This window comes from Archocentrus centrarchus, chromosome 1 (genome assembly GCF_007364275.1).
Source record: "Archocentrus centrarchus isolate MPI-CPG fArcCen1 chromosome 1, fArcCen1, whole genome shotgun sequence".
In the NCBI taxonomy this organism is placed as follows: Eukaryota; Metazoa; Chordata; class Actinopteri; order Cichliformes; family Cichlidae; genus Archocentrus; species Archocentrus centrarchus.
The window spans coordinates 7799985-7941635 of record NC_044346.1 but is presented as its reverse complement, the minus strand read 5'-3'; the positions used below and the strand labels follow the sequence as shown (position 1 = coordinate 7941635).

Genomic DNA, 141651 nt, shown 5'->3' with positions numbered 1-141651 from the left:
TTAGGAGGGTTAAGTGTGATTGTGACAGTATAAAAACGTCTCAAGTTTAGAGACGATCACATTATTGATTAGACCTGTCAGAGCTGTCACAAGGAGACGACTGTACTAATGACTAAGAGCTTCTCAAAACAGTTTGGCGAGGTGCCTGGAGGTCGTTCGGTGTGATGATCATATTTCAGAAGGGAGCAGATTTATGCAAACTGACAGGATCAAAGGGGAAGGCAGAGCTGGCTTTGACTTTATATATAAGTGAACACAAGGAGCACCCCCGGGAGTCTTCGTCTTATTAAAAATTACAGTCCAACAATGTCTGATGTACCTTGTGGGATGGTGAGAGGCTGGAATGTGGCAGTGGTGGTGTATGGGGGCTCTCTGCAGATGGATGGAGGGTCGTAGTTCCTGAAGATGTGAAGCTCACCTGGATGTCTGTCTGCCAGAACACTGGTTACCATCACCCTGTAAAAAAAAGAAAAGAAATGACTGGAACGTCACGCTGTCATAACAAAAGTTTGTCTGTTCTCTTTAACACTGGAAAATCAGCATTTGACCCAAAGATACACCAGGCTTCTAGCCAGCAGCTGATCGCCCGGCGCACCCCCATGCTGAGGTCGCTTTGTGCTGGGCTGAGAATTTCACCAGTTCCTTATCAGGACTCTTCTCTATGACTTCAATTAGCAAGCGGGTGTACACGCTCCAGATACCAGACTGTTTTTTTTAATTCTCTCGCCAGATCGCTGCACCACAGTATTATATCTCAGTGCAATTTGCGATCTACCACTGGGCACGGTCAGTTTCATTCACGATGTGCACTCGCTATCTCACAATGATCCTGTGCACGCTTGATTTCGCTGGGCTACAGAAAGCAAAATGGCGACCAGCGTGAACGCGATGGAGAAGAAGAGGAAAAAGGGAGCTCAAAGGACAATTTCAGGCTTCCTATTGAACATAAATTCCCAGAGAGCTGTGAGAGGCCTTGGAGAAAAAAAAAAAAAAAAACTACAGTTCCCTGATCAGATCGATAAAACACCTGGATTATAATGTTTTTGTTGTGTCTGCTTTTTACGTGATTTCTGCAAACCCATGGAAGCAAACTGCGCTCTGGGACATGTTCAATGTGAAATATGTAAGTGTAACTCTGCTGGTTTATATGCAGAAAGAATTATTGATCTAATAAGGTCCTGGGGGATCTCCTCACCAATTTGGACCAGGAAATCACTGACCTCCTGGACAGCCTGATGACAACGGACAGACTGAAACATAATGTCTCAGAGGTGTTCTGTTGGATTTAGGTCAGGCGAGCATGGGGGCCAATCAATGGTATCAATTCCTTCATCAGGAACTGCCTGCATATTCCCACCACATGAGGCCGGGCATTGTCATGCCTCCCCAGACCATCGCTGACCCACCACCAAACCAGTCATGCTGAACGATGTTACAGCAGCATAACGTTCTCCTCGGCTTTTCATGTCTGTCACATATTCGGGGTGAACCAGCTCTCATCTGTGAAAACACAGGGCACCAGTGGTGGACCTCCCAATTCTGGTATTCTATGGTAAATGCCAATCGGGCTCCACAGTGCTGAGCAGTGAGCACAGGGCCCACTAGATGATGTCGGGCCCTCAGGCCACACTGATGAAGTCTGTTTCTGATTGTTTGGTCAGAGACATTCACACTGATGGCCCGCTGAAGGTCATCTTGTAGAACTCTGTTCCTTCTTGTACAAAGATACCAGTCCTGCTAATGGGTTGAGGATCTTTAACAGCCCTGTCCAGCTCTCCCAGAGTAACTGGCTGTCATCTGGAATCTCCTCCATGCTCTTGAAACTGTGCTGGGAGACACAGCAAACCTTCTGATAATGGCATGTATTGATGTGACATCCTGGAGCAGGTGGACTACATGTGCAACCTCTGTACGGTCCAGGTATCACCTCATGCTACCAGTAGTGACACTGAATTTAGACAAATGCAAAATTTGTGGAAAAACGGTCAGAAAACATGAAGAGGGAAAAATGTCAGTGTCCTCCACCTGTAAAACCATTCCTGTTTTGGGGATTGTCTCATTGCTGCCCCTCTAGTGCACCTGTTGTTAATTTCATTAACACCAAAGCAGCTGAAACTGATTAACAACCCCCTCTGCTACTTAACTGACCAGTTCAGTATCCCAGAGGTTTAACTGACTGATGCTAAACTCTGGTTAAAAACTGTTCCTTTAATTTTTTGAGAAGTATATTTAAAAATGTGGCTTCAGATTTATTGTTTTTGTGTGTAGAGAGCCCTTGTACACATATCTAAGCAGGTCAGAAAAAACCTCAGAGAAAAATGAGGTGCTCCCAATTTAGCACAGCGGGTTAAAATCAGCTCAAAGGAGGGGGTATGTAAAACTGGGATATGACACTGTTACTATGAGCAGAAACACTGGCAAAAACACACTACCACAAGAAAAGGAATAAAGCAGTAAAATACTTAATAGGTGAGGAAGGCCTTTTTTAAGAATTTTAACACTTCTTTGTAGTGATGAGAAAATGAAGCTTTTGTGAAGCACTGAACCACTTGAACCAATTGTTTTGTAAATAGGTTCATTACTGGAAGCTTCAATTATAGCGCCCTCTCCTGGAAAAGTGCAATGTTTTCATCTACACACCTGCACGCACACGCTCACACACCTCAGTGATCTGAAGCATCTTTGCATTGTTTGAGGCACACACGTTATGACCAATTATCATGAGATCAGGTTCTATTTACAAATGAAGATGGATGAATGTGTGTGTTGTGTTATTGAGCAGAGTGCTGGGAAAACATGGCATTAACCAGGTGTGCTTGTGTAACTACCGCTTTAGCGTTAATCTTGATACGAGAGTGTCCATCATCACAGTGAAAGGACGAGCCAGCAAAGGTTGTCTTTAATTCATAACTCGGCAGGAACTGATGGCCATAACAACGCTAAAACTGTGCGAGTATGAACCTGGCTGACTGTCTCGCTCTCGCTCCTTCACTGGTAACCAGCGAATCACCAGAACCAGTCACATGATTCATTCAGAGAACGAAGCAGTTGCTGCTTCATACGTCATATGTCACGTGATTTTTTTCATCCTGAAGCAAGCTTTGAAGCAGTGGTTCTATGGAGTTGTAAGCCCAGGGTTCGAAGCACGTATCGAAGCTTCAGTTTCAAACTCTCATCACTACTTCTTTGCATTTTCCTGCCTGTTATCACATGTAGACATTTACCTGGGGAACTTAATGTCAGTCATCTTGGTGTTTTCTCCAAACTCTTTTTTGAGGAAGTCCTCCAGCGGCGCTGATTCATAGGGTCTTGACCCTTTGAACACTTGCTCCTTCATCCGAAAGTACAGGCAGCGCAAGTACTCCATGGATTTACCTACACACAGAGGAAATGCTTTATGGTTGTGACGGCATGCAGTAAAAACACTGAGCGCTGGAAAAGAAAATACAAACACACCATGAATTATAGCAAGGGCCAGGATCCCCCCAGTGCTCGTGCCAGCTACCCAGTCAAAGAGCTCTCTGATGGGTCTGCCTGCCTCTTTCTCCAGAGCGATCAGCATCTGGATCAGCACGAGGCCTTTAATGCCTCCACCATCAAGACACAACAGTCTGTCCATCCTGCAGGATAAGACAGAAGAAGAATGAACATGCATAAAGGAACATTAATAGAAATCATCAATCAGGTTTTTTACGTACGAGGGGTAAATGGCTTTAAAACCCACTCTAAGTACTTTGATTTAGTGATAAGCAGTGGTAGTAAGGTTGAGTGTTGTGTAGTAAAGTGTAAATCAGAACTGTTTCAACACTCATTTCAATACTCACCTTCTTTTTTCCATTTGGGGGCCGTCTAATTCAGACAGGCCTCTGCTCATTGCACCCACTGCAGCCCCCACATACAGGATGTCCTCAAATCCTAAAAGCCGATTACAACAGCTATTGGTACAGGAGCAGCACACAGCATCACTTTTGTGCATAAGTGATAGGAAAGGAATGAGGTCACCGGGATTTCTGCAAGAAGCATCTACAGGTAGCTTCACTATTTTTCTTTTAAAAAGAGCCATCACTGCCACAGTGTGGTGCTTTTGGGAACCTCACATTTCACAGAAAATTTAAATACTACTGGGTCCTAATTTTTTTTCATCATTTACTTTTTAAAAACATTATGATTAGTTTTTTTTATAATTTAAATGTAAGTAATTTAAATATGAAAGAACAATTCAATCCATGTCTTACATTATATTCAAGACAATTTAAGATTATACTAAATGAGCTCAAAATACAAACGACTAGAAAACTTAAACTATTCAGTAAATATTTAAAACAAAAAGAATAATGTGTATATTATTTATAGCTATGAGAAATAAGGGAAAAAAAACATTACACCCTGACAACACAAACTCAGACATTTTAAGTGGCAGAAAAATGGGAACAGACCCCTGAAGGTGAAGCAGAGGTGAGGGGGTGATGGAGTTACCTATGCCTTGAGGCTTGACCTTGTTGGAGATGGGAGGAGGAGGAGGACTGCCAGGGGAGGGAGGGAGGCAGCGCTGGACTCCTACACTACACAGCAAGTCCAGCAGTATCTTTCTATTAGGACCTTTCATGTTAATACACACACACACACACACACAAACACACACATACGCAGCAGCCAACAAGTTAGACATGCACACATGCCATAAAGGGCAGCGACAGGAAGAGAGGAAGCAAGAACATAAGCAAGCTGTTAGCAATCATCATGCATTTTCAAAATCAATAACTCAATACTCAATCAGTATACCATCATTTCTGCTGTGTGAGTGGCTTCCTACACATCCTCTTTATTTGCACAATTTAGCAATAATGTTGCTCTTTCAAAGAACTCAAAGTGAAATTTGAAACTTGACCCTATTAAATGTTTTTCTTTCCACAATGTGCATTAGATATTCTCAGTGGCATCTATCAGCTGCTAGCCACTATGAATACAAGTGAGCCTAATGTGCGTCACTCTGATGTGCTTTTTTTCTCTATACTGCAGATCGCAGCGGTAACGTGTACAGGAAGCTGCTTTAATGCTGCTAAATTTCTAAACTACAGCTGGCAGGCTTACCTTACAGGTGTCTTTCTGCCAAAACAATTGTGTGGTCAGAAAAATAATAACACCATAGTGCGATTAAATACGGCCTTTTAACCTTATTTCAAATCTGACACAACACAGGTGTCAAATGTTACTCAATTGCAGCGCTGCCCTCTAGTGTTCAGAAGCTGCATGTATCAAAGAAATGGGAAACAGTTTTTCCTATGTGATAATTTACAGTTTATTTTTACAGTTTATTTTCTGCTTCCTGGGACTCTAATCTAACTTAATCTAATCTCATCTTACATTAAAAGGCAGCAAAATCACAGATATTACAATATTACAACTTAAAAAAAAGCATGATCAAAGTTTTATAACCGTGCTGACTAAAGTCATGAAGCAATATATTTGCAATAGGAGCTGTAATATCATATAATATTAATATCCTGTAAGTTTATCAAATGGCAGATTAATTACATGCCAACCTGATCATCCACTGTTTCCACATGCTTTAAAATGAAACTACATGAGATCAAACATGTTTGTTAGGTCAGGCATAATAAACCCAGATTTTACTGTCAGCACGAGCAGTCCAAACTCAGACGTTTATGTTACAACTCATATGCCTTATGATTTAAAGCTTACACTTTCTCCTTCTCTCACTCGCTCTCGTTACCTTTGCTCGTGCGTGCAGCGATGAGTCCAGGTGTCTCTCCCAAGTCGTTGTGAATCTCCACATCAGCACCAAACACTATTAGAGCTTTGATCAACTCTATGCGATCCATCTGAACAGTCACAAAAAAATTAGCCTTTTTTTTAAAGCATACGCAATAAAGAATAAATAGAAAAATACAACCCAAAAAAGTTGGGATGCTTGAGGAAAATGTGAGACACTTCATTCACATATCTGTAAGAGATCATCGCTTTAACCTGAAAGACAACACTAACAATACTGATTACTCTTGTACACACACCTTCATGGCTAGATGCAGAGCTGTGTTTCCATCCTGGCCCTTCAGGTTGGCATTCGCTCCGTGGGTGAGCAGCACCATGGCCGCCTCAAAGCGACCCTTCTTGGTCAAAATGTGGAGGGCACTCTCTCCGGTCTTACTGAGGTAGTTCACTTCACAGCCATGCTCCAGCAGCATGCGACACATCTGCCACAGAGAAAACGAGACGGCAAACATTAAGTTAGTCTGTGGCTCTGTGTTAATCCCTGACGGGAGTCTTAATTTGAAGGACCAGAGGATGCACAGCCAACCATCACTGGCATGCAGCTGTGCATAGATTTATTCAGGATTAAAGGTTGTTGTCGAACAGTCAAAGAGTACTTCGACACGCACGTTTCTCAGGATGTATACAAACAGTGCAAAAAAAATGCATCATTATGGATTTCTAAACACCACATGACGTAGTACTTCTAACCTCTGCGGTTTTAGCCCAGTGGAGAGGCGTCCCTCCATACAAAGAGTCCTCTGCCTGGAGCTGGTTTGGATCTGCTTTGAGGATCTCCTCCACACAACTAACAGACAAATGCAAAATTTTGAAAAAAGAACATTTACCATGTGCTACACTCTTTGTTGCATTTCAAATCATTTTCACTCTCATACGTTACAGACAGAATTCTATTTTTAGAGGCAGGTCCAAAAGGAGAGCCAGAGAAACTGCTCCCTTCTTAATGAGGAAAATGCAGCACAAATTATGCTGATCTGCAGCTATAAAAATAACTCATGCTGTAATTCTCTGTCCTTTCTTCCACTCACCCCTTCTCACTGTATTTCATGGCGCTGTGGATGGGGTAACCTGTACCACCAATGACATCACACTTGGCCCCACCCCCTAACAGGGCCTTGACAGACTCCACACGGCCAGTACGGCAGGCCACGTGGAGCGGCGTCTCCCCATTGCTGTTGAGTTCGTTCACACCAGAGCACAGCCGCGAGCACAGGACCTGGATGAGGAGAGAACGGCGAGAAAGATAACAGCAGAGGATCCGAGCGGCTCTACCTGACCTGACTGAATGATGCAATAAAACTCTTTGCACATTTAACTGCTATCTTGCTTCAGCTGAGTCGCACCTGGATGATTACAGAAGAGTCGTGCTTGGCGGCGTAGTGTATGGGTGTCTCTCCGCTGCGGTCTTTGATGTCAGTACGAGCTTGGCTTTCCTCCAAAAGCTCCTTCACACATGTCACGTCACTTCGCTCACATGCCAGGTGCAGTGGCGTCTGACCCGATGCGTCCCGAGCATTGATCTGACTGGAGACGCAAAGATTTCAAGTTGAGGTTAAAGGAGTTCTGCACACTTAAGTAACCACTGTGTGTTTTAGTCAATAAACTTTCCTAAGCATGTTTTTATTCCCTAAATTCTTCAGTTCTAAGTTTTGCAATCATATCAGTAAAGCATAAGAGCTGGCCAGCAGAGTTTGCTTTTAAGCAGACTTGTGTTATTGTCATGTTGGTCAAGGAAGGACAGCCCTTTCCTGTTTGTCCATTTACATTCCAGCAACTCGTTTTGCTTTGGATTTCCTCTTTATGTTGTCTTTGTGTCCTGATTGTGTCTTTTACATTAAACTTCCCAGCAACACTTATGGAAAACGATTTTGAGGCTGAATCTTTTTGCAACTGAGTGAGCCTGGAGTAAAACTTTAACAAAGATGGTTGCAATTAAATGTCCACTAACAGATTAACTGCATCAAGCAGCTTTCAAGTGTGACTCAAAATGACTCAAAAGTCCGGTTTTATAGTAATAATACAGAAACGCTTCCCAAAAGACAGCAATTTAAAAAAAAACGCAGAAGCACATCAGCACAGAAAACGGTGGAAAAAATAGGATAAAACTATAATCAACAATGAACATTATTATGAGGAAAAAAAAAAAAAAAAACACTGCCCCATGGTCCCCTACCTATAGCACATTTGATTATTACTATGTTAGTGAAATCCAGTTGCTGTGTCAGGTAAAAAAAGAAACAAATAAAAAAACATTAAAAGAAAATAAAAGAAATCACTGCAAAATACAAGACACTCTTTGAAATTACTTGTATCTAATGAGCTATAAGCTTCAACATCACCATATATAAACCAATTAAATAATCAATATTGCACTGGATTCATTCAGCTGGCGCTCTCTTCCTCACTAAAAAGGCATGTCCCTGAGGAAGAGGATATACAATATAAACCTCTCTTCATTCAGCAGTATATTAATGCACTTATCCATCTCTCAATACCATACATATGAGCATGCACTTTGAAGTGTGAGAAGTACTGTTGTCTGGCATTTTACCCAATAATCTAATAATAAATAAAAATTAATCACAGACTCATTGAGACTCGAGCCACCACTGCCTAAAAATCAGTATGGGCCATCTTACCTCTGGACGTAGTTATGTTTGAGACACTCCCTCAGGCCTGTTTCAACAGCAATGTGGGCGGAGCTCCAGTCCGGGTGGGCACGGATGCAGTCCACGATTGGCTGTGTCGACTCAGACTTCAGAAGAAGCGTCTCATAGAAAGGTCGGAGTTTGAGGGCGTACTGCGGGAACCAGTTCATGGCATCTTCCTCTGACACCACCTGAAACAGCCTGCAGATAGTGCGATGGTTTCACTCGGGTTTCACAAGAAGTGCAAAGACTTTTTGATCTATTACAAAAACTCTGGTAATGTGATATTAATGTACTACTAGATGAATAAGAATAAGTACTTTATTATTCCACAGAGCTTATTTCTCATATTCATTGGTTGCCTTCCCTTCCAAAAGTTCCTTTTGCTTAATGCTTTTTAAAATGTTTTTTTTTACTTACTGCATGCAAAGAAAACTTTTTTCCTACAATAAATATGCAACTCTGTCTCCAAACTGCTCAACCTGAGCTGTTTCTCTGTTAAACTCATTTCTAAACCTGTCCCTGCTGATCACCCCCAACAAGAATCTAGTAAACTAGTAATATTTGACAGGTTTGGTTTCAGTTAAAGCTCATTTTAAGGCCTTCTTTCTAGCTTTCTTCAAGCCTGCCTCTCAGATCTGTAGCCAAGTAGTAACATCCAGAGCTCAAAAGTTATGCCAGCACAGATGTACCAAAGTCTGGAGCTTTGCAAGTGGCAATATGAGGCCAACTCCAAAAGCAGGTCAGCTCCCATAGATGCCCAACTTTAACAGCAGAAAGAAATAAACATGTTTACAGCCTGGTATATTAAAAGCTTTGGTCCCCATAGATAATCCTTCCCTTCATAACAACTGTTCATGTTAAAGTGACGATTTATTAGGGCTTAAAGTTAGGGGTGAGGGTACTTTGACTGCCAAGTGTGACACCACAGGACACTGCAGCTTGCTTTTGCCCCTCACTTCTGCTAATATGAAGCACAGACCTGAACCTCTCTCCTGTGTTTGTGGTCTTGATGCCTTTAGGAGCATTTTTTTTTTTTATGGAATTATCTGACAGGGTCTGGTGTGCTTTGAGTTGTAATAACAAACTGTCCAAGAAGTCTCAACTCGTATTTTATTTGTATGTGACTTTGCATTAAATATCAGATGAATGTATACTTTATAGATGCAGCTTCCTAACCAAAATTGCTAATTATTCGCTGATATAGTACTTGAGGCTCTTGTCTAATTGTGGTCAGTTATGGTGCCAAAAAAAAAACAATGCAGTGGATGTCAAAATGCTAATGCTGAAGGTTGAAAACAGGGCTTCATAAACCGATGGATGATGTCACAGTTGCTATATCCATCCTTTATATACAGTCTATGTCTATAACTGACTGCTATTTGCTGTGTAGCTGATAAAATAAAAGGCTTTGGCTGAGCTGCCTGTTTGTGTGATGGTCTTTAACAGTGAGGCAGACTTAACCAGTAAGATGACACAGGATGAGATGAGTAACCATGTAAGAGTTGATAAAAGCACAGACCAAAGCTGCTAAAAAAAAGCTGACAATGAACTTTTAAAGACGTATTAGACTGTTGAGCAATGCAAATAAGACACAGGCCACTGTACTGACGTGATCAATACAGACCTCAAAGCCACATTCGGTGTCTCAGGGCACATGAGCAGACAGTCCCACGACTGCGTGTTTTTGTACAGGACTATGCGTCCCTCCTCTTTCAATTTCACTTTCCCCCCTCCTCCATAGTCAGACAGCGGCACATCTCGGACCCGGTAGGGGTTGACGAAGAGGGTCGACACAGAGGAGACCGTGTCCAGCAGCCGGCCTAGGAACTGCATTGTTACCTGAGAACACAGCGGGAGGATTGAAACAGTAGTAATGCTCGGCTCTGCCCCACTTTAAACAGCTCTCTTAAGTCTACATCAGCCTGTAGTATTACTGTCAACATTATAATGAATTATTTATTTTCTCCCCCGGACTGCATGTTACAATAGAAGCAGCATGTGTGATATCTAAGAGTTTACATATGATGCCTGCTGTTTCTAATTCATGGAGAGACAAGTGTAGACAAGTCCTCTATCGGCTGCATATAAGCGCTATAGTACCGTTATTATTAGCAGCTGGGTGAAGGTTAGCCCTCTCACCACATCCCGTCACACTCCATCACCTCCTCTGCTAATAAGAACTGACTATGAATGACAGTAGTTCTCATCTGAATCGTGAATAACCGGCTCCGTTCACGCTGCTCATTCATGACTTTCAGGTTATCTACAATCAGTTAGACAACATACCAAAGCTAAAGCCGGAGCCAGCGAACACTATAAGCGAAACTCCGTTTTTAGTTGATGCTTTTTATCCCAAAACCATTCAGAGCCCAAGGAATGAAGTTAGTAAGCTACACGTCAAGTGTAGTTAATCGCATTAAGTAGTATAAAGCAGCCTGCAGCTACCTTCTTACCTGCTAGTGGCTCTCTGTGCCGACTGCCTGACTTCTGACAGATACGTCAATGACCACCTCCCTGCAACCAACCCTGCTACAGGGCTTAATCGACGTGAGCTGGTCCAATAAAAGCTCAAGGACGAGGAATGCTTGTAGAATGGGCGGGGCGTAGAAAGTCTCACCAACAAAGACACGACTTTTGACCGACCAAGAAGAATGACACAGTCCTTATATAAGTGAGTTAAGGCACGTGGGGAACTAATTCACTAATGTTTCCATTAATTTAAATTAATTTTTGACCAATACTGGTGTTCGTATTAAAACTTTGCATTAATGCCAGCTTGTATGGCCTAACAGGTTGTTTCTGCCCTCTCTGGATTTTTACCTGATTTGACACACCTGTGACAGGCAATGCATACCAGTTATTTTGTCTTTTGTTAAATAGGGTTAAAAGTTTTTGTTTGTTTCATTTTTGTTGCTGTGATTAGAATACAGTTAGGAATATAGACCAGTTTTGGTTTTTTTTTAAATAAATAAATGTATCCACCCTCTACCCTGTAAGGGCTCTGGGGCTCTACATCTAAACATCTAAAGCAACATCACCTATTGGTTTTGATCCTCTTGACATTTGGCCTTGTACTTACCAGATAAGTTAAAACTGAAAGCTGTGGGAATCTTTAGTACAATCATAAGCTAAACAAAAGTCAGCCTGTCACTCCTTTAACAACACTCCCTTAATTACACAATATTTAAGACCTTAATGCATACCAGTCACATATACACACACAATAAAATGAAGAAAACACGTGATCATCGCAGCATAACAGTAAGGAAGGGATACCAGTCAGTCCAGTTAGGAATAACAAACCATTGTGATACCAGGTGAACTGGAGTGGCAACAAGACAACCTCAAATAGGGAATGGTTTTGCAGGTGATGGCCACAGACCACACCTCTCCTTATCATTCCTGACTGATTTTTCTCTAGTTTTGATTTTTGTTAGCGTCCTTGTCAGTGCTGGCAGCAGGACACAGTACCTGCAGCCAGTTCAGGTTGTACAGGTACAGTAGTCTAGCTCCTAAAGGATGGCACATCCATACTTGCCACTGCAAGAAGGTTTGCTGTGTCTCCCAGCACAGTCTTAAAAGTGTAAAGGAAATACCAGGAGATGGACTGTTACATAAAGACAGTTGAAGAGGGGATCAACCCAGCAGCAGGACAGGAATCTGCTCCTTTGTGCAAGGAGGAACAGGAGGAGCGCCGCCAGAGCCCTACAGAATAAACTCCAGTGGGATGCTCACATGCATGTTTCTAACCAAACTGTCAGAAACAGACTCCATGAGGGTCATATGAATACCCAGTGTCCTTTAGTGGCACCTTTGCAGAGATCCCAGCACCATGCAGCTCGACTGGCATTCACCCAAGAACAGCAGATCAGACAGGCCTGCCACTGCCGCTCCGTTTCCTTCACAGATAAGAGCAGTTTCAAACTGAGCACATGTGACAGACCTTAAAGGCTCTGGAGACTCTTTAAGGTCTAGTGAACTTTTTTGCTGCCTGCAACGTCATCCAGCATGATCGGTTTGGCAGTGAGTCAGTGATGCCCTGGGGAGGCATATCCTAAGAGCAGGGGTGGCCAATTCCAGGCCTCGAGAGCCCCTGTCCTGCAGGTTTTAGATGTGTCTCTGCTTCAACACACCTGAGTCAAATACAGAAGTCATTAGCAGGACTCTGGAGAACTTCACTGTATACTGAGGAGGTAATTCAAGAATCAAGAAGACTTTATTGTCATATATATGTAAACATATAATGAAAACATATAATGAAATTTGCGTTCCAGAACACCCATCCAAGAGAAATACAAAAAACAGAAGCAAACAGGGGGGACAGGTGTCTGAGGTCGTGCAGCCGTTGCCAGTGCTACCTTTATCAGTCCCAGAAAAGGAAACAACACACATCATGGGGTAGTTAGGTTAAAAAAAGAGTCATCTGGTACGGTGCTCGACATGAGCACCATACCAGGGTCCAAAAAAAACCACCTTAGCAAAGCATATTTGCACATTTAAAGCTAGGATAGCAATATGGTCGGGGAAGGGAGGGGGCAGGAGGGGATGCAGACGGAGACGAAAGGGTCAGGGCATTGTGGAGCCAGATGCCAGCTCCTAGCCAAAACAGTTCGCTGATAGTGATGGAAGTTCATCAGCGGCCGAGGTACACCAGATCCAGCTTCACAAATCACAAAGAGGGCTGAGGGGAAGAGCGACCGTCACACATAGCCCTGGAGAGATATGATTGCCAGCCCAAGGCCTAGGGAGCCGAATTCCTGATAATGCAGATGTTTTTTTTTCCAACAGCCTTCAGTCTCACCCATTCAGTAATCCAATATTCCAAATTCGTTAGTTACCGTCCTCACTGTGCAGAACCGAACTTTACGTGCAGAACCGAACCGAACACACCTGAATCAGCCATTTGATTCAGGTGTGTTGGATCAGGGACACATCTAAAACCTGCAGGACACCGGCTCTCGAGGCCTGGAGTTGGCCACCCCTGCCCTAGAGGGTCGCACAGTGTAAGTAACTCCCAGATGATGAAGGCACTGATGCTATTGTTCCTCTCATTTTTTGAGCAGTGTATAAAAATTCACCTCTGATAGGAGGAATAGAGACCAATGACTTTTTCACATTTTTTCCCTTTATTTTTTGATGTTAAGATGATCCCTTGAACATGCAAATATGGGGATTTAAATTTTTTTAAAGTGAGCCTGAAGTAAAAATTTGTGAAACAGTAGTTTACAGCACTTTTTAAGCCCCACAATTTACTGTAGTCATTTTGATTCTGTCATAAATATTTTGGCCACTAAAGGATGCATACCTATTAGAGGTGGGAATCACCGGACACCCCACAATATCACAATATTATTGCAATATTTGACACATGACACAATGATTTTGAACATTTTGCAATATTCTGAGTATTGCAATAGCATAGTGATTGGTCACCTTTTAGATAGATAGATAGATAGATAGATAGATACAGTGGCTTGCAAAAGTATTCATACCCCTTGAACTTTTCTATATTTTGTCACATTACAACCACAAACAAATATATTTCACTGGAATTTAATGTGAAAGACCAACACACAAACATTTTTTACAAATAAAAAACTGAAAAGTGCAGTGTGCAAAAGTATTCAGCCCCTCTGAGTCAATACTTTGTGGAATCACCTTTTGCTCTAATTACAGCTGCAAGTCTTTTAGGGTATGTTTCCACCAGCTTTGCACATCTAGAGACTGAAATTTTTGCCCATTCTTCTTTGCAAAACAGCTCAAGCTCAGTCAGATTAGATGGAGAGCGTTTGTGAACAGCAGTTTTCAGATCTTGCCACAAATTCTCGATTGGGTTTAGGTCTGGACTTTGACTGGGCCATTCTAACACATGAATATGTTTGGTTTTAAACCATTCCATTGTAGCCCTGGCTTTATGTTTAGGGTCGTTATCCTGCTGGAAGGTGAACCTCCGCCCCAGTCTCAAGTCTTTTGCAGACTCAAACAGGTTTTCTTCCAAGATCGCCCTGTATTTGGCTCCATCCATCTTCCCATCAACTCTGACCAACTTCCCTGTCCCTGCTGAAGAGAAGCAGCCCCAGAGCATGATGCTGCCACCACCATATTTGACAGTGGGGATGGTGTGTTCAGAGTGATGTGCAGTGTTAATTCTCCGCCACACATAGCGTTTTGCATTTTGGCCCAAAAGTTCAATTTTGGTCTCATATGACCAAAGCACCTTGTTCCACACGTTTGCTGTGTCCCCAACATGGCTTCTGGCAAACTGCAAACGGGACTTTTTATGGTTTTCTTTTAACAATGGCTTTCTTCTTGCCACTCTTCCATAAAGACCACATTTGTGCAGTGCACGACTAATAGTTGTCCTGTGGACAGATTCCCCCACCTGAGCTGTAGATCTCTGCATTTGGTCCAGAGTCATCATGGGCCTCTTGGCTGCATCTCTGATCAGTGCTCTCCTTGTTTGGCCTGTACAGTAGGTTTAGGTGGACGGCCTTGTCTTGGTAGGTTTACAGTTGTGCCATACTCTTTCCATTTCCGGATAATGGATTGAACAGTGCTCCGTGAGATGTTCAAAGCTTGGGAAATCTTTTTATAGACCTAAGCCTGCTTTAAACTTCTCCACAACCTTATTCCTGACCTGTCTGCTGTGTTCTTTGGACTTCATGATGCTGTTTACTCCACAATATTCTCTTAACCAACCTCTGAGGCCGTCACAGAGCAGCTGTATTTGTACTGAGATTAGATTACACACAGGTGGACTCTTTTTAGTCATTAGCAGTCATCAGGCAACTTCTGAATGCAATTGGTTGCACTCAGAGAAAAGGGGGCTGAATACTTTTGCACACCACACTTTTCAGTTTTTATTTGTAAAAAATGTTTTGAATCATGTATAATTTTCTTTCCACTTCACAATTGTATACCACTTTGTGTTGGTCTTTCACATTAAATTCCAGTGAAATATATTTATGTTTGTGGTTGTAATGTGACAAAATATGGAAAAGTTCAAGGAGTATGAATACTTTTGCAAGCCACTGTAGATAGATAGATCACTTTATTAATCCCAGAGGGAAATTGACATATTGCAGTAGCTCAAGGTACAGACTGCAAATTATGTCCTCAAAGGTAAAACCTTCAACAATCGCTGAGTGTGACTGCAGTCAAAGTCAGACTGCAGCTGTTTGCAGAAAGGTTGCCTCTTATTAGGCGACCTGTGCAATTGCCTTGTGATCAAAAATGGTCACGAGTGTGCCACACAGTCAAGGTCGGTGCATCCATTTAGTCACCATAAGCTGCAATCAGTCACACAACGTGAAAAAAATTCAATACAATCACCAGGCAGAGACTGATTTTTTTATTTTTATTTTTTGTTGTGCTGTGCTATTTTCACTCATGTGAGTGCGTCATGAGCTTGCTTACTCGGCTAACGTTATCTCAGGATGTGGTGCATGACATGCGCCCTTTTGTTCAGTAATCCGATAGTATTTTAATTTATTTGATAAAATATCAATATTTGGTATCCCAATATCGATACAATATCAGCATGCAAAATATCACGATACTATGTTGTATTATGCTGTATATGCTGTATTAATCACCCCCATCCCTAGTAGCTATGCACAAACCTTCTTGCACAGACCACAGAAGAGTTTTTTTTTTTTTTAAATTGGAGGACGGTTTGTTGTGTTTAAGCAAAAATGTTTAATATTGTCAATATGATTTTAAAAAATACAAATTCAGCAAAGTAACATAAATTATGAATACTAATACGATTATGAATACTAATAACAGTTTATTTTTGTTTTGTTTTTTGGTGATTACATACTTAAATAAAGCATATATAATTAAACCACTTAACATTATGAAATATAGATGCAATGTAAAATCCTGATGATTTTTGGTATTAATAGTTTTATAGAGTGCTGCATACCGGGGAGATGTGATTAATAATTTCATCAGCGTTAATAACCTCCGCGTCTCTGACGGTGAAAGTCGGAGCAGCGCGGGCTTTTTTGCATCCTCGTGAGTGTCTTCGGGTTGCCGGGGCGACCGAAGGGGTCACGTGACAGAGAGCTTGCTGGTCGCGGCGCCGCCGCCGCCGCTGCTGTACTGTCTGTGTGTATGTGTGTGTGTCTGCAGCCCTTCACACGGTTTGGTCGACCAGTACACACAGCGGAGCTTGTCGTCTGGAGAGACGCAAACAGAGACAGGTAGCTTAGTCCGGGTATGAAACATGGAGCTCTCGGCGGTGGGAGATCGCGTTTTCGCCGCGGAAGCCATACTTAAACGCCGCGTCCGTAAGGTGAGCAACAGCCGCCACCGTCCCGCGTGTTTTGACTGCGTGCAGATGTTGGTCGTGGGCAGCGCGGCGCGGCACTGCTCCAGTCCATAGGCTCGGGGCTGTCATCTAGCGCCTATGCAATGCTGCGGAGGCCTTGTGGCTGGCGTATGCCTTTACTTTACTAGCCTGAGCTAGCTGAAAGCTAAGCAGCGATCAGTCATGGCTCGTATATTCAGGCAGAGACGGGGCAATAAAAACAGCGACACAAAGAAGGGGCTAGCTGAAAAGACACGCCAGCCCCGTTGATGGTATGTGGACTGTGCTATGAAATGGAGAGGCCTGGTTTCCTTGCCAGCTAATAGTAGCTAAAGCTATACGGTCACAGTCAGCAGTTTATAGCCCGTGGAAGAAATGTATGTAGCACCCACATTAAGGCTCTTTGACTTCGTTACTTTCTTTTTTCTGCACGGTGTGAAAAGTGGTTGCAGAAGTCCTTATATGCTGCTGATGAGAAAGGAGCCTTCAGCCACAGCTGATGGAGGACTTTTGATAGTTTTCAGTGTATTATCAGTGTTTGCCCCCTGGAAGAGACCCTATGCAATGTGGCATACTGTCTCCTGTAGCGGCCGGTATACACAGTTAACCAGCGGGCCCACCATCCCTCCAGTTACTTCTGAATTCCCTGCTAGAAGTTTTTAGCTGCATCACTCGCTGTGAAATACTCGCATTACATGAACAAACTTAGATTTCAGATAAACTTGTCATTCGCATTGTATTATCAAGAAATGGAAATTTGATTCCCAAGTGACCCTGGTATTAAAAATGTAATTAGCCATGATCAGTCACATCCATCTGAAAATAAGTGAAGTAATCCTCAGCTGCTACTTTACTAACGTGGACGGACTGAAATGTGTTACAGTGCATTAACTGCATTGCAAACTTGGTGTTGCTTTGCATTAGCAGCATGTGGGATTTTGTTTCTGTGTTGGTGTAAAGGGCAGAAAATCCCATTTGTAGTTCAGACATAACATTTCTTGTGCTGAAAATGTGTTGTGGGTGTGTGTGTGTGTTTATTTTTTTTTAAGTCTGCTCTCATGTGAGTTGTTTCGCTAATCTTCCATATGTCGTCTTCTTACAGGGAAGGCTTGAATACCTGGTGAAATGGAAAGGATGGGCAATGAAGTGAGTGCATTTTTTAAAAAAATTTGGTTTTATCTACTGAAAATTTATATTAACTGTAATTTGGTGCAAAATTAATGTGTGTGTGTGTGGGTTTTCTTCATGTTGCTGCATTTTTGTTCAGGCACAGCACTTGGGAGCCGGAGGAGAACATCCTGGATGACAGACTGATTTTGGGGTTTGAACAAAAGTGAGTCAAGCTGCTTCATTGGGAGGCCTGCATGCACTTAGAGTAATCCGAGTCTTCTTTTTTTTTTTTTTTTGCGCATGTTTACATTGTGTGCTAAGGGTAAAACTTTGGCTCCACTCTTCAAAAAATTAAAAGCCTGTCGGTTCAGCTCCCTTCCTTCATTTACCTCTTTTTCATATGCTCTTGTTTTAAATTATTTCCAGTGTATCTTCCTCTAAGTGCTTGTGTTTACTCACTCTTTCACCCCCTCTTTCATGTCTTTATATTCCTCCTCCTCCTCTTTGCTGCCTGACTGTAAAAAGTCCATCTACGCCAAACTTCATTTTGTCTGTAGGCAAGCTCCTCAAAAGACTGGTGCTTCTCACAGAAATGTTTACAGTAAACTTAAAGGATCAGAACACTTTCAGTGGTCCCCCCAAAGACCCCCAAAATGACTGAAATGATGATTTTGCTGTATGACATTCCTCTCCTCACTGCCTCTTGCTTTTCCTGTCCTACTCCATCACTGCCCATGTTGAAAATAAGAGCAAAAAATAAATCTTAAAAAAAAGGAAGCCTAACTGTGTTCAAGCACAGCTTCAGAGATGCTCTTTGTACACGGTTGCTCTCCTTTCACACACACCTACGGCTTTCATGTCTGTCATCTCTTTCGAGTCATCATATTCGCTCTCATTGTGTCGTTCTTTTTTAGTGTGTCTTTGTGTTTGTGGTCCGTGCTGTTCTAACTGTCACTTCTTTTTACAGAGAGCGGGAAAGAGAATTGCATGGGCCAAAGAAAAGGGGACCAAAACCCAAGAACTTTGTTACAAAGGTACTGTTTTTGGAGTTTGTTTTGATGTTCCTCCGCAGGGATTAGCTGCTGCATCTAAAATCATAATTAAAAGTTTTACAGGTGGCTGCTTTTCACGTCGGAAAATACAAATTGCCTAAAAGGCTGAAATAATCCACATTAAATTATGCAACTTTGATGCAATCTGTACCTTTGTTGGGTTTGCATCACCCTGCAACAAACAAAGTGGAACATTCTGTTCGTGGTTTCTGCTGTTAAAGCTGAAAAAGCTTAACTCTCCTGAACTTCAAACACTGTTTGAAGTTTATTTAAATTTGCATTCTGTGCGTGTCTTGTCTTTGGCAAATGACATACAAAGAAGTGTGAGCTGCAGGGACACATTTGGACACATTTCAGCCGAGGCACACTGCAGGCAGTTAGGTGTTAAAAAACAGCAACCTTTGGCCACAGAAAAGTGCTTTAAGAAGCTTTAAAAGCATTGGCTACAATATCTAATGTACCATGTTATGTAAGCCAGACAATCTGTGGAGCTATACAGGTTTTCGGGCATCATTTATATAGCAACAATAACTAGATAATAACAGAGTAGACACTTTTGATTGAAGTGACATTCAGCATTGAACTTTAGGATGTTTGGTGCAACTAAATGTAGTCAACCTGTCCTTGTAAGCACAGATTTTTATTAGTTTAAGATCAAAGGACCCTATTAAAACTAACTAGTTTAATATAGGCTAAAATTTCTGGAAAGTGTCCACTTTTTAAGCATTAGTTACAGCACAGCCATCCAAAAAGCATTTTAATGACTAGTATAAATCATTTTAACTCCAGTGTTCCCAAAAAGACTTGCTTGAATGGGTGCCCATGTTTAGACAGGCATCAACTCCACCCTGTAGAACTGTAGCTAGAATGAGCTCGAGCAGAAAGAGAACTAGTTCACATACTGCTCCACTGAGCTCGCCCAGGCTGCAGAGCACAACAAGTTCAATAAAAGTGGCAGTGCAAATAATAAAGCTCACTTAGTTTCTTAAATGTATTTTTGTCCCCAGGGTCGTGGTCATAAAGGGGAGACCAGCGGGCGAGCCTCAAACAGCCGTCAGACCACTTCGCGCCCCACTTCGTCCACTTCCAGTCGGGCAGCTTCCTCCTCCTCCTCCTCTGCCTCACCTCATCATATACCATCGTCCTCCAGCTCAACTGTCGCACCTTCTCCTAAACTCAACTCACTTGCAGCCACCCACAAACTGAAGAAAGACATTCACCGTTGCCACCGAATGTCCCGGCGCCCTCTGCCTCGCACTGACCCCATGGCGACCACCTTCTCCACTCCTGGTGGCTTCCCCTCCCGCATGCATGTCTCCCCCTTCTCTGAAACCGTCCGCATCCTTAACCGTAGGGTGAAACCCCGAGAAGTCAAGAGAGGTCGAATCATCCTCAATCTGAAGGTCATTGACAAAGCGGGTAGGGGTGGCACAGCTGCAGGGAGTAGGAATATTTCAGCAGGACGTCAAAACATCCCATCCCGCAATCGCATCATTGGGAAGAAGGGAGAAGCCCCATATAGACCTTTCCAGCCTCCTCTGAAGATGCTGGGGTTTCCGATGTACGGGAAGCCATTTGGGCTGCAGTGTGGAGGAGCTGTGCCTTTTCACTCCCACCCAGGTTCATGTTCCAGCACAGGAGCTAGGGACAGCCGCACCACCTCTTCTCAGTACCAGTCACCACCTTCTCCTTCCAGCTCCAGTGGGTCTGAAGGAAAATCCCCCACCAATGCTACATCTGCCCAGTCTCAGCCTGCCACTGGGGCCTCACCTTCTAGCAAGGATCCCAAGTCCAGTAAACCTCACGCAGAGACCCAGAAGAGCCAGAGCACCAAGCCCTCCACCCCTGCCCCGTCCTTGGATGCAAACCAGGCTGCATCATCATCACCCTTCCTCCCCGCCTCTCCCTCTTCTTCAGTGGAAGATGAAGAAGACGAGGGTGCCCCGGACCGTACGGTGCCGACAGAGGAAGGCAGGAAAAATCTTCGCCAACGCAGGGCTAAACATCAGTTGCCCATCACGCTTCCCGCTACCACTCCAGGGGACCAAATCTCTGCCCCTGCTGAACCCCAGAGGGTGCCTGCTGAAGGAGACCCCGACTGGCACCCTGAAATGGCGCCGAGCTGCAAAGATGTCGTGGTCACGGATGTGACCACCAACCTTGTCACCGTCACCATAAAAGAGTTCCCCTCCCCTGCCTCCTGCCCTGCTTCGCCTTCTGCCAGCCCCGAAAATGCCTCTTCCCCTGCTCCTGTCACCGCCCCTGATGATGCCTCCCCAGCGAAGCCATAAGAGGACAGACATTATGAAGTTGATTGCCATAGATGAAAGAAAAAATGCCATGCCAGTCTTGCCACTTCAGCCCTCTTCTACCTTTACCTTAAAGGGTATGTCCATAGTTGTGTAATGATTAATGAAATATAACCTGACACCGCCCAGCCATTGAATAGTTAAAAAAAAGGAGCATATTTTTTTTAGAAGAATTGTATAAATTTGAGATGGGGGAGCTAATACGCCCTTCTTGTCATTTCAATTGCCATATTTTGTCCACTTGCACAGCACTGACTCTTTGACTGGGATGGAAATGGTGTTAATTCTCTTTCACCTGCTTCAGACATGCTGAGTTTAGCTTGTTTGGTACAGTGTAATATTGTCCTAAAAGTGGAGCCTTTGCCCATTTGGTGTGCAGGTTGAACTTTTAGAAAGCATACCGAGTCTGTGTGGAAGAAACCTAATATTTAGATGTAGGCTCTGCTCTGGAGGCTGTTGTCAGCAGCCTGCAGTCTCATTGGAAGTTCAACTCATTGATGATACCTGATTTGAACTTAACACAGTTGGACTCTCAGATATTGCATCAATACAGCGAGGTAAATGCATTTGACTGCATCAGAAAAACAACCTATTCTATGTATTGTCAGTTTTTCAAGGCCTTTTCCTCTTGCTCTCTTGAATGCACATGCATATACATACATTATGAGTATTTATATGCACGCACAACCGTAAAGGCTGCAAAAGAATATATGAAAAAAAAGTAATTTTTTTTTAAGTTATTGCTGCTCTTGCAGTCTCTCCTTACTTGCCTTGTTTTTGCTCAGACCCCACCACCACTTTGACTCTGTAACGTCCACCAAGACCGTAAACTGGACCGCAGTTCATTTTGACAGTTCTCCTTTATGCCATAATCGCAACAACTTCTCAAACTTATCTACTAGGTCTAGAAGGTCCATGAGCTGAACACAGTTCAGACTGAAGCCGTCAACAAAAATGCAGCTAAAAATAGAAGTTGACTCTATGGCAGGTGTTTTAAGTCTGTGGAACGTGAATCCAGGCAGCTGTGGCTTGTTCAATGTAGCGACTGTTAAGTTTATTTATCTTCCACTTTGACAGGTAAAGCTGTTTCCCATGCTTTCTTCCTGTGGATGTTGCCAGTTTTTCCTTAATGCTTTAGAACTGTTCTTTATTAGATTGTGCTCTAGTAGTAGTGTCAGTAGAAGTGCTTTATTCAGGCTACCCATAGGGCTAGTGCAGGAACTGGAGGACATGCATGTGTCTTTTCCACTGGTGCAGAGCTGGTGCATAGCTACTTCCAACTTGGGTGCCTTATGAGAACAATTCCACAGATTCATAACCGGACATTATATTAGGGTTATGTAGCAAAGACTGAGGTAATTTATATGGGAAGAAGAATCTCTATCCTGGGGCGCCAAGGTGGCGGTGCAGGCGGCCCGGGTTCACGTCTGATCTGTGGCCATTTACTGCATGTCTTCCCCCATCTCTCTCTCTTCCTCCGCTTTCCTGTCTCTCTCCACTGCAACCTATCCAATAAAGACACAAAAAGGCCAAAACAATATATATATTTTTTAATTTAATGTCTAGGCTGCATTTGTGAATCACCGGTGTATTTCTTGTGGTAGTCACTTCAGGAGACAACAGTGGTTCCAACTTTTGGGGCTGTCAGTTTTGTGAAGCTGGTAATGCCAGCTTTTTAGAACCAGCACCAATATTTTTGCAGTGGAAATGCGTTAAACTGGTTTTAGATGGGGCACCTGCACTACTTTAGTGGAAAAGCGTTAATCTGGGCCTACATCCATCAGGCTGTAGTCTTCAGTGATGAGTAGTAAGATGGCTTTGTTTTTTGCTCCTGTTTTACCAACATTTGTTTTGCTTTGGTCTCTGCGAGCGAGGCCCAACATGTCTTTAAAGTCCTGCTTTAGACTCAGATTTTTAACTTAATGTCCTTACTTCAGATTACATGATGCTCTTGAACACATACAGAGGAACCATGAGGAATATGACCAAGGATACCTTCATGTTCCAGTCCAAACCAAAACATCCTGTGTTGTTGCTGGTCTCTGTAAGGATGTCGCCTCATGACAAATCACTGTTTGACAGGCTGATGTCAGTTAGGCCCCGTTGACACCGTTTCAAAATGAAAACGGCACAGTTTTGATGTGTTTCGGCCTCCCGTTTACACGAGAACAGAGTGAAAATGATACTTTTTGGAAACAGGCTCCAGAGTGGAGCATTTCTGAAACGCTCTGTCTCTGTGTAAGCAGACAAAAACGATGCTTTTTGGAATCTGGGGCACTCACACATTCACACTATGGTTGATGGGGGCACTTGCACATGTGCACAATTTTCCAGTTCCTATAGCCACACCGGCAACTTGTGGCCTGGCAATAGGAACTGCAGCGTTTTTGCATTTCCTTCTGTGTGTAAACGCGTCACTTTTCGGAAGTGACAACGGCAAAACGACACTGTTTACACTGGAAACGTGTAAACAGGGCTGTAGTCACTCAGTGAAATGATGGTCAATCAAATGCTTCATTTTTACTAAGTGAACCAGCTTTGTTTGTTTCCTGCCTTGTTGCTTTTGCCTGTTCATGAAGGATAAAATCTGTGGCCTGCTGTTTAATGACTGGAGAGGATGTCGGCAGAGTTGTCTTCCTCTTTTCGGACACATTAGAGAGGCTGGCTGTCAGTATGATCACAGTGCAGTTAGATAGTGGGTCAGGGAGTTTGGTGGTTAGAGAACCTGCTTGATCTCTAAAGCTTTGATCCAACACCCTTGTGGCCCTGACTGTAAACCTTTTGTCGGGTACATTAACCAGAGGTTGTTTGCAGCTAAATCCCTTAAGCTTAACAGTGATCAAAGTTCCTGATCTTATCTTCACAAGCATCAGAAGTACTTTAAAGAAACCTTTACAGAGCCCTTTACACACACACACACACTCTTTTTCTTTCCTGCTGTTTCGAGACCTTCCCAGACCTCGGCTCTTACTCTGCTCTATCTACAGTATGTGTTATAATATTAAAAGCTTCCGCATGTGTTGCCTTAGAGCTCACTGTCAGCTGCACTTTGGGCAACTTTGACCTCACCCCACTTTGGCTCTTGTCAAACAGAACAGCTGAAAACGTCTTTAAATCACGACTCTAGCTCGGTGACTTTAAGGGTTGCATTGTTGCAGAGTGTAATAACATTTTAACAGTTTTCTGTGGTCTTCTTTTCCAGAACGTTCCCGTCATATACTGAATGGTTCTAGGTGTTGTCAGTGCTGTTTCAGTACTCTCTCATAGGTTACACATGGAAGGATTTATTCCAAAGTGACACATCCATTACACGAAGAAAAGGAGAAAAATGGTCAATAACTCAAATTTAAATTGATGTATTTTTTAATAATGGTAGTACTTAAATCCTTATTTGACACAGTAAAAACAGAGTGCTCATATATTTTCTAGAATTATTTTCTTCTCAAATGGATATATTGTAATTTGGAATAGATTTTTTCATCTACTCTATCTCTAATATCTTTAAGTGGTGGATAGAAGTGACTCTTGCAGTTGGTAGATTTGTAAGGTATTAGACTGCTAAGCAATGCTTCTTTTTTTCTTTTTTCTTTTTTTTTGTTTTCTCATACGGGGTTGCACAACTCAACTTAGTAGCCTGTCTTTCAACCAAATAGGGCTGTTGATTTTTATCGTTTCAGTTTTGTAAAGCTTGTTTTCCCCTCTTTGTTTTGCATTTCTAAGTGCTAGATTAATTTGGCACTAATTAGAAGAAAAAGAAGGATCCTTGTTTAAATGAATGGATAAAGATGCTTAACGAAATGAAAACAAGCATTATTTTGTTGTTTGTACTGTACTTAAATACTTTTTTGAAATATGCATAATATTGTCAATGTGATGCTGTTTATTTGAATGCCATTTTTTTCTTTTTTTTTTTTTTTTTTAGTAGTCCAATATGGGTTTGGTCAGAAGGACGACTCCGGCTGATTTTATGTGTCAAGACTGCAGTTTTGTCCGGTTTTCTGCTAATATGAATTATGTACATTGTATTGATGCTAAAGACGAGGAGTTGGAGGATAATGACATTGTAATGTATCTGAACTTCTGAAGCATGTTTTACAAACCCTTATTGTACAGATTATGTATTCAGTGTCATGTTACCTGTTATTGTTGTTGCTTTCTGTGTGTTTCTCGTACAAAGCTTTTAATTAAAAGCTCTCTAAAAAGCCTCATTTTCCTTTTTCAGCTGTTGCCATATTTCAGTGTTTTAACATAAGAAGCAGGAAAAGCTTAGGTTCCTAAATTCAATGTCAACACTTAATTCCAGATGTTTCATCTGTTTAATTTGTCGTGGGATAGTAAAGGAACAGACCTCACCTTTCCATGAAGCTGTTTGTTAGTTGTCCAATTACTTTTGGGCTACAGTCATGGAAGAACGTTTCCACTGGAGTCTGCAGTCCACTGAGGAACTAAGTGCACCTTTATTGTTTTCATAGGAATTATGAGGGTATGTTAGCAGCCATATGCTGCTAATCAAATCACAGTGTGTGAGCACCTCTATAAAAGCAGAGGTTTTGGCAGTTTGCTGGTCTGGAGCATTGAGGTGTGTTTGACACAATTGTGTTCTAGCAAATTCAGCCCAGGCTCAGACCGTGCAATCCTCTGAGAAGATGCAAAACTCCCAAGAGCTCCATCTCAGACTCTACAGGTGTCGGCATGTTAAATATTAAAATTCATGGTGGCACAATTAGATCAGACAAACCAGGAGGAAACCCTTTAGGTTTGCTAAGTTACATCTGAACAAACCACAAGACTTCTGGAATAATGTCGTTTGGACAGACGAGCTCAAAGTGGAGATGTTTGGCTTTGATGCACAGCGCCACATTTTGCAAAAGCCAGACAGCATATCACCTCAAACACCACACACCAACTGTCAAACGTGGTGGTGGTGGTGGGGTGGTTTTGCAGCCACAGGACCCTTGGCACCTTGCAGTCATGAACTCCTTTGTATTCCAAAGTATTCTGGAGTCAAGTGTGAGGCTGTCTGACACCTGAAGCTTGGTCAAAACTGAGTGATGCAACAGGACAATGATTACAGCAGCAAATCTACAACACAATGTCTGAAAAGGAAAAGAATCATTAACGAATGTGTGCAAAACTCTATGAACTAAAGCAACATTGTAGAGAAGAGTGGGCTAAAATTCCTCCACAGTGATGTGAGACTCATGAAGTCTGTCTGAAACTGATTACTTCAAGTTATCACGGCTAGAGGTTGTTCTACAAGCCACTGAATCATGTGGCATACTTTTTCACAGGACTGCAGAGAGTGTCCTGTATGCATAAAAACTCTTATTAATACTCTTTTTTAAAAATACTTTTTAAACAATGAATGCAGTTTTTTAACCCAGCTGAGAATCTGCACTTTAGTTGCAGCTGCATTGTTTGTTGTATGCACCACTACAGTGGTGTACAAAGACAAAACTACAAAAATTGTGTCATTGTCCAAACGCACATGCACCTAACTGCATCAGACAAGAGATGGAGAGGAAAATGTTTGAATACCAGAACTGAAAGTCAGGCAATGCCTCTGAATTTGTCACCCTGTTCACCCCATTTGTCACATCTATTCATATTCATATGGAGCTGGCTGTTAAAGGAGTGTACAGGGACCATTTATGAAGTGCAACACCAGAAAAACATGATACATTTGGACATATTCATAATAACTTGCTTTCATAGTGTCACAGATATCACAGCCAGATGCACAGTGACCAGTGGTGTTAGTCCAGGTTGGAAGACGAATTTGTTGTGTGGGCTTCATAATATGATTGGAAATTGTTGGTGTTCTAATAACATGTCCTATCTGTTATTGATCCAAGGAGGTCAAATATGTATTTCTTAATGTCTTAACCATGAAAAGTGAAGCAACATTGTTTCTTCAGTTAAAAAAGGCAATTTTTCCAAGTTTGTTTTTTAGCTCTTTTGTCATGCAAGTTTGTTTTTTTTTGTAAATCTGCCACTTTTACCTCGTAAATTTGCTACTTTCTTATTGTAAATGCTTCACTCAGTAGTGATGAATTTACAGTAAGAAGAATTAAAGAGTTAGTTTCATTACCAAAATGGGCAAATATTAAAAATTCATGTAGTAGTAGTACTCATATTTATTTTTAGCTCGGATGTTTAATTTGCTGCTGGGTAGAAAAATTCTGTGCAGTTACTCGTGGAATACTGCAGTAACACTCCTGCACGATGCCTGTATAGAGTTCACAAACACTGATGAGCTCTTGCTCCTATATTCCTGAAATTACTAATAATAATCCTCCTTGAGCCATCAAGACAAGAAGACAAATGTCACCCAAGCTCAATTGCCACATAGTCCACTGTGAGGCGCTGTTGAGCTGCTCTTTTTTCTTCAAGAGTAATGGAGCAGCAGCGTCTGTGTTTTCAGATGGATTGTAAGGGCTGGGGTCATATTGAGGTCATCACGCCTGGGTATTCATCTCTCTGTGTTTTGATGTGGAGATGAATACTTACATCGAGTTCAAAGAGCTTTATTCTTTTCCACAGGCAGCATTTCATTTTATTCTTCTACTGTTCAGACTGTTGGATGTATAACAGAAAGACAGATGTAGTCTCCTTTCACTCTTTCCCGTGCTGTCTTTGGTTCTTTTCTCCCTGGCTTGATACCACAGAGCTTACTGTATCAACTGGAACTAAAACAGTTCCAGTGTTTGATACGAGTGGCCCACAGAGCGTGTGTGCGAGTGTGTGTGTAGCCTATGCATGTGCGTTTGTGAGTGCAATATGAGTCACCTCTAGAGATTAAGCCACAATCTGGGTTACCGGTCATTGCCCTGAAGCCAGTCTAAATTCTGATGGTTGCAGATATTCATTCTTAATTTCAGCCAATATTTTCATGCATTCTCTTGTTCCTTAAGAGTTTGACTTGAGAGTAGAAACTAACACGGCTGTTGGACTGTTCCTCGTAGACATTTAAATATTCGTTTTAAACTGTATGTGTCCTTGTAAAAGAATTAATAAAAGTGGATCTTTGCTCTGCAAATATTCCAGCCTGTTCACAGCAGAAACCCGTGTCAAGTTGATCGCAGTGTTCCATCCTGAATTACAGGATCCTAACAAGGTTAAGCTGCATAGAGGAAAAAAAAAAAAAAAACACTCTCAAACACAAGCCCTGCGAAATCAGAAAGTGACACCTCACCTCCTGTATTATAGAGCAATCATACAAGGAGAAGAGGCAGAGATGCCTTTGTGTGCACCAGCCTCTGTGGACTAAAATGAAAACAGTTGGAGGACATGTTGTGTTTTACATTGACTTTTTAACCATATACAGATGGCAGCGCTGGTTTCAGGTAGCTGGCCCATCATTTTACATTGAACAGGTTGCCTTGAAATTTTGTATAAAGGGTGAATTCTTATGAGTGCCACCAGATGGTCAAATTTTTCACTTATTCACAGATACAAACAAAAATCTGCACCTTGCGATGATAAATCTGACCCGAGGCCTCCCTGGATTTACAGCTGCAGTTTTGAATTTTGCTTGCTGCCTGAAGTGGTGTTGACAATCGAGACAACAGACACAGGGTGGAGCTGGAAATGTTTGGCTGCCACAACCACAGATCTGGTTTAATATTATACAGGGTCTATTCATCTGTTAGCCATGTAAAAATGTTGTTTAGTGCAACTTTAACCTTGTGTGGTGGGAACTGTGTTTTTGGCTTCTATGAATCTAGTCAGTGCACAGCTGCTCACTGCCTGAATGTTATTGAATGCCTGGAGAAAGACTTAGCACACATGGGGCCACTTGTACTAAGTCTTTCTCCGGGCATCAATTAAACCCTTAAAAACTCACATCAATATTATCTTAAAAAAAAAATCCATGCCTTAAAATAGCCTCGGTTTAACTCCACACCTTTGCTTAATTTACTATGCACAGCTATACAAATATGCAGATGCCTCCACAGGAGAGTGGAGGCACTCACATGCAGCCTGCCTCCACTCTCCTGCCGGCTCCTGGGGTGAAGGAAGACACAGAACTGGTCCACACTGCCCAAGTGATTCTTTTGTTAAGTGGGTGAGGAAAGGCTTAATTTGGTCTGGAACAGAGAGAGGGCGCTGCTCCTGTGGGTCGAGGAGGAGAAAACGTCACCAGTACATCGAGAAATCCACTGTGACTGGAGCACATCTGATGAAGCCTAAGCGCTAACTGTTAAAGCTGATCAAAACTGTCACTGAATCGAGATCTCCAGACTTCCTCGAGCAGCCTGAGGCTTACATTAACAACCGGGAGAGAAATATCTATTGCAAAATGTGGTACAGACATCCAAAGGCCCCTCACAATTCATTATAAATGGTGCCATGACCAAGTCCCTGGACCTATTTAATATTCCCATCAACCTGACTTTTTGTTTAATGCTAATAAAATCATACTCTCCTGCTAAACTATCACAGTGAATATAGTAAACTTTGCTGTAGTAGCAAGATAATAATCCCAGGGTGTCAAAAACTGCTGTTCTGTCAGAAGCTGCTGGTGTTGCAGAGATGCACGCCTCGCTACTGCCATAAACCTGGTGATTGTTGATGCTTACACTGGACACACACTGTAAACCCAGATTTTGATTCCACTTAAAAATACTGAGTTCATATTACTTAAAATTACCTGGAATGTGAACATTACTTGTTAATGCTGAGTAGACTGTACTTTTTTATGGTCTATCTTAGTGTAATCATGTGTTTGAGTTCAAACAATTTAATATCATCAAGTTTTGCACCTGCTAAAGATCTAGTTTATACGAGTTTAAACAGACTGAGCTCATGAGCAGCAGCATGGTGGCATGATGGTTAGCACTGCTGCGTCACAGGTAGAATACTGTCTAGAAGGTCTGGGTTCAAGTCCACCTTGGTCCCGGCCTCTTGCTGCGTGGAGTTTGAAATAGCAGATATTTGGTCCTTTTGTTTGGTTTTTATTTACAACTCTCTCTCGTATAGTTTTTTATTGTTCCATGGACAAATGTTATTTGTAAATGTTAATGTATGAGTTTTATCATGTTTATTTACCAAATTTAAACAGACACAGTTCAACACTGTAAAAAAATATTTGTGTTACTGGGCAGCACGGTGGTGTGGTGTTTAGCACTGCGGCCTCACAGCTAGAATAGCTATCTGATAGTTTGGGTTCAATTCCACCTTAGCCTGGCACTCTTGCTGTGTGGAGTTTGCATGTTCTCCCTGTGTCTGTGTGGGTTTCCTCCCACAATCTGAAGACATGCAGTTACTGGGGTTAGGTTAATTGGTCTCTCTAAATTGCCCACAGGTGTGAATGGTTGTCTCCCTCTCTCTGTGTTAGCCCTGCAACAGGCTGGTGACCCTGCATCTTACTGCCTCGTCAGCTGGGATAGGCTCCAGCCCCCACCACCCCCACACGACCATGAAAAGGATAGGGGGATTGACTAATCAAAAGCCATTTTATTTTTTCATGAACTATAAAAGATAGGTTTGGTCAATTAGAACATACAATTTAGTTCAATTGGTAATGGAGTAGTGCTTACTTAACAGGCTGAGTTAAATAAATGGGTGGTGATTGCTTAAACTAAGTATCTTCAGTTACTGAAACTCTGTTATTAGTACATTCAACTTAGATCTTTCATTCCATTCCAAAATGTCTCGAGTACACTGAACATAGTCCCCTGCTGTTTCATTACTTAAAGAATTTAAGGCAATGATTTACCTTGTTTTTTTTTTTAAGTAGATTCAACTTATCCGGGTTTACAGTGCATATATGTGGTGTTGGCACTATTTGACCCCCTTGAAATGCAAACATGGTAGTCCAGGTTTCAACCTCATTCATGGTCCATCTACAGTCCAAACATACGCCTGATCTGAACTGGACTGAATCAGTGAAACCATAATAAGCTGCCAAATGTTTGCATTTCTATCAGTGTAAAGAAGTACAAGGGCATTCTGAAATTTAACATTTAATAAACCATCTGTTTTCAAAAGAGGTGACGAACAGTCTGAGCTGGCTTAAGAAAAACAAGTGCACTTCCAACAATATGTCTCAGTTTTTCAACATTCAGCCAGTCTGCTGCCACTGTGAAGAAACGCTACTGTCGTTAATCAAAGGGAGACGTGAGCGCAGGCTGTGAAAATGTGTGTGATTCGGACCTCGCAGCGCAGTGCCTCCTGTTGCAAAATACTGTGAAAAGCAAAAAAACTTCTGCCTCATTCTCAGTTGATGTCGCTGCAGTGAAACAGAGAACATTCATGCTACACAACATTTTTTTTATTTGGACTGATTTACAAAGCAGACTTTATAAAAGTATTTCCTCCATCCAGTGAAGAGTATTTGTTGAACGGAGCCACAGAGGACAGAGGGTCATGGTTGGATCATTCCTGTCGGCGTTAATGATGCGTTAGTCGGGACTGCCTCTTGAGGAAAACATGTTCTTCCTCCTACTCAGTGCAAAAACCCTGGTGTTAAAAGGTCCCGCATCTTTATTTTTCTTTCTTCTTCTGTTCCGCAGTATCCTGTCTTTCCTCTGCTGCGGCTGCTGCTTGTCTATATGAGATGTTTTCCATCAGATGTATAAATATATTCATGCTGTACATATTGTTGGCCAAGCAAAGTACACTTTGCATCCCTTATCAATCTAGTTTGGATTGTTTACATATTTTTTAATGTTAAGTTTCAAGAATGACAACTTTGTGTCTAGGTTTTTTTTTTTTTTTAATTTTTCTTTCTGTTATTACAAAATCACATCAAGCCACTCCAAAAAACAGGATATGCGCTCAGGCAATGCAATCACGCGTTGATCCATCATCGCCTTGTTTGCTCGCCTTGCTGCTGCGGGAGGTTCGCCTAGGCTCTGACCCGCGCATGCCCACAGCCTCGCTCCTCCTCTCCCAGCGATCCCCATAGTAACGTACGGAGGAGAGCAGCTTAGCAACACGGAGGCAGGAGAGGGAGCATCTCTGCTCCAGACAGCGCGGTGCCGTCAATATTAGGTACACACAGAGGGTGGCAAGGAGACAACAGCAGCGCCCCTGGCAAACAGCCCTGAATCTACCGCACCTACAGTAAGTGTCACAATTTACCTTAAAGATTCAACTACTTTATTTGACGTGTCCGGCCCAGGCTTTAACTAGATCGTGATTATATTTAGATAGGCTTCCTACATGCTGCTGTACTGCTCTCTGCCTATTTCAGCCTCCGGAACCTAGACAAGTCATTTTTCAGGCTTTTATCTGAACTCCAGGGCCTGATCTACATCACTGATCTTCACGGTCATAATGAAGTTCGCGGTGGTGCTTGTGGGAGCTGGCACCCTGGCCTTTCTCGGCGCGGTCATCTGCATCATCGCCAGTGTTTATCCCCGCAAACGCGCCGCTCTTCTCAGCGATAATAGCACCTTGACATCGGAGTCGCTGCTCCAGCCCCTGGAACCGGGATCGGTGGCCCACGCCGGACCGCTGGGCGCGCTGCATGGCGCAGAGTCGTACGATGGTGGAAACGGGCTCGGCGGCATTGGCGTGGAAGTTCCCACTCTCAACGAGCTTAACCTTGGGGAGGAGACGGGTGGAGGGTCAGCGAAACAGTTCAGCTTCAGCCGACTGATCTGCACTCCTGTACCGATCGGAGAGTGCAAGACCAAAGATCTGAGGCAGCGTAGGGACCAGCAGCAGCGGCAGCAGCAGGCGGATGATCCGCTCTACGGGACCGGAGATGAAGATCTCCGGACCACCGCGGAGGAACTCCGGCAGATGGTCCTGCAGCAGAACGACCAGATCCTCATGGATCAGAGGACAATTCGGGAGCTGACCGGAAAGCTAAGTGAGTGTGAGAGCGGTCTGGAGGACGAGCGGAGCGTCCCGGAGCGGAGCATCGGGGTCTGGAGTGGTAACCGCCGCGTCATGGCCGGGGATGATGTGACCTCATCTGCCGCGGCACAGCTGCAGACGGCGCGGGCTGTGGAGGAGCTGGCTCGGGCCATTATGGAGCTGAAGGATCGCATCGAGAAACTTGAGGTAAACAGAAATACTGAACGCAGGCTTCTTGCTGTTTAACCTCCTGTCTGAGTTTTGTTTGACAGCAGCAGATTTGGAAAGCCATCAAAAATGATGCATTAGTAGATGAGTCAGTGTTGTCCAGTTTTAATTAGGCTCATTCAACAGTTATCCTAATTTTAGGTTAATAGTTTTAGGACTCTGATTGAAGTAAATCCCCTTAGAATTTACATAAGATTCGGATCAGGAGTGCCACTGTTCTGCTGTATGCAGTCATGAGGGCAGAGAGAGAGGTTCTCTGAACCTGAAGCGCGGCCTCTGCGTTCATCACAGCTTCTCTGGTCTCTATCCAGCTTTTTATTCTCCCCTTCCTCTTTTATCTTCAACTCCTCTCTCCTCTGACAAGTAACTCGTGACACAGATGCTCCTGATCTCTTGCGCATGCTCCCCATAGACCCATGGGAAATCTGTCCACCTGCTGGCCCTCACACCCCTCCGCATCCCCCACCACGCTGCCTCATGCCCTGTACCACCGCATCCCACAGCAGGATAGAGACATAAATAAAACATGAAGTGAGCCGGACAGGAAGGGGGGAGGTGGAGTAGGGGGGTCAGATTCTATGATGGAGACACACACCCACACGCAAACACTGCTGCATCACTGCCAGTGCTCTCCAAGCACAGGCAGTTACAAGGTTGTCTCTGTCAGTGAGAATTTATATCCTGGACGTCCAGATCTAGTCCTGCCTCAGCAACTCTCTTGATATTATATATCGCCCTCGCAGCTGTCTCATCCTCACTAACAGCTCTCTCTGGCTCTTTACTGCTTCACCAACACCATCTTTTTTCAGCTTGTGCTCCGCACAGGCTACTAATACTGCCAGTGCTGGGCTGCAACAACAGCTCTTGCTATGGTGCTGCCTTATCATTTATGCCCCATCCCTGCAGTTTCATTTCAATTTGAAATCACCTCTATATCGAACATGAATGGTAGTCATATTTAGAGACAATAAAGACAGAAATGGGCTCTACTCATGGCCTTTATGTTAAATCGCTTCATGTATTTTTCACAAATATCCACACAGTGAGTAGGAACCGCATTTTCCACCTTTAATCAACATACTGACACCGGCTCTCATAATAAATATTTAATTAATATTTATTGACATTGCTCAAGGCATCTCGACTCCTAACATCAGCACAAATAAGGAGCATTAAAAAATTAAAGTGATCAATATGATTACTGGTCATCGACATCTGGACAGCACGCTCTCCTCTACGCTCCTCTGAGAAGGACACAGCCCACCGTGTCCTTGTGTTTATCATTTAATCTTGAGACAGGAAGGCGCTGCACGCTTGGGTGTAATCCAAGTATTTAATTATAAAGTGAAGATTCAGATCTTGTGATATAGATCAGGGCAGATGTCTGGGAATGGAGAACTAAAGGATTACATCATATTAAGCATAAGTGGAAAAATCAGCTCTTAAATTCCAAATTCACTGGATACAATCATAAATCAGTGCAGAAAGCTGTGAAGAAATGAGGTAAGTTATATTTTATGTAGTCTAGACAGGATTTATTTAGTGTTATCTGACTGTCTTTCAATGCTGGAAATTCAATACAGTTTCTCAATAAGGTAAAAACTACATAAAGACTTTATATATATAAAAATAAGTAATAAATCATCTAAAATACAGTAAAATGCCATGTAAGAACACACACACACACACAAACACACACACACACACTAGAGGTATGTTATTATATGGAAAAAATTTAATCAATTACAATTACTAAAAACTTCAGTTACCAATAAAAATGTTGATGACTACAAATGAGTTACATCTAAATGTACTATTTTTGGTACAAAGCCTACATATAGAAAATATGTTTTGGCTGTTTAGGAATGCCTTTCTTTTTATTTTTTATTTTTGGGGATATTTCCAGACATCATGGGTCAACAAAGCCATGAGTGCAACACCATCTAAATGGATTACAGGAGATGTGTATAAGTCTAGACAGGCTCTATTCAGCGTGACTGTATTTGCCGGTCTTTCAGTGCTGGGAATTCAGCAGTAATTTCTTTCTGACATTGAAAAAAAAGGCTCTAACATTAACATTCAGACTGAACCTTGTTTAGCAGCTTTGAAAGTGCTGGCAGGCTCAAAGTTAAAGCAGAAAAAAAATATTTTAAAGAAATGTCTAAAACCTGACTGATACTGTATAAGGTTGATACAGATATTTGGTCATTTAAAAATCCAATATACTGGCCGATATTTTTCCTTTCAGATATGTTAAACATAAACAGATTTCCCTAATATTTGTAGTGTGGAGTTATTTATGAGTCCTTGCAAAGATAATATGACAGTGCAGTTTAAACAGAATCAGTTTTTTATTGTCAAAAGTCGGGTATTACCTGTGTACGCTCTGCCAGATGCTGCTCGGATCAGCTGGTTGTGTTGCTAGCAGGGAAGCTGCAGAGTGACCTCTGGTGGACAAACTATACAATAACAAAACAAATCAAATTCTCCCACATCTTTACTTTTTTTGTTCTCATTTATCATCTGTTATTGACCAATCTACTGGCTCGGTGACATATTGATCGGGCTGCATTCATCAAAAAAATAGCACCTGAAAGGAGGAGCACCTGGCTGAGTGGGTTTTAAAAAACATGCTAGGCTAATGGTACAAAAGAGCTCATTAATTGCAGGAGTTTAACTTCCTGGTTAAGTAAAGGCTTAAATAAATAAATAATCCGCCATCTTATAGTACAAGACGTGTAACTGCAGTCTATCTGTGGGCTGAGAGACTCACTGGTGTGGCAGCAAAATGTATTCCTCCATTATTATTCATTGTATTATATTATTAACACATCATTTAGTGTGCACGTGCCCAGTTTCACATGTAGATACATACAGGTGACATGTCCTTAATGGCTCATTCCGGGCCAAAGTAAAGTTCCTATTATTGTCATTATTATTATTTATATAATATCATTATATACATCAATTATTTCTTAACTCTCGTTAGAATTATAGTATTACCCAGCTCGCCCCTAGTGAAACATCTTTGTCCTTGTTGTGGCTCTGCTGTTATTAAATTAGTTCTAATTCTCTGCCATGTTCTGTCTGTCTCTCTCTGTCTGACCAGCTTAGTATCAACACCAGCGCAGGCTTAATGCTTCTCATTTCCATTCCTCAGGCGGAGATAGGCCCTGCTGCCCTGAACCTCACCGACACATCTGTGGGCGCAAGTAGCGGCAGCAGCGGCGTCAGCAGCAGCAGCCCAGCTGTTAACAGCGGCAAGGCTCCAGCTCCACCCACCGGCAGCGCTTCCTCCCCATCCGCAGGTGCTGCCCCAGGGGGCCGCCGTCCTGCTTCCCCGGGCCCCTCTGTCTCGAGGCCTCCCGCTAAGGGTTCCCCCGGGCGTGGGAAGAGCACCTGGAGGGTGGAGGACCTAGAAGGCGAGCTGGAGAGGAAGATAAAGATGCTAGAGAAGGAGAGACAGGCCATGAGGAAGGAGACACAGGGCCAGCATGAGAAGATCAACAAGGGCATCGACACTGTCAGCCATCGCGTCACTGAGCTGGAACACAGTGAGTGGGGAGGGGGGGTGGAATAAAGACGTAACAGTGCTGGCTAAATAAATGAAGGAAGGGATGGATTAACTGATGTAAAAGAGGAGTAAGACAAGGGCAACATCGACTCGGCGTACATGAGAGCAATGCAAAAGAAGGCTGAAATGAAAGTTTAACGAGCACTGCGGGTGAACTGGGTCACCGCAGCGGCGGAGACTGTGCTGTAGATTAAAATGAGATGATTAATGAGTGCTTAAGGGTGGGAAAATGTCAAAGAGAACTGGGAGTTAAAATAAAAACGGTACATGCAAAAATAAACGAAGCGGAGAATAATTTATCTCATCTGCTTCTTTTACCTGTTTTTAACTTTATAACACCATCCTCGCAGGGATTTATATGAACGATTCTTATTTTATGTTTGGCAGAAATGAGCTTTGGATGTGTTTTAATGGGCTTTATTTCTAGATCTTCCATGCAGAAAGAAGGTTAGGGCAGGTGAAAACTACAGGAAAAAGAAGTATGAGATGTTTGATAATGGGAGAAGTGGAAGCTCAGAGGTGAGGCTGATGTTAGCAAGGTGCAAAGAGGAAGGTTAATAAGAAAAAGCAAGGATTTTTCTTCCAACCCCTCTGACCGTCTCTACATCTTTTCTGCTTTAAGAGCTGCAGTGTGGCCTCGAGTTAGAGAGGGTGATCATTAACTGTAATGCTTGAGCTCTTGCGAGGCACTCTGAGTGCAAACTAGCAGGGACAAGTGAGAACAGAAGCACCGGCGTCCTTGTATAAATTGGCTGTTAATGCATCATCTCTCCTCATTTTCTCTCTGGGTCTCCGTCGCACCATCTAACTTTTCATCTTTATCTTCTTTCTGTGTGTCTCCAAAGCACTGACAGAGCCGCCGTTCCCTGATGGCTTTGTCATCTCCTTCCCCATGCGCACCAACTACATGTACGGCCTGGTGAGAAAAGAGATTACTGAGATGTATGCCTTCACTGCCTGCCTATGGCTCAAAGCCAAAGAAGGTGGCATCGGGACCCCCTTCTCCTACTCTGTGCCGGGGCAGCCCAATGAGCTGGTGCTGTTACAGGGAGTCCACAACCCTGTGGAGCTGCTTATTAACGACAAGGTATGACGGTTTCACAGACCTACAGTACGCTTTGTCTCTTGTACTGTAGCTGTGCTCGTATCTGGAGGGTGGGACTTCAAATCAAAACATATTACGTGCAAAATTAATGGTTCTTCTTGGGAAAGGCATTAATATCTCATAACCTTTGGGTTTCCTTGTAATTACTCAAGCAAAATAGCCTGCAAGGAAGCTAATTATGATATGTCACAGAACAGTACAGTACAGTATAGCTGATGGCTTAGTGTGATTAAAGGGAGTGATGTAAGTGTGTTTATTGTAACGGACTTATGGAATTTTACACGAGTGATGGAAAACCTGAAAATGTCACAGCTGTTTTTTGTTGTTTGAGTCAGCAGCATGTGAAACAACACCTATATTAAGTTTGGGTTTTGGTTCTCTGGAGTCTAAGGTGTGCACTCGTGTTGATCCCACTTTTACCATCGATCACTGAAAAAAAACAAACACTCCAAACACGTATTCCCCCCGCCGCAGAACACAGAAAACTAAAACAGACGCTGCAATTCAACAGCACATTAAAAATTTAAAAGTATAAGCAAGACAGGAAAAAAGAGAAGAAAAAAGGGGCATAAAAATCAGACATTTCTTTTATCACAGCCATAATTCAACAGCAAATTGCAACAATACTTTGTATCTGATTGTTGTTTGTCCAAAATTAAAGCCTCAATGAAAATGGTGCTGTGTGTAAGAGAAGGCCGTGCCCTCTGTTTGTGTTTTTCACATTTGTAGTGGAGGGATCCACAGCAAACATGCATTATTACAGTACATCAGGGCTTTCCTTTACTGTTGCTCACGCCCATAGTTCCCATGGCAGTATGCAGTGTAGTGGAGGTTTACCATGATGAATGGTGTTCCAATCACAGTGCCAGCTCAGTGTACCGAAGCTTGGCAGAGCTGAAAACAGTTATTTTGTAAAGGCGGGTCTAACTGCAGCCACCGTGTTCTCTGACCTGCAGGTGGCGCAGCTGCCGCTGTCCCTGCCACAGGATGAGTGGCAGCACATCTGTGTCAGCTGGACCCTCAGGGATGGGGTTTGGAAAGCCTACCAGGGTGGGAAGATGAAGGGCAGAGGCGAGGGACTGGCGGCCTGGCACCCAATCAAACCCGGGGGAGTCCTCATTCTGGGACAGGAACAGGTGAGATGGATGGATGATTCATGGATGGATGATTCATGGATGGATGATTCACAGAAAAACAAAGAGAAACCAGGAGAGCTATTTTAAGGAACCACCATTAGCTTTTCACACATGAACAGGCAGAAACCTAATGTTGTTTCTCCTCACACTTGGCTGCTTCTCTCCTTCATTAGCGAGACAACTGCATTACCAAACCGTTATGAAATGTGACATTATCCCTCCTCCCTGGTGTCAAAAGTACATCTCAAAGCTCTTTGTGCAGCCCATTGTCCTTGCATAAAGGACAAAAAAAAGAAAAAAATCTGAGTGCTGGGAGTCCAATTCAGCAAGATGACAGACTGATGGAGCACGACTTTAATTTAATGGATAGTTTTGAGAGGGAGCAAGTATTTTATTAATCTCCCCCGAGGCTAGCTGATGGATTGCTGCTGGGTGAGATGTGTTGACTTGATTCTATGGAGAAAATCTCTGGACACAAAAGGGGAACAAATGCTTTTAATCTTATTTAGGAAAAATGATCAAAATAGAATCTTTTTTGTGCAGCATAAACTTTATCTTAGTTCAGTACCTTCGTTGGTTACCTGCTCTCATATTTAAAGCATACAGTTTTGGTTTCTGCATACTGCTGATATTTATCCAAACAAGTAGTGATCATTACTTACTTGGTGTTAATGAAAAACTTTATTAAGTCCACCGCTGCAAAACAAAATTGCTATATCTGTTTACAATAATTTGTTTTGTTTGTTTTTTTTTACCACAATTGCAGCAGTGCATTCCTACCATAAATGTAATAATGTTTAAATGGCTGGCATTGCTATAAAGCCTCCTGTCTCCATCCACTGTGCTGTTTCTTCTACCCAAGGACACACTGGGGGGGCGTTTTGATGCCTCCCAGGCCCTGGTCGGAGAGCTCTCCCAATTCAACCTGTGGGACCGGGTGCTGAAGCCAGCTGAGGTGGCGGCCGTGGCTGACTGCAGCTCCTCGGCGCTGGGCAACATCGCGCCCTGGACCGACCATGATGTAGATGTCTATGGTGGAGCCACCAAGGAGTCCCTGGACCCGTGCCACGCTGCCCAGAGATCCAACCCCTCTGGCCCCAAACAGTGAAGAATGACTGGGAGAGGTCAGCCGAGGGAAGTCATGTTTGAAAGCTCAAATTTAGGAGCCTAAAGGCTTTTTTTCAAATTGAAGAGTTCAGTATATTTGCTCGTTGGGGGTTGGTAAGCTTACCGGCGGACTATTAAATTGTAAAGAGTGGTGTATCTGTTCTGTTCTTTGTGTTGGTGTCCACGCTCATGTGTTTACTTCTGCAGTGAGATACAGTGAGTTTAGTCACACAATCACCTTAGCGAAGGCTGCATGGGTTGATCGACCTCTGGCATGAAAGGTTTAAACAGAGACTCTGCATTACAGAGTTGAATCTGCAGTTTGGATCATAATCTGTAGGGCAGAAAGTTTCAGTGCAGTTACGGGATGAACCTTTAAAGATGCCATATCTGAGGGTTTCTTCATTTTACAACACAGTGGCACAAAATTCTGTCTTTTCTCATCTCGTGTCCAGCTGGTTGTGTTAAATGCTACAACTGATTTCTGACATGCTCTAGTGGTAATATCTATTTTATTACTCAATGGGGAAATGAGTTTGATCCATTTTTAACTGTATATGATCCTGTTGAGTAATGTCTGTGTGCTTTTAGGTTTTCTATATAGCATACCATGATTTGGTAAACCAGTGGACTTATAAATGTATAATGTGTAATGTACTCTGCTGATGTCGCTCTGTATCAGTCTGCCCCCCCGTGCACCCCACAGCCCAGCAAAGTCAAGTTGCAGCATTTTTTTCTGTTTGCAGCTCAGACAACACAGCGCTCTCAGCCGACCTCTGAAATAAAAACTCTAAGCACCACTCAGACACTGGTATTACGATATAACTGTGGTATCACTGAATGTAAATCAGATGAAATGTTTTTTTTTTTGGTGTGTGAAAATGACGGTGTTTGTATTCCCAGACTGCCCCACTACACGCAGATGTCTTTTCTTTCTTTTTGTAAATCCTCACAGAGCGAGGGGGAGGGTACGAGGAGGATTCATTCCATGATGGCCGTTTTGTACTTAACAGCTGTCTCTGTGCAGAAAAACAGTCTGAAAACAATTAGTTTTGCCAGCTCAATCTGCCGCCACCGGGTGACAATTAACTCAAGCTACCGTCACCCTTTGAGTGACCCAAAGAGCTGCAAGACAAATACATTTAGATTACAGCGTTGGTTTGCCTTAATCTGGCGACATTTGTGTTGATAATTACAGTATACGCCATAGGCTTATATATATATTGCCCTGAATTACTTTTCTTGGTTTTCAGCACATGTTGCTGCAAAGTCGATTATATGTGACCCCCCCCCCCCCCCCCCCCCCCCCCCCCCCTTTTTTTTTTTTTTTTTTAAATAATTCAAAATCCCATTAAACTGTGATGCTCTGTTCCCCGTTTTAAAGATCAGGCTCTCTCATGCTTTCGCTGGGATCTGTAAACCACATGACCATATTCCTCTGATGTTTGGCATTTGATTTGTATCTTTGATAGTCAGCTCAAGAGTGATGGGCTTAATGGCCTGCCTGGAGCTGAGTTGAAATCCGCAGTGGACATCACAGGAAACAGAGGGAAGAGCAAGCCAGATGCACTGTGAGGGCTGAGAGTTTGATTTTCACTTTGGCCATATTACACTAAAAATGTATCCAGTCAACACTGTGCAGCAAAATGAACTGTGGTTAAGACACACTCAGTGCTTCTGTTCACTTATTACCTCAATCCATCTTTCCCACTTACAATTTGACACCTTGTTGTAAAGTGCCTGCCAGGGCTCTCATGCCCACAAAATGGTCAGATGTTGTTTTTTTTAATGTTTTCTTTTTTGTCGTCTTTCTTCTGTTTCTCTCTCTCTCTCTCTCTCTTGTTTTTTGGTTGTTGATGGCTGTGACAGTGTTGCGCTTGTCCTTATCTGCATCTTCATGGATCTTCTTTGGTATTGTGAAATAGGTGGATTAAAAACTAATAAAGTGGTTATGACAACACTTCTGGAGTTGTAGTTTTTAAAGTGACGTTAAAAAGAAAAATGGCGCGGGATGTGTGTTAGGGCTGAGTGGCAGATTACTTTGGCAGATTTCTTTAGACCTGTCAAGCCATCTGGATTACATCTCAACTAAGCAACTGCATTCTGCCTGCAAGACACACACACACACACACTCATATATACGCACGCTCAGAAAAGCATTTAATCTCATTTTGTTGCGGTCAGACTGGATTAACAGCATATTTGCTGTCAGATGGCACGTGTGTGTGAGTGTGCGTTTTACGTGGAGGCTGTGTTCAGCGAAGGTGCTCCGCAGAAAGCCTCATCGCTCGTGTAGACATAATAGATTACTCACAAATTTAACGAAGATCATGTTGAATCGTGACAGCTCATCTGCCCACACGCCACATTTCTTGGCGTTTGGTTCATCTTAACTGTCAGCTCGAGTCTAACCTCCTACTGCACAACACTTCGTTAACATTATTTATCTCACTTCAGCTTGGTTTCTTCTAACTTCCTCAAAGTCCAACCTTCACAGTCTGGTGGCCAGCAATTTGTGTTTACACCCTCTGAATCTCTAAAGCTGCTTTAAAAGCAGCACGAAATGTAAATCAGCTGATTTTCTCATACAAAGTTTCTTTTATCTTTTTTTGAAAGAGGATTGTTTGGTTAAAGGAATTCCCTCGAGGCTGTCAGTGTGTTTGTTGCCAAAGGGGAAAAAAAAAAAAGAAATATGTATGAGCTGTTTTCCAAGAAGATATTAATAATCTATGGGATGCAGGAAAGAAAGCTTTAGAGAAAAACTGATTTCTGTTGCTCTAGATTGAAATATCAGCGACCATTGTGTGGGTCACAGTGCTGTTTTCGTGCAGACCCGATGGCAATAGTGGAGCCTTGAAGGTGACCTTTGTGGCTGCAAATGGGACGGCCTAAGGTATCTTTAAGTAGTCCTACAACAATATAGTATAAAAGATGGATGGAGCCACCGTGACCACCCACTGGTTTATGAAGTCCGGTTCTGAAGCCTTGAGGTTAGCGTCACTATCTTAGTCTCAAAAAATCTGATGTGACAAGAAGGGACGGGTCTGACCGTGCAACCGCCTGACAACTTGTGATTGACAAGCCGTTAGCCAATGAGCATACAATTCAATTTCAATTCAGTTTGATTTCTATAGCTCCAAATCACAACAAGGCGTTTTACACTGTAAGGTAAAGACCCTACAATAGCACGGATAATCCTCCTTATGAAACCAGTATGACCAGGATTTAGAAAACAGAATTAATTGTTTCTTCAATGTGACCCAAAATAAGTGACTGAGCCCACAAGCTCAGCAGGAAAGTGATGACAGAGGTCAAGTCAGAAAGCTGTTTTCCCACACAGATTTCTATACGACTGGAAGCCTTTTTTTCAGCCGCGGCCATCTGATGGCATGTTTGTTTTGGCCTCACTTTCCAGACGCAGAAGCTACGTCCATATTTTATCATGTGTATTCCTACAGCTGAATATAAACAAGAAAGTGAACAGGGCTCAACAACACCCACCTGCCACATGCCTAATAGTGCCTTAGTTTAAGCCTAATTAGAGTTTAAATTGGCACGCTATATAAAAGAATGCTCCCTGTGCAGGTGATACGAAGGAGGAAATGAGAAACCAAACCCTTTTTTTTTTTTTTTTGCACCAGGCTGAGTAAACACGTGTCTGCTGTGAAGCTGTTCAATTTTTGGATTCCTTTTTTTTGGAGCCAGCAGTTCAGTTTCATTTCAGTTTTAGGGGGCTTAAAATCCCAAAATGTGCCATTATTATGATGTTACTGCTCCAGCAATATGATTTAATTGATTTGGAAAAAGCCTAAATAATCACTGTAATGCAATCATGCAAATAACATATTACAGACAATGGAACTGCCGGTAAAAATCAGATCACCTCTGTTAAATTGTGTGATTGGAGATCATTTTAGCTTGGTAATCTATAAATATATGTCACACAGCTTTTAACACTGGCTGTGATTCATACAGTAATAAAACAGCTTGGTTTATGGCACTTTGTAGTCTGTAATTTAAATGAATGAGATTCCCTTGAAATACTCGAGCCTTCGGTTTGCAGCATCAAGCAAGATGAACAACCAGGTGACTCTGAGAGAACGATATGGGAAAAGATTTGCTTAACTCTGTCTGAACACAGCGTTAGCCACATTAGCGCTCACGGAGGCTCTCCACATGGAGATTTAAGGACATATTTCAAGAGTCATCAGCCAGTCACTCAGATGGATAATTAGTCATGTAGTCAGTGAATATTGTTTTTCATTGTTAATTTCTGATTCCTGGCTCCATCTTTCTGTTGATATCGCCTCTGTCACAGCTTGTTAGCAGAGTCACACGACGTGTTCCTTTCACCCCTCCAACAGTCTGTTTCCCGAGCTGTTGAATTAAAGATACCTTATTACCTCTGTGTAAGGGTGGCATTTTAGTATGAAATTCCTTACGTGACCCGACACCTGCTACAACTCAAATATTAATTTTCACAGTAAATCTTATTCCTTTTCATAATCTTGCTGAACTTTTTCTTTTTCCTCATATCGTGCAGGGCAGACTTGGCGGGGACGAGGGTGTCAGTCGTGCTCATGACTACAGAAACGGAAGATTACAGATGGATTTTATTATCACTGCAACTCATCACTTCATTGTCATGAGCTCAAACAGCTCTCAGTGATCCTCTCATAATTTTACAGCTGAGCAGTTCTTCACTGCCAACTGCTTTGCTCTAAAAACTTAGCTTCCATTATCCAAACTACTTTTAGCTGGCCTCATCTCATACTTAGCTTTGAATATTTACAGAATGCTTTGCCCTCTTGATAAATACTTTCTTCAAGGTCTTTATATCACCAAGTTTTTCTTGGCATACTTTCAATACATCTTCTGTCAAAAACACTTCCATCTCCTTCTTTCCTTTGCTTTGACACTCTCATTTCAGCGTACCCAGCAGCCCTCTGGCTTTTTGTGAGGTTCTCATCGGGGTATGCAATGCTTCCTTTCTGCCTCTCAGTATATTTTTAGAAGTTGTTTAACACTTGATTCAATTGTGAAACATCTGAGGGTGGCTGTGGCTCAGGAGGCAGAACAGACTGTCTGTGGTTCGATCCCTGGCATGTCAAAGTATCCTTGGGGAAGATACTGAACCAAAAGTTGCCCCCCCCCCCCCCCCCCCCCCCCCCAATCCCTCCATCAGAGTGTGATTGTGCGAATGTTAGACTAAAACCACTCAGGCATAGACGGGGAATGAAAAAAGAAAGAAAGAAAGTCTGTGGGTGAATGAGGCTTGTAGTAAGAAAGCACTTTGTGTGCTAGAGTAGAAAAGCTCCATAGAACCTGTGAGAGAAGGAAAAAGGGGGTGGGGGAACAGCAGCAATTATTTTAGTCACTTGGCTCTAAAGACGTTAAATTTGGAGATTTGACTTTGTTTGTATACAGTGGTTTTGTTTTTAACAGTCCTCCCATTGTATGTATTACACTTTACAGACCATCAAAATGATGTTCATCTTTTATTGCAGAATTCTTTAGAGCTATTGCACAGGATTTTAATTTCTGGTGACTTCAACCTGCATGTCGATAATCAGCCTGACTCTACTGTGTCAGAATTTTTAGGTATTTTAAATTGTCTGAATTTTACTCAGCATGTCACCCAGCCAACTCACAACAAAGGACATAGTTTATATTTGATAATAACCCATGGTTTACCTGTGAAGATTACATCAATCACTGAACTTGGCCTCTCAGACCACTACTGCGTCTTTTTTAGTTTAACCAGTCCAGTTCAACACAACACGGCTGAGAGAACTGTAAGGAGAAGCTATCTTACCACTGAAGTGGCTGCGAGGTTTATAGACCTCCTTCAAGTCATTCCAGCAGAAATTCTACCTTCATCACTTGATCTTATGATTGATTGTTTAAACAGTAAACTCAGACTTCTTTTCTCTACCATTGACTGTTTTATTAATCCTGGTTTTAAAAATTTTAATGACATGGCTTTTAATCTAAACTCTGAGGACTTTGCAGCCCACTTCAGAAGTAAAATTGATAACATTAGAGCAAATCTTCAAGAGTCCCAGAACACACCTTTTTCCATCTGTCAGCCTTTTACACAAAGAAAGACTGGAGAATTTTGTCCTGGTTGATGCTAAGATGCTGAGAAAAGTACTCTCCCAGCTAAACAACACTACCTGTCTTTTAGACCCCATCCCCATTTCATCCTTTCAATCAGTTTGTGGTTCATTTATGGAGGAACTACTGAACATTGTAAATTACTCTCAGATACTGATTTTAACTGGTTTAAATTGTATCTTACTAATAGAGGATTCTTTGTAAGTATCAATGATTGCTTCTTCAGGTGATACAAAGTGAACTATGGCGTTCCACAGGGGTCAATTCTGGGACAAGTGCTTTTTAACATTTACATGCTGCCACTAGGGGGTATCATCAGGAGACATGGCATAAGTTTCCACAGTTATGCTAATGATGCACAGCTCTATGTTGCTGTGTCTCCTGATGACACAGAGCCAATCAATGCTCTTTTTAACTGCATCTTGGATATTAAGTCATGGATGGCAGCAAACTTCATTCAGCTCAATCCAGAAAAAAAGTGAGGTTTTGATCATCGGCGCCAAAACTCAGAGAGAGAAACTTTGTAACAAACTTTAGACTCTTGCACTAAACCCATGTGAGCAGGTTAAAAACCTTGGTGTATTATTTGACTCAGAACTTACATTTGAGGCTCACATAAAAAAAAAAAAAAAATTGCATTTTATCACTTAAAGAACATTGCAAGAGTCTGATTGTATCTCTCTCAAGCCAATGCAGACACACTGATCCATGCTTTGATCACTTGCAGGATTGATTAGTGCAATGTTCTTTCTGGTCTTCCAAAGAAATTTTTATCACCACTACAGCTACTTCAAAACCCAGCTGCACGTGTTTTGACAAAGACTAAACAAAAGAGCCCACATTACACCAATTTTAGGGTCTCTGCACTGGCTTCCAGTCACTTTCAAAGTTGATTTTAAGATCCTTTTGTTTGTTTTTGAGACTATGAACGGTTTAAGGCCTTCTTATCTTTCTGATTTACTTTTATCCTACAAACCCTGCAGAGCCTTCAGGTCCTCAGATAGGAAAATGTTAGTTATGGAGTCATGGAGAGGCATCTTTTAGTTCTACATTTATGGAACAGCCTACCTGAGGACTGCTGGGACTGTTGGGATTTTTAAAATCAAACTCAAGACTTTCCTTTTTAGTTTGGCTTTTTAAGGTGTTTGTATCTGTTTATCGATTTATTTTATTTTACTTTTCATTTACTTACTGACATGTTTTAATCCTCTGTTAATACACGTATGTTTATTTATTTAGTTTTTGTTATTTCACCTTAGTTGCTTTTATAATTAGGTTTTTACTTAATTATTTTGGTAGGATAGCATTTTCCCTTCCTACAGCAGAGACTATGTGAGTGGGCCTTAGTGGGTGCCCAAATGTCTCTAGGTGGGGGTGTAGGGACAGAAGGTGCAGTGAAGGGAGTGCATGTGTACAGCACTTTGAGAAGCATCTTTATTATATGAAAAGTGCTATATAAATAAAGTTTTGATTGACAAGCACAGTATGTTTACTACTCATTTATTTTAAAAACTGCTTGATGATTATCTTTTTTTAATGCAATTAATCCAAATACACAAAAAATAGCCTATTGTTTTTTCAGATGCAACCTTCCAAACCTTAGCTGTGCTGCTGTGTACTTTTCAGACAGAAGAGGCTTTCTGCTGGAAGCCCTTCCAAACAGGCCATACTTGTTCAGTCATTTTCTAATTGTACTTTCAGAAACTTTGAGATTTAACATGCTAACTGATGTAGCTCTTGGGTTTTTTGCAGTTTCACTGGGCATTGCACAGTCTGACCTTGGGGTGAATTTTCTCTGAATTCTGCTCCTGGGAAGGTGTGTTTACACATACCTGAATTCTCCACACCAGCAAACAGCCAAAACTTCTGCTTTTATTGAGGTGCTCACACTTGTAGATGATCAGTTAATTGGTTGCATTTGATTAGCGGCTTCTGGTTGTTGCTTACCCTTTTAATTAATTAATTCAATTAATTTCTTTTGTTTTGTTTTGTTTTTTTAATATGACTATACCATATTTAGATGAGATAGTTGGGTACTTAGTTATCAGCTAAAGCTAGCAAGCTTATAAAGCTACATAGTATAGACACAGATACCTACAATTAGTGTTAACTAACAGCTTGCTGTCATTTCAGACACTGAACCTTAAGCACAAACTTTGGAAGGAATGTACCACAGAGTCATACTGTTTGTCAGAAACCAGCTTTAAAAATGTTAACGTCATGCCTGAGTTATCACACATCTGTCAGTCAAAGTGGTCATGCCCCTAATAATACAAACTTTAAAAAAACAGGATTTGAACATATTCATTATACATGTGTGCATTAAAGCCAGGCAGTTCAACATGGGAGTCTGTGGGGACTGATTTGTATGGTCAGCCTCGAGTGGCCATTGGAGGAACTGCAGTTTATGTTGGTTCTCCACTGGCATCATTTTTCAGCCATGGTGGGACAGACGACGCCATTTTATATGTGTATTTTTCTGATAAACATGACAGTTTATTTGATAAACAAATGAAAGCATCTCAGATAAGGTTCAAAATGAAAAAAAAAAGATGATGATTAAAAAACTGATGAAGGTTTCAAAGCTCTGGAAACATTTGTAAGAGAAAGTGTCGTAAGGATTGATGCTTGACTTTAAAAAGAAAAGCTTTGAGAATCATTTTGAGAAAAGTCAATTATGACTTTTAAAGCTTCGCAATGTGATTTAAGGGATCAATTAAACATAGTAAGCAGAGCTTGAACTTGAATTGTGCTGTCAAACTGCACATATCAGGTGCTCCAACTCATGTTGTAACCCAACTGAGTCAATTAGGCTGATCAGAAATCCTGCCAAATCATTTCATAACATAATGCACTGCTGTGCAATTAGTTAATGGCTCGGTGTTTCTCTGAGCCAGCGCACTCCCCTGTTCAGAGAGGAGGATAAAGAGGAGGTGATGAGAGAGTCAAAATATCCCAGCATTTGGTCAACAGGCATTTTTCTCCAGAAATTAATCATAGAGACAAGAACAGAGGAGACCGAGAGAGTAGGAGAGGAAGATTATTATGTGATCTGAGCGTATTCCTCTCTGGGATTGATTGATAATCCACTCTAATCCACAAGAGAGTCGATTATTTATCTATTTTTTAAGATGCTTGCATTGGTATTTCAGGTTGGATTATTCCAGCAGCATTTTGAGGCTAAATGTACAACCCCGAAGAGCGGATGCAACTCTCACTGAGAGATTGTGGAATTATTTCTCTTTCGAACCATTGCTGGTTTTTCTGAGTGTGAGTTTGGTTTTTGTGTCCTTGTGGGTGCATAAATGTAGAGCAGACTGACAATTCTGGGTCAAATCAATCCACCTGGGGATTCCTCGCAGATGTTTCCAGCTGAATGTGGGTCAGAGACTGTCAGAGAGCTGATTAGGATGGATAAAAAAGGTTTTACCCACGCTGTGGCTGATCGACAGGAGAGTGGCCTAATTTAAAAAAAGACATGTATGCAGGTATTACAATAGACAGTGATGATGAGTGCATTACCTCAAACCACTGTACCAAATTAAACGATAATTAATGCTAGTTCAATTCAGGAGACTTGCAGTGTGTTTTCCACTATATTATATAACTGGACACCTGCACAAAATTACACACAAGGTAAGTTTTTTAAAATTATAATCATGCTGCATCACAAAGCTGTTAAAATTAGATCCACCTCGATCAGTGTCAGTATTAAATTTCCCAAATTTCCCCTCTGTGGGACAATAAAGGCTGTTTCTTCTTCTTCTTCTTCTTATTAAAATGCTCCTTATGTCTTTATGCTGTAAATGTATCAGATATAATTACACATTTACACAGTATGAAGGGTATTTCTGATGCTAAATCTGGTGTAGTTTTACTTCTTTGTTTCTTTTTTTTTAACTTGTGAAGAAAGAATTATTAAAAATCAAATAAAGAAAAGTATGGTTACTTTAGCCTTCTGGAAAAGGGGTGGTTTACGTTTCACTTGATTGACAGACTCTGAACCAATAGGAATGAAGCTCGGCAGTGCTGGGCGGGGCTCCGCTCCACGGATCTCTCTTGTTTAAAATGTCTCCTTAACAACCGAACTGGGAGTCAAGTAGCAGAAGTTTTCGAAGGGCAAACGCTTCGTAAGTAACTCATCTTTGCGTCACTCCACATTTAGCAAGTATCGATAACACACGGTAACTCATTACGGTATGACGGTGGATGTAAATAAGGCGAGTTTTAGATAGAAAACAAGCAGTAGCATCAGATGTTTGCCATGAAAACATGCTAAGCTAATTAGCCAGTTAGGGCTGCTAACCTAGTAAATTGCAGTCGCGTTTACAAGCCTACCGTGATGTGTGATATCTGATGACACTGTTTAAGTGTCAAACCGTTCATTCTGGTGTGGACTACGATGAGGGACTTGTTGTCAGCCAGTGAGGGCTAAGTGATGTTAGCTAACCTCGTCTCCAGACAGGTCATGTTAGCTACAGATGTGAGCTGACTCTGCAGAGTAGCTGCTGCTCCTGATTAAGTGACAGTCGGTGACACGCTCCGTAGACGGTGTTTTAACACGCAGAAACATGCTTTATTTGCAGGTGTCGGAATGGCTGGGACTGGCGAGGGGAAGAAAGAAGAGGCCGACTACAAGAGACTGCACAGCTTTCCTCTCATCAGGGTAGGAGGGAAGTGGCACAGTTCACCTGGACAAGAAGGTCCTGAGTGTGGATGAAACTTTAGTTTGGGGTGATGATGTGAAATAAAAACCTTATGCAAATGTTAGCTGCTGAGTTTTAGTGGATCCAGCTGTGATGTGTGATAAGGCTATAAATGAGTGAAGGACTTGATCAGCTTTAATTAATGCTTTTGGGAATGTCAGGTAGAGTCAGTATAGCACAGGCTACAACAGAAAAACTAGCATTACAAACTGAAACACTTCACATGCAAACATGACTGTTACTGATTTGTAGCGTCAGGTCACAGTAGGTACTGTAAAGACTAATTCATAGCTTAAAAATCACAGGGTTCACCTAAACTGATTATTTAAAAAAAGCTTGTTGGGAAATCTGATTAGCTGCAGTCAGTGAGAGTCAGTGTTTCCACCAATCACAGTCCACCTGTGATGCAAATCCTCACTCACAAGCAGTTTTTGCAGTCAGTATTTTCCCATCGAGGAATAATTAATGCTACTGAAAGAAAGACGCTGTTCTTGTCAGTGTAGGAAACTCAGTGGGAAAATGGCAGTGGTGGTATGCAACACTTGATGGTGTGTGTGTTTGACTTACATTTGGCACTAAGAGTCAGCGCATCTGCACTCTGAAATATAGTTTGTTGAATTAGTGTTTAATTTGTTGCACAATTCTTGTTTTGTTTTGCACAGTCTTAATTGCACAGTGCAGTACAGTATATGCACTTCAACACTACTCTGTGTGAATGCTGCTGGCTTTATTGCTGGTTTTTTTTTTATATTTTAGTTAGATTGTTTTTACTTCGTTTGCACTACTTCGTTCCAGGCAAAACACTGTTTTATTTCTGTTGTACCTTGCAACTGCAGAAATGACAACAAAGAATCTTGCATAATTTAGAAGCTTGTGTGCAAAGAAAACAAAGTATTATAAGATTCAGCCCAAGCTGCTTGTATTTGTCAACAAGAAAAGGCTGATGACACAACAGTAGTGAAGAGGACGCTGTTGTCACCAGTGCTGTTTATGGTCAAGCTGTGGCCTCTCCTCCCTGATCAGCAAAGCGGGAACTTGAGACAGTGAACTCAGGTGGAGTAAAATAGTTTAATAGTTGACAAGGAGACCACTTGCTAATGTAATGGCTAATAACTTCACAAACTGATAAAAGGCTTATCAAACCACCTATTCAGCAACCATCAGTGTGAAAAATTCATCTCACACCCACACAGAAAGCTGCTTGTTTACTTTGCCAGTGGGAAGTTTCTGGTAAACTTTGCTGCAGGCTGACAGCAGCCGTCCTCTGTCTCTGTCACTGCCATACCTGCAGCATGCAGGCATGAGTCGAAAGGGGGCTTGGAATATACTCCACTGCATAAAGGTTTGGTTGCTGAACGAGTCCATGTGGACCTTCGCGCTCATTGTCTGACGGTGACATTTACCTCACAAGGATGCAGACAGTCTAACACCCACGCAGGAGTTACTTTTGTGATTATTTTCAACCTTCTCCTTCTCTGAGTAAACCAAAGAGCATAGGCTGAATATCACAATAGTCATTTGGCCGTTGAACATGTGCACGCTGGGTAACACAATGTGCAGAAACTGAGCTCAAGTGTGGCTCACATCAGGCGTCATGTTGTCTAAGATTAGCAAACAGCTACTAAGCACTGCTTCACTGTTTCTGAAACATTTGACTGCAAAATAAACCCTGCAGCTATTGTCTGCATTCACACATTTGATGAGGACAGTCTGACTAAACACAGCATCACCATGACAGACAGTGCGAGGAAAGAACTGGCTCCCATGGCACGTTGTCTGACCACGTCAGGAGTAGTTGTTGAGTTAAAAAAGGAAAGCCGGCAGTCGGAGAGGATGAGGGGATGCAGTGTTGTTTGAGTTTGAGGATAAAAATGCAGACAATTTCAGTCAGCCTTGTAGAAGGAGTTCATGCACTTGTTTACACTGAAAAAAAAACAAAATATAAGGAGATCAAACCTTTAGCTCTACATCCTGTCTACAGTAGCGTAACTGTACAGTTCATTGAGAATCTCCCAAAGTGTAACGCCAGCAAAATGTATACTGTTTACTTCCCAAATCTTATTTTCTTTTTTTACTGATGTTAAGTTTAATTGGTGTTTATTGCTATCTGATTTGTATACATTTATGCCATTATCATTTAGTGCAAAGACTTATCATCTATTTGCCCTCAGCATACAGACATGCCAGAAGAAATGAGGGTGGAGACCATGGAGCTGTGTGTTACAGCCTGCGAAAAGTATGCCACCAACAATGAGGTGTGTATATTCTGCTCTCAGCTTGCCTGATCAGATCTGCTCTCTGTGTTGTGTTGATAGGGCTTCTGTAAGGGAATCTAATCACACTCTTAACAACTCTTCATAGAGTGCAGCAAAGATGATCAAGGAGTCCATGGACAAGAAATTTGGCAGCTCGTGGCACGTGGTGATCGGTGAAGGCTTCGGGTTCGAGGTCACGCATGAAGTGAAGAACCTGCTCTACATGTTCTTCGGAGGAAGCCTGGCCGTGTGCGTGTGGAAGTGCTCGTAGCACCTTCTCTCTGTCCATCCTCCCCTCTGACATGCTCGCTGGGTTGGAGACGAACCACCAGCTACCATCCAGATGCTGGTTATACTTGTCACCAGCCACTGTGACAGAAAACAGAAGCTCTCGTCCTGTTTAAAAATGCAGTTGGCAGCGAAAATAGTTGAAAGGGAATTTTGATTGCAACTTGGCTGGTAGGTCTAAAAATAGCTTTTCGCCTTGTCTGTCGCTGTTCTTTTCCTCTCTGTTTTCAACCGTCCATCTCTCCATTAAATACATTGGAGAAAAAAAAAGAAAAAAAGAGGCCATAACATTTGTGAGCATGCATGTGCAAGCAAGTTCAACTTTTACAAGAATTACAGCCAGCCAGGGTCTCCAATGTCCTTTACCCTCATTCCTCTGCAGGGAGCGTGTGCTTGTGTTGAGTGTGTTTATGTTTGTGTGTGCTGGACACACACTGTTTTTTTTGAAACAGCATCACGTCATCGCCGAGCTCAGCAGTTTGAGGAGACTGTGCAACACTAAGCCGTCCACGCCGTCTGTAACTTTACACGTGTCTTTCTCTATCCAACTGCACTAGTGTTTCAATAAAATTTGTAAGATTTTTTTATGTGTACATATTTTGATGCAACTTGAAAACACTTCTTTTTAAGGAACAGTGTCATCTTCTTACGAGTTAAAGGCTCAGAGTCTTCTGAGCTCAACCCTGAACCCGACCCCACCTTTTCTTCTTGTTAAGGTGTTTGTAATAATCTCTAATAAAACCATCGCCCCACTGGGTGATAATAGCAATGTGATTGTTTTCATGTTGATGCCAGTTTTAATGATCCATTGGAATGGATCATTATGTGTGAAGTGACCTGATTGTATAATAAACTGAAATGTGGTTAAAAAGGAAGCTAATCGCCTCTTTTTTTGTTCTTTGCTGTGTTTGCAAGTGACTAAAGAGCTTCCATTACAGTGACTGCGGTTCACGCTGCATATTTTGGGTTAACTTTATGATAAATGCAGTTTATGTGAACTATCTGCTGAGACAAAAGGAGATTTGTGGCAAGCTGAGAGCAAACTGGAACTGTTAGAAGGGATATGATTTGTCCTTGAAACATAGTCAAGCCAATTATACTGACAGTAGTGACTGCATCCAGCACTGAAAATGACATTTGTCTCATGTATCAGTGCAAGTGAATTTGAAAGAATGAAATATACGCTTCACACAGAGGAATAAAATGCCAGCAGCTGCTTTTGCGTGGCTTTTTAAGGAGAGAAAAATACACAGAGGAGGAGAATAAAAATGCTTTTTAAAAAAAAATCTGTCAAGGCTTTATGTTCATGCAGGAAAAACAAAAACATCAGTGATGGAGTGCTGGGATGGTGAAGGCCTGACTCAGACATGATTTCCCAGAGAAGCTGGAGAGTTTTGTTGAAAAATATAGTCTCGTTTACAGTTTAAATGTTATTTCCCACTAAAAGCTAAGGATGTGTTTTATCAGATAAAAAATAAGATGTCATAAAGTTAAAATAAATGCTTATATATTTTCGATGAATTCCTTGTTGGATCCAACAAGAACATCTACAGTTGTGTTCACTCCAACATGAGTAACCAGATCACTGTTTTTTAGTAGAAATTATTACAGAGTCATAGAAAACCAACAGACCCAACATTCATGACATGTATGCTCCTGAGTCTGTGTAATTGAATAATTCAATGGAAGGGGCATGTGAGGTCATTTATTCTGTGAAAAACCAATCAGGTGGCCCTTATTTAAGGATGAAGCTGGCACATGATACACATGCATTTCTCTGAGAACCTGAGAAGAATGGGTTGTTCCAGACATTGTTCAGAAGAACAGCGTACTTTGATTAAAATGTTGATTGGAGAGGGGAAAACATATAAAGAAATGTGGAAAATGGTAAGCTGCTCTGCTAAAATGGTCTCAGTGCTCTAAAATGGCAAAGCAAAACCAGAGACGTGGATGAAAACAGAAGACTACCATTGGAATGGATGGAAGAGTAGCCAGAATGGCAAAGACTCAGCTGATGACTCAGCTCCAGGGTGACAGAGACAGTCTGAAGTTACCTGTGAGGTCTGTGACAATCAGAAGACGCCTGTGTGAAGCTAATCTGTCGGCAAGAAGCCCCCATAAAGTCCCACTGTTAAAAAAAGTCACGCTGAAGAGGATATAATTTACCAAAGAACACATCGACAGGCCTGTTGAGAAATGGAGAAATTTTGTGGACTGGTGACAGTAAGATTGTTCTTTTTGGGTCCAAGGGCTGCAGACAGTTTGTCAGACAACCCCCAAACACTGAAGTCAAACCAGAGTACACTCTGAAGACAGTAAAGCATGGTGATGCAGGCATCACGATACAGGGATGTTTCTCTTACTGTGGTGTCGGGCATATTTATCACACAGCAGGGATCATGAATCAGTTTGCATATATCAGAATACTTGAAGAGGTCATGTTGCCTTATGCTGAAGAGGAAATGCTCTTGAAATGGGTGTTTCAACAAGACAACGACCCCAAACACACTAATAAGCAAGCAGCACCTTGGTTCCAGACCAACAAAATTAAAGTTACTGTATGGAGTGGTCAGCCCAATCCCCGGACCTTAATCTGATAGAAAACATTAAAAAAAAAAAAAAAAAAATGCTGTTTCTGACACAAAACCAAGAAATGCAGAGGAACTGTGGAAAGTTGTCAAATCATCCTGGGCTGGAATACCTGTTCACAGGTGCCAGAAGTCGGTCGACTCCATGCAACACAGATGTGAAGCACTTCTCAGAAACAGTGGTTATCCAGCTAAATATTAGTTTAGAGATTTTTCCATTTATACAGTAAATATTTGAGTTTGTAAAGAAAAATGCAGACACTGCTATTTTTTTAACAGCCTAATATTCATTTTTCTTCATTTTCTGTCAAGTAATTAAAAAATTGATACATTTTTCTTAATGTCTTGACTTAGAATATAATGTGCAGTGTTCCCAATGCCTGGAAACAAAAACTATTATAAGGATTCTGAGCTTTATTCATGTTTTTGAATGCACTGCTATTATTTTGAACACAACTGTAGCTTGTTGCTTCTTCTGCGGCTTCAGTGAGGGTCGCTCAAGTTCAGGTAATCTATTTTAAATGTATCAGTGTAGCATCTGTAAAAATCAGTCTCAGTGAAATATAACACCTACGTCTACAATGCTGCTAAAGACGAGCGCTCTGATCTCATCCTTATGTTACACTCAGCCCTGAAATTAACAGGCGATCTAAACCAATCAGCCACAACATTTAAATCAGCGGCGGGTGAGGTGAATAACACTAATAATAACTAATAATCTTGTTGCAATGATTTCCTGGGATTCTGACATTTATATTAATCCAGTATTGTTTTGAAAGAAGCAGGTGACATTAAGTGTGTGTTTGCTTTCTCAGTGTGCAGAAGGCTTTTTTTTGGCTCAGCATCAGAGGGAGGGGAGCAACCACTATTGACAGATTACCAGAATCTGGCAGCTTCTGCCCCAGTTTTTGTGCATCCAAAACACCATGACCCCACACTGGGTCAACCTGCACTCACAAATACTACCACGCTTGCCAATGTGTCCTCTCACCATTGCTTTTATGCCCACACTGTTGTCTGCAGTGTCACAATATTTTCATTTTATGAAGGGAATGGCAAAAAAGTGGCAGTGCCTTATTTTCTGACTGTCCCCGACTAGTTCAGCACAAAACTGGATCCACCAAAATAGAAATACAGGCCTTTTATGTCTATTAGCTCTAAAAATAGCACTCACAAACGGTAATAAAGCACATGGTAATGTTCTTTGCGGTTTTCCTCTAACATCTCTCTGGAGGCATTTGGCCTTTTTGTTCTCATGCCTCAAGGTGATTTTACTCCTTTAAGAGGTGAATATCTTTAATAAAATCTGATTTTTCATTTTAAACGTTTTTTGTTCAAATGTCAGAAAACATTAAATATGATGCGCCACATTGAAACGAGCCAGTCGAGGCGGTTCGGGCATCTGACTAGGATGCCTCTGGGGCGCCTCCTGCTTGAGATGTTCTGGACACGTCCTACCAAGAGGAGGTGTAGGCCCAGGACACGCCGGAGAGATTATATCTCTCAGCTTAATCAGAAACACCACCACCTGCACTGGGCTGCTCATCATTGCCTATCCACTGCCAGTCCGACTAAAACTGCATCTTGCCCACTCAATAAAAACTTAAAAAATACAAAATAATTCAGTCAATAATTCCAGCACCATTCCGAACTTCTGATTAAGTGGACAGCCTACAGCCTGCCTCCGTAGTCGCCCACCACCTCTTCTTGTGGTGCTCAAGAAACACACAGAGCTCCGAAGCAGGTGATCCCTCCACTGAACTGAGTATTCAGACTGCACACACACACAATCCCACAATCCCACACACTCATGCTTAACCCTGCACTCTACGGGAGGAGGTCAGGCTTGCAGCTGGTCTCTTTCTTAACCCCTGGTCAACAGCTACACTCAATAATGTAATATAGCAGGCTACAACAAGCCCAGATTTTCAGTTTGTTGTGTAACAGATAAACAGTTGTTATTAAAAGTAATAACTGAACTTTGTGAAAAATTCCTCAGATTCTCTTTAAAAATGTGGACTGTTGAGATCATCCTGGTTTGCAGTGTCACTTCTACAATGCAGTGTCTACAACGCTGATTCCACTGGACTTCTAGAGGGTGCTCCTCGGCCGTACACGTGATTTATCAGCTGTTTTGTGTAGTGTGAGTATTAATGATGCAGGAAAGCCTCTTAATTAAAGACACTGCAGTACTGATGCAAAAAATACTAAACACTAACAACACCAAAGTTTTTCTCTACTTCTCAGAAAACCGCTCTTAGCAAAACAAATTTATGGATTGTCGATTTCGACTGTTCCATTTTTAGAATCGCTAAATTACAAAACGCTGTAAACACCTAGGCTTAACGACTAACATGGATTTGACAGGGATACATGTGGATTTGCTCGGGCTGATGATGCCAGTCTAATACAACGACATGTTCACCTAGATTTTTCTGGCCTGTTTCATGCGAAGGCGCCTGTACGCTGTGCAATTATAGTAACAACGCTCAGATTAATCCCGTGGGTCTTGTGACAATAAACATTTATTCCACCCTGTGATGCACCTCATTCATTATTCACCTCAGACAGTCTTTATGAATCTCCTCCTTCTCCTTGTGTCTCCTCTGCATTGTTAAATATTTATACAAAGAACCACACTGAGCGTCACACTGCAGGTTTGCTTCGGTTCAGCCCTGAACTGCTCTCCTCCCCCAGTGCAGGAGAAAAGGGTTGTTATCCTGCAAGAGGCTCTTCAGAGTTTTCACTGAACTTACAGGCACATTGCCACCTGGGGTAAATCGCACACATCTCTAAAATACAACACAAGCTATGTGCGTGGTACTGTTTTTACTGCTGATCTTAACAGTCTCTTCTTAAATATTGCATACTGAGTGCGGTTCCATAATGCCAAATTTGCAGTTTCCAAGTGTGAGTTGATGTAGAATAATTAAAAAGACCCTCTTGTTCTATAGTTAGCATGCTTTTATGTCTTTAAACGTTTGTATGGCACAGACATATTTGGGCCTTATAATGAAAATGACACAGTCTGTGAAGTAAAAATTAGCCAATCAACATTACTAACGTGTAAATAATTGAAATTTTTTCACCACACTACTCAGTACTCCTCTTCTCCCTTTCAGGGGTCACCACAGCAGATCATCTGCCTCCATCTCACCCTATCCATAGTGTCCTCTTCAATCACATCAGCCCTCCTACGCTACATCCATGAACCTCCTCTGAGGGCTTCCTCTTATCCTCCTGCCTGGCAGCTCCATATTTCTTATATACACATCATTTGTATGCCTCCTCTGGACACGTCTAAACCGTCTCTCTCACTTAGTCTCCAAACTGCTCAACCTGAGCTGTCCCTGTGATGCACTCATTTCTAATCCTGTCCATCCCGCTCACTGTCTCCTCTGCAGTGGTCTCTTTGTGATGATTTGGTACTTTGACTTTTCAGTCTCACTACACTAACACCATGTTTTGTTGCATTTATTAAATTTTAGAGTGGAGCTGGGATAGGCTCCAGCACCCCACGACCCTGATTTGGATAATTGGAAGAAAATGGATGGTCCAGTCTCAGATCATACATACTGATAAGCAGGGAGATTTGGAAATTAATATGAAGAGTTAAATTATGTTTTTCTTCTGTGACTTTTATTTTTTGGATTTTTAACTAATATCCAGGGTGAATCAGTACTAGACATTTCTGTGTTTACATCCTTTGCAGCCACCACTGCTGAAGTTCATCAACATGAAGAGGATACAGTGCCAGGAGGTCAGGAAGATGCAGTCAGTGACACACAAATTTATTTCTGATTACAACTTTTATAATTGGAGAATGTAAAAAGTGATGAATAAAAATATAGATTTATATTTATCTAGTTTTTTAACAAGGGTAAAAGAGACACAAGTGGTTGTGGAGATGCAGCCCTCGGCTATTGTTTTAAATTTGGACAAACAGAAAAACTGTAGCCTCTTAGCTGGCAAGCGGTTGCTTAATTGTTCAACAGACATCATAACTGGCTCCTAATCCTGATCTACTGTGTTCAGGATTACCGAGATTTCCACACTGATTACTCATAAAATGTGGTCTGATCTTCATCTACAGTATGCCGTAAATATAAAATATCAAACTGAAGACAATGTTTGGCAAACATGTAGTACACATTGAGCTTCCATGGTGCATTCTAGGCCTGCTCTACAATAACATGATGTGTAATTAATGGGTGTTCCCTGATGCATCATAGTGGGCACAGGTAGTGATCTGTACCTCCTCCTGCAACATCCTAGCGCCGGCTGCATGACCGCAGATGCTCGTCTCTGGATGAGTGATCTGGAACCATCATTTTGTTGTGTGCCTTGTGCGCACAATGACAGTGTGTTGAATCTAATCTAAAAGAGTCCAAGCCTGAAGACATCTCAATGGCCACCATTAAACCATTCGAGTGTGGTTTGATCACAAGGGATGGACCAATGCTAAAGACCGGTGGGAAAATGTGTAGTTAGTCAGAAAATGTGTGTTTTTTTATTTTTTATTTTGTTAAACTAAAATATGGCTTATTGCAGCTTTAATCTGTCATATTAGCTTCAAATGAATCAGGGAAACATTACAGAAGATCACAGCAATGTTCTTTTTTTTTTTTTTAGATGTCCCAAAAAGCCTAGCAGGGGTGAGGCTTTTGTTTGTGTTGTTATAGCGACAGTCAATGAGAAAAACCCATGGAAAATGGGGTTTTATTACCCACGAAACTACACCCAAGATTAGTCCTCTAGCTGTCGATGCTGAACTTTAATCAGTTCTTTTTTCTTTGCCGTCACACTGTGTCCTCATTTGAAGCATCTCTGTGTGTTGGAAAAGCTCAGTGCTGTCTCTTAGCAACCTCCTTACCACCTGTGATGGTAAGCGGAAGGTTGGAGCATCCCTGCGTGTGTGTGTGTGTGTGTGTGTGTGTTCATGAATGACACAGGATGTAAAAGAGAAAAGAAATCCTTTGGTGCTTGAGAATATAGTGACTGACAACTCTTAAAATTCAGTAGCTGGTACTGAAAAATGAGGATAAGTGTGAAGAGAGAATATGGCCTTTTAAAGGTTCAAAACCCACAGATTCACAAAGGTGCAGAGGGTTGGAGGGTAGAAGAGTGAGAGGAGAGTGTCAGGAGACAACACTTAGAGATGGGCGGGCGGTGTGACAGAGGATGACAGAAGAGAGCAGGAGGGATAAATCTTTCATCTGAACGTTGCTGGCAGGCTCCTTTTTTATGAGAAATAAGAAACACAATCCAATATTAATATCAGTGTGTGCATGTGGGTCTTTCCGCAAATGTGTGCGTGAGTCAGCCCCGGCTCTGACCAGCAGTAGCTGTGGCTGTGCATTTCATTAGCTCTCCTCCAGGCTGAAACCAAAGGCAAACATGAGTGTTTGGAAAACAGAGAGGGCAGTGCAATCAAATGAGAATAAAGACTCATTTGACTCATCTTAAAGACTCATCTTAGAAAAAGAAAAAGAAAAAAAAAAGGGTGGTGTTGGTGTATGTGTGGATAAAATTGAAAGATCCTGATTGCAATCAGTAAGGGGGAGAAATGGAGAGAATGAATCAGAGGAAAAGTGAGTCACTGACGAGACGTGAAACAAAATGTTGGAAGGAAAGATAATAAAGTCGCAGCTGCATTGCTGCGCGAGTCCAATCTTATGATTGATTTCTTTCATTATTTTGAAAACTTTTTGTTTCACCTGCAGAATGTGTCAACTAAACCAAGAGGGCGAATACAAATTACATCATGTTAGTGGCTTCGGGGGTCCTGAAATATGAGCTGCGCTGTGTATGGTGCTGGAAACTCTGAAAACCACATCTAACAGAGACCACATTCACTAGCTGCAAGGCTAAACAAGGATGCTGCTTCAATTAAATAAGCAGGAAGGCAAAAGGGTTCAAGGACTCTTTAAATTGAATTTAAAGTAGTCACAGTTCCAGTTACTGAATTATCAACCAGGCAACTTCGTGTATTTTTAAAACTTTATATAAATCATTGTTGGGTTTCACAAGAATCTTTTTATTATTAAATTCTGCCGGCTCACAGAGAGTTCAGAGTTTGTGTTCACATCGACTGGAGTTTCCTGTACTGGTTGGAGTTTTTGAAGTATCCTGTTGCTGTAAACTTTGCAAGATGAATTTAGAAAACTTGGACAGGCCTTTAGCTTGGTTATAAGAAATCTAAATACGCTAATTGGAGAACACTAAAGTAAAATACTGCTGCATGTATACATCTCACCAAGGTTTCTGAGTGTTGCCTGCACAGGCAGACCTTCAGCCAGCTGATGCAACAGAAAAAGAATCAATAGTGTTTGCAAATTGCATCTTACACTGGAGGGATAAGGAAACAGAAATATGTATGAGGTGCAATCATCAGTTTCACATCTAAGTGCAGAACACAAAAAAAACCCACCTGATTTAAACGTGCACAATCTTCCCTTCAAGGTCGTCTCTTTGTGTACCTCTGAATGGCATGTGCTAATTTCAGAGTGCTCCGTGACCTACTCAGGTCACTGTCAGATTTGTCTCCCTGCATCTGCTTCATTTTCCTCAAAGCTACACTTAAGCTGAAGGCTTCCTGTTTTGGTACACTGGACAAGTTCCAGTGTGTATCACGATTGCTGGAAGCAGAGCAGAGTTGCCCAGGAACATTGAACATTCGGGTACTGGGTGAACATGCAAGCTCAATGTAGGGGAACCCTAAGCGACAAGCAGATTCAAACCCAGGACCTTCATGCTGCTAGGTGAAAGTCTTTAACACTGCACCACCCTTGTGCCTGGTATTAATTTTGACTTAATTTAAATGAAACAAAGCATCAAATGAAATGTATTTCTCATGTAATCATTCTTATTTTGTCTTTTTTTTGTCAGTGGCCTTCAAAGTCACCTTATTGCAATCCAACTGAAGACCTGCTTAATGTTTTAGAGTGTCCTCCTCCATGATGAAAACATCTGTTTAGGGAACACATTTTGAATGGATGCTGTTCAGCTCTTACGCGTCAGAGACCTGGATGGCATGTCAAGGACCATTAAAGTGGATCGTGTACTGTAACCGTCATCTTACTGAGACACTTTAAAGCGGCTTTGCAAACATCCCTAAAGTTCTTGATCAAAAAGATAAAACTTGAGTGAAAATGAGTCATAAATACCAAACCAAGCCAACTGAAGTGGGTTGAGTCGAGCTTTAAATGGAGAGAGAAGGGTGAAAAAAGGAGAGAGACTGGAGGAAAATAACAGAAATAACTAGAATTCCTGGTGGACTGAAATGAGTCAGTGGCTGAGCTAAACAGACAGGCATGTAAGAACTGCACACACAATCTATGGCTAGCCAGCTTACAGCTAACCTCTGAGGTTAGGCCTAGAGGTAGTCGTGGTTTCTCGCTTTGGGTGTCTGAGGGGTGAATTTATTATAAAGTGTAAATTTTTGTTTACACCAAAATCATCAAGTTCTTTGGTTCATGACCAAATACCTGCAAAATCTGCAACACATTCCCATCAGCCTGTGCTATATGCTACTTTATTTTGTAGCTATTGTTAGCTTGATAGCGGCTACTGCCAATGTTAACATCCCCATTTCTTCAATATGAACCCTGTCTGCATAACACAGGCCAGCGCAGTTGTATCTACCAACAAATGTTCCTTCTACTTCAATTGTAGAAGTGCTCGGTTAAAAAAAAAAACGAAAAACTGAAACAAACCAAAAAACAGTAGTAAGCTTTCATCTTCACCCTTTTCACTGCCTTATTATTATCTCCTTTTTGCTCATCCGGCAAGTCCTGAAAATGAGTCTTAAAATAGTCCTTTACATTTGTGTATTCATTTTTCAGAGACGCAAAAAAACATGTTTTAATTCCTCCCATTTCTAACAGCTTTCAATCCCACTGTGGATTTTATGATGTGTATTTCTATTTCTTCATTTGCATTTAGCTCATGTTGTAATCCAAAACGTCAATGTTTTATAAATGACGATGAATAATTAAATTCAAACAATCACCTCTGAGAATACAGGGAAATCCTCAAAGTAAATCTATTTTAATTATTCCATTAAGCTGATATAGATGAGTCACGATGTCAGTAAATACCATATAGCTGGTGTGACACGTGGATTTTGGGGAGTGCTCTCGTATAATTCACGTGGATCTCTCTACACGATCACACACATACACACACAGACTTTAAAAAGCCATACTTCACAGAAACAGTGTATCCTATGGGACTCTGTATGAAGCCGGAGGTACTTGAATCAAAGTCTCAGCACACATGCAGAATATGAAACATCTGTCTCGCCCACCGCCTGATTAAGAAGTCTGCTTCGATGATGCTTCCAACAGACTGAAGATAAAGTGATATGTATGTGGGACATTTCCACAAAATTTGGGACGCTGTGTAAAATGTGAATGCAGTGATTTCTAATAAAACATGCAGGCATGCCCCCACATAATTAGAAATCATCATAACGACATTACAGAAAGCAGTACTGGATATTAGTGATCTTGCATTTAAAACCAGATGTGATTCTTTAGTGGAAATCACTGCGTGAACTAGTGATGGGTCGGTCGCGAATGAGCCGGCTCTTTGAAGAGAACGACCGGAGCCGGCTCCTGATAGTGAGCCGTTTCTTTTTTATTCTTTTTTTTTTTTTTTTGTGGAAGCTGCACGTGATTGGTTAAGATGAATGGTAGCATATGATCGTTTACACTGAGCGGGAGGGGAGGGGGGGGGTCCAATGACACTGGCAGCGAGTAAACAAACACCAGAGAGGGAGGGGCTCCTGCAAAAAAAGAGCTAAAAGAAGTTGTGCATTACATAGAGACGACGCGCGGGAACGTTGAGGAAAATGAGTGACGGAAAACGTAGTAAAGACTGGACACATTTTAGCCTTATACCTCCAAACATGTCGAAGCAGACACAGCGTACTTCAAAAGTGCCGGCATTTGCGAACTTCCGGCAACAAATACTGTAATACCAATACATGACTGTGAAGTGCAATTTCTGAGCTTTCAGGAAGCGTTTGAATTTTTTCGATAGCACTAATGGTCGCTGAGTTATGGTAAAAAGCCAGCTGATCAAGTTCCTTTGACCGCAGTTCCTTTGGCTGACTCTGCAGTGAGACGCTACATCTTAATCAGCTGTTTGTGGCTAGTAAAGTCAGGAAACCCATGATTCAGCAGCGATCGCCTGGTGTTAAAGGATTAATGTGATAGACAGAGTGTAGACTGCAAATTTAAAATTTAATATCGAGCAGGCTTCACAAACAACCTGCACAGACAACCTGCACGAATTACTCATCCATCAGTGTAATTAGAAGAACAAAACAGGGCAGGTCATCAGGCAGGAGAAACAGGATCAACTCCTCAAAGGCCCTTGTTTTTTCTGATTTCCAATCTTTTGTTTTATAATTTGTATTTGGAGCACTCTATTATATGTTGAGTATATAAAAAAAATTTGATATAGGCCTAATGTATGTTTTTACATTAGTAATTCATTTTACACTTTTTAAAAAAAATTAAAATCTAAGGAGCCATTTGGGAGCTGAAAGAGCCGGCTCTTCTTTGGGAGCCGAGCCTAAAGAGCCGGCTCTCTGAAAAGAGCTGGAATTCCCATCACTAGCGTGAACTTTAGAAAAAAATGAACTCTACCATGCCAAGAAATACCAAGAAGATCTAGAAACTTCTTCTGTTCCAAACTCAGTTAAGATGGACTGAAGTGAAATCTGTCCAGTGAATAATTACTTTTTTTTAAAAAAATGATACATCCAGGAGGTTAAAGAGGAGATGGATGATTGTCATTAACAGCACATGGTTCAAAAACTATCAAAAGTAGGGGGGGTGCATTAGCATTGGTAAGTTGCAACACTGTAAAGGCCATGTAATACTGAGCTACAGTAACATACAAAGGTCTTGAGCAACTCCTCATTTCTTTATATTTTGCTTCCAAGGAGCCAGACAAAGTGAAGTGGTCTTGAGCAATTCTTCAGGCTTTCTGAAGGTCTTTGAAAATTTTTCTTTGGTCATTTGCTGTTTTTTTTTTACTCATTTTCACTCCAGTCCTTGTATCTGACCATTTTCAGCAGAATGATTCTTTTTCTTTGTTAAACCATGTGACTATGACTCATTCAAGCATTAACCTAACTCAAACGACGAGCCAGTGTTGTGTCTACACATAACCAACAACTAATTTTTAATTGTATCTTTACACTGTAAACCCGGACAAGTTGAATCTACTTTAAAAAAAACAAGGTAACTCGTTGCCTTAAATTTTTTAAGTAATGAGTAATCAGTTGAATAAGCGCAGTGGACTATGTTCAATGTACTTGAGGCCCTTTTGGAATGGAATGAAAGATTTAAGATGATTCTACTAATGTCAGAGTTTCAGTAACTGAAGATACTTGGTTTAAGCAATCATTCACCACCCATTTATTTAACTCAGCTTGTTAAGTAAGCACTACTCCATTACCAATTGAACTAAGTTGTATGTTCTAAATGACCAAACTTTAAATTAAATTTGGTAAATAAACAAACATTATAGAACTCAGCCCTGCTGAACACTGGTACATTAACATTTACAAATAACATTTGTCCATGGAACAATATAAAACTGTACAAGTAGAGAACCAGAGGGTGAACAAAAAACAAAAAGACCAAAACTCTTTCAAACTGCAGACAGCAAGAAGCTGGGACCAAGGAGGAATTGAACCCAGACCTTTTAGGTGTCATTCCAGCTGTGAAGCAGTACTGCTAACCACCACGCCGCTGCACTGATGCTTATTAATCCTGTCTGTTAAAATCGCTATCAAGTAGATTTTTAGCAGGTGCAAAACCTAATGATATTAAGTTGTTTGAACTCAAACACATAATTACAATAAGATAGACCATCAAAAAGTACAGTCTACTCAGCATTAACAAGTAATGTTGCGAAATGACAGATATTTAAGGAATATAAACTTATTTGTTTCAGTAGGAGCTGTTGATTGGCCTTAAAAACACAATTACAATTAAAAAAGGACATAAAACAGTTCAGCTTACTCAGCATTAACAAGTAATGTTCACATACTAGGCAATTTTAAGTAATATGAACTCAATGTTTTTAAGTCTAATCAAAATCTGGGTTTACAGTGTAGGCATTTTGTTGCTAGCAGCCTGTCACAAAAACACTTTTTTCCTTTTTGCACCAACAAGGAAATCCCCAAGGAGCTATAAGCTGAAAACTTTCAGTATCTCGACATGGTGTGCACTGTGTCCTTAAAAAAAATTTGAGGAAGAAATTTGAAGTTTTTGGTTCAAATTATCATTTATGCTAGCAGCCAGGCCTGTGGTGCTCATTCACTTTGCTCATGTATTAAAACACAGACGTGTGTTAATTTATCATGTTATTCTTATCATGTTCATTATATATAGTGAGATGGCAAAAATGTGTGTTCATAAACATCAAACAAGTTTCATTGCAAACTACGTATTCATTGTATAAGACAAAGTAATCAATTATAGACAGTGTTAGCATCACTGTTTGATGAACATTTACTTACAGATATTCATGGCAACACATTCCAGTGTCCACAAAGTGCCACTGCGCTAAAAACTGTTCAGCAGAATGTATTTAGAAACAACAACATACATGGACAGGTACAGTAACAATGTCTTACAGTAAGAAAATGTATGGAGTAGGTCGGGAGAGAGGTATTACAGTGAGTGTCTGCAGCCATCTGTAAAACACAGTGGAGGCTCTGTCATGGTTTGGAGCTGCATTTAGCCGGTGGTGTTGGGAATCTTGTCAAAACTGATGGAATTATGAATATGGAAAAGTACCTTCAAATTTTAATGCACCCTGACAATGATCCCAAACACACTGCCAATGCAGTAAAAGTATACTGTATATACAGGTTTTGGAGCAATATGCACTACCATTCAGATGACAGAAAAGGCTTTGCTTTTTTCAGCAGGTCAAGATCAAGCCACATTGGGCATGTGTTACTGAAGCATTTTCCTACAGTGTGGCAAAAACAAGAGGTGATGCAACATAGTGGTAAACATACTCCCGTCCCAGAGTTTTTAAAAATTGTATCACTAGCAAAAAATTCCAAATGAGCTGATGGCTTTAAATATTGGGTTTACATGATTTTTCATGGGCTGCACAGTAGCACAGTAGCTAACACTGTCCCCTCACAGCAAAGACATCCTGGGTTCAAATGTGGCTGCCTGCTGGTGCCCTTCTGTGTGGCTTTTACATGTTCTGTCTCTGCCTGTGTGGGTTCTTTCCAGCTTCATGCCACAGTCCAAAGACATGTTAGTTTAATAGGTGATTCTAAAATGTCTGTATGGTGTGAATGGTTTGTCTGTCTCTTTATGTGGATGAATAAGAACGTGGATGAATGGATATATTAATGCTTTCTTGCCTCTTTCTCTTGAAAAACAAAAAACAAAACAAACAAAAGAAAAAAAAATGACCAAATATGTTCTGAAGCCAAAATGAAATGTAGCATTTAAGTAATCTAAGTGAAATTTTTAATCAGTCTGGCAATCTGAAAATACCCTGGGTTTATGCCTCTGAATAGGTTATGACTCCTCTATGATCAATTCACAAATAACAGCTCTTCCAGTACTTTTATTAAAGGATTTTGAATGACAAAATATTGTGTCACTTGATGTGGTAACTGTTCTGAATAGCGTTTTGTGTGTTTATGAGGTTTGGAAAGACGAGTCTGTCTCCTGAGTAACTGTGTGAACCGAATGTTCCCTGTGAAAATGGGAATAGGTTTCTTCAGAGAGCTTTCATCTCGACATTGTCACTGGATTTGAGACAGACTCAAAGCTTTCAGCTGAAACAGAGGTGAGCTCCTGCTCACAGAGAAAAGAACAAAACTTAATTTGGAAAGTGCTGAAATTAAGGACACAGAAGTCTTTTTACAGCAGAGGCAACATAGCCAGAATTCTGTCTTTAAAATCAGGGTTTCAAACTGAAAACTTATTCAGATGCTGTAGGGATGGGAAGTCACCTTTAGTGGATTTCTGTGTAATAAATATATTTCTTAGCTAAACACTAAATTTTTGCCTTTACTCGTGCAAGAAAAGAATGAAGTCATACAGGGCAAATCCATTCACACCCCCCCCCCCCCCCCCCCCCCCACCCAAAAAAAAGTGCTTGGGTTAAAAGGGACAAGTAAACACATTGATTTGTGACCAGATCACTTTAACCTGGCACCATTCCTGGTAGCAAGTAGGGAAAGAAGACAACTGGGTGAAGGCTGACTGGATACTGAACAGTCTCTTCTTATTCCTCTGGGAAACCCAGGAACAACAGCTGAGAGGCGTCAGGAGCATTTAAAAGGTTTGTGTGCATCACTCTTTAAGATGGAAACGTATGTGCTTTATGAATGAATTACAAGGTCAAATAAGAACAGAAGCAGGTGAAGGAATATGAATCTTTATGAAGAATATGTTCTGCTTCAGGTGGGTATTTTGTTTTTTTGTTTTTTTTTTGCTCTACATTTTATATTCTGCTAACATATTTTTTTTTTTAATCTTTTATACCACAGTTTTCATTCTCTTTTCTCCCCTTCATGCTTCCACCTCTCCTGACCCTGTATCACTCTCTTTTCAATAGGATGATGTGGCGTATGCGCCGGCGCTCCAGGACAATCTGTCTGTCCTTGGCCTTCATCACCACTTTCTTCCACCTCCTCCTGGCTCTTGTTTCTTTTTCCATTTACCACCAGCCTTGTGACATCCCACTGCTACCAAGGGCACACGTCCTGAGAGACCTGGCACACTCCAACTACACCTCTGTGGTGATCAGAGATCCAGCTGGGCCACCAACTGATATACAAAGAGATTCTTCCTATGAAGGTGCCAAGAAGATGGTTAAGAGTAATGCACGACTGCTTTCTGACAAAGGCTTGTTGGTGAAAGAAGGTAAAAATGTCTCAATCGAGTCAGACTTGTTAAAGCTGGAGGCGCTGTTTGGCCATCCACTCTACAACACGCCCAGCCCTCCTATCCCTGAAGAGGACTGGCTGCTGAGGGTGAAACCAAAGGTCAAGGCGAGTGAGACGAGCTCCCAGATGTGGTCAGTATGATACAGTTAATGTGCAAAAGACTGTGTGCAGGTGGACTGTGTGTTTCCTTTGACAACATCACCCCTCAAGATTACAATCAAAGACTACCTCAACTTCCCAAAACTACTTTCCTTAGTTCATGTTCCATTCAGTTCTGCTTTGTCACTGGAATAGCTCATACAGTTAGGTCCATAATCTGTTGGACAAAGACAAAATTTTTGTTGTTTTGGCTCTGTACACCATCACGTGGATGTTAAACATTTAACATGTGATTGAAGTGCAGACTTTCAGCTTTCAGTCAGTGGGTTTTATTACAAAAAATGCATTAACTGTTTGTGAATTACACACATATTTATAGATATATTTATTCCCTTGAGATGCTCTGCCAGGGCTTTACTGCAGCCTCTGCTGCTTTTTGTGTTTCTGTCTCCAGTTTTTGTTTAATAACTGAAAAACATGCTCAATAGGGCTGAGATAAGGTGACTGACTCATTGAAGAAACTTGTATTTGTTTGGCTTGCGAGTTGAGAAACTCTTGGGTTTCTTTTGCAGTATGCTTAGAGTCATTATCCATTTGCACATTCTGATCATTGCAGCATTTGGCTGGATCTGAGCAGAGAGTATAGCCTCTGTCAGCAGTCACATCACCAATAAACAGTACTGGTGCGGTTCTGCTGACAGTCATACACGCCCATGCCATAACATTGCCCCCACCATGTCTGACAGATAATGTGGTTCGGATCATGAGCAGTTTCTCTCAGTTCCTCTCATTTTCCAGACTTTTCTGGTACAGGTTCATCATCTGTCCAAAGAATTTTTCCAGAACTGTGCCGGCTTTTACATGTTTTCTGCCAAAGTCTGATCTGGTTTTCTTGTTCCTGAGTGTAACCAGTGGTTTGCACTCTGTATTTATATTCATAAAAGTGTCTCTTGATTTTAGACTTTGACAATGATATGCCTACCTCCTCAAGAGTGTTCTTGACCTGGATGCTGTGAAGTTGTTTATCTTAACCATGAAAATAACTCTGTTACTATGCACTTTTCTGTGGTCTTTCGGGCCTTTTGGTGATGTTAAACTAGCCAGTGCATTCATTCTTTTTAAGATTACACGAGATTGTTGATTGACCCCTAAAGTCTGATAGATGTATTTAGTTTTATCAGCAAAATTATGCCCCCCCACCCCCGCTTGTGCAGTCTCTTTGGGGCCTCATATTTGTTTCTTATAGTGAAAAGCTATAAAATGCAAATTCAGGACTTTGAATCATTCATCCATCCATCCATTTTCTTCCGCTTATCCTAAGTCTACTTCATTTGTCATGCAATAACAAGGGAACAGGCCTCACCTGGCCATGAAATTGTTTTCACTCAATTGTCTAGTTAATTTTGAGCCTCTGAAAATAGGGGGCCTATGCATAAAACTGGCTGTGATTCCTAAAACGTTAATGCACACGTTTTGGAAAACCAACTGGATTAGAGCTGAACGTCTGCACTTCAATCACATATTGATTGATTTTTAGGCAAATCTAAAAATAAAAAAAAACTGTCTGTTTGTCCTACAAATCATGAACCTAACTATATGTATAACACTGGACTCAAACAGTGTATCCAGTGCTGTACATACTGGCCACAAAGGCCAGTAACCCCACAAACAACCAAATGCTATAAGCTAATCTCAGTATTTCTGGTTTCACAGTGTTTCACAGTAATTCTGGTTAAATTGCTCTTCTCTGTATAGTCCTCTGAAAACATGTACAGTCAAGATTTTCACCAGATGGGTGAGACTGCAGGGAGCAGACACAGTATCTTGTTGCTGCTGACAGTGTTGCTGTATGTATTCACCTACTGGAGCCCATGTTTATGTAGCCTAAGCAAAACTAAGCATATGGGCAACAGTCTTTGCAGGCAGAACAAGAAATGTGAGTGACCTGCTTGGGTTAAAAATGCAAGATGCCATGCTGGCTGAAATATACTGTATGGCTGCAACAATATGCTACAGTTGCTACTGATGAAAGCACTTCCAGCTGGCTCCTATTTTACATTTTGGCCTCGCTTTCAGACATTTGGTGTTGACGTCTCTACACTTCCAGAAGACGAAAGCCAACTTGAGTAAAAGTAATTTATCTGCAACTTGAGTAACGGCTTCACTTCGCCTGTCTTTCCCCTGCTCGGTTCTGCTGCGTGTGTCTGTTTAACAGTGAGGAGACACACATGCTGTGAAACAGCGAGCAGAGGAGAGCAGGAAAACAGGCAGGAATGCTCTCAGGAGCTAAAGCAAAACTAAAATGAAAAAATGATGTAAATAACACAAATTAATGCTCCACTCTTCCATCTCACTTTTATAATGCAGTGTGAGAGGTCACTCTTAGTCTCTTTTTGAATACCAGCATAGATTGCAGCTCTCCAGTCATGAATGTCATGACTGGATGAATGAGAGTCTAATTTTAAAAGGCTAAAGTAAAAAAGTGTTTTGTTGGGGCAGTTCATTCACCAAATGCAGTCCCTATTCAGGGTGAGTGCCAGCCAGAATGGCTACGAGGACGTCCACTGGAACAGCAGCAGCAGCAGCCACCCTCCATGGCTGCGTTTTCACCTGGGCATCTCCCGCTGGCAGCTCTACCCCCATCGTGACCCCAACATGGAGCCCCTGATGCAACAGCTTGCCACGCACCGCATCGTCAGTGCAGGTGTGACACTCAGCGTCTGAGTTGTGTTTTCTCTTGGGTCATCTATATGGTGGCGTGCGATTGTTTTCCTTTGGCATTTATTCAACAGTATTACTCCCTCAACGTATGGTAAAAGCAGAGTCTGATGCTGTTACACCAATCACATGGTGATCATGCACCACAGCTGAGGTACAAACAGAAGCATCTGAGTCAGTTTTAGGTGAGATAAATAAATGAGTGTATTAAAGACTGCAGTCTGCTTATTGCGGTGACTTGATAAGAAGTAGCTCTAACAAAACCGACATTAAAATTACCCACAAACCTGTGCCTGTAATGGGTCGTGGGCTTACATGGAGGGTTAAAGCAGAATAAAGAGCACAGTTGTTGTGAATATGCGACACCTGAGGTTTGCGGGCTTTCAATTTTAGATTCACTATGAAGTTCTTCTGAAATGAAAGCCACAGTGAGGGACCTTGGGTGCTCAGCAGAGGATGGGCAGGAATAAGTGAACTACTGTCCATGTAGCAAACTTAAAAATGTATGTTTCTCTGCTTTCTTTACTTCTTCACTGTGTGCTCTCTGTGAAGTTTGAGGGGACTTTCTGGATGGTCCACACAGAGAAATAACTTGTCAAACAGTGTAACAGTATAGAAGATGAGTGATGTCTGTCATTAAGTACAGTGCCGTGAAGAGGTATTTTTCCCCTTCCTCATATCTTAGATTTTTCACATTTGTGACATTCATTGTTTCAGATCATCAAACAGATTTTAATATTAGACAAAGATAATTGGGGTGAATACAAAATTGTTTTTAAATGTTGATTTCATTTATTAAGGGTCAAAGGTTTCCAAACTGAAGGAGAATATCCAACCATCAGTTTGTGCCCTGAAGCTCAAGAGCACTTCAGTTATGCAACAGGACAATGATCTGGAAACACACCAGCAAGTCCACCTCTGAATGGCTCAAAAAACAAAATGAAGGTTTTGGAGTGATCTACTGTAATCAAAGTCCACTTAAGATGCTTTGGTATGACCTTAAACATGCAGTTCATGCTCAAAGCACAAAAAACTAAGAAGTCAGGAAGAGGGCAAATACTTTTTCACAGCACTGTATGTCTATCAGTGCTATGACTGAGGGTAGGGATAAAATATCATATCAGTATCACAATATGTTGAATTGCTTCCTCTTGTGATACAAGTAGGGTGCCAAATATTAGTATTTTTTATTTAAAAATGCGATAAATGCTATAAATGCTCCTCTTACTAAAATGAACAGAAGGTAACTAAAAAGAAACTCACAGGAGGAAAGTGATGAGTGAATCACGCATACACATAATGAATAAATTTTCCAGTTTTTGCTTTTTTAGATGTATTTGTTCTTCCACAGATACACAGATATAATGTAATGCCACCAATATCATGGACAATATATTGTGATAGTAACATATTGAGAAGTACTCCATAGTCCTGCAAAGACAGTGAAGTGGAGTCTTCCATCACCAAGAAAATGATACCACCAGAGCAGCTTCATTACCTTTGTTGCTCAGTCATTCAACAGCAAAGTTTCCTAACATTCCCCACCCTAAGTGACATTCAGCTCAGGCAGAAAAACCCTGAGTGCTGACGAAGGATGTGCTTCATTGATTGGATTTAATGTTTAATTTGTAGTAGGAACAAAATGTTATTTCAGCTTTAAAAGACAACATAGCCTTGGTTGAACAAGCAGGGCCACAAACACTCTGAGATGGGTTTGTTATCTTTTGTGTTATGTGAATGAATCTTCATGCAACCTTGTCCAAAGCACAAGGTTGCACACTCCATGAGATTCACCAAGAATCGTTTGTTTGAAGCACGGTTACATACATAACTGTGAAAAGCTTTCAGCTTTTGTATGTTTGCAAATTCAGTTCAGTATCACTCAAATTTAGAGTGATCAAACTTCTTTATAAGGTCAGTTCAGAGTAAAATACAACTAAAGCACAGGGCTCTTTGATAAAATGTTGTGGCTTATTCTTTTCTGTATAGTACTTCATCCATCCATCCATTCATCCATCCATCCATCCATCCATCCATCCATCCATCCATCCATCCATCCATCCATCCATCCATCCATCCACTTATCCAGTTCAGGGTTGTGGGGGATGTAGCCTATCCCAGTTGCGAGAGGCAGGCTCCTCCCTGGACAAGATATTTGTGTTTTTCTATAATATTCACAGGGCTGTGAAAGTCCTGTGCAGTCCTGTGAAAAGCTAAGTACACCCCATAATTCATCCATTGAGGTTTGCAAGCATTTGTTTGTACACAGCACTCTTAGGGTCCCACCACAGCATTTCAGTCAGGTTGAGGTCTGAGATTTGACTGGATTATTGCAACACTGTTACTCTTTTCTTTTTCACCCATCCTGTTGGAGATTTGCTCCGTGCTTGGGATCATTGTCCTGTCCCATGACCCAAATTTAACTATTGGGACGATGGCCTCACATTTGACTCTAGGATACTTTGGTATAAAGAGGTCAACTCAGTGACTGTAAGGTGCCCAGGTTCTGGTCCTGTGTTTGATTTTCTCCAAACATGGTGCTGTGCATTATCACTGAACAGCTCTACTTTGGCCTTGTCTGTCCAAAGGACATGTTTCAGAAGTCTTGTGTTTTGTGAACCTTTGCAGTCCTGTGCAATTTGAGAATTGCACAGTCTGATCTTGGGTTGAGTTTCTCCTGGAAAGATTGTGTCATTGTGCTATCAGACACCTGAATGCTTCAGACTAGCCAACTGCCAAAACTTCTGCTTTAATAGAGGTTTTCACACTTTCTGATGATCAGTTAATCCAGTGCATTTGATTACCAGCACCTGGTTGCTACTTACTCTCTTAATTGCTATTGTAGCAGTCAGGGTGTGCTTGGTTCTTTTTACAGGACTGCACAGAGACACAGGTCTCTATAATGTTATATACAACATCATCTGTAGTGAAGTCTGGATAGCACAGACTCATTCCAATAATACACAGTCCCACCAAATACTGGAAATGTGTACCTATGCTATGTGTGAGAACCACAGAGATGGACATTTATTCTCAGGCTGATTGAAATGTGCTTACTGTGTGATGACACATATTTGCTCTGTTATCAGAGTCTTTCTAGAATATAAAGTCTCTGCTGTTGCAGTGTGTGTGTGTGTGTGTGTGTGTGTGTGTGTGTGTGTGTGTGTGTGTGTGTGTGTGTGTGTTTGTGTGTGACTTGTTGCTATGGTGACATTCTCAGTATTGTATTCCAGTGCAGAGATCTGGGGGGACTCAGCTGAAGCTGGTGATGTCATTTCCTAACTATGGACAAGCCATGTTCAAGCCCATGAAGTAAGCTCCTGACGGCCAAACAGACACAGTCATCGTACCACACAGTGTGTATAAAGAGGCTCCTTTAGGCCCTCTTGAAATGAGTCAGATAAATAAATGAGCAAAACATGGATATCAAAGCCTTCAGGCAGCTGTATTGTTGGAGTGATTACTAGAAAGAAAAGTGTTTCAAACTCCCACCGTCTGTGTGTGCTTATTCAAATCAAGTGATTCGATAAATAGACTTTTTTTTAATGCACGTTTATAGTCTTACTGACTTTGCCTCTGCCTGACAGGCAGGAGAGAGATGAAGAAACCAACTACAACCTCTACTACTTCTCTGACTTTGAGCGACACAATGCAGAAATCGCTGCTTTTCATCTGGATAGGTATCAAGTCAGATTTCTTTTATTCAAAAGAGTACAACTAAACACTGCAACAGCAAGCAACACAAATGAAATGCTGGACAAAATAGCCACATAAAAAAATGCAGGTTATGTAACACTGTATTATATTTTCTTTTTTCTTTCCTTCCCGTCCTTTTTGTCCCTGGCCTTTAATTCTGTCCTCATCTCACGCTTTGTTTCACACTCTCTGCAGGATTTTGGGTTACAGGAGAATCCCTCCTGTGGTTGGGAGGCTGGTGGATGTGGTCAAGGAGATCAAAGACATCACTACTGACCGCAAGCTGGCACGAACCTTTTTTACTTCTCCTGGTACCACTCTAATACACTCTTTATTAATTCAGCACTCTTAAAGTGCTCCTATATGTCAGCCTATAATAAATTAATATTTTTTTCTATTTTTCCATCACCCAAAACATCTTTTATGCCATTTTTTTTTGTCATTTTTTTTCTCCCCTTGTTTGGTTGCTTCTCATCTCTTTCTGCGTGCATCTCTGGCTCCCCCTAGTGGGGAATGTGTGCTTCTACGGCCAGTGCTCCTACTACTGCTCAACAGAGCACGCTGTGTGTGGCCGCAGCAGGGACCTGGAGGGCTCCTTGGCCGTCATGCTGCCAGATCTCTCCTTGGCAGGCCGCAGGACCTGGAGGTCCCCGTGGAGGCGTTCATACAGCCGCAGCAAGCTGGCAAAGTTAGTGGACACTGTGGGCTGTAATCATAGAGAAAACAATGTGCTCAGTGAGAAGTGATTCAGTATGAGAAAAATGTAAGCAAAATAAGCATAAATGGTAATGTTTTAGAAAAGCTTACACCCTGCACCATATTAGTACAACATTAGAAAGTTTAGTAACACACACACAGTCCTGGCCAAATGTTTCAGCAGTGGCACAAATTCTGTTTTATACCCTTTGCTGCTTTTTTTTTTCTTTTTTACATGTTTATGATATAGTGAATGACAGTCATAAGCATTTCACAAGTTTCAAAAAACTTTATTTGCAAATAAATTATTTACAGTGTTGATCCTTGTTCTTCATAACTACTACTACTGTAGGTTGGACATCAGCTTCTGGGCCAAATGCTGTTTGATGGTCCACTCCTGCCTGATCAATGCATGAAGTAGATCAGAGTTTGCAGGCTTATGCTATTTGCATGAATTTGATTTATTTGCCAAAAAAAGCTCTTTGAAACTTCTGAGAAGCCCGTGAGTAACTACATGTTTTTAGTTTGTAAAATTCACCAAAAAAAAAAAAAAAATCACGTTTGTGGCACATCTTGGCCACTGTTAGCTCCCAACACACACACAACTGCACACCCTGTATTTTTTTGATTGTTTTTTTAATCAGTGCTTCAGCATATGACTTTTCAGACGTTTTGCACAGCATTGCTCCAGCAGCCTCACCAGCTGCTCACCGTATTGCTCTGACCCTCCGGTCCCAGCGCTCTACTGCATAAATAGGAGAGGTAGAATTAGAAGACGTGCAACAGCTGTGCCAGCCAGCCTCTTCTGGCACTACCCCCTGGACCCTCTGCTTCACCTCTCCCCCTGCAACTGAGCCACAATTGCACCCCGCCACCACAATGTTTATGAAGTGCTGCAGGATTCAGTATCCCAGCTTCTTCCAAACTCCCATCCTGTAGCCTGCTCTTATTATCTTACTGTTCCCTGAAACAGAATAGCTACCCTGTAGGTACACTTACTTTAAATATAAGATCCGCCCAAATATCTGATTGTTGCTTAGTAGGTCTTACATACCCTATAATAACAGATATCCTACAGCCAGAAACTACCTGCAGTTCCCAGATTGTTATCTCTACATTGCTACACTTGACCTCTCTGTTTTGATTCATTACCCTGTACATTGTAGGATGTACTTATCAATCTATTTGAATAACGAGCTGTAGCTCGTATTAATGCTCATAAAGTGTTGGATGTCCTGCTCGTATTAATGCTCATAAAGTGTTGGATGTCCTGCTCACTTTTATTATCGTTTTCAGGTGGGAGACAGAACCTGACTACTGTTCCACAGTGAAAAAGACCCCACCGTATGACAAGGGCACAAGACTGGTGGACTTCATAGACATGGTCATACTGGACTTCTTGATGGGTATGTTTTTCTTGATGAGCATGTAGGTTGGTCACACACACACACACACACACACACACACACACACACACACACACACACACACACACACACACACACACACACACACACACACACACACAGCAGTGCTAGGAGACATTTTTCATAGTAGGGAATGTGATATCTAACAACAGAAAACCCCCCACTAAGTTACTGTTGTGTGCTGGAACCGTGGAGCCATCCTAAAAATAATAAACATTTTAAAATCCACCTGTAATTTCTTTTCCACTTAAAAGTCAAACCCTCTTTTGGAGAGTGGGGTTTAGGCCTTTCCCCTGCCCTCAGCCAACATTTTGAGTATGAAGAGCTGCTGATAACAATCACAGTGACATCAATCATATTAAATATACCTGTGAACAGATACAAGACGCTAAGATGTCCTTTCATCTTAAAAAAACACACCCACGTGAATGTAACGCGCTTTTCCCTGCTGCTGCTGCTGCTGCATTATTACGCCAAAGAGCTGAGAGGTTAAAGGTCAGCACAGTAAATCAGAGCGACGGACAGAGCGGCGGAAGCGACTGTGCGTCACCATGGCAACGAGCTGTGGCCGTGGTTACGGTGAAAGCGTCAGAGGTAAGACACTCCGCTAAGTTATTTCATACTTAGTTTAAAGAGTTGGTGCATTAAAAGTAGTTATCTAGCTATAGAGCGGACCCACCTGCTTTCTGACTGTCATATGTGAGCTTCAGCTGTAAGTGAGTAAACTTCGGGCAGAGCTGCGTCTGTACGGGTTAACTTTTTTATAACTAGTTTAGCATAAGCAGCTAACGACGCGCGGTTTCAGGCCTGGCTGTTTATGGTCATTTAAAGATATTGTGGAAGAAGTGTAGTGTCTTTTATATAAGAATGGCGTTTTAGTCAAAAAGCAATTTCCTGTGTTTCTTTGTATTTTCTGTTTTCTATGTGTAATACCTTTGCTTGCATCTGTAAATAGCCAGCAGTCAACAGAATTTATAAAGAGCTTATATATATATATATATATAGGTATAAATATATATATATAAGAAATTACCTGTTTTGTAAGTATCTTTATGACTCTGCATTATTTTATCTACATTATAATCAATGACTTTTGTATATTATCAGGGTCAAAGGTGCCATTGACATAGAAAATGTGTTTTTCAAGACAGATGTGTCCAAGAAGGCAGCAGAAACTGCAACAAATATAACATCACAGTTCTATGAAGATATTTGGAGTGGCCAAAAAGGACTGGACTGACTATTATGTAGATAAAATGACATATAACCCCTTCATAAATCCTGTTGAGTGAAGTCTAATTACCAGTGTAATCAAAGCTATTACTTTTAGAAAACACATGGGAACATCAGTTATCACTTTTTGGCACAGCACTGAATTTTCAAACATGTAGTGTCATCAAATGAGTTGAGATTGGGATTTTCACTGAAGTAGTGAAATATTTCACTTGTTTTGTAAGCGCTTAATCATGTCCCAGTTATTTTGTACAGTATTTATCAATGAAAAGCTCTGAATGAACATCTGTGTGAATGTGTAACTGCTTTAACTTGACAGCTCTCTTTAGAAAGCAATATTAGGACTTAGCAGCTTATCATTACCTAAAATTGTATTTGCTGCTTAGAGTCAGGAACATTTTGATAGAGAACTTGCAGATTTATTTTGCAGTACATCTCTCTACATTTTTAAAGTTCAGTTGAAATTGCAGGGTATGCATACTGTGCCATGCTACACTATGGTGGTTGTGATTAAATTTACCTACTTGTTTCCCCCCAGAAATTCCAGAATCAGTTCTATTGCATGATTAGCAAGGTTCATATTGTGATACAAAAGCTGCCGACGGTATTCCTGGGAGATCAGCAGCATGTGCGCTGCCTCGTCACAGGAAAAATCCAGTGATAGATTCTCTCAGGACTGTGGTAAAGACATTATTAAGCCTGATTACAAGGGTAAGAAAAAGACCCACTCCTCTGAAGGGACTTTGCCACCTCGGTGCCCAGAGCCATCCTGTGTCTTAGTAGCTTCTGCAGCCAAGCCCCTGTTCAGTCTGTCCTCTATCCTCAAAAGTGTTCCCTCTGGTGGACCTTCATCAGGGGCAGATCGACCTCATCTTATTGCTAAAGTAGGACCTGGGATAGCCATAGGTAACACAAAATGGACACAAGGACCTCGACTAAAGGCCTCAACATTAAGGACTGTAATCCCTGTCAGAACTACTCAGTCGACTTTACAGAGGTACATAATAATACTTACAGAGAATCGATTTTATCTTCTGTGATACTGTTCAATTTTTGTTGGGTTTAAGTGTCATTCCAGATATTTATGTTAAATGTGGTTGTAATTTATAGCATAAATACAAATAAAATTGTGGTCACACTTCCTGTAAAATATAGAAACTCCTAAATGAATTTCTCTGTTGTTTCTGCTCATGTTTTACTGTTTTTTTCCGTGTTAGGGAGAAAGGGAAATCAGTAAATGCCACAGCCTGTAAGGATAAAAAGGTAGCGACTGTGAAAGATGGGAGCAAACCAAGTAAATCTCCTCTCACTGGCACAGAGGTTGTTCAGATCTTTGTTCAGAAAAGTGACCTGGGAGACTTGAAGCTTTATTACCTCAAAAACATAGATGGGGATGCTTTCAGGTAGAAGTGAAAAAAGATTTTTACCACTGTTGAGTTTCAGACTTTGGCAAATCTTGTGAATGCACTGCAATTTGTCCTCTTTGTTGTTAGACCCTATGACCTGCGAGTCGTCCATTCCAGTGAAGCTGGTTCCGAGCACTATATCTTCACTCCTAACACTGTCTGGCATGTGACGCAGACGGGTTGTGGTGGAGTTATCAGTCTGGCAGAGTGGTACAGAGAGTATGTGTTGTGGACAGATTTGCAGAAAATCCCATTTTTAAGGAACTTCAGACTGCAGAAAGCTTTTTACTGGTAATAAATGTTAACTTTGCTTTATTTTTTTGTGTATATTTCCTGTTTTCTTTAAACTTCTCATTTTAATTGAATTGTGTTTCCTTTGTCCCAGGTGGCATAAAATCATACGCAAGAGAATTTTGCAGCAGCGGAGTAAGAATCTGCACGACGGGCTGCTCATAGCTGTACCTCAGTTTAGAAATGCCCTGCATCTACTCAGCGCGTGAGCTAAAGCCAGACAGTCTAAATTTGCATGATACCCAAGCAATTGCTCACACCATGCATTCATGTTCTAGAAACAATATTAAAAATATTTAAAGTAGCTCTGATCTTTAATTTTGAGATAGAGCATGTGAGACTTGTTAGGCTTCAGATTTTAAACAATAAAATCTCTTTGACAGAGTCATTGAAGAACTGAAAGAGATGCACTGGTTGCCTCTGGATGTATGTAAAAGCTACACGCTGATGGAATTCAAGAATGCACTGATAACCAAGAATCAAGACTGTCTGCAGATGTTGGAGAAGTTATCACAGTGTCGCACTCTGATCCTTAATATGGTCGTATTATGATCATTTAATGTGAGAACGAAGTCTGAAATTTTTCTGAAAAGTTCCCTAATGACAGTTTTATATCCTCAGGCGAAAGAAGACAGCTATAAGAAGCACCAGGAGCTGCAGCTGCAGTTAAAAGTTGCCAAAGAGGCAGATAGCTGCTGCAGACCCATACATTTGCTTCTGGCTCATCAGCTCAAGCTGCAGAATGAGTTGGCTCAGTCTGAAAGCATCTTGAAGAAACTGGGAAATTTTGCAGCACTCGTCCATCAGATGATTATCCAGAGCCTCGTCACAGTCATCCGAGGAGATGCCATTTCATTTCTCGATGTCTTAAAGGTTTTAAGAGAGCTCCTGTAAACTCTGTTTATGTAGCAGAGATTTCTGGAAGTCTAGAAGGCTTTTTTTTTCTTTTTCTCTTTGATGCAGGATTTTTACTGTTGTTAAAAAAAAAAAAACAGAAGAATTATAGATTTAGTTACTGTGATGCACCACTGCTACATACGGTAAAAGATGATGTATTAGATAAAGCAAACTGACAGTTAAGTTTTATTTGATTCATTTTTTGTGTATTTTGTTTTGCTAGAGGAGGGAGCAGCGTTCTCTCTTCCACACCGAGCTGTGTTTCAGTGCCGACAATCAGCTGACTGTTGAGCCGCCAATACATCTGTTCAAAGAAGCAGTGAGCCAAGCACTTCTCACTGTTGGCAGCTCTTTTATTCAGGTAATTTACACGTTTCAGCAGCTGCAAACACAGCTGCACTTACATTTATGTTTTTCATTTGGTGTCATCTGATATTTTCTCCAACACAAACACCATGTAGGGTGAAAGAGTTCTGTGAATGGGCCTGTTTTAAATTTGGTGAATCTCCCATTAAGACTATCTTCTTGCATTTGCCTAATATCCAACAATTATGCATAGTAAAATCATGTCAGTATTTTCTTTATGTTTAGTCAAGCAGCTGTCGGGAGTTTGTCTCACGTCACTTTTCATCTCTTGTAGAAGTGTGAAGATTGTGGATTTTTCCAAGAGGTCAGCAGTGATGTGTTAATCTCTGCTCAGGATTTAACCTTTGACTTCAGCGATATTAAACCTTATGTAAATACAGGTATGACCTTCTGTATTGGGATGTTAATATTTCATTGTTGTGATTTCCCTTTATATGATCACCTTCTGATACAAATCCTCGGTATTGATGTGAAAATGTGCCTGGGCCTGGTCTAAACGTGTCACATATTTCTTTTTTCCATTCCCAGTGGAGAAAAACATTGATGGGACCATTAGTCAAGTGGTCAGAGGCATGTCAGCTCACTGGCGGATTCTCCCTAAAGACGCTTTTCGAATGCTGCAAGTCAACATGGCGCGTGGCTGCTACTCTCCTCTCTCCAAAACACAGCTGGAGTGGCACATCGGGATCAATGACATCACAAAAGAAGTTGAGAAAGAGCAGGCTAAGATCATGCAGGCAAGATGGTCACTTTCAAATCCACTAATAGTGTCATGGTCCCCGGGTGTTATTTGGATAATCTGTTTGGTTCTTATTGTTCCTTTTTAATATTCAATAATAATCAATAATCACACTGAAATCAAATTTACGCAGATTTTTTTGTTTTGTAAATTTCATTGTTCTCTGGACAGGATGTTGAACTAGAGATCCAACAGTTGTATGAGAGCTATGCATGGATGGTGGACATGCATTCCTTTATTTGTCAGTGGAGTCGAGCCTCTTTGGAATCCATGAGGGGTCAGCCTGCTTCAGTGTACGAGGAGAACATTAAGAACGTGCGCAGCTGGGCTGAAAGACTCAGCGCAGTTGACTCATCAGTTTCTTCCTCCAACTGGCTGTTCGTCATCCAGTGCACCCACACAAAGGACGGTCTAGGTATGTCTTCACTGAAGGGAACTTGTATCTCCAGTGTAACTTGAACCTTACTATGGTTGATTCAGCATAGCCTCGAGAAGGAAGAACTAATTGTTCTTTGATCTTGTGAAAATCATAAATTGTTTTAATGTTCTGTCCCTTGGTTGATAAATGCATTACTTGCATTCTGTTTTTCATGATAGATGACCTCCTCCTGTTTGTCTTTGTTTCTCCAGGGCAACAGCTGAGGCTCATTGAAGAGGAAGTGCAAGAGCAGCTAGCTGAGCAGATAAAGATGGAGTCAGAGGGGCTCATGTCATATTTGGAGAGAGCTACGGCTGAACTCAAGATAGAACCACAAGACTTACATGACTTCTCAAAATATGCTTTTGGGGTACAGAAATTTTTTTAATTCTCTTTTTTTTTTTTTTGCAAAAAAGTGTAAAATATGATAAAATATACAGGTGAGAAATGGAAAGTCCTCACTAAAGACTTTGCCCTAGTTTCCTGTGTATTGTCTTAAGAAGGACGGTTGTTGGAACATTCACATCCTCTCGAGGCACCTCATGTGGTCACACGTTCACTTCAGCTAAATTATTTACATCAAAGACGGCCTGTCAGAATAAATGTGTTCTGAATTTAGATCCCATTATCTAGGTCTACACTGCTGTTGTTCGAAGACACAGTAGTGAAGAATCCTAGTGTGTGTGTGTGTGTGTGTGTGTGTACCTATCTATATAGATAGATAGATACACACTTTCACTGGAGTGCTTTCTAATTACCATTATGCACACACACAAAACAACATTTGAAGGTACTTCCTTCTGAGAAGTATTTTATACATTTTAGTTTAGTAGACATTCACAATGAATTTACCCTATTTTTCGGACTATAAGGTGCACTTAAAAACCTCTCCTAATGGTGTGCTGGCTGGGCTGCATGGTTAATTTTGACAGCAAATTTTGATTTAGTTTTAGTCATAATTTAGTCATTTGAATAGTTTTAGTTTTAGTCGACGAATTATCCTAAGAATGTAGTCGACTAAATCTACAGTCGATTTAATCGACTAAAATATAAAGGGTGTAAAATGTAAATGCTTTTTCTTCATTTCCCCTGAATTAGTCATTATACACACTTACACAAAATGAATAATGTCTCCAAAGTTATGGAATATTATTAATAATATTAACATTAGCGTCTCACCTGCTTCCCACACACCTGATCATTAACACCACCTTACTGAGATAATATGAGCGTTTTAGAGCAGGACACGCTCTGACAGGTACAGGGCAGCGTTCAGGACTAAGATTAGGAAAGGCTAATCCACCGCGGTGTGGAGATTTTCTCTAAACACAAACGCTAAACTGGGAAAAACACTTTACCCTGCATGACATTAAAATGCTTTCCTTTGCATGGAGATCTGGGTGACTGGTTTGCAGATGTTTAAGATTTGTCGTGTTTTTACCCGAGATAGTCGCCCCACATGGTTTACACATCGATTTGTTTGTCACAACGTCAAAGGACAAATGTGTCCATACATCGGCTCTTCTCTTTCTCCCTGCTGACATTGTTTACATAACTTAGTTCTATCGGAAGTAACGACCAATCACAGGCTAGTTTGTCCTTCCAGGGTTTAGAGCAAATTTGTGCAACTGTGCATTTGATTGGATGTTTTCCTGACTTGTCCCGCCGTGTCACAAAATTAAGTCAGTTCTGATTGGATGTCCTCCCCGATAAGTATTTTCGTCTCGTTTTCATTCGTTGACAAAAGTATTGTAATGATCCATGATGGACGTTATTGCTAAATGTGTGTCACAGTTATTGTTCTCTTTAAGTTAGGTTGTTTTGGGGTTGAACCGGAAGGAGATGTGGGGGGTCGCTCTTGGGAGGGAGGTCTCTTTTTTTCTTGTGTGAGTTAGAGTTGGCTGTATCCGGCGAGAGCTGTTCTGTGTGTGTCCGGCCTGATTAAATGGTGTTAGTAACGAAACCTCTGCCTGGTGCTTGGGTGACATAACGGAACGTTACACTGGTGTCAGAAGCTTAAACTACGAACTACCACGCCTGGATCTATTACCAGCGGCTCTGCTCACGGCTCAGGGACACAACTCCCGATTATGCGGAGGAACACTGTTAAGAAGGAGGAGCAGGAGATGGATATCCGACCCGCTCGCAGCGTGAGGGAAGCGGCGCTCCAGCTGGCTGCTGAGGCTGGGTTCTCCCCAGGTTTGTCTCGGCTGGAGGGCCGTTCGCGCCATGATCGCCATTTCGGCGGGACGGAGCGGAGGTCATGTGATGTAAACAATGATGGCAGCGCCCATGCACAGCCGGCTACGGTAAACATAAAGACACCCAAGTTCAGCGGTAAGACGCCGTGGGAAGTGTTTATTGCTCAGTTTGAACTATTAGCTGCTGCAGCTGGCTGGTCTGTCGAACATAAAGCATTGCAATTAGCTCTGTGCCTGTGTGAGGATGCAGCAGCATGCCTGCTGCTGCTGAGTGAAAGAGAAAGGGGAGACTATACTGCTCTAGTTGGGGCACTCCAGAGACGGTTTGGGCAGTATAACCAGCCTGTGCTACTGAGGTCAGAGTTTCACAACAGACGGAGACTGCCTGGAGAACCGCTGCGTATCCTGGCCCATGACATTGAGTGCCTCTGCAGGCGGGCCTATGACAACATGCCCCTTGCAGTGCAGACAGAGCTCGCCCGTGATCAGTTCCTACAGGCCCTCAGTCCCAAAGAGCTCCGTATTCAGACACAGCTTGCTCGTCCAACCACACTCAGTGCAGCTCTGGAGTTGGCGTTGGAGAGGGAGATGCTGACAGGACCTCCTGGAGGGGCTGAGGATTCACCAGTGGTCAGAGCAACATCTGCACCTGCTGAGCGGACGGAGAGGCAGGGGGGACCACACAGCATGACCCAGGCGGCTGCTCTTCAGTCACCTTCTCCCCGTGCTGGCACACGCCGCCGACCACAAAGCTGCTGGGGATGTGGACAAGCTGGACATCTCATCAGGCAGTGCCCCAGGTTTGCAGCGGCGCAGGGAAACGGTCAGGGGCCCGTGTAGGTGGGAGTACACGGGCCGTCGTGACCAACACCGCCACACCACCCACATTGTCACCTGGCATGGTCATTACTGTAGGCTGGACCCAAGTTGGTGACTTTTGCCACATTCCGGTGGTGGTTGATGGGGTATCCTGCACAGCACTCCTCGACACAGGGTCCAACACAACACTGGTCCGACCTGACATCATTCCAGCTGGGACTGCCATGCAAACAACCAATGTGCAGCTTAAGACAGTGACTGGTGACCTGGCCCCCATAAAAGGGAGGGGGATGTTTCAGTTTAAGGTTGGAGACCTAACCATGCCTTTTGCTGCCTGGGTGGCTGACGTCCAGGATGCCTGCATCCTGGGGCTGGACTTTTTACGAGCCATTGATGGTGTGCTGGACCTCGGGGAAGGCTGTCTGTTACTCCCGGGAGGAGAGAGGGTGCAGCTTAAACCCCCACCTTTAAACCCATCCCCTGCTGTAATAGCGGCTTGCACCTCGGAGTCCCCTGTATTACCACTAGTTGAACAGCGAACTGATGAAGAGGAGAGGCTGTCAGCAGTGAGAAACGTCTGGTCCAGGAACTGTGAGGGCCTGACTCAGCAGCAGCAAGGAAGTCTATGGCAGGTGCTCTTGGACTTTAAAGATATTTTTGCCCTCACAGAGTGTGATGTAGGCCTGACACACTTGGTGGAACACGTTATTGACACTGGGGATGCTCGTCCTGTTAAAATGCGTCCTCGTCGCCTTCCTCTGGCTCATCAGGAGGCGGCTGACCAAGAACTGCGTGAGATGCTAAAGATGGGCATCATAGAGCCATCTGAAAGTCCCTGGGCATCTGCGGTGGTGATGGTGCCCAAGAAGAACAGTCCACGAATGCGCTTCTGCGTGGACTACAGGCCACTTAATAAAGTTACTAAAAAGGACTCTTATCCCCTTCCCAGAATCGATGAGTCTCTCGACCTGGTGGCAGGGTCTTCCTGGTTCTCCACCCTGGACCTGCGAAGTGGTTACTGGCAGGTGCCTCTGTCCCCAGATTCTAGACCAAAGACGGCCTTTTGCACGAACAGGGGACTGTGGCAGTTCAGAGTCCTGAGCTTTGGCCTGTGCAACGCCCCAGCCACCTTTGAGAGACTTATGGACGGTGTGCTGGCTGGTGTCCCAAGACAGCAGTGTCTGGTCTACCTGGACGACCTCCTGGTGCATGGGACCTCTTTTGAAACCACCATGGATACCCTGAGACAGGTAATGGAGAGAGTAAGGGCCGCAGGCCTTAAGCTGCACCCGGACAAGTGTCACTTCATGAGGAGGGAGGTGGAGTTCCTTGGTCACAAGTTGGGTCGGGAGGGCATCAGCACTTTGGAGGAAAAAGTGCAGACCATTAGGGACTGGCCCACTCCCGCAGACCAGGTGCAACTAAAAAGCTTCCTGGGACTGGCGTCATATTACAGGAGGTTTGTAAAAGGCTTCTCCTCCATAGCTGCACCACTCTTTCGCCTGCTGCAGAAGGATCACGACTTCAGCTGGACCCAAGACTGTCAGCAGGCATTCGACACCCTGCGCAGATCCCTGACGGAGTCTCCGATCCTTGCCCCACCTGACCCCGCACTACCATTTGTCCTGGACACAGATGCAAGTAGTGTGGGACTGGGAGCCGTGCTGTCGCAGGTCGGACCTGAAGGTGAGAAGGTGGTGGCATACTTCAGCCGGGTCCTGAATAAGAGTGAGCGACGCTATTGTGTCACACGGCGAGAGCTCCTGGCTGTGGTGATGGCAGTGAGACACTTTAAGTACTACCTATGTGGCACGCCTTTTATCATCAGGACTGATCATGCCGCCCTCCAGTGGCTTATGTCTTTCAGAGAACCAGAGGGGCAGGTGGCTCGTTGGCTGGAGGAGCTCCAGGCCTTTAATTTCACTGTGGAGCACAGAGCAGGGGCACACCACTCCAATGCGGATGCACTATCCCGCCGCCCATGTGCCGCGACAGGCTGCCGCTATTGTGGGAAGCGGGAGGAGAAGGAGAGGGAACTCACAGCAACAGATAATCCTGCACAGCTCTCCTGCAGGGCACTCCTAGTGGTGGACATGGCAGAATGGAGGGCCCAGCAGGAGCAAGACACCGACCTGCTACCAGTACTACGATGGCTTGAGAACGAGCAGCGACCTAACTGGGATGAGGTTACCGGGCTCTCTATCGCCACCAAAGGGCTGTGGGCCAAGTTCAATGCTCTAAGGTTGGACAAGGGAGTGCTGCAGCGCGGCTGGAAAGATCCTGCTACAGGCGAGGAAAGGTGGCAAGTTGTGGTACCCAAGTCGCTAAGGCCAGCGGTGCTGGAAGCCTGCCATGGGAGTAGAGGCGCTGGCCACTTTGGCGTGTCAAAGACCCTTCGCCGCCTGCGCCAGGGTTACTATTGGGGCCAGCAGCGTAGAGATGTGGAGGGCTTCTGCCGAAGCTGTGACTCCTGTGCCGCCCACAAAGGTCCGCTGGACCAGTCCCGTGCTCAACTTCAACAGCAACCGGCAGGTGCACCGATGGAGCGAGTGGCTGTGGACATCATGGGGCCATTTCCCCGGACTGATAGGGGAAACCGCTATGTGGTTGCTGCTATGGACTATTTTACCAAATGGCCGGAAGCATACGCCATCCCGGACCAGGAGGCGGAGACAGTGGCTGACACATTAGTGGAGGGAATGCTCAGCAGATTTGGAACGGCAGGGGTTCTTCACAGTGACCAAGGCCGTAACTTTGAGTCCAGGGTGTTTGCTGCCATGTGCGAACGCCTTGGAATTCAGAAGACCCGCACCACGCCACTCCACCCCCAGAGTGATGGCCTGGTGGAAAGGTTTAATAGGACACTGGCCCAGCAGTTAGCCATCATCACGTCAGAACACCAGCGTGACTGGGACACTCACCTCCCACTCATCCTAATGGCCTACAGGTCGGCCGTCCAGGACTCCACCCAGTGCACACCCGCCCTGCTCATGTTAGGGAGAGAACTAAGGACCCCTGCTGAACTGGCTTTTGGGAAACCTCCTGATGCTCCGGATGCGCCACCGGGTCAAAGCTATGCCAGGAAGCTGCAGGACCGACTGGAGTCGGCGCATTCCTATGCTCGGGACCAGCTGGCAAAGGCGGGACTGCGGCAAAAGAGAAACTACGACCTGACTACTAAAGGGAGGCACTTCCGTGCTGGAGAGCTGGTGTGGGTCTACAGCCCGAAGAGAAAAAAAGGACGGTGTCCTAAACTGGACAGCAACTGGGTTGGACCCTGCAGTGTCCTGGAACGAGTTGGGGAAGTGGTTTATAGAGTACAGTTACCACCTAGAGGCAGGAAAGTGGTCCTGCACAGAGACAGGATGGCCCCTTATAAGGGTCGTTCTCCTTCCCCTTTCTCTGAGGGATGCGTGCAAATCCCCCACACTCCAGCTCAGCTGGACTCCCAGCTGGACATGGCTCCCTCCCCATCCCCTTGTTCTCCCCCTCAGTTTCCTGTAGTTCATGCCACCCCTCGGAAGCCAAAGAGGCGACATCAACTGCCTCCCCGCCTCAGAGACTGTGTTTTTCCCTCGAGGACGAGGAACTTTTTGTTGGGGGAGCAGTGTAATGATCCATGATGGACGTTATTGCTAAATGTGTGTCACAGTTATTGTTCTCTTTAAGTTAGGTTGTTTTGGGGTTGAACCGGAAGGAGATGTGGGGGGTCGCTCTTGGGAGGGAGGTCTCTTTTTTTCTTGTGTGAGTTAGAGTTGGCTGTATCCGGCGAGAGCTGTTCTGTGTGTGTCCGGCCTGATTAAATGGTGTTAGTAACGAAACCTCTGCCTGGTGCTTGGGTGACATAACGGAACGTTACAGTATCAATTAATTTTGTTATCGTTTTTATCATTTTAGGTAGTTTTTATTTAGTTATCGTCTCGTTTTCGTCATGAAAAAAGGGTCGTTGACGAAAACTAACCTTTATTTAAAAAAAAAAAACTCACTCAGCTGTCATTTTACCGATGAGAAAGAGAAGCAGAAATAACTGCAGTTGATAAGGTACGTTACAATCATCTTTAATAGTGAACAGTCATTGGTTATGCCATTGCTGTTTATTTAGGAGCATTTGGACCCAGAAATGACGTCAGACTTAAAGACTAGATTAACACTGCTGCGCTGTTGTGTTTGTAGCCCCTCCTAATGAAAAAAGAGCCAGCTCCTGTCATTCACTTCAAAGAGTCAGCTCTTAGAGCCGAAACGTTCGCAGCCGACCATCACTGTGCTTAATTGGGTAAAAAAAAAAATAAAAAAATTCTGATCACCGCCCGGTTCGGCCTGGAAACGACCGGCCGTTCAGGAAAACTCCCGATGGCCACCACGCCTCTGGTGCTTACTGACCTTGAACCAATTTTATGTGGTACACTGCGCTCAAAGATCTGTAAAACTGTTTTAGTGCGACTTTGATAAGGGACGCTTCACAAATACCGACATTTTCCAGAGCATACAAAGCGTACTACAGGGGGGACACCCAGCATACGCTTTTCAAATAGTTGAGCGCTGCCGTCTGATCGACAATGGTTGAGGGATCCACACCACTGCACCATTGCATGGTCTGCAGTGATATGGCCTCAGGTCTGGCGGATCAGTTCAAAGGCATCATTGAATTCTCTAAAATAGTCCATCATAGATTCACAAAATGGCTCTACTGACGACATTAGACAGGAACAAGCTGTGAGTGCAGCGCAGCAGGTGTGGAAAGCAGCCAAAGCCGCCGGAGCCGCGGCCACAGTATTCATAGAGGGGCCAAGTATTTGTGGTAGATGTGGTGATATACGGACCAATAAAAATTAAAGCCATTACATTAAAGTTATGGTAAAACTTATCACCATGAAGTGTAAGAATTCAGTGAACTTATGTGCCATTTCACTAAATAACAATATCAGACATTTCATACATTACAGCATTAACTGTTGTTGCTCTCCCTAAATGATTTCTGACCTGATGAAAAGGGACTGGAGGTGCTCTGCTCTTGACCAGCCTCTGGTCTATTGTGTTCTGCTGCTCTCTCCCTCCTCTCACCCTGCTCATTTTCAGCTGGCAGACTCACTCTTTTGCTCAAAAACTGCTGAATTCCCACCTGAGACTGACCCTTTCTTTTCATATTCTTCTCTATCACTGCCAGACATTATAGTTAATGTTAACACACAAATGCAAATTACAAAGAAGTACATGAATTTGGGTTACATGAATTAGTGAAATGCTAACATCCATGTCCAAACACAAGAATGGCCTCAGTTAACATTACTCTTAACTAACTTTGCTTCTTAAATTAATTTTTGTCAGACTTACACTATGTGACAGCTGTGAGTAAAAAGGGATTTATGACTTATCATTACCAGCAAACTCCTCAAAATGTAGACTGGCATCGATTGTCAGTTAACCCCTTAACTGGCAGCAAAAAAATCACCTGATAAAAACTACATAACACCCTCTGGTTATTATTGGCTCTGAACAACCCATTTCATAGCCTATTAACTGGCTGCGTCTGGTCCGCCGGCCGAATGAAGTGCATTTATATGGCAGGCTAGACCCGCCCATTTTAACTGACACCTCATTCGGCCAATCATGTTAAGAAATGGGTTTCCCAGAGCCAATAATACTCAGAGGGCGTCACGTAGCTTTGTCAGGTGATTTGGTGCAGCCAGTTACATGATTGGCCGAATGACGTGTCAATAAAAATGGGAGGGTCTAGCCTGCCATATAAAAGGGACTACAAACGGCCCGTCACCGGGCCCTTGCCAGTTAAGGGGTTAAAAAACTTTCTCCGCGAGATCGTTCAAATCTTCTTTTTCTTTGGTAAGCTTTATTCACGCTGGGCATTCCTATTTGGCTCATTAGCGCTACTGGTGTTTCAGCATGGAATTGCATCCACCTATAATTTGATCCTTGCTCTCGGACAAAGGACAGATGAGTGACAGGACAGGGGCACATCAGGGGGCCAATCAGATTTCAGATGGGGCCAATGCCCCTGTGGCCCCGCCCCTAGAACCGCCCCTGCAGATAATGATGAGAGGGAACCTGGCATGCTTGATGCCGAAATCGCCTAACTGTTCAGCTCAGACACTGAAGATGAGGAATTTGATGGATTTGTGGAAGATGAATGATTTAAAATGTGTGTATTTTTCTGTATTTGTTACAACTGAACAGTATTCTGAGTTATTGGGAATGAGTTGAATAAAATTCAACTTACCTGACGCTTTTGTTTCATTCTACATATGTTTTATCATGCGCCTTATAACCCGGTGCGCCTTATTGTCCGCAAAATACGGTATGCTTAATATACGGAAAAAAAAAATCTTGTTTCTTTGACAGGTGAGGGAATCTCTGAAGGTCTTACCTGATCTACAGAAACGCTTGGAATACATTCACTCCCTTCAAAACACGATTTGCATGAACTGTAGGGCTATGACACAGGATGAGGTGACTTTGGAAGAAAAGGTTTGCACGCACACAAGTGCCAAATATGCCATAAATACAAACCACAATATACTGTGCATCATAGCTTTGTGTGTGCTCAGTTAAGGCTCTGTGCTTCTGTTTGTGTTCTATATTCAGATGCTGAGCTTGTGGGATTGCTTTATTCCCCTCCTGAAGAAAGCAGACAGCCTTGTGTCCCACCGTCTTCCTTCAATGGCTAATGCACTGGATACAATGCTCTCATTTCTGCTCTGTGACCTTAAAAATGTCATCTCTGACTCTACATCTGGATCCTTCCTTGATCCTGGCCAGAATGCCATAGAGATGGTATCCAAACTGAACTACATGTGCATGCATGCAAACACTCTCAGTGCAAAGCTGGAACTGCTTAGTAGAAGCAGCCAAGACATGCAAGGTGAGGTGAAACTATATTGTTTCTATAAAATATTTGAAGGATTGAAAGGTTTGGTTTGGTATATGGTAGATTAAACAGGTGCTTACAAAAAGGATGACTGTTCTGTTGCTTCCTATTAGAACATACAATGGATCTGACCATAGTGACAACAAATGTTCAGAAACTCAGAGCCCGCAAAGAGTTGTGGGAACTGATAGCTGTATACACTACATGGTTGGAAGAATGGAAGCAGCTGCTTTTTAGTGAGGTAAAATGAAATTACTCCTTTTTTACTTAATGATAAGCTGATAGAATATGTTTCTGTAACCTGCTCTTCACGTTCAGGGCCACGACAAATTAGAACCATTTGTAAATGACTGTGCTCGCATGCTAATGAGTTTACTTCTTTTAGAAAGAAAAGTATTGATGGGATTTTGGCAGTTGCTGTTACCCCATGATATATACAGTGCTTAACAAATTTATTAGACTACCACCCAATGTAAGGCTTATACCACAGCTGCTCTAAATTAACATAGTTACCAAAGTCATTTTTTTATTTCTCTGTAATGCTTAATCAACCATTATGCAGAAGCGCTTTAGTCATAATAATATTTTTAATGCTAAAATGTAATTATCTGTGAATTTTCAAGTTCAGTATTTTGCAGAAAAGCAGAAAAATTAGTAAAGCACATTATTATTTTTTGATTAGTATGTCAAATTATAGTTACTTATTTGCATTCATGAACAGAAAAATTAGCGGTTGAATGATGTGCTTGATTAATTATGATTAATATGCTCGATTAAGTTCTCAAAGACGTCCAGTGTGCTGGCTCAGATTTGGGTATATTTGGCTAAAACAGTAAATTCAGTTTTGTGACTTAACTTTTCGTTTTTGACACATTTCTAAAATACATTTTGGGCTTTCTTGGTTTTATGACACGCGGTCTAATACATTTTTTTAAGCACTGTACGTACATCAATTATATTCTGCTAATGAAAGTGTATAGATGTGTAATGTTATTATAACAAAACCACACATTGTTCTGTCAGGTTGTGGTCTCTAAAGCTCAGGATAAAGTTGCAAAGTGGAAGGAGCAGGCTCAGTCTTTAACAACTGCCATACCTACCAGTGATGCAGTGCTGCAGGCGATTTTAGGATACCTGGAAAGCTCAAGTCATCAGCTTTTAGTCCTGGCCAAGCTACAGAGCCCCACATTAAAAGAAAAACACTGGAGAGCCATTTTACAAGGTCAGGGACCGTGCCCATGTTGTACCACTCTCATATTTCTTGAATAACAGTAAATCTAATGTGACTGAAATATATATTCTTTCTTGCAGACCTGGGCCTACACTATAAATCAGAGAAGAAGGTGACTGTTGCTGATCTCATGTCTCAACAACTTGAAAGTCACCAGAAACTGATTGACAAGGTAATACAGGAGAGGCGTTTTATCTAGAGCACGCTTCGGCAGTTCTACTAAAGGCAAACAGTCTGCTAAAATAGTTGCCTTAGAAAACGCACACAGTATGAATGTGACATAAAACAGTACATTTTACTCTGTCAGATATACAGGGGCGCACAAACGGAGTGTGACATGGAGCAGACCTTCCACAAGCTTTGTCACAGATGGAAAGACAGGCTCTTTCAGTTGGATGTGTTTACTCCCACTGTGTGGAAGCACTGTGAGAAACAAACTGGATTAATAATGATGGAGATGTCCAAAGAAGGCACCCTTCTAAATGTGCAAACTGGCAGGAAACAGCCCAGGAATCGTAGATTCACTATAGGTGAGACTAACTAGCAAGGTGTGATTAATAACATAGATATAGTCAGTGTTCTAGTCACTGTAAGCATTATTGAATTACCTTCCAGCTCACCTGCTAGCAGGAAATATCTGGCTTACATGCTGCTTGTTTTGCCTTGTGTTTTCTCACTCAGACCTGGAAGTACACTTTACTGAGACTGAAAGCAGTTTGATGATGCTGTCCACTATGTTAAAGTCCCCGTACAGTGTTGAGTTCAGGCTGCCACTGGAGGATTGGATTCAAAGACTCCAAGAACTTGGTAAAGCAGCAATCTTGCAGTGAAGAAGTTTCAATATTTATCTCAAAAATACATAAAAATAATGAACTCATAAGAATGATGTACATATTTTTGCTTTTCTTTTCAAATAATTTTAGAGAAGCTGCTAGTTTTACTTGAAAAATATCAGCAAAAGTGGGCCTTCCTGACCAAGATGCTGGGAGGAACATTTTTTAGTACTCAAAGAAAGGATCTGGTATGTCCCTGTGCCAAACTATGTCAAAAATATCTCATATTTGTAGTCCCCTCAATCTGCTGAATTTCATGAATGACTGATCAGGGTGTTTGATTATTTTTTTCCTTTGTCTTTTTTTCATAGCTGAAGCATTTTCAACCAGTTGATGAGACATTTAAGGAAATCATGACCTCTATATCGAAAGAGCCCCATGTGTTGAACTTGGTTTCCACTAAAACAAATGACAGATTTTGTGGTAATAGCCTTTTCCAGGTTCTCCTTGATGGTTTGTCTGCAATGGACGTCATTTCAAACCAAATGTCAGATCTTCTTGATAACCTCTGTGAGAGGTGTCCAAGGCTCTGGTTTTTGAGTGAAAGGGAAGTGATGCAGATACTCTCTTTTCAACCGACACCTTTTGCATTGCAACCCTTTGTACAAAAATGCTTTAAAGAGGTACGTTTGCTTGAAGTTGCCTGTGGAATACCAAGAGATGGTAACAGCTGTGAGGCTACATCTGAATGCCACAGGCAGATGAAGGTGCTGGGTGTTTTTGGCAGCCTCCAAGAACACATTGCCTTTCAGTGTCCTTTAGAACCAAATGCTGATGCCTTGGCGTGGTTTTGTGACTTTGAGAAACAACTGAAGTTGACCATAGTACAGCTTATGAAACAGTGTGCTGTTGTGAGAAACCAGCTTGAACCATCCAGTCAAGATTTGCCATGCAACACGAAAGCTAGAGGCATCCAGCTCCCCAGTGCGCTACCTGTGCTAGGTCTTCTTTCTGAATACCCTCTTCAGTGCCTGCTGGTGGTGGAGAAAGCAGTATGGTGCAGTGTTGTTCTACAGGCTATCCAAGAATCAAGCTCGGTGAAGTTCAGCAACATAAAGGCACATATCTATGCAAAGCAGAAAGACCTTAGCCATTACATAAGTGATGGAGTCACAGGGTCTAAAAGTGAAAGTCAAGTTTCCAAGTACACAATGAAATGTCTGCGTGCTTTACTGCAGCTTACAATGAATCATACACAGCAACTACATCGACTCATGGAGGTACCGTGTGTGCGGGAGTCATCTTTTGAATGGCTGAGCTTGATGAAATATTATATTAACTCAGAAGAGAATAATGATCCAACATGCTATGTAGATATTTTGGGCCATCACCTCCAGTACAGCTTTGAATACTGTGGCCCAGGAGAGTGGGAGATGGTGCATACTCCTTCCACAGACCAAGCAATACTAGGGATTCTCGTTGCTCTGACAAGCTACAGATGTGGTTTGGTCAGTGGCCCTTCCATGTCTGGAAAGAAAAATACTGTGATCCAGTTAGGAAAAGCGCTGGGACGACAGGTTGTCCTAAAACAGTGCTACCCAAGCATGACGCCTCAAGTTATTCAGCGGATTCTGCTTGGTGCCCTCCAGACAGGGGCGTGGCTTGTGCTGAACTCTGTGGATTTGCTAACACACAATAATCTATCGATACTAGGACAGCATCTGGTAGACATACACCAGTCCTTCACCAGGTTAAGAAGAAATACAAATGAAAGACAGAATTGTGATCCAGAGATTAAAACTGTTGATGAGGTCACAGGGTGCACAAACACTGTTGATTCAGAATGCCACATTCAGCTTGCAGGAAAAAGCATTTCTGCCAGTCTCAGCTATGGATGTATTATCGTGTCATCGAAAGTACATGCATCCGGGGTTCCTGAAAGTCTGCGATTTGCAACAAGATCCATTGCACTGACCCATCCAGATTACAGGATAATGGCAGAAGTCATGTTGAGCGCCATTGGTTTTTCAGAGGCCATGTTTTTAAGTCAGCGTCTGGTGTCCTTCATCAGCCTGGCCCAAGATTCCCATTGTCTGCCTGAGTTTTTCTCTGATAATCACAGCTGCTTTCTTGTTATCTTGCAAAAGATAATCTCAGCTTCTGAAATACATTTTCAACAGATTGTAAGGGAACGAGAAAATTCAAAGAAGTCTAAAGATTCTGTAGAAGAACACACTGATCTTACATCTTTGCAAAATAAGCCCATGAAACCTTTTGAGGAGGATGGTAAGAAAACTGAAAAGGCTTCCAAGTCACACCGTTGTTATTTGACCGTTGTACAAAGTTTAATGGAAGAGGAAGCCATTGTCAGAGCAGTTCTTTCTGTCTTGCTTCCTGACATGAAAGCCTCTCAGTTCTATTCCCTTTTCAAAGAGGCTTTCCCTATAGCATGCCAGTTTCCACTTGTCCAGCAATATATTGAAGAAGATGAAAAGAACCAACTTGAAGCTGCAGTTAGAGAAGAATTACAAGAAAAACACTTCTACTGTGACGCAGACATCATTTGCAGTGCTCTTACACTGTACCAGACCATGAAATCTGCTCAGGCAGTTATGCTTATAGGCCCCTCTGGCAGCGGAAAGACGACCTGTTACAGTGCTTTGGCTGGAGCATTCAATAGCTTGGCTGCCAAGACAGTGGAGGAAAGAGACAAGGACAATATGATTGAAAGAGGTTCTCCACAGGCAGGTCAAAAGAGCTCTGTTTCAAACTGGAGCTTTGTTGACACTTCAGTCTTATTTCCCAGTGCTATGTCCCATGATGAGCTATTTGGGTGGTTTTGTGAAAAGAGAGGATGGCAAGATGGAGCTCTCACAAAGGTGCTGAGAGATTCAGAACGACGTGAACACAGATGCTTTGAAATCTGCAACAATGAGAAGAAAACTGATGAAACACTAACAGTGAAGTGGCTGGTAATGGATGGAGAGCCTGTGGGGCAACCTTGCTGGTTAGATTACCTGACCACACTGTGCAGTTCTCAGGATGCATTTCTGTGTCTGTCGTCAGGTGAAACACTGCTGTCTCAGTCAAAACTCAAGCTTCTTATGGAGATCACTGACCTGTGTGATGCGAGTCCCTCTGTAGTGACCCGTTGCAGCCTTGTTTACTTCACAGGTAATGATCTGTGGAAGTCCGTTTGGAAGCGTGAAATGAATATGCTTTCCTTGAACCACAAACTGGATCACAGAATTGTGAAAATGTGGAATCACCTGGGTGAAGATCTTTTCTCTAGCACTCTTAGTTTGCTTGGGCAAAGGATTTTAACCTCTGCAGTCCATAATGAAAGAATATCTTGTAAAAGCCCCACATACGGACTGCAAGAAATCAGTTCATTTGTCAGGATCCTGCGTGCTCTCCTACAGCATTTTGGCAAGGAAGTAGAAAAACCTGAGTCACTGCCACATAAAGACACAAGAGGTAAAATAACTTCTCACAAACTTAAAACCTTGTAACAATGGTATGGTTACGTTACTTTTATTAAAACTTTATCCCTTTCCATGCTACCAGATATACCTCCACCAGCCACAGATGCCCAAAGTAAGCAGGAGCAGCTCAGCAGAAACATTTTTCTGTTGGCTTATATTTGGGGATTTGGTGGCCGCCTCCATTCTCGGTAAGATACTTTTTTTTTATTAAACTTTTTTACTTGGTCACTCATGATATATTTACACATATTCAGTTCTACTACTTGCTGTCAATATTACTATCCATAACCGGTATTCTTCATATACTTTTTTTTTTCTTCAGCCACTGGCCACAGTTTGATTTATTAGCCCGCCAAGTGCTCTTTGCGTGCAGATACAAAATTGTGGTCCCTGATGAAGTGAGTGTATTTGAACACTTTTTTAGTTTCAACAGTGAGATGTTCTCTAAGGATTCACGGGCCACAGGTTCCGTCATTCCTAGGGTTTGTATTTAACATTGTACCTACTGTACTGAGAATAAATTAAATATGCTTATTACTGCTTTTTAATATTTACATGTGTCTTAAATGTTTTTCATAGTATAGGAAATACACATATCTCCTGAACCTCATGTTGGAGGCAAACCAACCAGTCCTGGTTTCAGGAGAGCCTGGCTCTGGAAAAACCACACTGTGCCAGACTTTGCTAAGTTTTGACAAGCGACACATTAACCTACCAGCCAGTCCCCTTCTGAGCTCCAGAGACCTGCGCACTATACTGAATAACATCGGATGCCAGAAGAACTGTAAAGACACTGCTCGCTCCATGACAAAACAGCCACGCCTGTTTTTGTTTGTTGATGATTTACATGAAGCCCCCTGTGGTGAGTAACAAAATTCATAAAAGAATTCATGTCATTAAATTTGAATCAGATTTTGTGCAGTGTGAATCTTTATAATGTCATTATCTCTGTCAATTTTGTTCTTAGATGCCTTTGGAAAAGCTTCAATGGCTCTAGAGACACTAAGGCAGAGTATTTCCAAGGGAGAGATTCTAACATTTGACACCTACAACTTCAAGTTGTTGCAGTCTGAAACCATCAGCTATCTGGCTACATGCTGTATCTCTGCGCTGAATAATCCCCACAGCAGTGTGATATCCCCACGGCTCTCATGCCTGTTTTCCATCTTCGTGGTTGATGGCATAGCTCTGGATGTTGTAATGGCTGTCTATTCTCCTAGGCTAAAATTCTGGCTCAGTGAAATGCCACTTAATAGGCACATTGGTGAGGATATGGCATTGTGCATCATCACTGCTACTAATGAGCTGTATCATGCAGTAAGTGACAGATTTCAACCATCTATGCAGAGGCCTCATGCCATATTTTCCCATCATGACCTTCTGAAGGTGTTTCAGGGGATGTACCTATGGAAGTCTGCAATCTCAAAGAAGGGGAAAAATGAGAATTCACAACCAGCATTGGTTCTTAACATAGTACAGGTCTGGATGCATGAGTGCATGCGCACTTTCAGTGATAGGTTATGCTCAGAGGATGACCGAAAAACGGTTGCGTCACTCATAGCCAAGACGGCAGCAACACACTATGGAATGAAATTGGCTAATGAAATTGATGGGGTCAGTGAGCCAGCAGGTCAAAATCCAGACACTGTAGATCTGCCTCAAGAACTAAACCAGTCGCATCGTCAACTGACTAAACCTTCTGAAAATTACCGTCTGCACAAACAGGTTCTTCAGCATATGGAGGACAAAATGGCAACACTTGTATACGGTCCTGATCTCTCTGAGGCCCTGAAGTTGATAAAACAGCAACGCAATTTAAAATTTATCTCCTCTTATCAGGAGCAAGACCTTGATGCACTAGTGCAAAAACTGTGTGTACTCGTGGACAGAAAAGAGGATGACAAAGGACATGACTGCAGCATTACAACCAAATATATTGTACACAGAGAGAGAGTGAGTCAGTTGTTACATATTCTTAGGGCTTTGCTCCTGCCTCGAGGTCACGGAGTACTGATTGGCTCAGATAGGGGGACTGGCCGCAAAACCACTGTGCGTTTAGCCGCCCACCTTACAGGCTATCAGTTAATGGAGATACATGCTGGTAATGAGAATAATCTGCGTGAAATCCTGAAAGAAGCTGGGAATCAGATTAGGTCAGATGGAGTTAATGTCATCATACTAGTCCATGAGGAAATCAGCCAGTCTGTCAGAGAAGAATTACTATTAGTGATGGCCCGCAGTGCCTGTCCAGCACTCTACATCGACAAAGAGCTGAGGAACCTCGTTTCTAGAGTGACTGCTGTGAAACATTCAGGAAGATATCTTATGGAAAATTGGATGTTTGAGAAGTAAGAGGAAAAATCAGCTGATCTATTGCTCATCATGTTAGAACTAGATTATCACCACGCAACTCCCCCAAATAGACCTAAATGCATTTTGTATATTCAGTCTCAATCAAAATTTACTTATAATATATGAAGTGACAATATCTGTTTAAACTAAATGTACTCTGTTTCACAAAGGGTTTTGAGTCAGGTCCACAGAAATATTCATGTGTTCCTGTTAATGCCATTCACCATGTCAGAAAACAGTGATATAACCTCCAAGAATGAAGCCCAAAGCTGGATTGTAAGTATCTTAACTGAAACTGTATGTTTATATTACATACCACACGCCTCAAATTCTAAGCTTTTTAAAAGTCCAACAACCCTTGAAATGGGCTGAGGTTTTATTTCTGATTTAAATTGTGCAAATTTTTTTATTCAGGCACAAATAGCCAAGGCCCTCAGGCACAGCTGTTGTGTGGAGGTGTACCAGCCGTGGTCTAACCAGTCTTTGGTGGAAGTTGCTGATCAGTGCCTCAAAACCAGTCCCCATAAAAGTGAGGCACACCACCGATATTAATCTAAACCCCTTCATTTGTTTTGCTTGACTGTAGCGAGACATATCCTTTGGCTTTTTATTTTTATTTAGTGGTTCAAGAACACTCAGAGGCCAGCCTGTCTGTGGCTATGGCAGGGATCCATCAGTCTGCATGCCAGTATGCTTCTGTCCTTCTAAGAGCTCAGCCTTTCAGTCCTCGAACTTACATGGAGTTCATTACCCACTTTGGTTACCTCTGCAGCCACCTGCACAAGCAGTTTCAGGACAAAACCAACAGGTAGCTCTTAAACCAGTAGGTTTGAACTCTTTTCCTACCTGTATCACCAGTGTTGGATATCATGCTGTACACACAACACCTTTGTTGAGATATTCCGGTGAGCTGCTTTTATCTGATAAAGCCAACTTATAGTGTACGTACAAGAAACATAGAGTGATAGCACAGCAGCACTGCAGACTGCAGCCTCAACCAGGTGTCACATAGCTGCAATCAGCTAATCACAATAATCAAGCTAGTAGGTTGCACTGATTCAAATATCTTGTCTTGACATCCTGTTATGACAGAAATGAACACATTTGTCCACAATATTTCATTTTTCAGAATTGCTCCTGCTCTGGCTCGTTTGGATGCACTGAGCAACATAGCAAAGCAATGTAAAGAGCACTTAATAAGTGTGCAAAAGATCATTGCTGGGACACAGCAGGTAATGTGGAGAACCATTTCAGTGGAAGGTTTTTACATTGAAAAATTATTTAAAAGATGTATTTAGCACAATTCAGATGCTTATGGGGGTTAATGAACACACTACACACCAGGGAATGATTCAAAAATATAGTTTTAAGCAATTTAGATGACCACATAAATGGTATGTCTCCCTCCTCTCTGTCCCGCAGCGTGAGAAAGAGCTCCTTGAAGCTGTAGAAGATCATAAGAAACTGTTTGAAGAAGCCTCTGAGAAGTGGGATGCAGAGGAGAACCAGCTGTGTTGCCTAGAAGAGCAGATTAGTCATGCTCAAAAACAGGTAAACTTCTTTTATTACAGTGCATCGAAAATATGTAAATAATTTTAAAAAGTCTTCACAAAGATCTGAAATTCACCTACTGTAGTTTATGTTTTCATTGTGCCATTTGATTTAGTTTGACAGAAAAACTGAGAACATTTAATACCTGTGTCGCATAAAAATGGACTTTATGCTCACGTATAATTTTTTTTTTTCCCAGATAAAACCTGTGTTCTTGTCAGGCCTTCAGATTCTTATGTGTTTGGATCCACTGGATGTGGAGGAGGTGCGTCACTACAGAGACCCACCCGTGGGAGTTGTGAAAATCATGGATGCTGTTTGTTTGCTGTTTAATCATCCTCCAGGCTGGGAAAGTGCTAAACAACTTCTTTCACAAGCGGACTTTTTCCAGGTGGGAAAAAATATCTGCTATGTAATCAACAATTAGTTGAGTATCACAAGCGGATTGAGCCATCATTCATCAGCATCAGTTTCTGTAGTTATGTTCCAGTTTCTTTGGTAATGTAGCTCTGAGTCTCTTGTAGTTTGAGTCATTGTTTTGAGCTTGCTGTCTTACCAATATCTCCTTTTGCAGGAGCTGAAATTTTTTGACCGCTACAACCTGACGAATGAACAACTGCAACAGCTCGGACAGATAGTTCACAGTCCCCAGTTTGTGCCTGAGTCTGTGCGAGAGGTCAGTAAGGCCTGTGAATCTCTGTGTCGATGGGTCCAGGCTGTGTATGAGTACTGCTGTATTCAGCACCGAGTGTTGGTAAAGCAGCAGTTGGAGATGCAGGCTGCAGAAAGGAGAAGTCGATTGTATCTAGCCAAGCAGTGCAAGCAGGAGGCATACAGTTGTCTAGAGGCTGTTAAGCTTCAGCTGCAGTGTGTTCAAAATGAACTGATGGAGCAACTGGTGCAGCTACACAAAGCTGAGAGTGCAGAATGTGAAGCTTCTGCGTGTGCTGGGCAGTTGGAGATGTATGTCCGAGACTGGAGGGCTGCTGCTCAGGTGATTCGCAAACATTGTGCGTCACTTGAACACATGATTGCATACTTATTTTTATATTTTTCTTTCTTTTAAATTATTTTTCTCTATTTTCCCCTTAGGACACAGAGTTACGTAATCAAAATATGCCAGGGGATGCCCTTCTCTTGGCTGCGATCATCTCGTATTTAGGCCATTTTGGACCAGAGACACGCACAGAACTGCTGAGCAAGTGGCGAGCACTGTGCCAGACAGGAAGCATCAACATAAACCCCAGTGACCCCAGAGCTTCCCTGTTTACACACTTTGACACTGTACCTGGCTCCCCGTCTCTTGGTTTTCCCATCCCTGTAACTGAGAGGTTGCAGTTGCCTTTGGGTTGGGCATTAGGGATAAATGAATGGCAAACTGGAGACGCCCTCTCTCCCAGACTGGTGGTTAAACTGTTGCTGTGGGGCTACAGAAATACCTGCATCCAGCGCTGGCCTCTACTGGCAGATAACCAGCGACATATGGAGATGAGCTTTCAAAACAAACGTATGTATCTAAATTTCTAAAACACATTTCCTAACCGTCATTAGTCAACCACACAGAGAATACATGTAGCATTTATCTTGACCAGCCACAGCATTGAAACCAGGAGACTGTTATTGGGTAGATCCCCCTTATTCCACCAAAGCAGGATTGATTCATGTCGGTGTGGACTCCACCAAACCTCTGAAAGTGTTCTGCAGTACTGCCCAGCTCAGGTTCTTAGCAGAAGAACATGAAATTCTGTAAGGAATGAGATGGGGCCTCCGTGAATCAGATTTCCTTTTTTTGCAAATCTCACAGATGTTTTATCAGATTGGCCGAGTCAACACTGTCAACTCTTTTGGCACATTTCACAAACTTAATGTAGAAGAAAAATAGTGTTCATCAGACTAACCCTTTCACTGTACTCTATAATTCAGTTCCAACACTCATGCCCATTTTAGGTGCTTGTGTACAGAGATCAACATGGACATCCTGACCAACATGCAGCTACAGAGCTCCATATGCAGCAAACTGCGATGCACTGTTTGTTCTGACATATTTCTATCATACAGTAGCTAACGTTAAGATTTTCAGGACCTTGTGCGTAGTGTGAACATCTCACAAGACTTGCTGTTATGTTTTTTTTAAATCTTTCATTAATTCTTACACATCAACTTTAAGAAGTGACTGTTCACTTTCTGCCTAAAATACCCCATCACTTGACAGGGGACACAAGATAAACAATGTTACCTCTGCTGTTAGTGGATTGATTGTTGTGACTGGTTGGTTTATCCACTGTGTACTTTTACCCTCTGTATTTCTGTACAAAGCCTGTGTTCAGAATTTTTTATTTATAATCCATTAGCTCCATATAGGACAATGCCTGTGTTGTATTGGATCAGCTATGTTTCAGTGTATGCTAAATGTCTGCTCTACAGGAGAGAACACAAAACTTAGAGAGGAAGAAGATTTTGGGATGGTGGTTTGTGCAGATGATCTGGAACTGCTACATAAGCTGGACCAGGCTGCTGAGAAAGGTGACACAAGAAAAAATATACCATTTCAAAATTATAGTGTATTTATTCAGCCTTATAATCACAATAACCTTTTGTTTTGTAGGTTTGAGAGTCCTGGTTACTCATGTGGAGCGTGCAGTCCCGAGTCCTCAGTTCCTGGCCAAGTTGGCACGACCTACTGGATGCTACTTTCCGGGATTAAATCAGCCTTTTCAGATAGTCCACCCTGAGTTCTGCCTCTTCCTCAGCACCCATCTGCCAATTAGACTGCTTAACGGTGGTTAGTTTGATTAGCAGTGACAATTTCAAATTACCGTACAGTAGTCTCTATTGAGGATCTCTTAGCCAATATTTGTCTTGCATCAGATTTATTGTCTGGTTTAATTTGTGATGCCAGTAAAAATAAATGTATAGACATTTGCTTTGGTTAGTGCCAAATGTTAATACAGGGATAGTAAGAAGAGCTGGAAAATCAGGTAACCAGACAGTCTTCTGGAAATGACCTCTTTTTAACTTTTAGTTAGTAGTTGTCTTTACTCTTATTCTGTAGGGATCCATCCTTCTATCTTGGCTCAGGTACATGTAGTTGACCTCTCTCTGAGCTCAGAAGAGATCCAGGATCTGATGCTAACACAGCTGCCACAGCCTGAGTGTAAAGAGCTGCTGATTCAACACTTGCAATTCCAGAATTACAAACAGGAGCAGCGGGAGAAACTGGCCACAGAAGAGGTGACTAGACCAGCCTTTTGCAGCATATGTAATATGTAATATAAAGCGTTTCTTATTTCTTGAGCTATGTTAACTGATTTCTCTTCTGTTAACAAAATGGTATTGCTTAGTACTTTAAAACCTAATCTGTTATGGCCATATAATGAGATTTGTATTTGCCATTCTTTGTCTTTGTCAATGCTGCAGTTCTTCTGAAACGTATCTTTTAAACTATTCACCTAAAACATTTGGAGCCCCATGCAGAATTGTGCATTTCACATCATAACACAGTTCATGTTATCAGCTGAACACACCAACTGAATATTTGCTCCTGACTTTTATTGTCCAGTTTACCACTGGCGTTATACAGTATATCAATTTTGTTTTGAATTTTCAAGGTTGGTCTGTGTATTTTTTTTTAGTCAGACTGACAGTGCTACACTTAAATCAAGTTGTACCTAAAATCAGTTAAGTTTAACAGTTATTTCCTGTTCTCATCCTAGGATGCTCTAATGGATTACATCCTGCAGTCTGATACTGTCCTGCTGCAGGACCCAAATTTTCTTCCCCGTGTAAATGTTTGTCAAGAAGTAATGAAGAAACTGCAGGATGAGATCAAGCAGCTGTATGAACAGCTGGAACATCATGAGTCCCTGCTGGCAGTGCCCCGCCACTTAATGAGGCTGGCTGCTGCCCTCTACCAGGCACTGCAGGCTGTGTCCTGTCTTTCCCCTGCCTACTATTTTTCCCTACATGGCTTCATCACATTAATGCAAGAAGCTTTCACTGGAAAGGACAGGATAATAGGGAATGTTCCAGGGAGCATAATACAAGAGTTCATAAACACAATGGTAGTCAATCTGCTTGCACAATATAGGCCTTTTCTTTTCAAGAGCCATGCTGCTGTTCTGAAGCTGCTTGTGTCTTTGGCCCTGCTTCAGCATAATCAGCTGTGCTCTGAAGGTGAGAGGGTGGCCTTCCTCAGAGGCCTTGGAGACATAGAACATCCTGGAACTGATTCATCATCCACCACCGCTGTTCTCCCCAGTTGGATCCCCCCACATATCCACTCAGATCTCCTCTGCTTGGAAAAGATTCCCTCCATCAGAGGTCTGATTGCCTCACTCTGTGCTTCCCCCATCCAGTGGCAAGAGTACCTTCACTTTCCTTCCTCTACAGTGTTAGGGGCCGTTCCCTGTCGCTCTCACTCCCATCTTTCCTTGCTGCAGCGGGCTCTTCTTTGGAAAACCATGGCCCCCAACTGCCTGGAGGGACTAGCAGATGCCATAAATGCCTGTCAGCTCTGCCTGCCTGAAAAGATAACAGGGACTGAAGCCCCTCTCATTGGGAACCCAGAGGCATTCTCACGATATTTGGTCAAACATAAGAGACCCATCATTCTTACATTGCCCGGTTTAGATGGAGACATGCAGACAAGCGTTGAGCCTCTTTGTTTAATAAACCAAGTGGCCAAATGTGTACCAGGAAAAAAAGAGGTGACTGCACTTTTTTTTTTTTATCATTACAAAATAACATCTGTAATACAGTGTTTGATCCTTTTCTTAAAATGCATTAGGTTCAGGTGACGGTCCTTTCCTTTGAGGTACTGTGTGACAGAGAGCTCTTCCGTTCAATGCTGGGCAAAGCTGCTAATGATGGGCACTGGCTGGTGTTTAATAACTGTCATCTGCTGAAACAACTGGATGATGAAATAGTGGCTAATCTCAATCAGTTAGTCTCCTCTTTCCAAGGTAGGAGGTCAATCAAGAATTACATTTATTTATATAATTTCCTATCTTCAACAAGTGGTTGCAATGCAGCCTTTATATTTGTGCATATGTGCCTGTCACCCTGTTATACAGAGAATCCCTGTCTGTTTCACCCGGGCTTCCAATTGTGGTTTATAACAAAAGAAAATGCATCACACGTCATACCAGGTAGATCTATTATATTGCTAGTACTGCTTTATTTGAATATTTCTTTCTTTCTATTCTGTTTTACTCTAAATGTGACCATAGATCATGAAATCAAAATTTTGTTTCAGAACATACTCATTAGAAAAACATTTACTGAGGTAATAGATGAGGTGAACTTAATTTTTTGTAGTCTGACTCCTTTTTTCCAAAAAGAGGAGATGCCCCCTGCTGGCCTTTAGGAAGAAGGGTTAGGGTTAGGGTAAGTATCTGGTTAGACACCATGTTTCTAAGATTTGTAGGGCCGAGTACAAGAACAGCTTTATCTAAATTTAGAGGCAGGAAATTAGAGGTCATCCAGGCCTTTATGTCTTTAAGAAATTCCTACAGTTTAACTAATGGATGAATACATGGATAGATAAAGCTGGGTATCATTTGCGTAACAAAGAAAATGTATACAATGTGTTCTAATAATCCTACCTAAGGGAAACATAATGTAAATAGAATTGTTCCTAGCACAGAACCCTGTGGAACTCCATAATTAACCTTAGTGTGCAAAACAGACTCCCCATTTACAAGAGATGCTCTGACTCAGTCATCTAGCCATCACTAACAGGTGCCATGAGGAAGAGATAATCAGTGTTATTCATTTCACCTGTCCGTGGTCATAATCTTATGCATGAACAGTGTATGTAAAATATTCCTAAAGTGAAACTTTGGCACGGACCATGTTGCTTTGTTTTTAGTGATAGAGCAAATGCTTCATGCAGATCAGAAGTGTCCAAAACGTGGAGTTACACATCTTTATTTCTCCATGCTCCTTTTCTAGCGTGTAGTATCGGCTGTCATGCTGGAACTGTGTTTTGCCCTCCAGGTCTCCATTCATGCCACGTGACTCTTTTATAAATGTTCTTAAAGAAAATCAGCCACTCTGGTTTTGCTCTTTTTGTAATAATCATGATTGAAATTATCATCTTTATTCTCAAACAGCGGCAGTGCGAAGTAATGCTCTGGCTTTGGTCTGTGACTCTCCTTGGGATCTGAAGGAGGAGCTGAGCTGTTCTTTGCGGCAGGTGGCAGCTGTCACTCAGCCACAGTCAGGTGTCACGGCTGACAACAACTTACTCCTCCGCTGTGCTATCTTTCACTCTGTCTTGGTGCAGCGACAGAGCTATAAATATTTAGGCCAAGGAAGAATCTATCACTGGTAAGGGTACCAGTACCAGTCAAAGGTCCAAACTTTTGACTGGTACTGTACATAGAATTAATTGTATATAATGGAGAGGGTGAGGTGTGGTTTCACCTCTTAAATATTTACTAAAATATTTGTATTTTAATGTGAAATCTGTTTAGAGTTTCCCCAAATATAATCTAAATTTATACTTTTTTTTCTTTTGCACTTGGACTTTCTTTCTTGAAGGAGTCAGGAGGACCTTCATGCTTTAGTGGATGCATATATTCGTGTTGCCAGTCTCTGCCATGACAAGACTAAGGTTTTGCAATATTTAGCAGGTGAGGCAGCAGGAAAATATAAACCTGGGTCCCTAAATCAGTTACTGTTTATTTTAATTAACTTGTGCTTTCCATTCATAGCCAGTCTAGTGTATGGTGGCCATGTGATGGACTCTGCAGATTTGGAGGTGGTGAAGAGCGTTGCCAAGACCTGCTTCACCACAGCTTCATGCTCTTTGAGCAGTGGGCCGCACATCCTTTCAAAACTTGTCAGAAATTCTGGTCGCTCTGGTAACCAAGCAGTTTTTTTCATATTTATTGCACAGAGTAAAAGTTAATTAACACGACACTATTGACAGGTAATGGATATTTTTTCCTTAAAGCTCTTAGACAGTACAAAGTGTACAAATACTGCGCCAAAATGAGTCTGAAGTCCAAAGTCAGAGCCAGTGTGTGTGCATGGTTTTCTGTTGGCTGTTCTGTGTAAAGTAGATTTGGGATGTTTTATGTCCTCAGATTTGTCCGGACAACTGCAGGTTGTGGAGCAGGGTCTCTGGGACTCCGCAAACATCAGCGAGCCTGCAGTGCTGGGCTTCAGTGTCGATGTGGCAGCTGAGATAATCAAGGTCAACAGCTACAACATGAACATATTTCTGCAGACCTCACAAACTCCTCTTGGAACAGCCAGGTGTTTCAGCACCAAAGGGACGCCGCTTACTATGCTGCCAGCGTTCAGCCATGCCAGAGACAGACTGGAGGGTCTGAAGCGCCGCCTCACAAACGAGAATGAAAGTGCAGTTGCAAATGCAGGAGCTGTTCCTCACAGTCCTCTGCGTGACTTCCTCCAGGCTGAATGGGATGATCTCATTGATTTGGTGTCCTTACTCCTCTCACAGCTGCAACAGCCTGTTCAATACTCGCTGACCTTCGCTTGCCTCTCCAAACTCACTGACTTGTCTCGCTTGGAGAGGAGGGCCGAGTTGCTCAGTGCTTATCTGTGGCACCACAGTACTTCAGATCCCCCTGGTTCTTATCGACTATCTGCTTTTAAAAATGCCAGAGGCTTGCTGGTGGCAGTGATGAGAGAGGCTGCTAAAGTAAAACGCAAATATATCACTGATATAATGCTGCAGTTCCAGGTAAAGCATCCAAATGAAATGACAGAAAATGCTTATTTTTCTTGTCACTAAACTTTTACGTGTCATTAAGGATAATAACCTCTGATATTCTTGTTCCTACAGGTTCTGTCTGACAGCACATACCCTGTCGCGCTTCCTCTGGATGCTGTGTATTTGTGTGGCCTGGAGCTTAAAGGGGCATCATGGGACACACAGCTACGAGCCCTACAGGACACAGTCTCTCCTCAGTCATGTTCAATGCCACTTCTTTGTGTTAAAGCTCAAGTCAGGAGCACAGAAAATTCCCAAGATACAATATCCTGTAAAAGTTCATATTTAATGGATACCAGCAATGTTCAGTGTGCAGGTGTCTTTCCTTTAACGACCCCTCAAGTACCAACCTACCACTGCCCACTCTATCTGGATGAAGGGCAGGAGAGTGGAAACTGGGGACTGGCTGATGTTAACATTATCACCAAAGTCCCCCTTCATAGCAAGCTAGATCCTCTGTTGTGTAGTTTGAGAAGGGTGAGACTAGTGAGTACACTCTGACTGTACTCAGCTGCCTTATCTGCTGTGAAGCAGATTTTTGAACCGATGCAAAAACTATTATACAGCATGTCATCCGGCTTCATGCTTATGTGATTTTATGTGAACCTTCAAATAAATTTACAATGGCACTATCATGTCTCTTTATTCTTGTATTCTGTAGTAGTTTGAATTTATTTTTTGTGAAACTTGTTATATTGTGATTGTGTCAGTTCCAGGCAGGCTTATCTTTTGGACGACGTTCCCTAAAATAGTGGAAAGTGCTTATGTGAATAAAATGTGACTCAGTCTGTTAATTTGATATCAGTGTTGATAAAAAAAAATAAATAAATATGGATGATTTGCACCCCCCCACACACAGATACACACAGTAGCCATAGGTATAAAGATGTTTATGTCAGGATATTTGTTTTTATGCAGTATGCAAAATGTTTCAGGTTTGTTGACTGATTAATAAGCGAAACCTGATTTTTTTTTCTCTCTCTCTTTTAGGTAACATGGACAGGCACCACTATGAAACATTTGAGAAATTTGGCAATAATACTTTTCTGCTACACCTTGATAATGGGAGGGCGTGAGTATTTCTGTTGTGTTTTTTCTGTTTTGTATGTGTTGTTTATATACTGGCCTGAGTTTATACTCCCTGAGCCTGGTTCTGCTGGAGGTTTCTTCCTGTTAAAAGGGAGTTTTTTCTTCCACTGTCGTCAAGTGCTATCTTGTAAAGGGTTGTTTGATATTCTCTTTATTACTGTAGAGTCTTTACCTTATAATATAAAACACCTTGAGGTGACTGTTTGTTGTGCTTTTAGCGCTACATAAATAAAATCAAATTGAACTGAAATTGAATTGAATCTGTCCTTTCTGCAGATTTGGTCGTCACTCCAAAGATGAGCCTTCAGTCTTAGCTCCACTAGAGCAATGCTGCAGGTATAAACAGAGAATGTGACATTCATGACATACTCACAAACCAGGTTGATAGAATTTTGTGAAATTATTTTTGGTGCAACATCATTTTAAAAAGAGTTCCTGACTTAGTTCAAAAACTGTGAGAGAACTCCCACATTGCAGCTAGGCCATCAGATGCTTCTCACTTTTTTTCATCCTATTCTGTCAGCCAGTTTTATTCTTACTTGCCAAACATCCCAACATAACCTTTTTTCTCCACCTAACTTTTTTTTCTTTTTGTTTTGCTCTCTCTCCAGAATCCGTCGCTCCACTTGGCTACGCCTGCATCTCCTGTCTTTGCCTCAGTATCGTTTAAGTGATGTTATGAGAGCGTCGCTTTCTCGTGATCCCCTTCACAAGGTGGCCCCACTTCTGGCAGAGCCCCACCTTACGGCTCTGAATCGCCGTTTGAAAACTGTCCTGGAGACTGTAAGTCGCTGCCAAAAGCAGCAGAAATCGAATGGCAAAGGTGAAGATGTCTTCTATGACGACATGGCCTATCTGAAAGACATGGCCACTCCCTCTGGTTAGAGCAGTCTCACACATCTGTCATGTTATACCTGCTTATTTTTACACTCACATTCTGCAAAATGATGACAGGAGTTAATGTCAGACAACTCAAACAGCATTCATAGCAGGAGCCATAAAAATGTAAAACTCTTTGATTAATAACTGTCACATAAACAGTTAACACAATGTAATGTAGTAGTATTGTCACAAAATGGAAAATAATTTTTTAGGATGCTAGCTAGACAGTTCCCTGTAATATTATGGCAATATCATAAACAATAAAACCCAAGTTACTCTGCTCATTAATTCCAAACAATCCTTTTGTGATCCTTTTGACCCAAGCAATGCTCTCTGCAAACTCACAAATCTTATATGCTTCTTATGCATAATGTCTACAAAGCTATGTTATATTTTCCCAATGCACGTCTCATTGGGCAATGTGTGTCCTCCTGGTCTGTGTGTCTGCTTTTTTTTTGTATGCACTATATACTATTTAAGATAAGATCATTTTTATATTTTTGTGTCTGTTTGCAGGACATTTGTGCTGACATTATAACCTGAGCTTTAATTGTAGCTTTCATCTACAGCAGTATAAAATGATCACTTATAACTCCACTTAAAACCTGTGTCAGGCTCGAGATTTAGAACTCAATAGCATAACACAGAAACTTCTCGAGGATTCAGTGATGATTTATTTCATTTTTTTCAAAGGTAAACTAACAAGTTTGTTGGAAACAGGCAAAAACAAAGTTCAGCTTATGAGTCTGTCCAAGTGCAGTTAAAATACAAAACAGAAGCATGCTGTAAGGTACTTTCATAAAGTAACAAGTCACACAGGGCTGGGAAGATCAGGTGATGCAGCCAGTTGAGGGCAGGTGGGGGGGTGGCCTTAGGATTTTCCCTTAGGTGTGAGTGTACGTCACAGCCGGTTAGGCCGCTGGCTGTCCGTCTCCTCCTTTCCTTTCAGGGCTCCAATCAATAATTTACCTTGCCCGGTCATATTAATGTCAGCTACTCCCTTTGCCCTTTCTTACTTCACTCCTTCCATGAAAACTGCTGATGACAAGAGGGTAACAAAGCTCCTTAACGAATGACTGAAAAAAGGAGAAAGAGGAAACTGTCAGACAGGTGTTATCGCTCTTTGGGAAAACAGCAGAATCTGTGGGACCATAGCGAAGGTGACTTTTGCCACTTAAAGACGCTGTTATTTAAGACGCTGATATATACAAGATAAGAAAGGCCTGAGGAAACTTCTTCAGAGGTTTGAATGGGAATACAGACTTTTTACAGAAGTTTATTCTGTTTCTGAGTTTCAATTTTAAATTGATCAGCATGTCTGGAGTCAGCAGTGACCGTCTGCACAAATCAACTTTAACTGTGTATTCGGTGAGTTTATATCATGTCCTCTCTATTTTTGTTTTTGTTTGTTGGACTGAAACTTGGGGACAGGTATCGTATTTATTATTTCAAGCAGAATTTTGTTGATTTTAAACTTGGCCTGGGGGCACTTGGAAGTGAGTATAAAAATAAATTATAGCTTCACACTTCAAGTCACAGCTGAGTTTGCTCGGTGTGTTGCTTAGTTTGTATTCTGTGTGTTTGCCTAGAACCTAATGGAGCACTTCAACCCAGGCCTTCAGAAGCTTGTTGCTCTTGGAAACAGCTATGTTAAGGCCTTTCAAGGTGAGTGAGGTTGTGAGTGACTGCATGGAACACTTATAATCCTGTGCATAATGTGGATTTTGTAGCAAGGATTGTCTTGTTAGTATTAGCATAGATGTTGGAGCAGGATTTTACCGAGATGAATGAATGAATGAATGAATGAAAGACTGCAAGGTCCCAGTGAGACCCTAAGAAGCAAACCATAGGCTGTTGATAAAATCCAAAAATGTGTATCAAGGACCAACTCATTTGTAGAAGTTTTTTGGTTTGTGCATATGTTTTTAGAGTCATGTAGTACAGTCAGATATAGAGTAGTCAGCAAAAAAAGGCCTGTATTTGTTACAATATGAAAATAAGATGAGAAAAAATAATTTCTGTTTGATTGCTGACAACATTAAGCAGAATTTAAGCCTGTTTTTCCTCAGACACACATATTTGTGTGTATCACATTGTCTGACCTCTCTAATTGTTCCACTGTACTTTTTTCCAGTCTTAACCATGTGTGTCACATTGGTAATTGGGCGAGCAGCATGCATCATTGATGCAGCTCGCTGCCTGATAAAACAATTCAGGCTATCAGCCACGGGGCAACAGGGCTGTGTGGTAAAACTATACCAACTGGCATGGGGCTATTCTTAGACCAGAGTTACATATCACATATCGCTGCCAGCCTCGCAAAAAACAACGAATGAAAGCAGAACTGACTGACACATTTGGGAGCAGTTTGGCTGGTTATAATGTTACTGTGGAGTTTGTAGATTTGTCAGTTCTAACGTGAAAAGCTGCATTTGTCTCTTGCTGTCTGTCTGCCCGCAGCCTTAGCCGTCTGCAGTGAGGCCTATTTCAGCGCCGTGGCTAAGATGGGTGACCAGGCACTTCACACACTTTCATCTCGCTCCCTTGGTATGAGTGTGTGTGTGTATTTGTGACTCATTACTAAACAGGTTTCACCCTTGATTTACTGCATTCATTAGAGAAGCATTGTTATCTAGAGATGAATAAGTGCTCTACTGAGATACTGCCAAGCCCAGTTGCACAAGCAGATTCTAGATTTTAATCCACACTCAGTAAATTTTAAATTGGATCCCATTCCTCTTTTTTTTTTTTTAACATCCTTTCTTGCGTATGCATATTTGTGTGTATTTTCACAGATGTTTTGGTCTGTGTGTGTGTGTTTGTGTGTGTGTGCGCACGCACCCTATTTTATGGAAGTTTCTCTTTCACTTTGCCACTAGAGATGTGTGTTATCATTGTTAGTGGTAATTAGCTTTATGCTAACATTAAGACACTATGGGCTAGTGCACATGTGGTCCTGCTAGGTTGGTTAACTGTGAAGGTCAGGGAACCACAGCGTGACCAGGAGCCCGACTGAGTGGCAGTGGCTGAATTATAGATGAGGGCAGTCTTTCAGCTCCACTCAGTTTATTAGCTCAACCACAATCCATGACAATAGACAAGCCTGAAGGCGCCCATTGTATAAAGGTTGGCTAACTTTCCAGCATCTTAGCAGCCCAGCTTGTTGGATCAAAATAATTCCTTCATGACTCGAGTGGTTTTATGCTTTGTTAAAGTTTTCAGTCAAATTACTGACACTCCCAGGAAGGTTTTTGAGGGTAGTATGAATTCACATAAAATTAGTGATAGCATTATTAGATTAAAGGTCAAAATGTCTTTTTCTTTGCATCTGATTTTTTAAAAAGTAAGATTTCACTTTCTTCAAATATTTTAAGGTTATCTATATAACTATAAACTATTATAACTATAAATGTAATATACCAAGATATTATTTCGAAGCTGATTTTCAAACAGTTTTTTTTACACATATGTGAGCTGATCACATTTTTGTCAGTTTGTCTTTTTTTCTTTCTTCTTTTTTTTTCTCTTTAAACAGGGGATGTCCTGGTGCAGATTTCAGAAACCCAGAGGAGGCTGACTGCAGAGATTGAAGGAGTGGTCAGTACATTTCCTCACTAAATGCAGATTCTTCTTAGAATTTAAATGTTTGGAAAAGTTTTAGGAAACTGAAAATATCTCAGGTGTGTGCATCTTATAATAATGCTTGGTGGGAATTAAGCCATATTTGAAGGAATAACCACTTTAAATTATTTGCCAAGTGACAAGTGAAACCTACTGTAATTAGCATTTAACCCCAGTGGAACTTCCCCAAATTGTCTGCAAATCTTTGAATTTGTGAGTTCAGGATGTACAGGGTGCTGATGGAAGCAGAGTTCACTTGTTACAAACTGGTTGATAAGCTAGGAACACAAAACCTCAGGGAGACTGGTTTGTCCCTGTATCTTATATTTTGTTTGAAATTCATTGTAGCACTCAAACCCTGTGCTTAATTGTGGTGGCTTTCAGTCGTGTAAATAATCGTGGCCTGTGATTACAAAGTTGGCCTGAGGAAAGAGCACATTTGCATATAGATTTAGTCAAACAACACAGTGAACCTGATAATTAAAACCTGTGTTTAAACAAGAGGACAGATGGTACATCGCTGGATCAGTTTCTTTCTTTCTGCCGCAGTTTCGGTGGTTCCAGGTAGAAGTGTTGCAAGCAATGGAGAAGAATATCAAGTTGGATGAGGAGTACATTGATGTGAGTATACTGAATTGGAAGAGCTTATTTTTTTCTACTTGTGAAACTGGGAAACCTTACTGGACTATTTTAGGTTTAAAGTTTGTTTTATGACAATTATTAGTCAACTATCCCACTATATGTACCTACTGGGACTGCAATCATTTTAATATAGTATTACATAATATATATTATGTAATATACTATTGCTATGAATTCTTTTTTTAAAGTGAAGCAATTACATTATAAGCTTTCTTTCTAGTAAAGGCAGCTAGCCTGAAATCTTCAACAATTAGTTAAAATCAGATTCAATTAGAAAGCAGTTAGTCTGAACGTTAGACACTCCTTCTAACAATGATCAGGTTAAAACCACATATTTATACAGCTGCAAACACACCTTAGAATCTGTGAGAGAAACAGGCCATATTCTTCTCAAGATTTAGTTAAAAATCACTACACGTAACTTTTTTGAGTTAAAATGGAGCTTCTGGTTCTTTTGTCAGCAATTTCATCTTCAGACCTAATTAGGATAAGGCAGGTGAACAGGGGCGTGCTGCCTCCCCAGCATCAGAAGCAGGTGAAAGAAGAGAGATGGAGGACGGTTGATCAGCACTAGGATAAATGTTTCCTGCTAAGCGGCTAACAAACAAATTCAGGAAAATTTGAAACAGTTTTTGTGCTGCAGGGCAGTCGCAGAGTGTACGAGCTGGAGGTAAGAAACCAAGCAGAGGCTTTGGAGAAACAGCTCAGACGAGGAACCTACAGAGATTCTCTGGTAGCTACACACACACATAGAGAAATATTATGTTTACACATTATGCGCATTCACATCAACACACAGTCCAGAAGTATTACTTACAAATGTATCATTGTGCATACTCTTGTGAGTATGTGCTCATACTTCCCCGTGTGTGTGGTTTTAGGAGAACAGCGCGTACATGCTGTACCTGAAGCAGAGCCATCAGGAGATCTTAAAGGAGGAGGAGAGGAGGTATCGCTTCTTGGCAGAGAAACACTGTGGCCTCACTCAGTCACTACTGTTTCTAATTAATAAGGTATTCATACGCACTTGCCAGCTCTACATAGTAAAAGAGACCTAAAGTTCACTAAGCTGCACGTGTCTCAGTAAAAACAACCACCCCAGTGAGCTCTGGTCTCAACTCTGCACAGTCCAGACTTATAAGCTGCATCTCCCACTTCATGATAATGGATTGAGAAATCTGTGTGTCAGCTTAAGAAACTGCAGTCCATCACCAGGTGAAGATGTAGTGAAGGGAAGGCCAGCTGTATACATCAGTTACGAGTGCTTTCTGCCACTAAGACACTGGATGACCCAGCTTTTTTATTCCATTCATGTGGCAGCATGCTAATAGCTTATTACTCTGATGAAACTCACTACTCAGTGTCCTGTCTGTCATTTACCGACTGTGTGTTAGTCTTGTTGCTGCATGATCAAACTGAGATGGAATGAGGTGCTCGCCTCTCATCTGTTTGCAGACTGGTGCATCTCTCCAGCAGAAGGCAGACGGATGGAAGGAGAAAGTGAACGACACCGGAGCATCCAGATCTCGAACACCCACCCATTTGGACCAAGAGGCACAGGTACCAACACTTCAACAGGTTTAGTCAGTAAAGAAGCTCCACTGTGATTACTCAGTGACACGATTTATGAAAAACAAAGTAGGGGAAATTTTCAAATATGGGAACAGAAACTTTGTCTCACTGTCTTATTTTTTATAGATACATTTAAAAAATCAAGCCTTTATTTAAAATAAAATTTCATGGAAGACTATTATTTTCTTATAATTGACTTATTAAGGTTCTTAACAGATCTGCACACTAAATTGAGCACCAGTTTGTTTATAATCTTAATATTCCTGCTGAAAGCAAATCTTGTTCCACCATACTTCAGATAAAAAGATCATTGTGATATGGATGTTGTGTCTCCTCAGCTGCGAGGTTCAGTGAGCTCCCTCCTACAGACAGTAGCCAGAGATGAGGATATGTCCTGGGCCAGGCGCGAGCAGCAGGCACTGGGCAGAGTCCCTTCTAGAGGTGGGAGATACACTGTACTAATTATAAGAGCTGTATATTAATACGGGATTATCTGCCAGCCTTTGAAGCCAAAGAAGATCAATAGTATTAAATTTTTTGCATAGCTAAAATATTCCTATTAATATTCTTTTAATCCTTTTCCCTCTCCGTTTTGCCTTCATCTTTCCTCTCCCTCCAGCACCGTCTCCCCTCCCTAGTCGCTCTCGCTCCAGTTCAGTGGGGGAATCTCTAGGCCTAGGAGGAGGGAGAGTCATGAGAGCGCTGGTTTCTCACCCCTCCTCATCCAACCCAAAGCTTCTGCCTTTCAACAGGGGTGAGACTGTCATCGTACTGGTCCAGGAGCCACGCAATGGGTGGCTGTATGGGCGCACTGACAGCAGCTTGCGGTGGGTAGATGAAATAAAACATTTACATGCATGCACTGTTTTTTTAAATGCTCAGTGTCTACATTATCATCGTCAGTAAACTATTAGACATGCATAAGAAAGGATGGTAATACTGTGGACCAAATGTTCACAATGCCATTTACACACTTGAATGAGCAGTAAGTTGATGGCTTATTTTTTCTCACAGAGATCTACAAGTTTTGAGCAATAAAGTGGTAAAAGCTGCTTTTTCTACTTTAAACTACTAGATCAAGTCTAAAATATATTTGACAAATTACTGTAAAACTAAGTAATAGTAGCTCAAAGTGGAGTCCAGGTATGAATCTGCATTTCCTCAGAATTATTTCCTATAAATCATAAACTATCATTACAAAGTGCAGATTTAAACAATGGGGACCATTTGGACCAGCATGCTCTCCTCTGTCTCTGGGCCAGTAGAGACAGAGATTGATTGATTGAGTATGATTGTGGCACGTCCCATCAGTGTGTCAGGAAGTCTCTCTCAGGGTTCCTCCCGCAGCTTAGCTCAGCTTGTTAGCTTTGAATTAGTCCACATCATCAGGAGGTGCTGAGTCCAAACCATCTAACCATCAGTGTTAGGATTATGAGGGAAAGGTCTGAGAACCTGGGATTTTAAAGGATTGCTTTTGTGTTTTGTTGACAGAGTACACACATACTGAAAAAAATACAAGACACAAAAAAAGAGTGTTTTGCTGTATGTAAAATGCAGGAAGATGCCTGATGTTTAATTTTCCGTCTTCTCGCCTGCAGTCAGGGCTGGTTCCCTGCTGCGTATGTGGCCCCTATCGAGGATTTCTCCAACAATTTAGCAACAAGGTAAGAAATGCTGCTTGTCCACTCACCAGCTGTAGGTGACAGAAACTAATCTTAAATGTATAATGGCCAAAATGTTTTTCTTTGGCTTGACACTGGACACCAAGAAAAAAATATATTATGGGGTTCACACCACAGAATCTGTATTATAGGTGAATATTTAGGTTGCTGCTCTGGGAGGGGATGTTATTATTGTGTTATCCCTGTTATTCCAGATATTTGTCCCATTATGACTTGCTTAAAAAAAATCTTTTGTCTGTTCCTTTACCCCAACAGTGTCGGTTCTCTAAGAAGCCACAGTATGAGCAGTCTGAATGACACTGACGCCTATGCTAACCAATCAGAGAGCAAGAGTTACGGAGATATCCCACCCCCGGCCACACCCAATCGTAGAGCCTCTGTAGACTTCAGGCCAGTCTCTCTGCTCCCTGAGAAGAAGGCAGAAGAAGCTTTGGAGACGAAGTCCAGTCAAACGAGGAGCTACAACGAACACCCACTTCCTCCCCCGCCACCTCCCCCTCCTCCACCCAATCAGAGTGTTAGAAGGAATTCAGCAGACTTTCCACCGATCTCTCCCCTACCTGACAGAAAGGGTGGATCAGCATCTGACATCCAGGTACTACATGTTTAACTAATGAAAGCTGTCTTTCAAACACAGGAAAATGTGGAAGCAACACTGCAACACCAAGTCTTCATTTTTAATTGTTTACTTGTTTGTCTTTTTGTAGGCATCACATGGACCACCTGAAAACCCACTGTTTCCCAGGTAATTTTAAGTGTGTATGGGTTAACAGAAGAAAAGAAAAGATTTATCTCTCTGTGTTCTGTTAGGAGAAACTTTGTATGCAATCATCCCAGTGCAACACTGCTTTGATTCCATGCCAGTATATATGAATTCTATGAATTAGGAAAGTGCAGATGCAAGAAATTGCACTTTAGTTCAGTGTTTGTTGCTAGGAATACCACCATCCATCTTTTTGAACCCTGATTCCAACTGCAAACAATAAACTGAGGTCAGATTTTAGCTGAAACAGAGACCTCCAAGGAATGCTCACTGCGCACAGTTAAAATTTACCCCCCGAGAGCTGTGGTCTGGTGTTAGTTTCTAAACCTAGGGTGTGTGCTCCTGTGTCTGTGTGGTTTATTTGTATTAGCAGAATGCAGCCGAGTGTGTGCAGTATTGTATAACATTTTCCATCATTCTCTCGTTTCAGAGGCACAAACCCATTCGCCACGGTGAAGCTTCGTCCCACGACGACCAATGACAGATCTGCTCCTCAGATGCACTGATCCATCGGCACTCGTGCATGCAGGGTGTGTTACTGATGCTGCGAGATCAGCTTGTGGAGGCGGGACGTATATTTTTGTTGATGAATGAGATGACATGTCTGAAATGTGAAGGCTCAAATGAGTCAAATGGCTAGAAGGAGATTTGTACAGTGCAGAGACTGTAATACACTTAGTCAAATATTAAAACCATAAAATTGAGCATAGCGTTAGTTCAGACGGGCTACAAAGTCAAGCTGAGCTGAAATCCTTGATCATCTGATCTCAGTATACATCCCTATTATACAAGGAACACGGTTTAACCTTTGAGTGACTGGTTTTTAGTTGCAAAAATGTCCTACCATGAGCCTCGATGTATAGTTATGGCATAAAAAAGAGGTACACTCTCTTTAAATTCTAAGGTCTGTCATATCAGGACATAATAAAAAAATAATCTGGTCTTTATCAGGTTTTAAAATGAGATAAATATAACCTCAGATGTGCTGCAAAACAAACAAATAAAAAAACAAACAGAGCAACAATCTACAGGTTAGCATGTTAAATGTTAAAGTTCATGTACTTACCTAATTTTAAGACCTGGTAAGGACCAGATAATTTTTGCTGCACATCTGCAAGCCACTTTGCAACCCACCTCCACCCCTTTTTTTTTTCTGTGTCTGTCTTAACCAGAATCATCTCCCTTGTTATTAATGTTCTGTTCTGCGCTGGGCTCCTGTTGCTTCAGAGTCGTGACGCCAAATCTAAATTGCTGCAATGGAAACATCAGTCTTCCTCTAAGTGCAGAGCCGCTGACTGAACTAAACTAAAAAAAAAAAAACAACTTATTTTAACAAATCTTTGTACAGTATTTGAGTTTGTATGTTAATATTTGTGTGTAATGGTAAAAATATTAAAGGAATATGTAAACATTTTGGGAAATATGCTTGTTGCCAGGAGTTTGAAGAAAAGATTGATGCTGATCTGTCTTCTAAATGTAGAGCTGCAGCAGCTCGTAGTGTAGCATCGTTTTGCTGTGGCAGCACCACCTTTGCTGTTTCCCCATTTTGAATCTCTTTGCTATGAAATCTGGCTGTTGGCTTCAGCAAAATATGAGTTTATTAAATATTAAATATGTGTTTTGCATACATGAGTAAGCAAGCATGTTTACCAAAATATTAAGCTTGAGCCCTCTTCACCACCCTGTGATTGACATGTTTTGCAATGTTTGGTGTGTTACATTAGTGCGAGTTCAATGCTGTGTGTTCACTGAGTAACAATAAATAAAGAGACACTTAGTCAAGTTTTCTTTATTATTAGCATTTCATACTGAGATCGTTTCTCTCTTCGCAGCTCTCCTTATATGATTTTATTTACTACATGATCTGATCAGAGGCAGGGAGTGAGGAGGAGGAGGAGGAGAAGGAAGAGGTGGTTGAGGTGAGGGAAGGTGGATAAAGAGGAGGAGTGGGAGGAAAGTGCACTGACATGTGAACATCCAGAAATAAAACCAATCAAGACACAATGCACAACCTGATACAGAGGAAGGAAATTAAGATTTAAGGAGTCTTTATAACATCTACACCATCTACAACACTAGTACCACCTGTTTTTTTTTTGTTTGTTTGTTTGTTTTTTTGACCACAGACTATCCTCATGAAATCATTAAGAATGAAAGTGAAACTGGTGCCTGTTATGCCTGTTATGTTCCTCCTCAGGGGGACTCCCTGTTGGCCTGTTTTTGTTATTCTTTTGCAGAGAGCAGGCCTGGTCTGTCTCCATGTGAGGGGTCCAGAGCGAGGAAAGGGAGGAAGAGTTTGAAGGTAGCAGTTACAAAATGTGAATGCAGGGACAAAGAGGAGCAGGAAGAAGAAGAGGGGAGTTCAACTATCCCCTTACTCATGCACTAAGGCCTCAAACTCTGAAAAACAAGAGTAAAGCAACAAATGAAAACATGCACAAAAGAGAGAAACATTGTCAGCATATTCACTAAAAGCACCAAAAACAAACTCATCCAAGTATTTCATTGTCTCTGGAGCCCTGAACTGTTATTCCTTTGTACCAAAGCTGCGTAATCATAAACAATCATTTACCAACAATACATCAGCGAGCCACACTGTTGCACCATGTGACATTATTTGTCCGTTATGATGACCACACACTTTGATTTATTGTAAGTCACGTCCATATACACCACCATTTCAACTGACTGAAAGTGGTTTCTGTTTGTGGCACAAATTTGGCAAACGTATGGCTCAGCCACACCAGAGTAAAAACAGAATGGAAACCTCCTTCCAGCTAGAAAAAAATCAGTGGTTGTGCAATGATAGTGTTGAGGGTTTTTTTTTCAGTTTGTGTTGAAAAACTTTTGATTTTTAATTTCATTTGCACCGATTTATCACAGTTAATCGCTGTATTATCATTTACTGTGGTTTTATCGCCGTCTTTGAGGCACCAAAGTGGCTTTGAAGACGACAACTGACTGCGATAGGTTGCAGATCTGGGCCCCATTTTCGACGCAACCACTTCAGAGGCAACAAAATCACCAATTTATTGCCCGCATTTGTAATGTCACAGTTTCCAACCACTGTTTTTCCCTAGCATGACTTTAGCATGCAGGAAGCAGTTTGCTTGTCAAGCATCTCTTTGTCGCTGCAGATTGGTCTCTAGTGGACATGACAATTGTCAGTCAGTGGTATCTATTGGTTTCAATTGCAGTTGTTTCAGTTGCTCACATTGAAGTTGAGAAAAGTTTAACTTGGGACCTGCACAAATCTCATCACAAGCATTCATTTTGCCCGTCATCATTGGAGGCGCTCACTGTCACTGACTCTTTTTATGGTCACTGGTCGCCAAATCATTGCATGTACATGTCCTCCAGTCCTATATGACCCATATAAGCATTTCTCAAATGAGCGCCCCTACAGGTGGCAGGAGAAAAGCAACCTGATATTGTGACATGGTGTATAAAGGCCACTTTTTAATATAATGTTTCATGTGTTATGTGGCCGAAGCTCAGGAAGTAGAGCAGGTCACCTATTGATTGGAAGGTTGGTGGTTTGAGCCCTGGCTGCTCCAGTCTGCAAGCCAAAGTATGCTTGGACAAGATACTCAAGTGCGTGGGTGAATGAGGCATGTTGTATAAAGTGCTTTGAGTGCTATAGAAGAACCAGTCCATTTAATGTTGAAGCTTTTCTTGTGGCATCTAAAGCCATTTAGTCCCCATGGACTTTTCAAATCTGAGAAAATCCATATTTGAGTATTTCTTTGGAATTTGCCAGAGAAGTCACGTGTTATTCACACGTTATTCACATGTTATTCACACGTTATTCACACCCTTACAACTGCTAGAGGTCCCTTAATTTTAAGACTTAAGTATTGGTCGTAAAAACTTGGCTCCACAGATGACCTATGAGGACAGGCTCAAATTGCTTTTTTTGTGTTATAAAAACTCAAAGAGCAATTGTCCCATTTACTTTATGACATTTTAATTTCAGTAAACAAATCAGGTAAGTAAACACTGGTGCCGGCTTGCGCAGGTGAAACAGCAATTTTCTCAGCACATCTTCTCAGAATGCACATTTACTTCAATCATATCCAGTTTTTCCATATATGCAAACAATACGAAGCAACAAATATTATAGACATTTAGGTAAAGTGAAAAATCCCACACAGTATTTAAAACCCAGGACAGATTTCTCTGTGTGGAACTTCAGACAACTTCTTTTAGCCTACATGCTAACCTGAACACTCTCCTCCCACCCATCCTCATCCTCCTCTCTCATCGCCTCTTCTCACCTTTTGAAGAATAAACTGAGTACACTCTGAAAAGTTTCTGCTTTCTCTTACCGTCGATGCCGATCTTGCCATCTCCATCTTTGTCTGCAGCTGTGAGAAATGCTTTTGTCTCGGCGTCAGTCAGATCTCTGCCCTCCTTGGAAAAGCCCTTCAGTACAAACCTGAGAAAAGTGCAGGTTGTTGCAGAAAATGGATCACTGTAAGGCAGCTCTAAGGAACACGTGACAGTGTGCACACATCAACTTTATATAGTAGATCTGTCTCTGTCATCAAGCCTGCTTTTTGTGCGTTTTGTGTCTGTTTTGAGTCTCTTACTTCAGCTCCTCTTCTTCTATAAATCCGCTACCATCCACATCCAGAACCTGAAAGACCTTCTTGACATTTTCAGCTGACATGGCCTTCATTCCCACCATTTCAAAGAACTTTTTAGGGTCAAATGTTTCTGCTACAAAAGGCAAAGGCAAAACAGACACAAGAGGTCATAATATTATCTGTCACAGCCACTTTAAGAGCAGAAGATTTCAATCAACACTGACAATCCAGAGCACGGTAATGTTTTTATTACATCAATTCCATGTGCATAAATAGTTTTTTATGGATTTTATGGGTCTGCAAAAAATCTAAGGCCAACATTTGGTACTTTGTGTGTACTTTTTTACCACAAATTACCGGAGTACCAGTGACACTCCATTGGTTACTGACCTGCAAAGGCATCAAGAGCTTTCTTGATCTCCTCAGGTTTTAGCAGATCTGTCATAACCATTTTTTTACCTGGAGAGACAGAAAGGAAATGAAAGGTGCACATTTCAGTATTGCATTTCAAAGAGGTGAGCACAGAGAGCAGCAGACATGGCGCTGAGGATATGACACAAATGCTGAAACTAAAATTGAAACTCTTTATGAATGCATGCATTATTAGTTAGACTGTTGTTGCATTTTACAGCATAGTAAATTAAGAGACGATGACGCATTCAAACAAACACAAGGGGAATTTTGATCCTGACAGGCCTCGAGGAGTATCTTTAAAGCAGTCAAGAGATGGCCTCTGTGGAACTTGGCACAGCGGGAGGTTGATAGAAGGACACAGTTTAGACTTTAAGACATAGACATAAATACTGTGTGGCACCCGTGGACAGAGACAAGCACTGTACGCTTGAAGAAGCACACAAATTGTTCTGAATTCTCCATGATCTTAAAACACTCACAGCATACCTCTCTGTATAAATTCATTTCTTTTCTTTCAAAATAACTTTATTAATCCTAAAAAAAACATATCCACTTACTGTGAAATGAACACTGCTTTATAGCTGAATGACACAAGCTGTGAGGCATTTGACCCAGAAAACCTTTCTAGTGAAATTGGCATGTCCCGTCTGCTTGCTTAGTTACATTTTGTTGAACATTAAAAACCTGTCAGTGTCCCCTTAGTTGCAGTACATGGCACTAGCCTGTAGGTGTCACACCTGAGCTGAAGGATTTCAGTCTCCTTGTGTATCATTTCAGAGCCTTGGGAATAAGTGCTGAGTTGTCAAGTTACATGTTTGATGAATGAGTTTTGCGTCTTTAAGAGATGTGAGCTCCTGAGTATGTAGGAGTATGTGTCTCAGACATTGCGCCTCAGTCAGGATACGTGTGCTGAGAGACTTGCAAAGACCCACTGGGTGGGTTTCAGTGGTCCCTCTGCAGATTGCACTATCCCGACCCCAACAAAATCCCAGGCCTTCCTGTCCAAAGGACAGAATGAGAGAGTAAAAACAGAAATTCATGATCATCCTCTTGCTTTCCATCCAATCTGCTTCTTCTCAACTTTCACTACACCTGTTATGTGTCTGATTTTTGGCAGCAAAAGCCAATTAGTGAGCATCTATTTGTGGTTTATGAAATGTCTTGAGATAAGATGATGCAAATGAAAAGCTCTGATGTCATAAACTGAAGTCGTCTCAGGACATCATCTTTTGCTTTTGGGAACGTTTTACACTTGTATTTTTTTTTTTTTAATTAAACACAAAAGCAGACAAGCAGATCCAATCAGTTCAGTTGTTCTGGGTTGTTCTTGACATAATTCCTTCAGCTCAAATGTTTTGTCTCATGGATTATGAACTTTTATCATTTGCAGCAACCCAAAGTGTTCACGAGCATGTATTTGGTCTGTTTCCTTCACTGTAGCCTCTAATGTAATGTAATGCAGACATCCACACACAGTGAGTGCACAAAAATCTGTGTTTAAACCACACGTATGAACCATTTTATACACAAATCCCATATTTATCAAGATTTTCCTAACAAATGAAAAAGGCCATTTTTAAAAGTTTAAAGAGACATCTTTAAACTAAGTAATAATAATAGTTGTGGTTTGCCCAGTTAAATGATCCTACAAACACACACACACACACACACACACACACACACACACACACACACACACACACACACACACACACACACACACACACACACACACACACACACACACACCGCAGTCTATCAGCTGACAATCAACCAGCAACAGGCAGAACAGAGCCTGAGGTATGTGGGTTTCCTTATGTAGAGGACTTGGGGTTTCATGAATGTGGGTAATTTTGGGTGCCCACTTATTTTGTGCACAGCGTGAGAACACTTCTGCTCACATATTGTGAATGACACTCAGTGACTTTATTTAACTTGCAGTGAAGGATGTGCATGCTGTGATGGATATGTGGGGTTATATTTTAGTATCACAGCATAACAGACCTTCACCGAGGATTGAAAGCCACTCTCGCCTGTAAGTGTGCTAAAAATAAGTTATACACTTATATGTTTCTTTAGAAAAGTAGGTACAGTTCTAAACTTCACTTTTTTTTCTGGTGGAGGCAGTTAATAATTTGAATAGCAGGTTAGCATAATACCCTAAAGCACAAATAAATCTCTGGAAGTTAAAGATGGAAGTTGTGCTAATTCTGAGTCAGGCCACAAAAAGTGTGTTCATTAAAGTTTATCTAAGACCTCTTTCCAAAAGCAGTCCATTCAAAAATACAACAACACAGAAAAACATCTACAACAGACATTAGCTACTGTACTTAAAATTACTTAAGTACACAGCTACTGTGCCACTGACACCTGTTCTTGGTGAAACCTGAGCCAAGGAAACACCCATCAGAGCAAAACCTGCTGCTAATATTACCTTTTATTTAAAACAAGCTACTGCGGAGTAGCAACTGCCAAACCAAACAATTTCTAGGGAAAACTATTACAAATTCCCCGAGAACACGCTTTGAATAATATCAGAAAGATGTATTTACACAGCTTGTTGTTCTTTGGCACTCTGATATTGTATAAAGCCTGACCACTTTTTTAGGACTTTTCACGTACCCTCCAGTTTTTTATCGAGTGCACCTTTTAATGTTAACTAGCTGTGTTTTGTAAGGCTTGCAAATCCTAAATCAATGATATTTGTGTTTAATTTTCTTAGTTGAGTTCCTAGCAGAGCATTCACCCTCTGGCTTATACAAACACACCCCTGTTAGACAGCTACAAACAGTTTATCACTGTGTGTCACTCATACTTTTTTCATTTACAACTCTGCTTGTCACAGATAATCCCCTGAATCACTGTAGTTCAGTTTTCTGCTTGCTGTGGCCTCAGAGTGCGTTCTAAATGCTTTTTTCCCATCTCATAGTTTGTTTCTGTCTTACCTGAATGAAGGGGTGGGTGACTGCAGCTGAGAAAGATGGCAAATGAAAAGGTGATGGAGAGAAATTGGAGCAGAGAGAAGATAGAAGGGTGGTAAGATGAGGTAAGATGATCAAGATGAGGGGGAGGACACAATATGACTTTTATAGCTGCCTAAAAACACATACACACTTACCCCATACACCCCACATTCCCACCTCTCATTATACTCTCTATTTTCAGAAGGGGGGTGGGGGGGGGGTGGTGTCAAGTCATGACGCAAGCACTTCTGGCCCTAGAGTGTGATCATTTTCTCTGCAACACTACCAAATCGCATAAGGCCGTGTTAATAATACCACTTTATCTGACTGCCTTTGGACCTTATCTTCACCCAGGTCTTTGCTGTCACTCTTATCAGATATGTGATTCATTCTGTCAGCTTGAGTTGTACAAACACATGAATTTGGCACTGATAGCAGGAACACCAATATCCAGCCACTACTGAATTGTCTCTAGCAGTAGTTTTGATTAAAAACATTTTTGAATTAATTGGACATTGACAGGACAATGTTTAGTGTTTGATCTACACTAAGTCTCTCTAAGCCGGTATCACTAGCAGCAGTGGCTTTGACAAGTCATGGGAGGCTGTAGTTCCAACTACTTTTAGAAAATGCCATCAAGTAGATGCACATATACTGTGTAGAAGTCTTGAGCCCCCCCTCATTTCTTTATATTTTCGTTAGGGAAATGGAAGATAGGTACAGCAATTTACTGAAACGTGCAAATATATATGGAGATACAGTACATGAGGCAAAACAAAAGAAGAAAAAATTAGGATATTGCCAACCAGACAGATGGTAATACATGGATAGTCCATTTTGACCAGAGCCCTGAAACATGACAGAGCTTCCACCGTGTTTTACAGATGGCTGAAGATACTGTAACACGGTGGCAGGCAAGGCAGCCACAGTGTTATTTTATGCAGTAACCATGGTTTTACCATGGTAAAACCATGGTTACTGCATAAAAACCATAGAAAACCATAGTGAATTTTCATAAGGAAGAGGACCCCAAAGCAGGACACCCAAGGTGAAAAGCTTAACTTCAAATTTAAGCTTTATTTACAGGAGCTGAAAAAGGCTGGACAGGAGCCAGCAGCACAAACTTCAACTCGAAAAACTGAACGTGACTTGACTAACTGGAAATGAACAAAAGCATGGACATGAAACATGAAGTGCACAGCAGGAACAGAGGACATCAAACAACGACCTGACAAGGAAGGCAAAATATACACACAGGTAACGAGACAGTAGGGAACACCTGGCAGGGAGACACAGGAAACAAAACTAGACACACCGCACAAGAACCCACAGACACACCAAAATAAAACAGGAAGTAACTAAACACAAAGACCAGGACTAGGACACATGAACTTGACACAAGGGCAGGGGATAAACAACAAACACACAAATATCCACAACCAAAAATACATGGGGGAATCAAAAACCAGGATCCCAACATAAGGAAAACAACATCACAGAATATCAAAAACAAACACAAAGCGCTGGGCCAACAGCCCAGGACCATGACAGTTACTCACTGGTGTAGCTCTCTCCTGACCTCCTCCATATATATTAATGATGATTTGAGCCAAAATGTCAAATTTGGATTCATCACTCCATCAAACCTGTTTTTCAATCCAGCTTTTGTGTAATGTGACAAACTTCAGCCTTTTCTCCCTGTTTTCTTTCCCTAAGACTGACTTCGTGGTAGCCACCCTTCCACTGAAACCATTTCTGGCGAGGCTTCAGTGAAGCAGTAGATGGATCAACTCAAGGACCAGATGGATCTCTTAGATCCCATGTCAGGATTTCTAAAGGAAATTAATTTCAGATGTTGTTCATCTGCTTCAGATTCACTATATTGCCAAAAATATTCGCTCAGCAATCCAAATCATTGAATTCAGGTGTTCCAATCACTTCCATGGCCACAGGTGTATAAACCAAGCACCTAGGCATGCAGACTGCTTCTACAAACATTTGTGAAAGAATGGGTCGCTCTCAGGAGCTCAGTGAATTCCAGTGTGGTACCGTGATAGGATGTTATCTGTGCAACAAATCCAGTCCTGAAATTTCCTCACTACTAAATATTCCACAGTCAACCGTTAGTGGTATTATAACAAAGTGGAACCATCTGGGAATGACAGTAATTCAGCCACAAAGTGGTAGGCCGGCCATGTAAAATAACAGAGTGGCGTCAGCGGATGCTGAGGTGCATAGTGCACAGAGGTCACCAACTTTCTGCAGAGTCAATCACTACAGACCTCCAAACTTCATGTGGCCTTCAGATTAACTCAAGAACAGTGTGTAGACAGCTTCATGAAATGGGTTTCCATGGCATCTAAGCCTTACATCACCAATAGCAATGCAAAATGTCACATGCAATGGTGTAAAGCACACCGCCACTGGACTCGAGAGCAGTGGAGATGTGTTCTCTGAAGTGACGAATCCATTTGGCAATCTGATGGATGAGTCTGGGTTCGGTGGTTGCCAGGAGAATGGTACTTGTCTGACTGCATTGTGCCAAGTGTAAAGTTTGGTGGCGGGGGGATTATGGTGTGGGGTTGTTTTTCAGGAACTGGGCTCGGCCCCTTAGTTCCAGTGAAAGGAACTCTTTATGCTTCAGCATACCAAGATATTTTGGACAGTTTGATGCTCCCAACTTTGTGGGAACAGTTTGGGGATGGCCTCTTCCTGTTCCAACACCAGTGCACAAAGGAAGGCCCATAAAGACATGGATGAGTGAGTTTGGTTCTGGAAGAACTTGACTGGCCTGCACGGAGTCCTGACCTCAACCTGATAGAACACTTTTTGGATGATTTAGAGTGGACACTGTGAGCCAGGCCTTCTCATCCAACATCAGTGTCTTATTAAAGATTTACAAAGTCTAAAGGCTCTTTGCATTCATCGACAGGGTGTAAGTGTGCGCTGAATGTTTGAACGAGTATTGAGTAAGTGTGTGTCATATGCTATAGACTCTGCACTCACCAGAAATTAACAAAATGAGTACCTATGGAGATTTTTGATAGCATTCTCCAACACATTATCAAATACCAAATGAGGGAAATATTTTTTAAGACTCATGTTCCATCCCTCCAGTAGTTCTCCAGAGACTTGGAGAATCAACAACCAAGAGCACTACAGCTGTTCTGACAGCACGCCATATCCCAACACCTTCCTAAACCTCCTTATATTGGATTCATAACTTATTCCTGTATTTTATTAATACAGTCAAACTTCCACCGTATGAATTGTGCCAAATAAATACATTTAAATGTTTTGATTTGCTAGGATTTCGAACTCCCCCAAGGCAAAGTCATGCTGAAGAATCTGTTCTTTCTTTTACCCCAAAGAAACTTTCCCCCTAACTTTTTCTCTCACTATCTGTCCTTCCATCTTAATACCTTCCTATTTTTTTTATATCTCTTTTCTCTGTCCATATCTTCCTTTTCCCTGCTTTTGTGCTTATCACTCTCTATCTGTATAGGTTGTTAGCTCTGTGCCTTTTTGTTCTCCTTTTTTTCCCCTTTTGTTCGCTTATCTTTTGCTGAGTGATGTAGCAGACCATCTTGCACCTAGTTAGTCAAGGCCAGCAGAGGAGTTTATTTGTGGTAGGTGCATGTATGAAAGAAAAAAAGCCAGTTAGACACAAAACTGCAGCCAGTTAAAGGTATGAAGGTTTTTTTTTTTTTTTTACTGCAGAGATTTTTCATTATGAGTATTAAATGAGATTTCATCCCTTGAAGTTCATGGCTGATTATAACACACTGCTAAGGTATTAGGGTTTCAGCATCAAATATTCATTCTCTGCAAATTTTGTGTGGAAGAGAAAGCTGGAAATTGCAGCACATTTTAAGCCTTAATAATGACTCGCTAATTACAGGTTTTAATAATCGAACACCTCTGTGGTTTTACTGTTGACTGTTGGTAGAATTAGTGTGTCTCATGGTTTCCAGTGTGTAATTCGGACACAAACTTGGTGTCTGGCTACCCACCCAGATGCTACACTAATGCCATGATATATTCAGCTTATTGTTGTAAAACTTCTACGATTGAAAGAGCAAGACTAGCAAAACAAAAAGATGTAAATATGTAGACAACAGACAATATACAGATTTGAAAGAGTGTTGCTTAAATGCACCGAGAAAACAAAGGGAAAATAAAATCCTGGTCTCTGTTCCTTCATGCACTGACCCTCTGTTCTGTCCTGAGACACTCTTAGATTTCTCCTCTCTATTGAGTTACCCCCTGGTCAGCACTTTCCAGCATTGTATAAAAATGGGAAAGGGAGGAGTGAGATGGTAAGGACAACTTGTTGGAAGGAATTGTAGTTTGGGAGGGGGAGAGGGGACAAGACAGACTGAGTCTCTACAGTCTTGGTTTATTATTAGACTTGGCCAAAGACTTTTGACACTGCCAACCATAACATCCTTATGCCAAAACTGATTAAAAAAATATGGCTTTCATGTCACTGCTCCAAAGTAGTTACTACTTACATGAGAAAAGCGTGTAGCTATTAACAAACACAGTTCAAACAGTATTGACTTACTTTCTGGATTACCTCAGGTGTCCGTCCTTGGACCTCTCTTTTTTTAAAAAAGGATTTGTTTGGTAGCGCTCACTGGACTGACCAGTATTCAGAACAATGGGAAAGTCAAAGGAACTAATGCCTCTTTTCCACTAGCACCAGTGCCGCTCAACTCGACTCGACATGACTCGGCATGGTCTTGTTGTGTTTCCATTACAATTGAGTAACACCTCAATGTGGGTGGCATCGATATAGCAACACAGGCAGTAGTCTCTTGATGTAATTTGTATGCGGCTTAAATGCAGCTATTAGCTTGGAGACGTCCTGATGCACTTTCTCATTTCTCGTCTCCCACCAAGCACAGAAATGTCTGCACCTCCTCATTCGACCACGGTGTTGGTTTGCGTGCCTCCATTTTCCTGCTGTTGATTTTTTAAAATGTCGCAGTTGATTCTGGTGAAGGAGTCACTCTCACGACTCAGCTAGTGACAACACTCCACGGCCAATCAGTGGCATGCTGTTCTTCGACGTCACATTTTTGGATCACCTTGGATCGCTTGGAACCCCGGTTGAGTGGGTACTAAAAAAGTACCTGGTACCTGGACCTAATGGAACTACCTACTGCCGTGCTGAGTAGTTACTAGTGGAAATGCGGCATAAGTGAAGATCTAACAAGGAGAACTGTATCTATACAAGTTGAGAAGGTCTCTTGGAGCCATTTTTCAGCAACTGCAGATTCCAAGATCCTCAATTCAAACACTTATTATGAAGTGTCACCACTTTGCTAAGGTCTGGAAAAAGACCCAAACTGTCACCTTCAGATGAGAGGAAAGTGGTTAGAATGTTCAACCGAGGAACCACCAAGGTTCACGTCGGCCACGAACTGTAAACTGCTGGAACACCAGCATCACTGTCCACAGTGAAGTGTGATTTACATCTCCATTGACTGAGAGTGTGCCAACCAAGAAAGAAGCCCCTGCTCCAAATTCAGCACCTTCAAGCTTGACTGAAATTTGCAGCTGCCTATATGGACGAGCCAAATGACTTCTGGAGAAAATGTTTATGGTCAGATGACATAAAGACTGAGCTATTTTGCCACAATTACAATAGGTATGTTTGGAGGACTAAAGGTGAGGCTTTCAGACCTAAGAACACTTTTCCAGCTGTCAAGCATGGTGGTGTTTGCTCTGGGTCTATTTTGTTTGAACACAACTGGGTATTCCAACAGGTTAATGATCTCAAACACATGTGAAAACTGTTTTTGGAATGGATAAAGCAGGCTAACACTAAGCTTCTGGAATGGCCTTCCCAAAGCCCTGACCTCAACTCTATTGAAAAGCTGTGGACTGTGCTTAAAAGCCAGGTCTGTGCCAGGAAACCAACCAGTTTAAATGAACTCTGCCAATTCTGCCAAGAAGAGCAGACCAATATCCAGCCAGAATTATGCCAGAAACATCTCGATGGCTACCACAACGTCTGATTGAGGTGCAATTTGCAAAGGGATATTTAACCAAATATTATCTAGCTAGCTAGCTAGCTAGACTTTGATCACTTGTGTACCAAAAGAGTGAGGACAAAGACTCATTCAGGTTACCAAATCTTGAGCGTTGAATGTGTTTCTTTCTTCTACAACTTAATGCATTATTATGTTATTTGTTGTAGTATTGTTTGGGCCATCACATGCCCCAATTAGCTCAACACAATGTTCCTTCAGTCTTTAATGTGACCATATATCAAGCATGTGTGTTTATGTGTTATATGTACACTTGACTCATGACTTGTCTACTGCTAGTGAGAAAAGAAATACTGCAATAAATGAGGGCCAAGAGTTTGAAGGCACTAGATACAAATAATGGGTGTAATGATGTGTGATTAACACCAGAGAGAGTAACATGAATACACTGCAGGCTGCAGGGACACTCGTGGCTGTAAACCATTTAATTCCCCAAGACTGCTTAACACTGAAGAGAGAATAGGCAATGGAAAAAAGAGGGTTGACAGCAAAATGCAACAAAGTAGATGCATAAATAGAGAAATGATGCTCAGTGAGCTCCACAGATCAAACTAGAGAGAATGTGAGAAAGACAGTGACAGACAGAGAAAGAGAATGAGAGGAATTAAATTTGTTTTTAATGATCAACTTGCTATTCAGCAACAGGTGGTGTATTACATCATGACAGGGGAAGCTACAAGCCACAGCTGTGTATGTGAATATGTGCGGATATGTGTGTGTATGTGTGGTATTGATATCAGTGGGATATCCCTTGCCTACTCACCCGAAGATTAGCAGATATTGACCCTAAAAATAAGCACAGGGGAACCCGGTGAGTGTACTGATCAGAGGTGGAGCTGGAGACCATCAGACGTTTGCTTGTAAAGTAAAGACTCAACGGCCTCAATTGCTCAAGAAGAAGAAGAAGAAGAAGAAGAACATGCATCTCCTCAATCTGTCTTGTGACCAGTATAAACTCACTTTTAAACACAACTGTGGAAGCACAACTTTTAACACAACCACTGAAAGAACAGTTGGATTTGGAAGTGATGTCTGCTCATTTATTCAAAATTAAAGCTGCTGTGCTGAGTAATTCTTTATTACCGGATCAGATAACTGCCTGCACGAAAGAGTCACAGGCAGTGACACACCTACAGATAATGAATACCTGACGCTGCAGTTCCTCTCAGCAGAAAAGAGCACCATTGCATCTGTTTTTCTTCTCTCTCATCACTCGAATTAAGCAGCAGCTTCAGTGAACTGGTGAAGACACTGTGCAGTACACTGCTATCACAGGATAAGAGCAGAAGTAAATGACTAACTGGTGAAGATACTGGTGGAGAGTTAATATTAATTATTTATATACATATTGGAGTGTGAGACATTAGCTGGACAGGACCAAACTCTGCTTTAAAGTTATGTGTTCAGATAATGTGGACTAAATGAAGCTACTTTTAATGTGGTGTAAACTGCTTCAAGCTCCAACTGATTTCTGAGACTCTGCGTCTCAAATATGAAATACTTCACATGGAAATTGACTCATTTTTTGATTTGTGCTCATTTGCACTTGACTGCAGTGATGCTCACAACCTCGTGAGTTCAGCTCGGGCCAAAATGCACAATGGAGTGGGAGAAGGAAGGCCCGCAGTTTTCCAAATGCGCACCACAGGCACTGGTTTTTGTGGTATATTTAGTTCTAATATTAAGGCCGGTGTGTGTGGGAGTGTGTGGGAGATGGTGAGTTTTTAAAGGAATGCACCAAGTTCTTGGGAGGTTAGCCTGATACTCAGCCAACCTGTTAAATAATGAGACACCAATTTTTCCTTTATCTGCAAGATTCCAGTTAGTCATGCGCATTGCTTATTACGTGCTATGTTTAGGGACGGTGGGTGACTAGCTTTGTGTCTATAATTAGCTAAATTTAATCCTTACATTTACTTTTTTATGCTTTAAAGGCTATTGTGTATCTTAATAATCTGACATTAGTTGAGTAAATACAACATAGCAATTACTAATTATTAGTACTTTTCACAATGAGAGATTGTTGCTATAATTTCAGGTTATTCAAAGCAAGTGTTAATGAGCAGACATTAATGCTCAATTTCAGCTGAAGTGAAAAACATCATCCTGTTATCACACAATGTTCTGCTGAGAAACCTTTGATCCCGGCATTCATGTGGATGTTACCGTCACACCACCCACCAAAACACTACTGCAGACCACTGCACCCACTGTGGGAACAGCACTCACCAACAGCAGCAGCCTCCCCCAGTGTCCCCTGCAATGTTGCAGAATCTGCTCAGAAATGCTTCAAAGAATGCATGTATGCATGGTGTTAGCTCAACCTCTGAACTCCCACACCACAGACCCCCCCCCCCCCCCCCCCAAAACAAAAAAGGGTCATGTGTCCACCATGCTGTCAGAACTGCTCTGACAGCATGGTGGTGATCTGCTGAATATTAAGCAGGTGGCTTTAATGTTGAGGTGGTGGTCTTGGTATGTAATAATTTGAATGTTGACTCACCAGCCATTTCATTAGGTACGCCTGTTCTGTTGCTCGTTAACGCAAATATCTTATCAGCCAGTCGTACGTAGCAACTCAGTGCATTCAGGCATGTAGACACGGTCAAGATGACCTGCTGACGTTCAAACTGAGCATCAGAATGGGGAAAAAAAAAATAAATGATTAAAGCAACTGTGATCATAACATGGTTGTGGTGCCAGACTGGTTGGTGTGAGTATTTCAGAAACTGCAGATCTACTGGGATTTTCCCACACCGCCGTCTCTAGGGTTTACAGAATGCAAAAATCCTACTGTTTCGCATTGCGGGTGGAGATGTTAGATTTTGGCTAAGAGTTTTCATCACACAGCGTAAAGGCTCCACATTTAGGTTACTGCTCAGCTTCACCTCTTCCTCTTTCTACTTCCCTTATGATGTTACCACGGCAACCAGCTGTCGACACGTTAAACACAATCTGCTTGTTGAGACTTTCTGTCAGTGCAACTTCTTCTGTTTCTCTGTGTGTATATATGCGTGCACTGGTACCTGTCAACTTAATGGCTTATTATATTTCATCAGCACTTTTTACTCTGTACTTCTGTTTCAAAGTTGTGTTCCAAGGCTAGCATGCAATAAACTATATACAAACACGGTCACACTACACTCTGTTACAAGTGCACGCACACACACACACACACACTCCTCCCTTCACATGTATAAGCGTTCACAATCTACAAATTCACTCGCACACATACACACGTACGAGCACAACAGACTCCAGCAGCTGGCCTGACCTTGAAGATAAATACACCCTTGAAAAATGCTTCTGCAATTCATGGCTGGCGGTGGTGTGTTATACGAGCAGCGTTTCAAAGGATCCATCTCAGGCTGCGTGAAAATAGATATGGAGTCAATATGTGCTGCACTCACACACATTTGTCTGTGCACCGCTACACTTGTTCGCAATCTCTGATTCTGTCTTTTTCTCTCTCATCCACACAAGGTCACTGGATTACACTCTTTTTGTTGAGCAAATCATCATCTTTTCCCTTTAGACACACACTCTCCAGGTCTCTTTTCTTCTAGTTGAATATTTTACTGTTTGCACGTTAATAATTTGAGTGTAACCCGACCACGTGACTGCTGCCAACCATACACGTAAACACTTTTGTCACAGTGATTCACTGCACACGCCCTCAGCATATATTGTTTGAATTACTGACGCATGCAACTGCTGCAATCTTTTCACTTTTCTTGTGTTTTCTGTGCATGTAGAGCTGCCACTGATGTGCTGGTTCCAGTGCAGTTACAAGCGTTATGTGCAGCTGTAAGAAAGTGGTTTGCTGAGCTTAGATAGTGTGTGTGCAGATGTGTTTCAGATTCTTTGAATTCCATCGAGAATCTGAAACAGAGCTGACTTTACAAATTCTGAACACAGTCGGTAACCTGCATGGCATCTCAAGCAGTTAGGAAACCATTTTAGATTGGACAATAAATCACCCCCACACACACACATCAACAACTGTACTGACATCTAGTGTTTGAAGCTTTAATAAGCCTGCATTTAATGTATGAACTGTGTCCACACATTTTACTCCCCAATTATTTCTCCTCACAGGGATGTCAGCAGCACCAACCGCTGTCTCTGTTTACTCATGAATGTCAGCAACGGGAGAAGCCCGACAGGTGTGTGTGTGTATGTGTGTGTGTGTGTGTGTGTGAGAGAGATAAACTGAGAGAAAAAAAGAAAGAACGACACAGAGACAGACTGTGTCCTGAACCCAACTAAAAGAATACTGACTGATCCCACCATCATGTTTCTTAGTCAAACGCTAATAACAACCTTTGTAAAAGCATGCAATGTACACATGACATTGTTATTACTGTAAATAGATCTTTCTGGTATGCATTTGTTCTTAATTAAAACACTTTGGATGTCGAAATCTCTGTAGTTTGACATTTTATTGAGGAGTTGATTAAATAACACTGTTATTTGAAAGGTGTTTCTCTGAAGCAACAACTTTTCTACTTCTGCACAGCCTGTCAGAGCAATTTGGCATCTTTCAGCTCATTGTTTCAGTTTAATGAGCCATCACAGTATTTATGATTCAGTCTCACCGCTCTCATTAGCCAACAGATTCAGGCAGGTGCCACTGATCTCAGAGAGATATGCACAAATTTTCCTTTTGGTTTGGTGCCATAATGCACTGCCTGCAGCAATATTTTATGCTGAGAAATAACAAGGATATAGCATGAGACAATCTCCGGGTACTTTCGCGTTCTATTACAAGCCAAAGACAAACCTGTTTGGTTAATTGGTGATTCTAAATGAGCCATAGGTATGTATGTGAACATGAATGGCTGTCTGTCTGTGTTAGCTCTGCAACAGAATGGCAAGCTGTTCAGGATGTGCTCCACCTCTCGCCCTATGACAGCAGCCAGCCTCTCTGTGACCCTGAAGTGAATAAACAGAGGAGAATGGATGGATGGATGAATGGATGTCTTAAGTTGTTTATTACTTTGACTTTGACTCACTGGTCAGGTTAAGAAAAGATTGTGACTATGGTAAAATGTGCCCTTTTACAATGTTAACACTTTATCTTAAAAAAAAAGTGTTGCTTAAGGTAAATGTGATGCTGAGGGGTCCTTCTCTTGCATCCATACAATAATGACAAGTTGGAAGTAAAATCATCTAACATAAGATATCTTCTGCATGTCTGTGAGATGCAATTGTGACGTAGATTTCTTAGTAGCTAAAGAGGAAGATATTTCCCTCAGAGGTAAAAGGAGAATGGACAACCATCTGAAGTGACCCGTTGGGGGTGAGGGGAGGGAGACAGGACGAAGGACATGCTGTGGAAGAGAGACAGAGATTAATAGTAACTAATGATTAAAAGCAGAGTGTGCAGAGTGGTGTATAAACACATAGAGTCCTGTTTATTTCTATTTCAAGACTGATTTAGGGAGTGTTACAGCTTGTGCACTAGAGGAATATTTGTAGACACATCCTTTAACCCCTCCTACTGTATATCTCTTTATAATGGATGCCAAAAGTATATTTCATGGTTGATCACAACTTACAGTATCTTGATTAAAATTTGTATTCAGTGGTCAGCAGTTGCAGTTATCTATAGACATACAGGATGGAAGCTGAAAAACACAACTTAAACAAGGTTTTGCTGTTTATTTTCTAAGTAAAATCATTCTTAGAAAATAAACCTGCATTGTATGGATGCAGTGCAGGTTGCTGAACAAGGTTGCCACTAGTTGTTAGGTCACAGCATTCTCATGAATCAGTCGGAGCTATTTACTGAGGTGGATGTGGCTCCGCTGTTGTGCTTATACTCTAAGGAAGTGTTTCATAAATAAGCCGTGAAAGGGCCAAACCCTGAGAAATGCTTGGAGAGTCCCAGAGCTGAATGTGAACCACAGGGTTTTATATTTAGATCTGCTGCTGAAACTAGTTTACAAAAGGTGGGTGACACCTGGAGCTAAACGCAAACACGGAAGCAAAATTAAACAAAAAATGTACTAACAATGTATATTATTTGGTGCATATTCAGAAACCAGAGACATTAGAAACTTGTTACTTTAGATGATGTCATCTGATTTCTACAAACAGCTGAACACACTGCTCAGTGTGAAAGGCTAGTGTTAAATCTTTGCGCAGCTGCACAGCTCAGACATTTAAATGGTCACCGAGTCACATCTAAATTCACACAAAAAGCGCTTTACTTCCAGCTTGGGTGTTTGAGTTTTCATGTATATCGGATATAATGTG

At 41.8% G+C, this 141651-nt stretch overlaps 7 protein-coding genes across 16 annotated transcripts in view; 5 read left to right on the top strand and 2 right to left on the bottom strand.

The window, feature by feature from the left end:
* pla2g6 (phospholipase A2, group VI (cytosolic, calcium-independent)) overlaps nucleotides 1–10950 on the bottom strand; it is a 17333-nt gene extending 6383 nt beyond the window's left edge. For both annotated transcript variants that reach the window (XM_030738296.1, XM_030738376.1), the window contains exons 1-13: nucleotides 10898–10950; nucleotides 10069–10283; nucleotides 8433–8642; nucleotides 7137–7317; nucleotides 6822–7009; nucleotides 6484–6580; nucleotides 6033–6215; nucleotides 5735–5843; nucleotides 4477–4599; nucleotides 3825–3915; nucleotides 3457–3620; nucleotides 3225–3375; nucleotides 320–456 (exon numbers count right to left, since the gene is read on the bottom strand). In XM_030738296.1, coding sequence (XP_030594156.1) covers nucleotides 320–456; nucleotides 3225–3375; nucleotides 3457–3620; nucleotides 3825–3915; nucleotides 4477–4599; nucleotides 5735–5843; nucleotides 6033–6215; nucleotides 6484–6580; nucleotides 6822–7009; nucleotides 7137–7317; nucleotides 8433–8642; nucleotides 10069–10277 — 1843 coding nt within the window. In that variant the 5' untranslated portion in view covers nucleotides 10278–10283; nucleotides 10898–10950. The remainder of the gene's footprint in view (nucleotides 1–319; nucleotides 457–3224; nucleotides 3376–3456; nucleotides 3621–3824; nucleotides 3916–4476; nucleotides 4600–5734; nucleotides 5844–6032; nucleotides 6216–6483; nucleotides 6581–6821; nucleotides 7010–7136; nucleotides 7318–8432; nucleotides 8643–10068; nucleotides 10284–10897) is intronic.
* A 5563-nt stretch (nucleotides 10951–16513) lies between these two features.
* Nucleotides 16514–41479, top strand: LOC115778602 (uncharacterized). The gene is made up of 10 exons (XM_030726779.1): nucleotides 16514–16743; nucleotides 17861–17904; nucleotides 18026–18091; nucleotides 18836–18902; nucleotides 19928–21208; nucleotides 32486–33247; nucleotides 36429–36822; nucleotides 37688–37929; nucleotides 38904–39083; nucleotides 39946–41479. The coding sequence occupies exons 1-10, from the start codon at nucleotides 16675–16677 to the stop codon at nucleotides 40189–40191; spliced, it is 3351 nt and encodes a 1116-aa protein (XP_030582639.1). The 5' UTR covers nucleotides 16514–16674; the 3' UTR covers nucleotides 40192–41479.
* An 8851-nt stretch (nucleotides 41480–50330) lies between these two features.
* Nucleotides 50331–54431, top strand: LOC115787333 (dynein light chain 4, axonemal). The gene is made up of 4 exons (XM_030740037.1): nucleotides 50331–50437; nucleotides 50894–50973; nucleotides 53185–53268; nucleotides 53375–54431. The coding sequence occupies exons 2-4, from the start codon at nucleotides 50902–50904 to the stop codon at nucleotides 53537–53539; spliced, it is 321 nt and encodes a 106-aa protein (XP_030595897.1). The 5' UTR covers nucleotides 50331–50437; nucleotides 50894–50901; the 3' UTR covers nucleotides 53540–54431.
* Nucleotides 54432–69377: 14946 nt separating this feature from the next.
* Nucleotides 69378–113370, top strand: LOC115786763 (extracellular serine/threonine protein kinase FAM20C-like). Its single transcript, XM_030739190.1, has 11 exons — nucleotides 69378–69485; nucleotides 69762–70223; nucleotides 72720–72895; nucleotides 76143–76221; nucleotides 76497–76589; nucleotides 76801–76916; nucleotides 77113–77293; nucleotides 78598–78707; nucleotides 112105–112186; nucleotides 112480–112539; nucleotides 112815–113370. Exons 2-11 carry the CDS (start codon nucleotides 69763–69765, stop codon nucleotides 113086–113088), a joined length of 1632 nt encoding a protein of 543 aa, XP_030595050.1. The 5' UTR covers nucleotides 69378–69485; nucleotide 69762; the 3' UTR covers nucleotides 113089–113370.
* Nucleotides 79247–112051, top strand: dnhd1 (dynein heavy chain domain 1). 7 transcript variants are annotated; one of them, XM_030737917.1, is made up of 44 exons: nucleotides 79247–79322; nucleotides 80500–80958; nucleotides 81179–81364; nucleotides 81455–81658; nucleotides 81753–81863; nucleotides 82042–82198; nucleotides 82280–82531; nucleotides 82779–82916; nucleotides 83196–83301; nucleotides 83450–83658; nucleotides 83832–84075; nucleotides 84291–84448; nucleotides 93453–93578; nucleotides 93696–93972; nucleotides 94092–94219; nucleotides 95002–95200; nucleotides 95290–95381; nucleotides 95517–95634; nucleotides 95891–96016; nucleotides 96133–96230; nucleotides 96354–99459; nucleotides 99550–99655; nucleotides 99790–99949; nucleotides 100047–100329; nucleotides 100435–101815; nucleotides 101990–102095; nucleotides 102234–102348; nucleotides 102441–102627; nucleotides 102949–103051; nucleotides 103242–103370; nucleotides 103570–103761; nucleotides 103945–104364; nucleotides 104463–104877; nucleotides 105795–105893; nucleotides 105976–106152; nucleotides 106423–106601; nucleotides 107084–108076; nucleotides 108157–108331; nucleotides 108443–108517; nucleotides 109484–109700; nucleotides 109914–110005; nucleotides 110087–110236; nucleotides 110462–111084; nucleotides 111187–112051. In XM_030737917.1, the coding sequence occupies exons 2-44, from the start codon at nucleotides 80588–80590 to the stop codon at nucleotides 111613–111615; spliced, it is 13212 nt and encodes a 4403-aa protein (XP_030593777.1). In that variant the 5' UTR covers nucleotides 79247–79322; nucleotides 80500–80587; the 3' UTR covers nucleotides 111616–112051. The 7 variants fall into 7 exon arrangements, 5 of the variants coding, with proteins under 5 accessions (XP_030593777.1, XP_030593534.1, XP_030593858.1 ...); XM_030737674.1 differs by having other exon boundaries at nucleotides 95517–95739; XM_030737836.1 differs by lacking the exon at nucleotides 79247–79322 and adding an exon at nucleotides 79325–79440 and having other exon boundaries at nucleotides 95517–95739.
* Nucleotides 113371–113552: 182 nt separating the features above from the next.
* Nucleotides 113553–123100, top strand: baiap2l2b (BAR/IMD domain containing adaptor protein 2 like 2b). Of its 2 annotated transcripts, XM_030739320.1 has the most exons (14): nucleotides 113553–114453; nucleotides 114675–114750; nucleotides 115546–115632; nucleotides 116621–116682; nucleotides 117256–117327; nucleotides 117992–118081; nucleotides 118230–118361; nucleotides 118804–118908; nucleotides 119259–119361; nucleotides 119540–119747; nucleotides 120519–120584; nucleotides 120858–121197; nucleotides 121310–121347; nucleotides 121796–123100. In XM_030739320.1, exons 1-14 carry the CDS (start codon nucleotides 114400–114402, stop codon nucleotides 121869–121871), a joined length of 1509 nt encoding a protein of 502 aa, XP_030595180.1. In that variant the 5' UTR covers nucleotides 113553–114399; the 3' UTR covers nucleotides 121872–123100. The 2 variants fall into 2 exon arrangements, with proteins under 2 accessions (XP_030595180.1, XP_030595263.1); XM_030739403.1 differs by lacking the exon at nucleotides 115546–115632 and having other exon boundaries at nucleotides 113553–114750.
* Nucleotides 123101–123144: 44 nt separating this feature from the next.
* Nucleotides 123145–129431, bottom strand: pvalb7 (parvalbumin 7). 2 transcript variants are annotated; one of them, XM_030739842.1, is made up of 5 exons: nucleotides 129314–129431; nucleotides 126345–126413; nucleotides 125958–126087; nucleotides 125694–125803; nucleotides 123145–123765 (listed from the first exon to the last, which is right to left on the bottom strand). In XM_030739842.1, the coding sequence occupies exons 2-5, from the start codon at nucleotides 126403–126405 to the stop codon at nucleotides 123740–123742; spliced, it is 327 nt and encodes a 108-aa protein (XP_030595702.1). In that variant the 5' UTR covers nucleotides 126406–126413; nucleotides 129314–129431; the 3' UTR covers nucleotides 123145–123739. The 2 variants fall into 2 exon arrangements, with proteins under 2 accessions (XP_030595702.1, XP_030595783.1); XM_030739923.1 differs by having other exon boundaries at nucleotides 126345–126411; nucleotides 129311–129358.
* Nucleotides 129432–141651: the final 12220 nt, after the last annotated feature.

What these genes read in the sequence shown, in the direction of transcription:
- LOC115778602 (XM_030726779.1), top strand. Translation starts at nt 16,675, where the DNA reads ATGGAGCTCTCGGCGGTGGGAGATCGCGTTTTCGCCGCGGAAGCCATA. An exon ending in TGGAAAGGATGGGCAATGAA is followed by an intron (nt 17,905 to 18,025) that starts GTGAGTGCATTT and finishes ATTTTTGTTCAG; the next exon opens with GCACAGCACTTGGGAGCCGG. An exon ending in TCATTCTGGGACAGGAACAG is followed by an intron (nt 39,084 to 39,945) that starts GTGAGATGGATG and finishes CTTCTACCCAAG; the next exon opens with GACACACTGGGGGGGCGTTT.
- LOC115787333 (XM_030740037.1), top strand. Translation starts at nt 50,902, where the DNA reads ATGGCTGGGACTGGCGAGGGGAAGAAAGAAGAGGCCGACTACAAGAGA. An exon ending in ACAGCTTTCCTCTCATCAGG is followed by an intron (nt 50,974 to 53,184) that starts GTAGGAGGGAAG and finishes ATTTGCCCTCAG; the next exon opens with CATACAGACATGCCAGAAGA. An exon ending in AGTATGCCACCAACAATGAG is followed by an intron (nt 53,269 to 53,374) that starts GTGTGTATATTC and finishes AACTCTTCATAG; the next exon opens with AGTGCAGCAAAGATGATCAA.
- LOC115786763 (XM_030739190.1), top strand. Translation starts at nt 69,763, where the DNA reads ATGATGTGGCGTATGCGCCGGCGCTCCAGGACAATCTGTCTGTCCTTG. An exon ending in AACCTTTTTTACTTCTCCTG is followed by an intron (nt 76,917 to 77,112) that starts GTACCACTCTAA and finishes GGCTCCCCCTAG; the next exon opens with TGGGGAATGTGTGCTTCTAC. An exon ending in AGCCGCAGCAAGCTGGCAAA is followed by an intron (nt 77,294 to 78,597) that starts GTTAGTGGACAC and finishes TATCGTTTTCAG; the next exon opens with GTGGGAGACAGAACCTGACT.
- dnhd1 (XM_030737674.1), top strand. Translation starts at nt 80,588, where the DNA reads ATGTGCGCTGCCTCGTCACAGGAAAAATCCAGTGATAGATTCTCTCAG. An exon ending in ACCAGAAACTGATTGACAAG is followed by an intron (nt 95,382 to 95,516) that starts GTAATACAGGAG and finishes TTACTCTGTCAG; the next exon opens with ATATACAGGGGCGCACAAAC. An exon ending in GTACTCAAAGAAAGGATCTG is followed by an intron (nt 96,231 to 96,353) that starts GTATGTCCCTGT and finishes TTTTTTTCATAG; the next exon opens with CTGAAGCATTTTCAACCAGT.
- baiap2l2b (XM_030739320.1), top strand. Translation starts at nt 114,400, where the DNA reads ATGTCTGGAGTCAGCAGTGACCGTCTGCACAAATCAACTTTAACTGTG. An exon ending in ACTTTCATCTCGCTCCCTTG is followed by an intron (nt 115,633 to 116,620) that starts GTATGAGTGTGT and finishes CTCTTTAAACAG; the next exon opens with GGGATGTCCTGGTGCAGATT. An exon ending in CGCACTGACAGCAGCTTGCG is followed by an intron (nt 119,748 to 120,518) that starts GTGGGTAGATGA and finishes TCTCGCCTGCAG; the next exon opens with TCAGGGCTGGTTCCCTGCTG.
- pvalb7 (XM_030739842.1), bottom strand. Translation starts at nt 126,405, where the DNA reads ATGGTTATGACAGATCTGCTAAAACCTGAGGAGATCAAGAAAGCTCTT. An exon ending in ATAGAAGAAGAGGAGCTGAA is followed by an intron (nt 125,804 to 125,957) that starts GTAAGAGACTCA and finishes CACTTTTCTCAG; the next exon opens with GTTTGTACTGAAGGGCTTTT. An exon ending in TGGCAAGATCGGCATCGACG is followed by an intron (nt 123,766 to 125,693) that starts GTAAGAGAAAGC and finishes CTTGTTTTTCAG; the next exon opens with AGTTTGAGGCCTTAGTGCAT.